General features: G+C 38.9%; 7 protein-coding genes and 1 non-coding gene across 25 annotated transcripts; 5 read left to right on the top strand and 3 right to left on the bottom strand.

The window, feature by feature from the left end:
• The first annotated feature begins 22,883 nt into the window (after positions 1-22,883).
• LOC148869320 (potassium channel AKT1-like) lies at positions 22,884-32,935 on the top strand. 3 transcript variants are annotated; one of them, XM_088967258.1, is made up of 11 exons: positions 22,884-23,461; positions 24,817-25,182; positions 25,299-25,356; positions 25,447-25,764; positions 26,038-26,283; positions 26,374-26,472; positions 26,701-26,733; positions 26,855-27,040; positions 27,557-27,751; positions 27,859-27,934; positions 31,637-32,935. In XM_088967258.1, the coding sequence occupies exons 1-11, from the start codon at positions 23,286-23,288 to the stop codon at positions 32,506-32,508; spliced, it is 2,625 nt and encodes an 874-aa protein (XP_088823384.1). In that variant the 5' UTR covers positions 22,884-23,285; the 3' UTR covers positions 32,509-32,935. The 3 variants fall into 3 exon arrangements, with proteins under 3 accessions (XP_088823384.1, XP_088823385.1, XP_088823386.1); XM_088967259.1 differs by lacking the exon at positions 26,701-26,733; XM_088967260.1 differs by lacking the exon at positions 22,884-23,461 and having other exon boundaries at positions 25,051-25,162.
• Positions 32,936-37,204: 4,269 nt separating this feature from the next.
• On the top strand, positions 37,205-49,056 carry LOC148869318 (uncharacterized). Of its 2 annotated transcripts, XM_088969602.1 has the most exons (8): positions 37,205-37,522; positions 39,004-39,081; positions 39,181-39,263; positions 39,544-39,662; positions 39,775-39,913; positions 40,015-40,114; positions 40,227-40,394; positions 48,199-49,056. In XM_088969602.1, coding segments are annotated over exons 4-8 (894 nt in total). In that variant the 5' UTR covers positions 37,205-37,522; positions 39,004-39,081; positions 39,181-39,263; positions 39,544-39,660; the 3' UTR covers positions 48,684-49,056. The 2 variants fall into 2 exon arrangements, with proteins under 2 accessions (XP_088825728.1, XP_088825729.1); XM_088969603.1 differs by lacking the exon at positions 39,544-39,662.
• On the bottom strand, positions 40,609-43,378 carry LOC148869319 (putative pentatricopeptide repeat-containing protein At1g26500). 2 transcript variants are annotated; one of them, XM_088969601.1, is made up of 2 exons: positions 43,061-43,378; positions 40,609-42,587 (listed from the first exon to the last, which is right to left on the bottom strand). In XM_088969601.1, exon 2 carries the CDS (start codon positions 42,471-42,473, stop codon positions 41,310-41,312), a length of 1,164 nt encoding a protein of 387 aa, XP_088825727.1. In that variant the 5' UTR covers positions 42,474-42,587; positions 43,061-43,378; the 3' UTR covers positions 40,609-41,309. The 2 variants fall into 2 exon arrangements, with proteins under 2 accessions (XP_088825727.1, XP_088825726.1); XM_088969600.1 differs by having other exon boundaries at positions 40,609-43,377.
• A 2,763-nt stretch (positions 49,057-51,819) lies between the features above and the next one.
• LOC148869317 (boron transporter 4-like) lies at positions 51,820-57,764 on the bottom strand. Its single transcript, XM_088969599.1, has 14 exons — positions 57,411-57,764; positions 56,452-56,557; positions 56,271-56,353; positions 55,841-56,033; positions 55,609-55,747; positions 55,342-55,507; positions 55,063-55,229; positions 54,495-54,668; positions 54,303-54,398; positions 54,094-54,210; positions 53,419-53,738; positions 52,976-53,255; positions 52,675-52,809; positions 51,820-52,492 (listed from the first exon to the last, which is right to left on the bottom strand). The coding sequence occupies exons 2-14, from the start codon at positions 56,553-56,555 to the stop codon at positions 52,445-52,447; spliced, it is 2,022 nt and encodes a 673-aa protein (XP_088825725.1). The 5' UTR covers positions 56,556-56,557; positions 57,411-57,764; the 3' UTR covers positions 51,820-52,444.
• Positions 57,765-74,654: 16,890 nt separating this feature from the next.
• LOC148869316 (uncharacterized) lies at positions 74,655-81,360 on the top strand. 3 transcript variants are annotated; one of them, XM_088969248.1, is made up of 7 exons: positions 74,834-75,072; positions 77,332-77,490; positions 77,618-77,724; positions 78,478-78,645; positions 78,750-78,904; positions 79,447-79,616; positions 81,112-81,360. In XM_088969248.1, exons 2-7 carry the CDS (start codon positions 77,450-77,452, stop codon positions 81,164-81,166), a joined length of 696 nt encoding a protein of 231 aa, XP_088825374.1. In that variant the 5' UTR covers positions 74,834-75,072; positions 77,332-77,449; the 3' UTR covers positions 81,167-81,360. The 3 variants fall into 3 exon arrangements, with proteins under 3 accessions (XP_088825373.1, XP_088825374.1, XP_088825372.1); XM_088969247.1 differs by lacking the exon at positions 77,618-77,724 and having other exon boundaries at positions 74,655-75,072; positions 78,753-78,904; XM_088969246.1 differs by lacking the exon at positions 77,618-77,724 and having other exon boundaries at positions 74,839-75,072.
• Positions 81,361-82,425: 1,065 nt separating this feature from the next.
• Positions 82,426-107,154, bottom strand: DXPS3 (1-deoxy-D-xylulose 5-phosphate synthase 3). 11 transcript variants are annotated; one of them, XM_088971580.1, is made up of 16 exons: positions 106,644-107,133; positions 106,072-106,270; positions 105,819-105,967; positions 104,200-104,501; positions 103,425-103,637; positions 103,072-103,346; positions 101,866-102,509; positions 101,217-101,336; positions 100,963-101,127; positions 89,500-89,650; positions 88,806-89,074; positions 88,078-88,357; positions 87,123-87,433; positions 86,441-86,719; positions 84,862-85,146; positions 82,426-82,837 (listed from the first exon to the last, which is right to left on the bottom strand). In XM_088971580.1, the coding sequence occupies exons 8-16, from the start codon at positions 101,256-101,258 to the stop codon at positions 82,688-82,690; spliced, it is 1,932 nt and encodes a 643-aa protein (XP_088827706.1). In that variant the 5' UTR covers positions 101,259-101,336; positions 101,866-102,509; positions 103,072-103,346; positions 103,425-103,637; positions 104,200-104,501; positions 105,819-105,967; positions 106,072-106,270; positions 106,644-107,133; the 3' UTR covers positions 82,426-82,687. The 11 variants fall into 11 exon arrangements, with proteins under 11 accessions (XP_088827706.1, XP_088827708.1, XP_088827710.1 ...); XM_088971582.1 differs by lacking the exons at positions 105,819-105,967; positions 106,072-106,270; positions 106,644-107,133 and adding exons at positions 102,915-102,992; positions 104,043-104,120; XM_088971584.1 differs by lacking the exons at positions 104,200-104,501; positions 105,819-105,967; positions 106,072-106,270; positions 106,644-107,133 and adding an exon at positions 102,915-103,022 and having other exon boundaries at positions 101,866-102,180; positions 102,297-102,509; positions 103,118-103,346; positions 103,425-103,565.
• Positions 107,155-107,244: 90 nt separating this feature from the next.
• Positions 107,245-107,318, top strand: TRNAV-AAC (transfer RNA valine (anticodon AAC)). The gene has a single exon. It is a non-coding gene; the product is annotated as a tRNA-Val (tRNA).
• A 5,514-nt stretch (positions 107,319-112,832) lies between these two features.
• LOC148869313 (EG45-like domain containing protein) lies at positions 112,833-125,641 on the top strand. Of its 2 annotated transcripts, XM_088967713.1 has the most exons (5): positions 112,833-113,039; positions 115,766-115,824; positions 124,588-124,697; positions 124,857-125,160; positions 125,325-125,641. In XM_088967713.1, the coding sequence occupies exons 2-5, from the start codon at positions 115,793-115,795 to the stop codon at positions 125,329-125,331; spliced, it is 453 nt and encodes a 150-aa protein (XP_088823839.1). In that variant the 5' UTR covers positions 112,833-113,039; positions 115,766-115,792; the 3' UTR covers positions 125,332-125,641. The 2 variants fall into 2 exon arrangements, with proteins under 2 accessions (XP_088823839.1, XP_088823838.1); XM_088967712.1 differs by lacking the exons at positions 112,833-113,039; positions 115,766-115,824 and adding an exon at positions 124,137-124,465.
• The last annotated feature ends 18,538 nt before the right edge of the window (positions 125,642-144,179 follow it).

Genomic DNA, 144,179 nt, shown 5'->3' with positions numbered 1-144,179 from the left:
GTCTACCAATTTGACAGCCAAAATGCTTAATTCATAGGATTAGGTGGGTCCCATGATTCCATTCCAATGAGGCTGTTGGGTGGGGTTTGAGTTTAAGTTGCTCCAAACCAACAGTGAGGGGCCGCTTGATAACAGCTGAAAATGTTGAACTGAAAAAGCTTATTAATTTATCTTTTAGTGATAAAATTTTAAGGGTATTGTGGTTTGTTTACTGGCTGAAATCGAAATTGCGTAGACCATCATATCCTTGAAAATGATTTAAGCACTAATAACTTAATAGTGGAGATGACTTTAAATAGAAAAGATTGACCAAACAGGACTCATGTTGCATATCCCATATAGTTGGGATAAGACATATGAATGATGATGATGACAAATCGTCTTAACAACTGAAGACAAAGAAACAAGTCTTTCAGTTCAGCAATTTGACATCCCTAATCTTGATTCTTGTTCTTTGATTTTTACATACAAATCTTTTATTTTATTTTTTCTCTGTCTCTTTTTTCTCCTTTTCAATCTTTTTGGCAGACTAATGGTCTACTGTACATGCTAAATGTTTAGCAGATCTTCTAATTAAAGAATATTTGACACTATACTTTTAATTTGGTGTACCAGCAATAATTAGTTTATATTTTATTAAGTGTACTTTCGCAACATTTAACAATGTATACTTACCGTCACATTCAATCAATTACATCTTTTATTGCACGGTGCAGTGGATGATGCATCATAGAATTTGCTCTAAAAGTTTTTTTAAGTGGTGGAAGTATATTTAGATTTGAATTCGAATTCTGTCACAATTCCTCTCCTCCATGTATAATTCAAAATTCCAATTATTCATGATAACTAAGCCCAAACTAAGGAATGCAGAGATTGATGTAATTGCAATTCAAGTTCGTTTTCCAAAGTCATATTTCACACAATAGAACACCAGAAACCAAGCATTTTTCTTCATTTTATAGGGGTGCACCTTTGGGTGGCCTTTGGATTTGACCCTCCAGGCCCAAAACAGTCCAAATTCTTCAACAAGCCATCAAATGGAGACTAGAGTCAAATGATAGGTTCAGGAAAGTTGCAAAAATGGGGGGGGGGGGTTATTATTACATTTTCAGATCATATTTCTATTGTTTCAAACACAGCGTAAATATCTTACTAGGACCCATTGAGGTTGTCGGTCCAATCCGAATTCTATTATTTATCCTACCTTATCATCAATCAATATTGCTAGTAGGATCATCTGAACAAAGTCATGGATTCACATGTTTGGTTTCTCTTCACCGTCTCTTCCACTAGTTTTTGTTCAAGCTTTCTAGGGGATAATAGTAGTGCATTTCATACTGAAAAAAAAAAAACAGAATTAAAAGCATATATTAAGTAATTTGTTCTTATTGCAATGAGGACACATGTATGATATATCTATTCAATTTAACCATCTAAAACCAAACAGATTCTGCATCATCCAACATAGAATCACATGGTTATTACCATGTGTTGGCCTTCCTAATCTCCCTGGTGGGGTTCTCTCAATTGTTAATATCAGATTCTCAAATTCTCTTGACTCACAAAACCAGTTTTATTGATTTCCACCTTTTTCCTTTTTCTTTTTCAGTTATTTTACAAAAAGGTGGTGCCATAGACTTTTATACAAGAATACCCACTTGAGAAGGATAAAAGAGGTAGAGTAGGGCAATAATAGCCACCAAATTAAGAACTTGCCAATGCTGGTAGTGTTACCTTCTTATACATTCTTATACATTATTGCCTGATGTCTGAGCCACCCCTTGAGGTTAGGGATGGCAATTTCTACCCTATCCTTTCAAAGGGAATTTTGGGTGGGGATGGGTTTTGGGATTTCACAACCTATATGAGTATGGGTGGGTACTGGTATTAGGTTAAATTCGACCCTTCCTGACCCACATATTGTTGAAAGGCATTTGAACTTATGTACTAAGTGTCAAATATAAAAATTGAATTTTATGTGAAAGATGATTGATAGTTTATGTATTTTTTACATGTTTAATCAAATAATTGAAAACTTTGATGTTTGTTTATATTATTTTACTTGTTTATTACTTTTTGCATGGTATAGACCCAAATCACCAATCCCACCCACTTTATCCTTAAATGCAGGAAGGATAGGGTTGGAGAGGGTTTTGTATTTTGATGTGGGAAAAAGGTTCTGATTCTGAAAATCCAACCCACTACAGGTTTTTTTGAAAGATATGGGTTGAGGGTTTAAGGAGACAATAGGATTTAGAATTTATAAAACCCTCTCTGACAGTTGCTATCCCTACTTGAGGACAAGATACCAAAAGGCTACTAAAGAAAAAGACAGAGTTGACACAAAAAAGCAGTCGGCCAAATAGGATTCTCTCAAAAAGCCTTGCCGTCATGGAGGTATTGAATTATTTGAAGCCAGAAAGGATTCATAGAACATGCCATGCCATGCTTTGTTTTCTTTTACCTTTCGAAGGCTTTGGGTTGTCTAAAAGGTGATGCCACCATCTCTTCAAAAAGATGACAAAGAGGACATTTTTGTGATTCCAAACTGTCAACCCAAAAATTTGTGGTCGAATGGTTCTGGTTTGGGTTCTTAGGGATGGCAATTTTTCCATCCCAGATGGGTATTCGGACTCCCTGACCCAGTGGAATCAGGTATAGGGAGTGCTTTGTCAGGTCAGGGATGAGGCTAACACTGAATCCTCGATCTGGGACTGGGATGGGGATGGGGAATGCAATCCTCACCCCACCCCACCCCACCCCACCCCAGCCCCGATTAATATATATATATATATATATATAATATTTATGTTATAATATTATTATATTATATATATTATTTGATTAACAAATAACAATTTCAATAAACAATTAATTAAACATTACACAAATTACAAAAACTCAAAAAGAGTAAAAAAGTAAAAGACTAAAAAGGCAAGTTTAAAACTCTCGAGAGACTCTTGAGATCTGTTCTTCCTTCTTCGTCTATCATCGCCGACTGCCGTCGCTAGTAAGTACTTTCTCTCTCTCAACGCTTTCGCTTTTTTATTTTTGAAATCTCAAACAGATTACAGATCTGAATCTACTTCAGTACAGATCTGAATCTACTCATAAGTCGCAAGTCTGGAGTCTCTCTCTCAAGTCGGGGATTCGGGTCTCCAACAGGGAACTCATCCCCATTGGGGTCAGGGATAGAGGAGAATTTCTTTCACAACGGAGATGGAGGATGATTTGGGGGTAAGGATTGGGGATGGGGAATGTAATCCCCGCACCGAACCCACCCAATTACCATTCCTATCATTCTCTCCTCTAATCCCACTTAATCCAAAGTTTCAATACTCAGGTTCAAATGCTTTGGTCTGGGATCTCGTTGAAACCAACAAAAAAATTCAATGAACAAGGTCTGGTGACTGGTGACGTTTACTGTTTTGAAAGGAGACCATTTCAAAAATGAACTTCCGAATTCAAATGCTGAGAAATAAAGCCAGAAGAAATGGAATGAATTGGTTTCACATGGCCAGGCACCAAACCCCTTCTTCTTTATTGGAGGTGGAAAATATTTACATCATCTAGCATCTTCCTTGATACATAGCTCGAGACGGACCAGGCCAAACCACTGAAAAATTCTAAATCGTACACAGATTCTGAATTACTACATATCTGAACAAACAAGTCCTACAATCTCTCAAGTTGGCAGATTAGCAAACCCAATTAAAAACACCATTAATAATTGTGGTGGAATACAGAGAGAGAATGTAAATTTGTCATATATTGTTCAAAGAAGCATCCACCCACTAATCAATCTGTATTTTAGTGGAATGATAATGAAGGAAAATGGAATATGAAGTATGGGTCAACCAATTGTACCCAAGTCTTATTTGTATTGTTTTTTCCTTTCTAAGCCCAGTTGGGGCTTATGCCCTTATCATCTGATGGATCTAAAGTGCCTTTGGTTGGAAACCATATTTAGTTTGGAGGGTTGATGGTTCTCAATTAATCTGCACTGCACATGGTTTGTTTCTTGGTCTATCACTCTATTGAAGGCTTAGTGACCAGCTCAAATCCAGTCTATTTGATGAGATAGATGCCCTTTGGATTGGTCATGTGGACGATTGGTCGGCCAGGCCGCATGCCCCCATTTCTTCAGTTGCCATGTCTTGTCATGCAGACACAATATATGAAACACCAGCTGTTCAGTAGGGTATCCTCATCTAATACATACACCAACTGAGTGGTGGCTCGGTTGGCATGTTAGCCGGGTAGTTCCAGCAGAGATGCGGATTCGAATACCACTATTTTCACCTACCTTGAAAAGTTCATGTGTTGTGTTAAATAGAAAAAAAAAAAAAATCTAACACATACAAAGCCTTTATACAAGAGGATTTCTCTTTCAAATGTTGGTTAGGCCTCCTCAACAATAAGGGACTAAACAATGTGGGTCCCATATAGACCTAAAGACATGTTTCTTAATTCAAATTAGGAAGTTTCTTAGGACCTTCTAATCCCAAATCAAATTCAATCTAGTCTTCTAAGTCAAATAAGAAACCTAGCTCAGAGGCTTTTAAAATTTACCATGTGGACCAACCATGTCATTGAACACCCCTTAAAACTGTCCTAAGGCTTCTATAATGGATGTTTTTGTTTTCATTTGTTTTTTAAATTACCACATCACCAAAAAAATACATGTTCTTCGATTGTGTTTTTGTTTTGAATTGTGTTTTTTAAACCATCAAAATGATGGTTTTCAACACACAAATTTTGTACACTATGCAACCTAGAACATGTTATATATGTCTTTTTTTTGTTATTGTTTTAGGAACTAATTTGTTTTCAAACCAGACGGTTTGATTTGCTTTTGAAAGTTGCAGCAAGAAAAACAATTCATACTAGATAGCACCATCTAAGGTTATTTCTGAAAATTGATTTTGCCATTATATTCTAACTTTTTACTTAAACATATTTTTTTAGGATCATTTGCCATTGGCTCGCTCCGCTCGCTTAACTACGTGTGCTACACTCACCGCGCTCGGGAGCACCCAAGTCAATTTGGTTTTGAGCATGTGAGTTGGTTGATCACAGTTTTAACTTCATGTGTAAAGCATATTGCCCATTCAGTAATTTGGGTTGCTTCGAGTGCCCTATCGGTCGGCTAGCCAAACAACTGAGTCACCTTTCTCCTTTGAGTTGGTAGGCGGTGGGGGAAGGAAGCGAATCAAACTACAGGGCAACAAGCAACGGATTGAGCGCTAGTGCGGCGCTAACGTGCAGCCAGCGCTCAATCCGTTGCTTGTTGCTAGCGCGCTGTAGTTTTTCAGCTCCATCATTATTTGATAGAGAATGCTCCCCGCTTTCTTCCTGTGGTTACTATTAGAATAGAACACAAGCCAAGGAACTCAAAACCACAACACAAGCACCTACTGAGATGAGCCCTTTGCTTCTGGCTTACTTAAACATAATTCATGTGGCTGACCCATATAGTTAGGATAAGGCATGGATGATGATGAGAATGATGACGAAAACCCAAGCAAGTACCAAAATTACTATTATTATTATTATGGGCCCTTCAAAAATAGTATTTGGGCCCCATTTCTAGGTTTGGACTCAGATCTGTAATTCTAAATAGGCAATGTAATGCATTATTGTACCATATAACCAAGGTTTAAAATATCAATACGTCAAGTAGTTTTTTTATTTTTTTTAGTTTTTTTTAATCCGGTTCAGAGGAACCAGTTTAAGGTCCATCCACCCCCTGAACCAATCAAAATCCCGATACATCTGTAGGGGCATATCAGGAAGCTCCCTATAGAATATGTATCGATATTTTGAACCTTGCATAAAACCAGAAAATATTCTGGATAAGAAAAGAATAAAAAAAAAGATAAAGCATTATGTGGATCATTAATTTTATTGACTTCTAGTTTAGATTTCAAGGGATATAAGAGAAATCGTGGCACAACCAAGATGCTATGAGAGCACATCTGTTGTAGCAATGATTGAAAGGAACCGGATGGGTTGGAGATAAACGTGGTAGGTTGCCTAATCCGTTGTGCATCATTTTGTCTTCAGCCAATCTGAACTTTGGTAGAAGCACTCGCTCGCAACCCTCAAACAAAACACGAACTTATATGTAATGAAAAAAAAAAAACTCAATATGATCAAGGATTAAAATATCGACACGATACGGATCGTATCGTATCGATATCAGACCAAATCGATATAGAATATGCTATGACTAGATGCATATCCTTTTTTTCATATTAGTCCGATATGCCACCGTATCGGCATTTATCGTATAATTTCGGCCGGTATGGTCCAATACCACTGGTACAAAAGTGCTTCAACGAGAGAATATTCTGGATAAGAAAAGAATAAAAAAGATAAAGTATTATGTGGATCATGAATTTTATTGTCTTCTAGTTTAGATTTCAAGGGATATAAAAGAAATCAGGCACAACCAAGACACTATGAGAGCACATTTGCTGTAGTTGTGGTTGAAAGGAACTGGATGGGTTAGAAATAAACGTGGTAGGTTGCCCAATCTGTTGTACATGATTTGGACCAAATCGATATGAAATATGTTATAACTAAAGACTTATCCTTCTAGTTATATCAGTCTGATACGCCATCATATTGGTGTGTATCATATAATATCAGCTGGTATGGTTTGAAACCACCTATATGAAAGTGCATCAAACTGGACTTTGACAACAAATGTAATAGTGATTCATCATTATAAAAAATGAGCACTTCACGTAATTTGAACACTGTCCGTCCAACACGACATCACCTACAAGAACATGCACCTTTACCATTAAACCATCATTTACTTCTTGTCAATGAATGAAATAAATAAATATTTATTAACATTAATGTCTACACGCAAATATGCAATCTAAACATGCAACATACACTTATATTCAATAATTTCAACTATAAATTAAAAGAAATAATAATTAAAATTAGTATCTTATAAATCGATGGAATAAATAATTTATCAAATCCATATATATAAAAAAATAATTTTTAACATAAAACATTTATACAAATAAAAAAATACTATAACAAAATAATTATTTTAATACTTAAAATTTATAAATTGACACATGATATGTGATGTAGGGTGATTTGGCCCGACCCTGTAGCACGAGGACAGGTGGACATGACCTGGCATAAGTGACAATTCAGCATGACAGCCTGGCCACTACTCGACCCAGTGAGCTCACCGAGGCCCAGCTAAACGACTCGACAGGTGTGACGGCTCGTCGAGAAGCAAGGCCCAGCTCACCCCGAACCTGAGGGTGGAGCACCACGAGCCCCCCCATGCAAAGGGACCCGAGCTCCCTTCCTAAGAAGGAAGCACCCCAACTTTTGGCTAAGTGTCCCGAGGGAGAAACACCTCGGGACAGCACTGTCGAGACTCATGTTCACACTTTCTTAAGGTTCGCCTCCAATGCGGGCACCTCGGTGTACCTCGGCACCTCGGTGCAAGGCAAACCTGCCCCAGGTGGTTCGGTGCAAAGTAGCTCAGCAGACTGTAGGGAGATCTGCCTGGCATCCGTGCCTGCCTGAAACCAGTACCTGTCGGATCCAGTGGCAGTGCTCGGATCCCTTGCCAGGCGGCGTCTTGCCTGTCGTCTCTGAAAGGCATGGCACGCCTGACGAGTCCATACCCTACAGTAGCAGCCTGTAGCAGCAGCCTACACCTGCCACCCCTGCCCTGGCAGTAATGGCTAGGGCAGTGGCGGTTACGCCTGATGTGACTGAGCTCCGGTATAAAAGGACCCCGACCCTCATGAAGCAAAGGTATTGAGCTAGCACTTTCAACACTCTTAACTCTCTGTGTCTTCTTTGAGTTTCCTCAGAGTTCTAACTTAGCCATTGGAGTGTTCCAGCCTAGAGAGCTCCCTGGGAACCCTTCACCTTCCTCTTCCTTTCAAGTGTCGTCCATCACAGCTAGGAGCCAACTCTCAGCCAGCTAGGAGTGCCCAGATTGTGATGCATCATTTGGTGTTGTCTGTGGGAATCGCTTCAAAAGGCCTTACTCTAACTTCTATGAAACCTTCTCCCAAGAACTCATCAGCAACACCTATGGCTTCCTCCAGCAACGTCGGATGCCGGAACACCCCTGAGGAACAACCCTAGTTACCCACTGTCTGCATCGAATAGTTCACCATCCCCCTCTCAGGGGGTAGGGTTCCAAGTCTAAATGTGTCGTAGATGGTAGCACCTGTGACTGTTCCACTGCCTTTTGCAGTTGAAACAACCTTCGTTGAACCCACCATCCTCCCTTCGGTGGCCAGCCAAGGTCAGCTTGAGGATCTGATGCAGTGCATGCGAGCCATGCAGGCACAGATGCAACAGTTCCAACAACTCCAGTTCTACCAGCAGCAAGTGCTGCACTAAGTTTCCCAACATTAGTATCAGCAACAGTTTCCCTCACTCCCTCCTCGGCATCCAACTGCGCAGCCAACCAAGCCTCACCACTGGAGTGAACTTCCTTCCCACCGAGGAGAGACCTCGGTATCATCCCATGGAAGGAAGGAAAGACCCCCTACCCCCGCCTCGCGGCCTACAGTTAGGTCGAGGGCCTCCCAGCCGGTTAGGCCGTTGTCACCTCAGCACTCACAGTTCAAACCTCCGGTTGCCAAAAACCGGTTCGAAGTGTTGGCCGATGACCTGGAACAAGGTCCCTCTGTTCGCAGCTACCGACAGCCGTCCAAGCCTTTCCCTAGGCCCATCGAGCTCAGTAATACCGAGGCTAGCAGCACCAACGTCAAGCCGGCTAAGAAGCAGCGAAGGCATCGCCGAGCTCGCCGAACTGCCACCCACGACCTACCCGAGCTCAAAGGCAAGGTAGAGGTAAGTTCGGGCGAGTAAAAGCTACACCGCTTCTTTCAGTTCCCTCCCCCTGTCAACAGAGCTCCTTGTTGTCCCCATGCCAAGGGACTTCAAGCTCCCCTAGCTGGACAAGTACGATGGGTCATTCGATCCCAATGACCACGTAGACACCTTTCAGTCCTAGATGCATCTAGCCAGAGCGAGCGAGTCTTGCATGTGCGTGGCCTTCTCCACCACTTTCAAAGGAGTAGCCCGCACTTGGTACCAAAAACCTCGCGCCATGTTCAATAAGGAGTTGGGCGCAGTTCGTGCAGGTCTTCACCTCCCACTTCGTCACCTAAAAGATGCCCAAAGACCTAAGAAAGCCTCCTCAGCATAGTCCCGAGGGAAGGAGAGTCCATCCGGAACTACATCAAGCGGTTTAATGACGCTTGCCTGCAGATACCCAACCTGGACCCTACAGTTCGGCTCACTACGGCCAAGCGGGGCATTACCCACAAGGAGTTCAGATGGAACGTGGTGGTCAACCAACCCTAGACCGTGACTGAGTTCCTTGAACTGGCAGACCAGTTCATAGGGATAGAGGAGAAGATCAACCAGAAGGACGAGCAAGCCCTTGAAAAAAGAAAAAGGGGAGCCGGAGCCCCCAGCTCCAAGTGACAACAAGAAGAATAAGGACCAAGCTCCAGGGGCAAAGCCAATTTAGCCTTTCCGAGCCCCAACAGCAGAAAGGGATTATACACCCCTCAACACAAAGTGGGCCGAGATCCTCATGGTGATCAAGGACGCCCCATATGTGAAGTGGCCACCTCAGCTTAAGGCAGATCCCAATGTTAGGAATAAAAACTTGTATTGTAGCTTTCATAAATATCACGGTCATAGCACCGAAAACTATAAGAACCTCCGCGATGAGATAGAAAAACTTATCCGTCGCAGATATTTGAGAAATTTTGTACAGCATAATAATAATAATAAAGCAGATCGACACGGGGAGCAGAGTAAAGAAGCTCTCGAGTCCAATAGGTAAGCAGAACAGCCGCAGAGGCAGCCACCAGATGAGAGACCAGTCTGGGGGACCATCCATGTAATTGTCAGAGGATCAATTGTTGCGGGCTGCACTTTGGCAGCGGCTCGGTCATCAGCCCGAGAGGCTGCCAGGGAAGAGCTTAACCCCGCAAAGCGGCCAAGGATGGAAGAACCGACCTTCTTCACTGAAGACTATGTGCGAGGGGTCCATTACCCCCATGATGACGCGGTCATCATAAAGATTAAGATTAACCACTTCGAGGTCAGGCGCGTCCTAGTCGATTCAGGCAGCTCGACAAATATTCTCTTTAAGGCAGCCTTCGATCAGCTTCAGCTCCAGGAAGGCAACCTGAATCCCATGAACACTCCACTCGTGGGATTCAACAGGGAGGAGGTCAGACCTTTAGGGAGAGTCACTGTTCCCATGGAGGTCGACAACTGGCCTAGTGTGGTGAGACTCAGCCATGAGTTCTTGGTAGTCGCGACCCCCTCCCAGTACAACGCAATAGTAGGTCGGCCCATCACCCACGCCTTACGAGCAATAGTCTCCACCTACCATCTGGCGATGAAGTTCTCCACAGACTTTGGAGTCAGAGTGATGCGAGGCGATCAGCTCGAGTCCCGCAAGTGCTACGTAGTCGCCCTTAAAGGAAAGGCCAATGTAGCAGATGACCTCGAGCTAGAGCGATCCACGGAGTAGTTCGCAAAACGAGTTGTGCCTACCGAAGAGACCATCCCCATCCCGGCTTCAGCAGAGGACCCAACTCGGGTACTTCAAATCGGCTCTTTTATTAAGGAACCCCTGTGGTCTCAACTGGTAAGTTTCTTACTTGAAAATTTAGATGTTTTTGCATGGGCAGTGGCAGAAATGCCCAGCATAGACCCTGGCATTTTAACTCATAGGCTCAACATTGATTCTGTAGTTAGGCCAGTTAGACAGAAGAAAAGCAACCTAGCCCCAGAGCGATGGAGAGCAGTTGACGAGGAGGTCGGGAAGCTCCTTGCAGCCGATTTTATTAGGGAGGTTCATTACCCGAGCTGGGTGGCCAACCCTGTTCTGGTGAAAAAGGCCAATGGTAAATGGCGCATGTGCATCGACTACACCGACCTGAACTGAGCTTGCCCAAAGGACTGCTTCCCATTTCCCAGGATCGACCGTCTAGTGGATGCGACCTCGGGGCACGAGTTGATGAGCTTCCTGGATGCCTATTCAGGCTACAACCAGATCAGGATGGATCCAGCTGATGAAGAGAAAACTGCTTTCATAACCAAGTTCGGCCTGTACTGTTACAAGGTCATGCCCTTCAAGTTGAAAAACGCTGGGGCCACTTTTCAAAGACTTGTAAACAAACTGTTTGAGCCACTAATTGGGAAAAAAGTAGAGTGCTATGTAGACGATATGGTCATCAAAACCCAATTTTCACATGAATTAATACAAGAGTTACATTCAGTTTTTGAAAATTTGCATAGATTTAATATGAAGCTAAACCCCAACAAGTGTGTCTTGGTGTCACCTCGGGTAAATTCCTAGGGTACATCATTAACCGGCGAGGCATTGAGGCCAACCCGGACAAAATCAAAGCCATCATAGAAATGAGACCACCCCAGAAATTAAAGGAGGTTCAGAAGCTGAACGGCCGGTTAGTCGCCTTGAATCGCTTTTTGTCCAAGTTAGTAGATTGCTGTCTGCCTTTCCTTAAGGCCATTAAAAGTAGAGGCCTTGAATGGACCAAAGAGTGCCAGCTCGCGTTCAACGAGCTCAAAAGGCACCTCGCCAGCATCCCAGTCTTAACCTGACCCGAAGTGGGTGATGTTTTAGAGCTATACCTCTCGGCAAGTGATGAGATAGTCAACTCGGTACTAATAAGAGAAGTAGATTGGGTCCAATGACCCGTCTATTATGTTAGTAAAGTGTTGCAGGGAGTAAAGACAAGGTACCCAGAGATAGAAAAGTTAGCCCATGTACTGGTTATAGCAGCCCGAAAGCTCCACCCGTACTTCCAAGCTCACACCATCATTGTCCTTATCAACAAACCTCTGAGGCAAGTTTCGCTCAAGCACGAGGTCTTGGGAAGGTTGACAAAGTGGGTCATTGAGCTCAGCGAGTAAGAACTCCAGTATAAACCGTGAACTGCTATCAAGGCCCAAGCCTTGGAAAATTTTGTCGCAGAATGCATCTTTAGCTCCGAAGTCCCCAGGACAATGGAACACGAGACCCCCAGTATGGGAGAGCTCAGGATTCTCGTGCTAGTTGAACTCGAGTGCCGTGAAGTAGCAACCAACACGACATCTCTCCTAGTTAGGCCAAGCGCGAGCTGGGATGAGGAACCCTAGATCCTTCATGTCGATGGCTCGTCAAACTGGTAGGGCAACGGAGCTAGGATTGTTTTGTACGGGCCAAGTGGTGTGAAACTGGAGTACGCACTACGCTTTGAGTTCGCAACATCCAACAATGAAGCAGAGTATGAGGCGCTAACCATGGTAGCATACTTAGCCAAATACATTGTTGTTTGCAACGATTCCCAGCTCGTGGTCAATCAGGTTATGGGTGAGTACGAAGCTCGCGAGCCAACCATGGTAGCATACTTAGCCAAAGTGAGAGGAGCTCTGCTCAACTTCTGGTCACACTTCATCCAGCAAATCCCGAGGTTAGAGAACGCTGAGGCCGATGCCCTATCCCAGTTAGCCAGCACTGGTGATAACACAATGAGGACTGTGTATATAGAGAACTTGCCTCGGCCTAACATTCTCAAGGGGGTAGAGGAGGTCGCTCCCATTGTTCAAGCAGAGCCGAGCTGGATGGATCCGCTCACGAGCTTCCTGCTACACGGGATCCTCCCCACAGATCGTAATGCTGTTAGGAGGCGTCAAGCAGCCAAATACGTCATGATAGATGGATGAATGTACTGAAGATCCTACACGCTCCCCTACTTGCGCTGCCTGCAACCCTCTGAAGCCGAGCTCATCCTCCGCGATACTCATGAGGGCCTATGCGGTGGACACTTGGGGGGCAGAGCCCTCGCTCAGAAAGCACTACGACATGGGTATTACTGGCCAATGATGAAGGCAGATGCGACCGAGCTTGTCAAAAAATGCGACAAGTGTTAGAAGCACGCCGACATCCACCACCGACCTACTGCCGACCTAAAGTACCTTACTAGCCCGTGGCCATTCACACAATGGGGGATTGACTTACTTGGGCCATTCCTACCAGCTATAGGACAAAGTAGGTTCCTGGTGGTGGCAGTCGACTATTTCACGAAGTGGGTCGAAGCTGAACCTCTCACAACAATCACAGCCCGAAATGTGTAGAACTTCTTTTGGAATAACATAGTGTATCATTTCGGGTTACCTCGGGTACTGATCTCCAACAATGGTAAGCAGTTCGAAGACATCAAATTCCAAAACTGGTGCCGAGACATGGGAATTCAGCAGAACTTACTTCACCTCGGTGACGCACACTCAGGAAAATGGCCAGACGGAAGTCACGAACAGAGCTATTCTTCGCGGACTAAAGGTGTGACTAGACCGAGCTAAGGGACTATGGGCAGATGAGTTGCCCAGTGTATTATGGGCCTATCATACCACAGAAAAGACCGCCACAAGAGAAACCCCCTTTAACCTCACCTACGTCACGGAAGCAGTCATTCCAGCTGAGATCGAAGTCCCCTCGCTAAGAGTAGAAGCGCATGATGACAGGGCGAATGAAGACGAGCTACACACCAATCTCGACTTGCTTGAAGAAGTACGGGACCTTGCATACATCAGGACTGCGGCCTACCAGCAAAGGGTAGCTTGGTACTATAACACTAGGGTAAAAAAGCAGACTCTCTGCGTTAGCGACCTGGTTCTCCATAAGGTTATGGTGCCTGAGCCCGGTGTTGGCAAGCTTGGCCCAAACTGGGAAAGACCCTATCGAGTAAAGCGAGTACTCGGGGAAGGACATATGATCTTGAAACCCTGGAAGGGGAACAAGTATCTTGGGTATGGAATACTGTCAACCTAAGGCAATATTACCTATAAATAGCTGAGTGAACCACGAGTCACTCTTAGGGCTTAAGGGCCAAAACATTGAGCTAACAGAGACCTCGACACAATAAAACCCAGTCGCTCCTATGCCATGGGCGAACACCGAGAGCAGGCCACGAGCCTCTCAGGGCTCAAGGGCCAAAATGCCGAACTAACAGACTCCGGCATAATAACCTAGCCGCCCCTATGACGTGAACAAATTCTAAGGGGCTAACACATCGAGCTGGCCAAGGAGCTCGGCACCACAGTACATGATGCATTGAGGGCGCAAGCAGACCAACAGACTCCACAATGCTTAGCTCACCTCGGTGTACGCCAGAGGACAATTCGGGCACATGCCTCACTATGCCTTACTGTAAATTAACTCGGTGTGTGCCACAAGACAGTTCGGGCATGTGCCTTACTATGCCCTACTGTGTCAATCACCTTGCATACTCAACCATGATAGCTCGGATAAAACAACACTTGGGAAAGAAAGATCAATTTCATTAACAAGTAAGTTTTGTACAGTGAGCTTGTCAAAAAAAAAAAAAAAACTACTACAAAGACTGAGCTCGCAGGCTTGGAGTACAAGGACAATCACTTCGGGGGATCATCATCTCCGCGTGAGACCTCCTCAGGAGCTTCGGGCTGGTCAGGGGTGTCCGCTTCTTCGTCACCATCCTCCTCCTCTGAATCCCGATCCTTTGTGTCTTGACGAGCTATTTCGTCCGTGATTCGCGAGGTGGTGATGGCACTTGTGTCAAGCTTGGGGTATGTATGCCTTATCAACCACCTGCCGAGCTTGAACCCCTTGCGGTAAGCCTCCCCCAGAACGACATCGAACTTATCAGACTGGATGTACTCCGCACCAGCCTTGACCTTCATCTCCTCTATCACTTGAGTGAAGATCTCGGTCTTCTCTTCAAGGTCCGCCTTGAGAAACTCCACCTCGTGCAGGAGGGCCTTCTTATTTTCCTTAAGGCCTTCCGCCTCTACCCTGAGGGAATCCAGCTCGCCCCTCAGCACACCCTTCTCGTGAGCTAGCTTTGCTTTGAGGGCCTCCACCTCGCCCCTTAGCATGTCCTTCTCGCGTGCTAGCTCATCTCTCTCTGCCGGCAGCATCGTAATAATATCCCTCTGGCCCTTGGCGCCGCTCTCCAACCGGTGGATTTGCTCGCGAGCTGCCCACAGATCGGTATGGGCAGCGCGGGAAGACTCCTCGGTGGTTAGAGCCTGCTTCAGGTTCCTCTCGGACTAAAGAGCAAGGGCGTGCAAGGTGGAGTTCGCCTGACAAAGGAAGTTAGTTAGTACCGAAGAAAAGTACATATATATAAAAGAAAATGAAAGGAAAAAGAAGAGAACTTACCACCATAGTGTGGGTGGCAGCCCGGGCCCCGAGTAGAGTAGGGTTAAGCATATCAACCCAGACCAAGATTTCCTCATTGTAAACGGCCCCTTTGCTTTTTCGAAGGCCGCACTGAGGGACCAAGATACTTCACCCCCATTCGGGCTCCTCAAGCTGGAGACCGCCATCTCGGTTGTACGAATGGGCTCAACAGAGACTTCAGTTGCTACGTCAGCAGCCCCGGTGGCGACCTCTAGCTTGGCTGCCGCCCTCATAGCGGGCTTGGCCGAAGTCTCGAGCTCCCTAGGTGGTATTTCCTCATCCAAGTCAATAATCGGAGGAGCCCCAAGGAGCTCAGGCTCGGAGGTTGGATCCGGCGGAAGCTTGGGCTCGGGAGTGGGGAATGGAGGTGACTCGATACGGGCTCTCTTAGCAACCCACTTCTTCCTTCCCTTCATGTGCTTGAAGAGCCGATCTCCCTTAAGTTTGTCTGCCTCCATGGGACCTGCAACAAAGCTTGGCATTAGTACTCGAGTAAAAGAAAGGAGTAGGGCAGACAACTAAGGTACTAACTACCTACCCGAACTCAAGTCGGCCTGGATTAGCATACTCTCAGTGATGAAGTCCTTGAAACTACAACCGACCTTAGCCCATGATTGGAATGTCTCCCTGGTCTTCGTGTTGAGGATGATGTCGGGGTCTTGGATAGCCACCCTCCAGTGTGTTGGGAAGGGCCACCCCGCAGGGTTCTGGACTATGAAGTAGTCCTTCTTCCAGGCCGGGATCTTGCTAGGAAGCTTATGCATCAACTTGAACCCCGAGCAAGGGGACAAGTAGTAAGCCCTCCTGTGCTCGAGGAGAACGCATGAAGCGCTCTTCTTGATGGTGAGGATAGAACAGAATATGTCCAAGTTAAGGGGGAGGACATACTCGTAGCAGAGGGAGATGGTCCCGACCACGTTACGGACCGAGTTCGGGTGAAGCTGGTCTATTGTAACATTGAAGTGATTCAAGACCTCCACTATGAGTGGATGGAAGGGAAGGCGTAACTAGGCTATGAGTTGCTCCCGGAAGATTACAACCTCGTCAGGGCCGTGCTCCCATGGGAAGTTACCCGCAGGAATACTGTAGGTGTACTTTTTGGGCAGGTTGTACTGTTGAATGAGTTGATGGAGCCTCTCCAGGGTCATAGGCCCGAACCTGTTCGGCATCTGACCTCGGTGAGAGGTGGATGCCAAGTTACCCGAGGCCACCCGCGCCTTGGGGGACTGGACTCCGGTAGGGTTACCCTGAGCTGAGGTGCCCACCTCGGGATCATCTAATTGGCTATCAAAGGAAGACATAACGGAACCGAAGAAGAGCTAGGAAAATGGCCAGGACCCCCGTTATTTATAGCCACTATACGCGGGCATCAATGGTTGAGATCGAAATGATCTGACAGTCCTCATGAAAACCGGCTGCACGACCTTCGAAGTGAAATCAGTTTAGCACATTTTTTGACGTTCGCGGAGTCTGTAACTCACGTGGCATCTGTGTGTAGACCGTACGCGACCCTAGCTGTGCCTGGCAGAACCGAGCAGAAAATTGATCCAACCTATGAGCTAGCAAACAAGAAAGTTTGGACTCTGAGCCAAATCCACCTGGCAGACTGCTGACTCCTTGCGCTAGGTCAACACCCCTAGCACGGGGAGTGGGGGGGCAATTAACTCACGTGGCATCCGCGCGTAGACTGTACGCGACCCAAGCTGTGCCTGGTAGAACCGAGCAGAAAATTGATCCAACCTATGAGCTGGAAAACAAGAAAGTTTGGACTTTGAGCCAAATCCACCCGGCAGACTGCTGACTCCCTGTGCTAGGTCAACACCCCTAGCACGGGGAGTGGGGGGGGGCAATTGTTGTAGGGTGATTTGGCTCGACCTCGTAGCACGGGGACACGTGGACATGACCTGGCATAAGTGACAATTCAGTGTGACAGCCTAGCCACTACTCGGCGCAGTGAGCTTGCCGAGGCCCGACCAAATGACTCGGCAGGTGTGACGACTCGTCGAGAAGCAAGGCCCAGCTCGCCCCGAACCTAAGGGTGGAGCATCCCGAGATCCCCCATGCAAAGGGACTCGAGCTCCTCCTAAGGGACTCCGAGCTCTTCCTTCCTAAGAAGGAAGCACCCCAACTTTTGGCTAAGTGTCCCGAGGGAGAAACACCTTGGGACAGCACCGTCGAGACTCCTGTTCATACTTAGTTAAGGCTCGCCTCCAGTGCGGGCACATCGGTGTACCTCGGCACCTTGGTGCAAGGCAAACCTGCCCCAGGTGCTTCGGTGCATAGTAGCTCGGTAGATTGCAGGGAGATCTGCATGACATCCATGCCTGCCTGACATTCATACCTGTCGGATCTGGTGGTAGTGCTCGGATCCCTTGCCAGGCGACGCCCTGCTTGCCATCTCTGAAATGCATGGCATGCCTGATGAGTCCGTACCCTGCAATAGCAGCCTGTAGCAGCAGCCTACACCTGCCACCCTTGCCCTGGCAGTAATGGCTAGGGCAGAGGCGGTTACGCCTGATGTGACTGAGCTCCGGTATAAAAGGACCCCGACCCTCATGAAGCAAAGGTATTGAACTATCACTTTCAACACTCTTAACTCTCTGTGTCTTCTTTGACTTTCCTCAGAGTTCTAACTTAGCCATCGGAGTGTTCTAGCCGGGAGAGCTCCCCGGGAACCCTTCACCTTCCTCTTCCTTTCAGGTGTCGTCCGTCACAGCTAGGAGCCAACTCTCAACCATCTAGGAGTGCCCAGATTGTGCTGCATCAATATGTATCTTAAATTTTTATAAATTATTAATTAATATTTTAATTTACATTAAATAACATAGTATTTATTATTTACAAAAAATAAAAACATTATTTACAAAATATTTGAGAATATAATATAAATTGAATCTATTAAATCCACTAGTATACATTTATATAGAAAAATAAATTTTATTTTATAAAATCTATAAAAATAAAAATATTAATAATGGAATAATTATTTTAGTAATTAAAATTTATGAATTTTCATATGATATGCACTTCAAAATTTTAATAGGTTTAATATATTTTAAGTTAATATTATTTTTTTTATAAATTATTAATTGATATTTTAATTTACATTTTATAATAATATATTTATTGTTTACGAAAATGAAAATATTGTTTACCAAACATTTGAGAATTAGTTTTTGAGTTGATTTTTTTTGTTAATGTTAAAATTAAATATAGTAAAATAGAAAAAAATGATATAATAATTCAAATGTAATAGTTGAATATGTTTTGTGCCTTGGACTTTAATAGAAAATAAAGTAATAATGGTTTTTTACATGTATTAATTTGTAAAACTCTATATAATTTGTGTCATAGACTCTTGAGTGATGCATTATCAATAAAATTGTATAACATCTATGCATCACACTATATTAATTGTAATATATTTTTTTCATATATACCATTAAAATATACAATTCTTATGTATTTATACATTAAACTTTTGTTAATAATATATTTATGTAATTTGTATACATTTTCCCACTATATCCAAGTGTTTCATGTTTCTCATGCGTATCCATGTGTTTCCTAAGTGTATCTGTATCAGTGTCCAAATTGTCCAATACAATGCCCAATACCAATACTTTAATCATTGAATTTGATATTTTAAATTTATTTCTATTATTAGCTTATTGTGTTTCATTGGGTTTGTGACTTGCAAGGGCATCTATGTGAACTTAAGGAAATCTGAATTCGATCCTTTTATAATTGAATCAAATATGGATCCAATTGTTCCTAATCCAATATAATCCGATTTTTTAGGTATTAACATTTGATTATTGTGTTCTTACTAAAGAGTCACTAGTTAAAGTTTATTTTCAATCTATTTTGGTTAATATCAAACTATCAAAGTCATTTTTAGTTTAATTTATTAATACTATTCTATATCCATTTTCCTTCCAAATTTAATTCAAGTCCAAAATAAATCCAATATGTTTGCAGCCCTATCCTAGGATAGGGCCATGAGGCATGAGCCATGATCCTTTCCTATTTGGGTTTGTTCGGTCCATACTCACTGGCTTAACTCTAATCATTGGGTTTGATCCAGGTTATTGCCCAAGGATAAAACATGGGCTAGGGATGGTCATTTATGACTAACCTGGACCTGCATCAAGCTCACACATAATGCGAGCTAGGCTTGGGCTAAGCAGCCCCTAGGCCTAGCCTAAAAGTTATATACATATATGGTATCATATCTTTTATCTGTATCGAATAATATTATATATATGGTATAATATCTCTTTTTGGTAAGGTATAATACCTTATATATAGTATAATATTTAATAAAATACAAATTTACTAAATATAGTAAAATACTTTACTACATATATAACCACATATAGTTGGGATAAGGCATAGATGATGATGATATATGGCATAATATATTAATATATATATATATATATATATATATATATATATAATATTTTTTGTATTTTTATGTAAACTTGACTATAAAATAAAAAATAAAAATTTAATTTGAAATAACCATAATCTTATAACTAACATGACTACACGAGTGAGCCTGATTGCCCGATCCATCTTGTGTTCGAACATATATTATCAGGAGTCTGGATTTCCTACCCATACCTATCCACATAACATCGAAGCCACACATGGGGAACATCTCATCCTCTTACATGTTATTAGGCATGGGAAGATGTTCCCAATGGTCAAAGATAGTGTTTTGTGGGCAGGTGTGGGTAGAATTCTTGTAGGCAAGAGATCTAGAGTCATTATCAGGCCAAGACAACTTTAAAAATTGTTAATACGCTATCAAATCTATACTACTTCAAAAAGTATCAATAGCCCCTAAAAATTTATAGAATTTTAGTTGGGCAAGTTTTGCCCCTTTGCATTAGTGTTTTCAGATTTGAATATGGGGACAAATTTGATATTTTATTGATTGTTTTAAATGAGTTATTTAAATGAATTGTAACTGAAATTTCATGGAGTGTTTAGCTAGATGTATTTCTCTCTTTTAATTAATATTGAACAAAATTGTTGTTATTTGATCATCTTCAAGAGTAGGTCCAATTGTCACTATTTAATGATTTTAAAATGTGGATTTTGAGTGTGGCTCTACATTTTGATTATGGTTTTTGGGTTAACTTTTCCGTTGGTTTATAAGTAATTTCTACCCAATCTCAAGATGTTTGAAAGGATTACATCCAAAATATCCATTTCACAAAGTCAATAATTGATTGTAACTAAAATTTCATGAAATGTTTAGCTAGATTTCTAAAATTATAAGCATCCTAATATCAAAAAATAAAGAAAAATACTTAGGTGCTCTAATTATTCAAGGCATAATTAATAAGAAGGCTCTGAATAACAACACAACTAAAATTAAGAAGAAATTTTAGGGTTGAAAATTGAAAACTCTTTTTTAAAGATGAAATAGATATCCTTATCAAATAAGTTTTGAATGCGGTTCTTCTATTTACAAAGTACCAAGTCAGTAAAGTCTCTTGGTGGTTGTAGGTGAGAGACTTGGAATCAAATCCCACCTACACCTAGGTTAGGGGGTTATGGGTTTGGGGGATGGACCACCCCCCATTGTGTAGCCCTATGAAGAAAAAAAAAAACGTAATTCCACTATTTCAAATGTTGTTCAAATGAATATACCCTCAAAAAGATTGACAAAATTCAAAGTTGGTTCTTTTGAGGCCCGAGAATAGGTAAGGGAGCAATTGTAGAACAAGTCAAAAAAGGCTTTACAAATTAGTGAGTTTTATTTTTGGGAAAGTCATTAAGAACACTGGATTTTCTGGAAAATCTATAAGAAGTATTTTCTCCCTTTTTGTTAATGCTTTTGTATTTGAATTTGAGGGCAAATCAAATATTTTGTTTATTGTTTAAAATAAGATCAAAAGAGGAAAAATTGTGCCCTCCATTGTTAACTTCTTGCTGAATTGTATAAGAGGACAGAATACACATGTCTGATTTTTTTTTTTTTTTTGATAACTCACAACCTGTCTAAATAGACACTATAAATCATAGAACTTATTGAGTTGTAATTGAAATTGCATGGATTATTTAGTTGGACAAGTTTAACTATTTGAATTTGGTCTCTCTCTCTCTCATGAAGATATAAATTGTAAATTGAATATCATTTTTCATTTCATTCTATTCTCTCTAATTAAGTTTCACATTTTACATTATTTAAGGTTAACTTCTATTCTCTCTTATGGAATCATATGTTTAATGTATTTTTGTTTCTTATTATTAAATTTCACTAATTAAATTCACAAATAACAATTTTAATAGTATAAAAACTTGTATATTTAAAATCAACTTGGAAACAAAAACAGTTTTAAATATGATAAATAAGAACTATTTTTATTAATGATAGAAAGGGAATACAAAATTAAAAACTGACTTAGCAATGCAACCACTTTAATATTTGTTAAATGATGAAAATGGAATACAAAAATTATGAAAAGAGAAAATTAATGTCTATTCCATCACCCTAGCTACTAAATAAATCAAATGATTCAATAGTTTGATTAGATAGGTCACCGTGTTGTTGTAGCCAAGTCAATGGTTTTTTTAAAGACAAGCAATTTAATGGAAAATTAACCTAAATTTGGTCAAATAACAATTCAATTAATTTGATTGATCTCTAAGCAAGCAATGGCTCAATTAATACAATAGATTGAAAATATTAATATAAACTATGGAGTAATAAATTTTGATACAAGTCTTTAGGTTGAAAAGTAATAAATCACCAATATATATATGTTAGTTATCATTTGAAATTGTCACATGCCAAGCATATAGACATTTACGAATAACCCAAAAAACCGCCCATAATCATCTCCTAGTTGTGAGGAAATATCGTTGACATGAGAAATTATTGAAAATTCATTGACCAGCAAATACGCCCACGAGGAATTCAAATTCCACGCAAATTCAGTTTTGGTAACGCGGCAAGTTGACTGCTTTATTTTATTTTGTTTTGTGTTGTCCAACGTTGCCTCAAAAATACATATTTGGATATTTCGATTACATTATATTATTTTCATGGAATATTAAATTCCAAAAATCGCCCTTAGGTCTACAACTAACTGAACTTGGAAAGAGAGTAGTATATGGTGCAGCTAATCTGATTATCTGATACAGCCTTGCTAGTGTTGAGTCTCAGGGTTTTTCTATGGTACCGGAAAGGTATGGTACCTACAAAACTTCAACCAATCAGAAACCCTGAATTTAAAATTTTAAATGACTACAGGCTTTTAGGTATCGTACCTTTTCGGTACCATAGTAAACAACCCAAGTACCCCAACTGAGAGATGAATTCAATTGGTCTGATGGTCTTGATCAATAGATGATTGTGGTTGGTGGGACCATTTTATGATTCTAATTGACTAATAACACCATGAATTCCTTTTGCTTGGAGCTATTTTCCATGGAATTCCAATTCCTTCCTGGCTATAGTTGGACAAACGAAAATTATGAATGGATCTATTTTAGGAATGGCTAATTACTGGGACCCTCGTATGGTGCAGAGGTTTTCATGTGACAACACTGGAAATATTGACTACTTCCTTTCCTCCTAGAATTTTTTTTGTTCTGCTGTAATATTTGAATAATATTTTCATCTCTTTTACAGTTCTTTCATACTTCTTTGTCATTTGCATCAAAACGAGTTTGTTTTGATAAAGCTGAAGTGTCATTGCAAAAGGAAGCTGAAAAAATTTGTGTAAATGTTTCGGCTTGAAAATTTTTTCATTCTTTTTACAAGGAAGTTAACCCAGAACTGAGGGTACTGGGTACGTGAGAGAGTTACGATAATGTAGGTTCGTAGGAACAGAAGCAACGTGAATTCATATAAATAAGGGACAAAGGCTACGAAGCAGGTGGTGATACAAGGAGAGAGGAAGATGCAATAGCAAGAGAGAAGAAAGACAAAGCAGCAACAGGAGAGAGAGAGAGAGAGAGAGAGAGAGAGAGAGAGAGAGAGGCTTGGGGAGTTGCCACAATGACGTTTGCAGACAGTTTTAGCACCTATTCGTGTGAGCAGGATATAGAACAGATATCTCTAGATGGAAGCCAATACAGCCTTACAACCGGGGTTCTACCCGCGCTTGGAGCGAAGAATAATCGCAGAGCTAAGCTTCGTTGGTTCATTATTTCGCCTTATGATCGTCGTTACAGGTTATTGGTCTCTTCTTGTTTTTTATAATCTCTCCTTTCCGTTCTTGGGTTTTACTCTCTCTCTCTCTCTAATTTAAGTTGTGTATTTATCTTATTTTTCTCTTTGTTTATTTAATGGGTCGGTGATAAAAAATGTTTGAGTAGTGGGTTTTGGTGTAATAGTTTTTTTTTTCTGAGAGAGATATTGGTTTGTTAGCTTGTTTTGAATGGTATTCAGAGGATACGTCGTAGTTTCTTTTTGTTCTTTTTAGTTTCGTTCCAATTTCTTGAATATTCCTGGTTTCTGTGCTTTTTTTCTCCTCTTTGTTTTTTCTACATTTCCTGCTGTTATTATTTTTTCTCTTTGTTTATTTAGTGATGGGAAATAAGAAAAAAAATAATTTGCTTGGTGGGTTTTGGTGCTGTACTTAGAGAAAACATAGTAGTTCCCTTCTTTACATGGGTTTCATTCGAATTTCTTGAACACTAGAGGTTTTCATTTTACTATTGAATGATGGGGAATAAAAAATGATGTGGTTGTCTGGTTCTAGTTTATAGTTTTCTTTTTCTTTTCTTATTTATTTATTTATTAAGAGAGAGAAAGTGGTTTGTTTTTAATGATATTGTAGTTAGAGAATAAATATTGCAGTTTATTTTTAATTTCATCTTGTTTTGTTTTGTTGTCTTTTCCATATCTTTGCTATTGATTTGGATCGTGTTTCAGAAAGCGGTTCAACTTGGAAGCTTTTAATCCTCCTATTTGTGTGAAACTTGAAGCATAGAGGTTTGATTGGTTTGTGTTTTCTGATTTTATGGTTTATTCTGATTATGTGTACGAGTCATTCTGTCTTTTTTAGGTGATTGAACAATAAAGTATCAGAGACCAACTATTATCCCCTGTTTTGTTTTTTAAGATGTTTCACCTTGGTTATTACCAGTGGAAGAAGTTTGTCTTAACTGGATTGTTTGACTTCCTCTTGGTTAATTTTGGAAGAGAAACAATTTGCAGGTTCCTCTTGCATTATTTGGCATGCATAGATTTCTAGTGTCATAGGCTTCAAAAAAAAATCTAGTATTATGTTTGAACCTTGAACTGGTGCAAGAGAATTTGTAAAAAAGAAGATTATTTTCAGGACTGCATGTTAAGAAAACTACTGACAAGAAAAGGAGCATCTTGGACTGTTTCTCTGTCTTTATTTCCCTTCCTTTCTTGATAGGAGTTTGTAAAAAGTTTTGTTGATCTATGTTCTTGGGTTCTGTTTTTATTGGCCTGGTGTGTCAAAATTGTCATTTTTTGAGGAGGAGTTCAAGATTTTCTATGCTAATAATTAATCAGATCCACATTGTTTAACCGGTTAAGAAATTGATTATTGCAGAATTTGGGAAACTTTTCTAGTTATTCTGGTTATCTACACTGCTTGGGCATCTCCATTTGAATTTGGGTTCATTGAGAAACCAACAGGAGTTCTTGCCATCATTGATAACAGCGTTAATGCAATCTTTGCCGTAGATATCATCTTGACCTTTTTTGTTGCCTACCTTGACAAAAATACTTATCTCCTCATTGACAACCCAAAGCTGATTGCTTGGAAGTACACTCGTACATGGCTAGCCTTTGATGTCATATCCACAATCCCATCTGAACTTGAATGGAAGGTATTGCCCACTTCTCTCCAGTTTAATGGCTTCTTCAACATGCTTCGTCTATGGCGTCTTCGAAGAGTGAGTTTACTCTTTTCCAGGTATAGAAGTTTTCAAGATCTCTAGTTTAGAGCTGTTACGTTTGATATCACTAGGTTCCTGGAAGAATTATATGGATATTTGGATCCTAAATGTTTAAAATGTTCTTATTTATCAGATTGGAAAAGGATAGGAAATTCAATTACTTTTGGGTTAGATGCATGAAGCTTATCTGTGTGAGTATCTTAGATAAACATTTCATTATTATTATAAGAAAGGGGACTATTTGGTCCACATGCCTTACTAGTTTCTGGATGTTTGTATAGGTGACTCTCTTTGCAGTTCATTGTGCTGGATGTTTCTTTTACCTTATTGCTGCAAGGTACCGTGACCCGAGCAAGACATGGATTGGATCAGTTATGGGTAACTTTCATGACACAAGTGTGACAGTTCGGTATGTGACCTCAGTGTACTGGTCTATCACTACACTATCAACTGTTGGTTATGGGGACCTGCATGCTGTGAATACAAGGGAAATGATTTTTGATGCCTGCTACATGCTTTTCAACATTGGATTGACATCATACATTATTGGAAATATGACCAATTTGGTTGTCCATGGGACTAGTCGAACTAGACAATTTGTGAGTGCTTTTCACTCTCTTCTTTTGTCTGCTGTACAGATCTTTTTATCTTGTTTGCAATTTACTGATTATTAGTATGCAATGGAATGAGGTAGCATGCTATTTCTTGTAATATGTACCTACTGCATTCATTATCTACTAACTTCTTGTTGTTTGATGTTCAGGAATATTTACTTTCTTGACTCTGTTAAATATTCAGTTTTGTTTTTGGTTTTGTTGTTTGTTTATGAATTTTCGTCTTATAATTTTGTTGTGTCTTTTCTGGAAATACAGAGGGATGCAATTCAAGCGGCAACATGTTTTGCACAGCGGCACCAACTCCCAGTTCGCCTGCAAGATCAAATGCTTGCACACTTATGTTTGAAGTACAGAACTGATTCAGAGGGTCTGCAACAGCAAGAGACACTTGAATCTATGCCTAAAGCCATTCGATCAAGTATATCACATTTTCTCTTCTACTCCCTTATTGATAAGGTTTATTTGTTCCGTGGGGTATCAAATGACTTGCTTTTCCAGCTGGTAATCTTCTAACAACACCCAAAAATTTAAAGATTTGCTATTTAGATCATTCTCCTTACTCAGGCTTCTTGTATTCTGTGAATATTGAAGGTCTCAGAAATGAAAGCTGAATATTTCCCCCCAAAAGAAGACGTGATCTTGCAGAATGAAGCACCCACAGACTTCTATGTGCTGGTTACTGGTGCTGTGGTGAACACCTCACTTCTTCCTTTCGGTTTTCAAAATTTTTATTGTATTCTTTCCCTAATGTTGAATTAATAAGTCCAGTAACCAGAGATGCCCTTGTCTCAAATTCATATACTTATCACTCAAATACTCAATAGTCAGGAACATCCCCCCAGCCCCCCAATGCCCTATACACAGACATGTCATTGTTTGCAAAAGCAGTGGCTCCTGATAGCAAAGTTAACCTTGCAGGATCTTGTGGTACTGAAGAATGGAGTAGAACAGGTAAGTATATTCGCTAAAACATTGCTAAAATTTTTATTAGAGATGAACCTTTGGGGTGAAGTAAATCTTGATTTTCCAAAAAAGAGAGCATTCTCTAAGACAAACCAATCAATGATTGCAGGTTGTTGGAGAAGCAAAGTCTGGAGATATCTGTGGTGAGATTGGGGTACTTTGTTACAGGCCTCAACTGTTCACTGTCCGAACCAAACGATTGAGTCAGCTGTTGAGGATGAACCGTACTACATTTTTGAATATTGTTCAGGCCAATGTTGGAGATGGGACTATAATAATAAATAATCTCCTACAGGTTTGTAGAACTGTTAGTCCAGATGACATTCATTGGAATAAACTAGGCATCATTTATTTCCTTTTGGGTGTTTCTCTTGTGTTGTCTGCTCTGAGGGAACGAAAACCAACTATTTTCTTTTCCTGGGAACAGAAAAACGGTGGAGGGTGGAGATATTCTTTGGAATGTTATTGGACGCTATCTCAGTTACTAACCCATCTAGGAATAGGAATTTATTTTAGTTATTTCAAAGTTATTTTTTTTTATAAGTTTTAGTTATTTCAAACTTACTAAGAATTTTATAAGTTTTAGTCATTTATTTCAAACTTACTAACCCTTTTATAATATCATCAGCCTCTCCTTAGCTAATTGGTATTCCTTAATTGAATGATTTGCTAATTATCAAGTTTGGTAGGAATAAGGAGTCTATAGTGTTTCTACAGTACAAAATTAAAGCAGGATTATGGTATCCACTCTTATAAATGTAATCAGTTTTGTCATGTTACACAATGTTGACTTTTCTTTATTGTGGGGCAGCATTTGAAAGAGCTGAAGGACCCATTGATGCAAGGGGTTTTAACAGAAACAGAGAATATGCTAGCTCGGGGTAGAATGGACCTTCCACTTACCCTCTGCTTTGCAGCATTTAGGGGAGATGATCTATTGTTGAATCAATTACTAAGAAGGGGTTTGGATCCAAATGAATTGGACAACAGTGGGCGCAGTGCTCTGGTGTGCAAATTTCCTTTGCTTCTACATTTTTTCAGAAACTTTAATTTCTTCTAAATAATATCTCTTATTTGGTATTCTGTTATAATATGTCTTTAACTTTTAACCAGCACATAGCAGCATCAAAAGGAAATAAGAATTGTGTGCTTCTTCTACTAGACCATGGGGCAGACCCTAACAGTAGAGGTATCTTCTAATCCTTAGCCAAATCCATTTAAATGTCATTGTTATTATCCCTGCCCGTCCATTACTTGCTTTGTCTTTCTGTTCTAGTGTCTGTTTTTCTTGCAAACCGTAGGTTAACTTGATCAAACTTTAGGGTTATAAGAAAAATTCAAATCAAATCAAAATTTGGGATTTATTACTGTACTTTAAATGACCAATTCATGTAGCAGGAGCAAGTGCCTAGGAGAGTTAAATTTGATAGATAGATGTAACTTTTTGGAGTTAAATCTGTGTCATATGTATGCATAAGCATATCTATTCACATGTACACATCTATGAAATATCTGTGTATAAGTTATATGTGTGTGAGAAGTGGAAGGATGACAGACTTGGCATAGATAGAGAAGTGAGGGAGGGGAAGCTGGGAAAGAGAAATTAAAAAAGAGGTGTATTATGGGTGATTTTTTGAAGATAAAGTGGCCCCATCTAGTCAAAGAGGAAATGAATATTCATTTTATGTAAACTCATGAGTGGATGAGTATTGTGGAATTGGGTGTTGGAAAAATGTATTTACAAATTACTGCAAATAGAGGTAGTGGACAAGTTCCAAATTAACTGGGAGTGAGAACTCTTACTCTTTTGTCCTATATATTAGACATTTGGCTCATGCCTTCGACCCATCAAAACATTGGCAAGTTGTAAACTCTATAACTGCTTTCCATGTATTTTAGGAGCTCAGTTCTAAGCCAATTTTGCTCCATAATGGTAGAAGCAATGGTTTGAACAACGTGCCCCTGTGGCACAGTTTTGGTCACTACGGCTGTACCTTATTCCATATCCTTCTCCTCCATGTATGTACAGCCTTGCAAATATGTCACTTTTTGTGTCATTATGTGAGTAGTGGTGGTGTTGAGGTGTTAGAAAGTAGATCCAGTAATGTCCCCCTTTACCTCTTTCTTCTAATAAAAATGGTATTCATTACTATGAATTGCAGCAAACGTACATGAAATCTGTTATAGAAAAATGTAATTCTAGAGTAGCTACACAAAAGAAATCATTTTCAGCTATAGAAAAAAGTTAAAAGTGTCATTAATGATACCAGTCCCATGGCTCCTGAAGATAGCTTGGTTGAGTTTGCTGGATTTTTATGAATTAAGAATAAAATAAATAAATAAATAAATGAAAAAAAAAGTGATGTATTAACATGCTTCCTTAAGCAGGTGGCATCTTCTATAAAATTATATCTGAGTTCCTTGTAGATAGTGTAATGGAATGCTTCTTGTATCAAATTCCTAATACTTTAACATTTCCACTTATAACTATGTTTCTCTATTTCTTCAAATTGCTTTTTGGCCTCCTTGTTTTATGCTTTTTCACTTCCAGAAACAGATATGCTTAAATATAGTTACGGTTTTTCTATTCTTTCCCATTTTAAGGGATCCAGTACATGCCTTTGGATTTATTTTTCCAACTTCAAACATTAGACTATGAACTGCAGTGTTTATTGGGAGCTTCAATGGAGGACCTCGTAATCTCTATCCACAACACAACTCCACAGCCTCATTTTTTATCCACACCCAAGTCCTTTTTGTTATTTTCATATGGACTTTTCGCTAGTAAGGGCATGTTCGTTTCCTCTTAACTCTTATTTCTTAAGAGGAATCTTTTAACTTTAAGAGAAAAATGATTGTTTGTTTCCTCTTATCTCTTATCTCTTAAAGTGCAATCATACAACTTTTTGTTTTCCAATGATACCCCCAAAAAAGACAAATAAAGATTCTCATATATGGGGTCAAAATGGATATTTGATAATTTTCAGAATTCAGAATTCAGAACAACATTCCCTGCATTCAGAGTTCAGAGGAAAGAAAAGTTCACCAATACCAATATACCTCTTAATGTAATTATTGCACTTTCAGATGTCAGACTTCAGAGCAAACGAATAGGCCCTAAGTCAAGCCAAATCATTTTGCCTTTTCGCTAGTAATGGCCTGAAAAAATACTATGTCAGGCATATGTCAAATGGCCTTTAAAACAGAGACTCCTTTGTGTTTGTCTACCTTAAACTTGGCAAACAATTTTTTGATAATGTACATTTAGTATCATTTTATAACAATTGATTGATGATATATCTTCTTTTCTTGCCCTCTGCATCACAGTCCCTTTCTTGTGCTCTTGAAACTGTTTCTGTTGGTCAACTATGAAGCCAACTATATGGAACTTAATATTACCCATTTTCTTTCTCATAAGTCATAACTTGCTCCCTATGCATGTGTTTAGTATCAATGTCATTTCTCCCAAGGCATTTCCTCCAAGTCAATGCCATGTAGGTGTTTTCTCCTCTCTTTTACTCACTCTTATTTGGTTGAGTGTTTTTCAAGCGTTTCCTAACAGTTTCAAGTAACACTCATACCTTGGGTTCTGTGCAAGCAATTTCCTGAGGAAATGTCAAAATGATGTTTATTGTAATGAAGAAAACGTTTTCTCCTTTTTTGCCTATGTAATTGGCACCAAATAACCAAGGTGTAAAGTACCAATATGATACTCCTGATATAGGGCGTATCGTATCCATATCATGGCCATGGGTATGGGATATGCCATAATTGGGTACATATCCATGAGTTGTGCATATCAGCACGATATGCCTCTGTATCGGGTTGTATCACACCGTATCAGTGGATATGATCTGATACGCATCGACACAAAAGTGTATTGGTGCTTATTTTGATGAAATTGTGTATTGATTGCTTTTGGGTTGTTTTTGAACTTTAATAAAAATTGAAAACTATAATTATAAAAACTGAAATAAATAATTTAAGATTTAATTTTCTCCAACAATTTAATAAAAACTGAAAATTATAAAAAAAAAATTATCTACTATGTTTGTTTGCAATTATATATAAAAATAAAAAAAAAATGTATGTTAAAAATGAAAACATATTTATTTTTTGAAAAAATAAATTTATTATTTATATAAAAATACTAAATAAATAAATTTTCCTAAAGTTTTAGTAAAAAATGAAATAGAGTGAAAATTATTGTATGATGTGTACATGCTATAGAGTCAAGTCCCTGTATTGTTGATTGTAATGTTTCTATTCATATAACCTATTAAAGTGTGCATTTCTCATGCATTTATACCTTATTCACAGATAATTCAGCTTTAGATTTAGTGTTCTTATTGTATTTATGTGATTTGTATGCATTTTCCTAGCATATCCAAGCGTTTCATATCGTTCGTTTGTATCCATGTGTTTCCAAAGTGTATCTGTATCTGAGCTTTCCCCAATACCTGATACTTTAATCCTTGCAAATAACATTAAAAATGCTCACAAAATCCAGAGTATTTTATCAAATTTGAAGGTGTTGTTGCCCAAGAAAACTGCATTAATACCAAACAAGGCCTATGTCCCTGTATATTATTCTACATCACAGTAAACCATAGGCAATGATTACCCTTGAATCTGTAATTATATGGTGTCAACGACTGCTCTTGGTACTTGCTAATGCATCTGTGCTCAGTACAGTTTTAAGAGGCCAAATTTATGTCCTCCAAGTGACAGTAATACCCTTTGTAATTTCAGCATTTTTGTCTTGTGGTTTTGTATTCTTTTGGTAGTCTTGGATTTGAGAGATTATAATTTGCATATTCACAGCTTGACTTATGTATTAATGATAGTTGGTTTGTTAGAGGGCTTCAATAATTTATTTCTATTTATATAGATTCTGAAGGAAATGTGCCCTTATGGGAGGCAATATTGGGGAGGCATGAATCTGTTATCAAACTTCTCGTAGACAATGGTGCCAACCTCATGTCAGGTGATGTGGGTCAATTTGCATGCACTGCTGTTGAGCAAAATAACTTGGACTTGCTCACAGATATTGTGTACCATGGAGGGGATGTCACAATTCCCAGGAGCAATGGAACCACTGCACTTCATGTTGCAGTTTGCGAGGGGAACATTGAAGTAGTTAAGTTCCTCTTGGACCATGGAGCCGAGATCGACAAGCCTGATGTTCAAGGTTGGAGCCCAAGGGATCTAGCAGATCAGCAGGGACATGAAGAAATAAAAGATCTTTTTGAATCCAGGAAAGAAAATAAGCACCAGACCACCATTGCTGTTTCTGAGCAGCAGGGTGTGCACTACCTTGGGAGGTTTACAAGTGAGCCAGTACTCAACACTACACATCCAGGAGGAATGGCCATTCCTACAGAGGGGCTCTGGAGGGATAGCAGTCAAAGACGTAGGACTGACAACTTCAACAACTCACTATTTGGAATCATTTCAGCTGCCCAGACAGGTCAGAATGATCTAGTTCCATCTGTTAGCCGTGCTAGTGCCACCAAGAGTTACACTAGTTACCCTGCCAGAGTGACAATTAGTTGCCCAGAGAGGGGCTTAGTTACTGGGAAGCTTGTTCTCCTCCCACAGTCTCTTGAAGAATTACTTGCAATATGTGCTAAAAAATTTGGGTTCTCTCCAACCAAAGTCTTAAGTAAAGATGGGGCTGAAATTGATGATATACGGCTGATGAGAGATGGTGACCATCTTGTAATTGCTAGTGATCATGGAATGGAACAGATTGGGGATTGAGATCAGGAATTTTCTACTGATGGCTTGAGCTGATTTTTCTTTTTCCTCATCTTTTTCTCTTGGATTAATGTGGTTTTTGAATTAATCCAACCGGAGCCCATGCTCATCAAACATGCAGATTTAAGAGCTTGGGCGGGACCAAAAGATGATGGTGTGTCTAAGGGGGTTTGGTGGGAATGAAAGAGGGAGGATATAACAATACCAATGATAATATGTTGCAATTACGGGAAAAAACAAAAAAAAAAATGTTGAATCAACTGCTGCCTGAGGAGTGAGGTAAAAAGAAGGGAGGTATTATGGGTTTTTTCCAAGGTGAAAGTGTAAATGCAGATTTTTTTTCCCATCTTCCCATCTTGAGAATGTAGAGCAGCTTGTAAGTTGTAACCTTCATAAAAAACAAGGCAACCATTGAAAGAAATTTCCTTCCCATGGATACTCTATTCTTCTCATGGCAAATATTTTCTATGTTGACTATTAGTCATAACAATTATAATAAGAAGTGCTGCTACTGCTGCTATATAACCTACAAATTTTTTTTTTTGAAATGAATAAAATGGTTGCAATTATAATGGTCATTACTTAATGATGCTCCTGGCTATTCTTCTTGCACAATCTCGGACTTCAATCTGCATTTTCACTCTTGTCAGCCCAGGATTTTACCATTTCAGACTTAAACACACAATGGCCCTTAAATAGCACTATTGTAGCATGTATTTATTTGGTATGAGGTCAACAGTTTCAAGGCAAATATGCAATCCAAGTGGACATATGGCTTCAGAGGTTGCAACATCTGCTCGACCATCTCAGTTCTTCACAGGAAGAGTTACCATTAAGTTGCCAGCTTCAGAGTTGACATTGCAAGAAAGCACCATTTGTACACTACATTAGATCCTTATTTCCTTATCAGTTGCTAGAATTTGATTGATGGGTAGTCATGGAAATCGGGCTAGGTTTTCTCATAAAGTTCAAGGCCCTCTCTGTTTTATAAGAAACTAGCAGAGCCCTATGCTATGCCTATGTAGGAGCTTTGTAAAATAAAATTAAGGGTAATTTACTAAAACACCTCCTATAGTTTCATAGATTTACTAAAAACAATCCTATAGTTTGAGTTTTACTAAAATAGCCCTATAGTTTGCAATCAATTTACTTAATTGACCTTCTATTTGAAAGTGGAAAATGACAGTTTTGACCCCCAACATCCATTCAAATAAATGTAATCAAAAGAAAATAAAAATACCATTTTTGCCCCTAATAAGACATGTGCAACTATTCTATTTTGCTTTATTTGGTCAATATTGTTTTCTATATATGAAAAAGTGTTAGGGGTACTTTTGAAATAAACAAACATGGGCTCATGCCCTTTGAACTTTTTCCACTCAGTTTTGGTGATCATTTTAATATGTTCAGATGGCAAAACAAAAAGTTCTTAATGAAAGATTGATTAAGAAAATAGGTTGCAAATTATAGGGGGTGATTTAATAAAATGAAAATTATAAGATAGGCTTAAGTAAATGCATAAAACTATAAGGATGTTCTAGTAAATGACCCTAAAATTAAAGTACAAAGACTTATTTGACATTCCCAAATGAGTGAAATCCATCCTAACTGTAACTCAAAGCAATGGTTTTTGGGTTATGGTTCAAACAGAATCCATGTTGCGCCTCTAGTAGTAGTCAAATTCCTATTATTTTTTTCATCATTTTTAACTTACACTAATTTTACATAATTATTATTTTATTAATTTCCATTCATCTTAATGGAGCTTTAAATTAACAAAAATTCATTTTTAAGACTACTGTATTATTATGATTAATTTTTACTAATTTTCCTATTTTCTATGATACTGGTTGCTGGTTATAAGTTTTTTTGGTCTCATGTCTCCCATATCATAGTCAACTTGTAAAAGAGGAAAATAAGGTAGGCGAACGTATTATGGCCAGTGGCAAACCATTAGACTTGGCAAAAAGTTGACACAGCCCGTGAACCTGACCCAACCCAACCCGAAAAAAGAGGGTTAGGTTCCTATATTTAGCTACATGAATGTGTGAATGACCCAATCCTGAAGAAAAAAAAAAACTGGTTTGGGTCATGGGGTCATGGGTCAATCCATGACCCAATTGTCAGGTCTAATTGGGACTATTTATGTATTGTTACAGTTTCCACTGTATCTTTACTATTTAGTCTTTACCAAACCCTAAAACGGTTCCCTATCTAGTCAGGTTTTAAAAACCTTGATTTAAATCAATTAAAAATCTCTAAATATTATTATTTCATGTATCAAAAACAATGAAAATCAATATATATGATAGCACCGATAAGTTGCCAGATTTTGAACCTTTCGCATATAGGTAGGTTTGATGAAATCAACATTAACAAACAGCCTAAAAAACTGTATCAACTTTGATAGTTCAATTGTTGAATTGGGGCGGAATCTAGACTTTCCAAACCATCTTTTTTTGAATAGATTTTATTTTTTATAATAATGATATTAGGAACCTATGCCAGTAAGAGGAGATAATGGAGTCAAGGCTGAAAGCCAAAAGATAACAAAAGAAAATAAAAGAAAATTTTGGAGAAATTTATTAAGGTTGCTTGGGGTTCAATTATGATGCCAGAAAGATATGATATCCTAAAAAATTGTGACCAATCAATCAGTATCATAAAACATGGTAACGGATCAGGGGGGCTTTATCAAAAAGACTCAGACCTCCAGACTCGGGGGGTTCCCTTGAAGTGAATACTGATGGAGGTTTTTATCGTTTAAGGGAGATGGGTTGGTTGTTACTTAATAGGAGCATCTTCCTCTATACTGTTTGGCTGCCAGGATAGAACAATGTGAGGCATCATCAGTCATCACCATTAGAGGCATTCGGTTCGGAAGCTTGGAGGATGCAAAATTAGCAAAAACCAGAAAGACCCATTCTATTGTCATGGACTCTTGGAAAGTGACTCCAAGGAATTGACTTTGACGTTAAAAATGAAGGAATCGAGTTTCTAAAGGAAATTATCAATTGTGGCGAGTCGTATCATATCCCTGTAAGCATTTTCATTTACCTGGACAACCTTGAACCGGAAACGTTTGGGATTGATACACTGCAAGATGCAATGAATAAAAGAGTAACCTGCAATATTTGTCTGGGTAAGATAGGTTCCAGCCTTACAGCCATACAGGTTACTCGGGTAAAGGGAAAGGCGATAGAGAGGGAGCGTTATTTTAAGCAGGTAAGTTGGTTATCCACCCTCAACGAGGGTATCAGTTACCTGGCTAACTATACTCTTTGGAATCATGGCTTACCGTGAGATTCAATGTAACCCATTAATACCCGATGGGGTATCAATACCCGATTGACCAATTTAGTGATTTACCCCATTAATTACCGACAAACGAACGAGACTATTGTAGTAGCTTCCTTTATCTCACCATTGAAACTCAATCTATAGTTTTTTTTTTTTTTTTTCTAATTTTTCATTCTTTCCTAATCTTAATACTTGAAATGACAACTCTAGCTTTTTGAGGATGACCTCAAATTTGAAGCTGAAGTTGAACATCTGATTCCAGATTTTTGATGCTTCAACCAAATTGCCAACCTTGCAAAACCCATTAATGAGGTGCTTATAAGTTTCTCTAGACGGCTTGATCCTGGGCTTCAACTTCAAAACAATAAACTTAGCTTCCACGACAAGCTTTGAACCACAGAGAGTCTCGATCACCTTGTTGAGAGTCTCCAAACTGTAATGGAACTCATGGGCGTTCATTAAATGAAATAATTCCACGCATTTCTTCAGTTCCCTGGCTGATGCTAACGCTTTCAAAGCAACTATGAAAGTTTTATTGGTCACAAGTCGTCGGTCGGCGATTTCTTGTATGACTTCCCAAAGAAGATCTATGTTTCTGGACTTTCTCATCACATCGAGCATTTTATTGAATGTAGCCGAAGTGTGCGAGAAATGCGGTTGGGCCTGTGTGAACTGGAAGAACTTGTGGACGGGTTTCCACGAGTAAGGGAACTTATTGCAAACCGGAAGGAAAAAATCGTGAGAGAGATCAAAGTCGCAGTTTCTTAGGTGAGGATGAAGCTTTGGTTCGTCTGAATTTTGTTGTTGATAAAGAACCGTGCAGACTCGGAGGAGTTGATAAGAGTTGACAGGTGAGCTGGGTTTAGAGAGTTGAGAAAGGTCTGAATCGGTTACGAAGGTTCGACGATGGAGGTGATATTGAAAAATGCAGATAGTTCTGTTGATCGATAGTCTTCTAGCCATTTTGAATAAGGTTTCAGGAACGAGTGTAAATGTAGCAACTGATAATCTGCTGGTGTTGCACAGAAAATTGAGAAAGGTTGGCGAAATAATTCAAAAAAATCGAATAAAAAAGTACCTCTCGCATGCAAAGCGAGCGCTCTACCATTTTAGCTACATCCCCATCGTGTCAAGTATTTCCCTATATAATTAAAATGAAAGCACGACCATACGAAAATACTGTCACAGGTATGCTGGTCTATTTGGAAATGTTTTGCCTCTTTCGGCGTAGCATTGTCAAGTAGTAGGAAAGATAGGCGGAACTTGCTAGATAGCTTGAGCCAATAAAGTATAGCCACGTGGAGAGTACTAGGATTCCCTGGAAGGCCAATAGAAAAGGGAAGTGGGGACCACCGAGTCGCGCGGCTTTTCAAAGGAGCGAAGGCGAGACTCTCACTTCGACCGTTCGACGCTCGACAGACCGCGAAGGACGTACCTAAGAGGAGAAAAGCACTCTCTCCTCTGGTCTTATTTTTTCTCTGGTGAAAATTTCCGGCCTTGCCACTGCTACCGCCGGCGAGTTTGAGAGTTTCGTAAGGCTTTCTGGCGGGAGAAACTGTACGCACGAATCTCTTCTTTGGCTTCTTCGTCTCGGGGTACTGTTTTTGGTTTTTCTCTTGTCCTCTGTTTTTGTTATGAGCCTCCAGTGAGAAACACAGAGGTTTTGCTTCTCCTTTCTTAGCGATAGACACGGAGAGGCTTGGCATCCGAGGCTCCGGTAGGGTTTCGATTCTTCTTCTATCATATATATTTATTTCTGTTATGTGTTTGTGTTTTGTGGTTTTGTTGGTTTTGTTTTCTCGACTATTAGATCCGGAATCGAGCTACTAAGTGCATGGGTGTTTCTAATGGCGTTTCTTTCGTCGAAATATATTGCATTATGGTTTTGTCGATGTAGAACGTAGGTTCTCCGTTAGTTTCTTTTTGTTTCTCGAGATTTATAGAACTGTCCATCTGTCTTCTTATTTATTTGTTCCGTTCTCGGATTTGTTAGTCTTATAAGACCATTCTCGGATTTGTTCCGGGCACTTTACTGCAGACTGATTGATTAGTTTAAGAAAACAAATCCTTGATGTTCTGTTCCTGTTTATGGAGCTTTCGTCCTGTTTTTCATGGACGAACAGCCTTTTCAAATTCCTTCTTATGTGCATGAAGTACTTGAGTGAGCGATTTATCATCGTTTCTTTGATCTCTCTCTCTCTCTCTCTCTCTCTCTCCATATTTACTAACTTCATCGGTTTTTTATGTTCTTCTTTAAAGTTCGTTGTATACATGCCGTGAGTCTTTCTGAAGGTTCTTTTGATTCTTCATGGAGCTTGAAAGGCTACTAAATTCTTCTTTGAGGTGCTTTTTTTATCCTTTTTTAGACGTCAAGAGAGTTTTCTCTCCCTAATTTCTCCTTTTTGTTCTAGTTTGTTTTTTATTGATACAGATTCTATACTCATGATTCTCAAGGACTATGGGTCTATGACTTCTTCTAGTTTTCAACGATTCAGGAGACACCTCTGTGGATTTTTTATTCTATCTGTTCTCTAAGGCGCCTTATCTGATATTCTTATTTATTTGTTCCGTTCTCGGATTTGTTAGTCTTATAAGACCATTCTCGGATTTGTTCCGGGCACTTTACTGCAGACTGATTGATTAGTTTAAGAAAACAAATCCTTGATGTTCTGTTCCTGTTTATGGAGCTTTCGTCCTGTTTTTCATGGACGAACAGCCTTTTCAAATTCCTTCTTATGTGCATGAAGTACTTGAGTGAGCGATTTATCATCGTTTCTTTGATCTCTCTCTCTCTCTCTCTCTCTCTCTCTCTCTCTCTCCATATTTACTAACTTCATCGGTTTTTTATGTTCTTCTTTAAAGTTCGTTGTATACATGCCGTGAGTCTTTCTGAAGGTTCTTTTGATTCTTCATGGAGCTTGAAAGGCTACTAAATTCTTCTTTGAGGTGCTTTTTTTATCCTTTTTTAGACGTCAAGAGAGTTTTCTCTCCCTAATTTCTCCTTTTTGTTCTAGTTTGTTTTTTATTGATACAGATTCTATACTCATGATTCTCAAGGACTATGGGTCTATGACTTCTAGTTTTCAACGATTCAGGAGACACCTCTGTGGATTTTTTATTCTATCTGTTCTCTAAGGCGCCTTATCTGATATTCTTATTTTTTTCTTCATCGATGGATAACATCAAATTTCCATTCAGAGGGATTATTGAAGATGTAAAAGGAAGGACACCATGCTATAAGCAAGATTGGATTAGTGGACTTCGTTCAGGCGTCAGGTAGTTTTTTGTTTGATTGAAACCGAGTAGTAATGTAATTCTTATCACAGGCAGAGGGGCTTTACAACTTAAATTAAAAATGTTGTTCTTTTGTGTCAGGATATTGGCTCCAATTACCTATATTTTCTTCGCTACGGCTCTTCCAGTTATTGCCTTTGGGGAGCAATTGAGTAGAGAAACAGGTTGGCTTCTGCTTATATTTCCTTTTCTTCATAGGATGTCATCATTATTATCATCCAAGACTTGTCCCATCTATCTGGGATCGGCTACATGAATCCTGTTTAACCGTTCCGTTCTATTCAGTGCCATATCCTTTATTTTTCTTCTTCTTCATGGAATGTGTGATCTGAATAAACTATTTCAAGTTTAGCTCTGAACTAACAAGTCATTGCTGTTCTTTTTTTTTTTTTTTTTTTTTTGAGTTTTTAAATTGCATTTGATTGTATGTTTTTTTGTCTTTAGATGGAAGCTTGACCACGGTAGAAACTTTAGCTTCTACTGCTATTTGTGGTATCTTACACTCAATATTTGGTGGACAGTTCTTATTGATAACTTGGAGTTGCAGAGCCCACTGTTATAATGTAGACTTATTTATACAATTTTACCAAAAGCAACTTCTTCATAATTCCACGTTTGAGATTCCTTGATTTTTATCTAACATATTAAATTTACTAACATAATCTCTCTTTGCAGGGTTTGCATCCGGACAGCACTTATGTTGTTTCTTCTAGCCATATTCAATGCTTGCACTGTTATCACTAGATTTACGAGGATTGCAGGGGAGCTTTTTGGCATGTTAATTGCTGTTCTTTTCATCCAAGAGGCTATCAAGGTATCTATTCAATCTATAATAAAAGAAACTAAGAGTTTAGCACATCTGCAGAATAAAAATTGATGCTGACAGCCTGACACTCTATAATGCTTGATTCACAGGGAGCGGTGAGTGAATTCAAGATACCCAAAGCTGAAGACCCAAAGGAAGAAAAGTACCAGTTCCAGTGGCTTTATGCAAGGTCATGGCGATATGGCACAGGTTTGTGAAGTGATTTGTGAGAGACTTTTAATAGCACAAGGAAAGATGATATTCTCTTTTTTCTACTCAATGTGACATGCATGCCAACCTGAATTTCTCCCACTGAATTTAGGGTGGCTTAGAAGTTTCATTGCGGACTATGGTGTTCCTTTGATGGTATTGGTTTGGACGACATTATCATTCAGTGTACCAAGCAAAGTTCCTTCTGGTGTTCCTAGGAGGCTTTTTAGTCCTCTTCCTTGGGATTTCAGACTCATTATACCATTGGACAGTAATCAAGGTAAAAACATTCTGGCAAAATAATATTTCTTTCTGTTTATTTCTCAGTGGCCCTTTGCTTGTTTCAATTCCATATAAATTAGAACCTAATCACAATACTGCATCTGTATTAAGCAGTCTTTTTCTGAAGGCCATGTGTTCCTTTTCTTTGAACCTATATTTTAGAGAATTGTAACTTTGCAATATGTTATAATGACATAATTGAGAGGGATATATTCTCAAATTATGAATGACAAGATAGAGTTCCACTATGTATGGCTTAAATGAAACTTAACATTTTGTTTAGGTGGCTTTGCAGGAAAAAAGCTGGAAAACCACAGTGCATATCTAGTTATTATCATTGCTCATAAAAATGGTCAGACTAAATGACCAGCTTATTTACCTAAATTTCAGGATATGTGGAGGGTTCCTGTGGTATACATATTTGCTGCGTTTATTCCAGCTGTGATGATAGCAGGCCTTTATTTTTTTGACCATCCCTAAATTTCAGGGATATAATACGACTCGCCACAATTGATAATTTCTTTGAGAAATTCGATTCTTCATTTTTAACATCAAAGTCAATTCCTTCGAGTCACTTTCCAAGAGTCCATGACAATAGAATGGGTCTTTCTGGTTTTTGCTAATTTTATATCCTCCAAGCTTCCGAACCGAATGCCTTTAATGGTGATGACTGATGATGCCTCACATTGTTCTATCCTGGCAGCCAAAAAGTATAGAGGAAGATGCTCCTATTAAGTAACAACCAACCCATCTCCCTTAAAAGATATAAACCTCCATCAGTATTCACTTCAACGGAACCCCCGAGTCTGGAGGTCTGAGTCTTTTTTCCAAGTGCTCCTCAGTCCTTGATTCCTCTAGTGCTTTTATAGTTTGCTGGTGGGGCTTCTTCCCTTCGTCGTGGTGATAAATATCATCAGCCAACCTCTTTTATAATGGTTCTCGTTGCATTTCTCCTCCTCTCTCTAGTAGCCATCTTCTCACCATATCTCACAAATATGTCAGCGAGATCAACCAATCCTACCTCCCTCAATCTCTTCCCCACCTCTTCAAAGAAAACTATACCTTCCTCGTTTGAGAAACAATACAAAAACTTATTATAGTCAAACCTGGGCACATCAACTGCACCACCCATCATCCTCTCCACATATTTGGCCGCTTCCAAGGTCTTTCCCGCTTTGACCAGCCCTCCCACAAAAATGGTCTCAAAATTCACAACGGGGTCTGGTCCCTTTCTCCCTCTCTTCCCCAAGTGTCCTTGCAATAGCATTATGTAAGTGTGCATGATAGGCTCACACCCTCTCTTTATCATCTCTCTGAACACTTGAGTTGCTTCTCTCGCCATTTTTAACCTCAACAATCCTTTAATCAGCCCATGATAGACGCTTATATCTGGATTCTCAATCTCTTCCACAATCTTATAAGCTTCCCTAATCCTTCTTTTTGTTAACAGTCCGTAGACCAGAGCTGCAAGCGTCGGATTATCGGCACGAATTCCTCTCTGCTGCATTTCTTCAAACACCAGGTAAGCCTGGGTGAGCTTGCTTCTTTTGCACATCCAAGTAATCACAAGCCTGTAAGTGGATAGACCCAAATCATCAATCCGCCCACTTCTCATTGACAGAAAAAGCTTCATTGCTTCGTCAAATTGGTTGTTTTTGAGAAGAGTCTCCATCATCTTCTCAATTGCATCAATATCTGCTTCGAGCCCCTCCTCCAACATCTGATTCCAGATTTTTGATGCCTCAACCAAATTGCCAACCTTGCAAAACCCATTAATGAGGTGCTTATAAGTTTCTCTAGACGGCTTGATCCAGGGCTTCAACTTCAAAACAATAAACTTAGCTTCCACGACAAGCTTTGAACCACAGAGAGTCTCGATCACCTTGTTGAGAGTCTCCAAACTGTAATGGAACTCATGGGCGTTCATTAAATGAAATAATTCCACGCATTTCTTCAGTTCCCTGGCTGATGCTAACGCTTTCAAAGCAACTATGAAAGTTTTATTGGTCACAAGTCGTCGGTCGGCGATTTCTTGTAAGACTTCCCAAAGAAGATCTATGTTTCTGGACTTTCCCATCACATCGAGTATTTTATTGAATGTAACCGAAGTGTGCGAGAAATGCGGTTGGGCCTGTGTGAACTGGAAGAACTTGTGGACGGGTTTCCACGAGTAAGGGAACTTGTTGCAAACCTGAAGGAAAAATTCGTGAGAGAGATCAAAGTCGCAGTTTCTTAGGTGAGAATGAAGCTTTGGTTCGTCTGAATTTTGCTGTTGATAAAGAACCGTGCAGACTCGGAGGAGTTGATAAGGGTTGACAGGTGAGCTGGGTTTAGAGAGTTGAGAAAGGTCTGAATCGGTTACGAAGGTTCGACAGTGGAGGTGATATTGGAAAATGCAGATAGTTCTGTTGATCGATAGTCTTCTAGCCATTTTGAATCAGGTTTCAGGAACGAGTGTAAATGTAGCAACTGATAAACTGTTGGTGTTGCACAGAAAATTGAGAAAGGTTGGGGAAATAATTCAAAAAAATCGAATAAAAAACTGGAGATGCAGGGGATCGAACCCTGTACCTCTCGCATGCAAAACCAACAAAACCACAAAACACAAACACATTACAGAAATAAATATATATATATATGATAGAAGAAGAATCGAAACCCTACTGGAGCCTCGGATGCCAAGCCTCTCCGTGTCTATCGCTAAGAAAGGAGAAGCAAAATCTCTGTGTTTCTCACCGGAGGCTCATGGCAAGAACAGAGGACAAGAGAAAAACCAAAAATAGTACCCCGAGACGAAGAAGCCAAAGAAGAGATTCGTGCGTACAGTTTCTCCCGCCAGAAAGCCTTACGAAACTCTCAAACTCGCCGGCGGTAGCAGTGGCAAGGCCGGAAAATTTCACCAGAGAAAAAATAAGACCAGAAGAGAGAGTGTTTTTCTCCTCTTAGGTACGTCCTTCGCAGTCTGTCGAGCGTCGAACGGTCGAAGTGAGAGTCTCGCCTTCGCTCCTTTGAAAAGCCGCGCGACTCGGTGGCCCCCACTTCCCTTTTCTATTGGCCTTCCAAGGAATCCTTGTATTCTCCACGTGGCTATACTTTATTGGCTCCAGGTGCGGGCCAGGCCGGCCCGTCGGGCTACCCAATAACTCTTTAATAGGTCTAGTCATATTATAATATTTATATAAAATATATAATATAACATAAATAACATATATGTACTTTGTTTACAAAATACATATATTTAAATATATACAAGCCGGTCGGGCTCGGGCCAGGCTTAAAGTATTAGGCCCATGCCCGGCCCTGAAAATTTCAGGCCTAATGAGGTCCCAAACCAACCTAGGTCCACGTCTAGAATTTTTGGGTTGGGGTCATTTCCCTAATGATTTTTTCTCGTGAGAACGGAGATTGGAAATTTTTCATCTCCGTTAGCAGGGATGAGGAGAGCACTCTCCGACCCATGGGGACCCCGATCCCTATCCGTGGGATCCCCACTAATATATGTATATGTATGCATACATTATATATGTATATATGTACACATACATCTATATATTAATATTTTTAAAAATATTGTTGAATATATTTGAATCATTTCTAGTGGGATTGTAAATTTTAATTATTTTATTTTTATTTTTTTAAATAAAATAAAAAACAAAAACAAAATGGTTAACATTTTAAAAAATCATAGAGAATGGGGATAATCATGGGGATGGGGAGAGGCCCGCCCTGCCCCGTTGCCATTCCTACCCCTAATCTCATGGATAGAGTGTAGGTAGCATCAACCCACCAATCATTGCTTCTATCAAAGGTTTAAATTTTCGACATGATATCAGAGCATATTGTATCGGACCGGTGGCCATTGATGTCATTTTAAGGGTTTTTTGAAAAACAAATGTTTTAAAATAAAAAATTAAAATTATTTTATATGCCTTTGCTTCAAAGTATTGATACACCTGATACTCAATTTTTAAATATTGAATATTTGTGATTGAACTGGATGGTCAGGCCAGAAAAATCAGGAACTGCTCACCATTTTACCCCAAAGCCACTTTTTGGCCAAAAGCTGTTGATTTGGTTAACAAACCGTTAACCCGTGTGGTTGAACCGGCAAATCGTCGATCCAAACAATAGTTTTTGGCTGTTTTGTATTTTTAATTTTTTAAGGTCTTTTTAATTTTTTTATCAAAACGGGCTGTCGGACCATTCAACCCAAGAACCAAACTCTAAAACAGTTCCTTATCTAGTCAGGTTTTAAAAACCTTGATTTAAATCAATTAAAAATCTTTAAATATTATTATTTCATGTATAAAAGACAATGAAAATCGATATATATGATGGCACCAATAAGTTGCCATATTTTGAACCTTTCGCATATAGGTAGGTTTGATGAAATCAACATTAACAAACAGCCTAAAAAACTGTATCAACTTTGATAGTTCAATTGTTGAATTGGGGCGGAATCTAGACTTTCCAAATCATCTTTTTTTGTCTTTATCCCATGGGATATTTTCACAACAAAATCTGCCCCAATGCGATTCTAACATGATTAGTCCATATATCTCACCATAAAACTAGGACTCACCATATGGACACAAATATATACTACCTATAAAAGAGCAAATGCCTATTTACTTTTGTGATTTTCATTGGACGTTTTCTATCATTTTTATCAAAAAAATACAATAAACATAGAGAGAACATATATGTCATTTACTCTCACTTCAAATTTTAAAAACTGTCCACTTATAAACGTTCAGAAACAGCCCATAAATTATACATATGTTAAAACATTTTCTGACCTATCCACCCTCACCCATTCGATTACTTTGTGCATAAAACTTTAACCACTTCTATATTTTGGTAAAGAGTTTTGCATTTATGTCCAACCCACACAGCTTGCTTTACAGAGAATCTGCTTGATTGTTCAACAGTCCAAACAAAATTTATTAAAGACTATGACTTGCTGATCAATCTGCCCGACCTTTATTCCTAGATGGATGCATGGAACTATGGCTGCTAGCCCCAAAGGTTAGGTCATCCATCACAATCTCTAAGTACAAATACAGATTTATCCATCCTCAATGTGACAAGTACATGAGAAAAAGATGCACAAAGAAAATTTTGGTAAAGAGTAATCACCATCTACCCATTCATTGAAAGCAGACCCAATATATATATATTTCATTTTATTAACTTGTGTATACGCAAGTAGTTATCTATAAAATATAAATTATTCAAAATTGATGAATTCATACAATCTAAGGAAAAAGGTCCATTATTATTTATTGCTACATGTGTAATACGCAAGTGTAAGCCATGCTTATTGACTGGTCATATGTCATCAATCTTTTTGGATAAGAGAAAAAAGATGGTTTGGAACGAACCAGTGGTCTTTATCAAAATTCACCAGTGGATTTGAATTTTGGTGGATTAAAAATATATCTGAGTTCCTTGTAGAGAGTGTAATGGAGTGCTTCTTGTATCAAATTGCTTTTTGGCCTCCTTGTTTTATGCTTTTTCACTTCCAGAAACAGATATGTTTAAATATGGTTACGGTTTTTCTATTCTTTCCCATTTTAAGGGATTCAGTACATGCCCTTGGATTTATTTTTCCAACTTCAAACATTAGACTATGAACTGCAGTGCTTATTGGGAGCTTCAATAGATGACCTCGTAATTTTTATCTATAACAAAATTCCATAACCTCATATTTTTTATCCACACCCAAGTCCTTTTTATTATTTTTATCTGGACTTTTGCTAGTAAGGGCATGTTTATTTCCTCTTAACTTTTATTTCTTAAGATGAATCTTTTAACTTTAAGAGAAAAATGATTGTTCATTTCCTCTTATCTTTTATCTCTTAAAGTGCAATCATACAATTTTTTGTTTTCCAATGATATATCCAAAAAAGAAAAACAAAGATTCTCATATATGGGATCAAAATGGATATTTTATAATTTTCAAAATTTAGAATTCAGAACAACATTCTCTGCATTCAGAGTTCAGAGGAAAGAAAAGTTCACCAATACCAATATACCTCTTAATGTAATTATTGCACTTTCAAATGTCAGATTTCAGAGCAAACAAACAGGCCCTAAGTCAAGCCAAATCATTTTTCCTTTTTACTAGTAATGACCTGAAAAAATACTATGTCAGGCGTATGTCAAATGGCCTTTAAAACATAGACTCCTTTGTGTTTGTCTACCTTAAACTTGGCAAACAATTTTTTGATAATGTACATTTAGTATCATTGTATAACAATTGATTGATGATATATCTTCTTTTCTTGCCCTCTGCATCACAGTCCCTTTCTTGTGCTCTTGCAACTGTTTCTCTTGGTCAACTATGAAGCCAACCATATGGAACTTAATATTACCCATTTTCTTTCTCATAAGTCATAACTTGCTCCCTATGCATGTGTTTAGTATCAATGCCATTTCTCCCAAGGCATTTCCTCCAAGTCAATGCCATGTATGTGTTTTCTCCTATCTTTTACTCTTTCTTATTTCGTTGAGTGTTTTCCAAGCATTTCCTAACAGTTTCAAGTAACATTCATACATTGGGTTCTGTGCAAGCAACTTCCTGAGGAAATGTCAAAACGATGTTTACTGTAATGAAGAAAACGTTTTGTCCTTTTTTGCCTATATAATTGGCACCAAATAACCAAGGTATGGGATATGTCATAATTGGGTACATATCCATGAGTTGTGCATATCATCACGATATGCCTCTGTATCCGATTGTATCACACTGTATTAGTGGATATGATTTGATGTGCATCGACACAAAAGTGTATCGGTGCCTATTTTGATGAAATTGTGTATTGATTGGTTTTGGGTTGTTTTTGAACTTTAATAAAAATTGAAAACTATAATTATAAAAACTGAAATAAATAATTTAAGATTTAATTTTCTCCAACAATTTAATAGAAACTGAAAATTATAAAAAAAAAAATTATCTACTATGTGTTTTTGCAATTATATATAAAATAAAAAAATTGTATGTTAAAAATGAAAGCATATTTATTTTTTGAAAAAATAAAGTTATTATTTATATAAAAGTACTAAATAAATAAATTTTACTAAAGTTTTAGTAAAAAATGAAATAGAGTGAAAATTATTGTATGATGCGTACATGCTATAGAGTCAAGTCCCTATATTGTTGATTGTAATGTTTCTATTCATATAACCTATTAAAGTGTGTATTTCTCATGCATTTAGACCTTATTCATAGATAATTCAGCTTTAGATTTAGTTTCTTATTGTATTTATGTGATTTGTATGCATTTTTCTAACATATCCAAGCGTTTCATATCGTTCGTTTGTATCCATGTGTTTCAAAAGTACATCCTTATCTGAGCTTTTCCCAATACCTGATACTTTAATCCTTGCAAATAACATTAAAAATGTGCACAAAATCCCGAATATTTTATCAAATTCGAAGGTGCTGTTGCCTAAGAAAACTGCATTAATACCAAACAAGGCCTATGTCCCTGTATATTATTTTACATCACAATAAACCATAGGCAATGATTACCCTTGAATCTGTTATTATATGGTGTCAACGACTGCTCTTTGTAATTTCAGCATCTGTGCTCAGTACAGTTTTAAGAGGTCAAAGTTATGTCCTCCAAGTGACAGTAATACCCTTTGTAATTTCAGCATTTTTTTTCTTGTGGTTTTTTATTCTTTTCGTAGTCTTGGATTTGAGAGATTATAATTTGCATATTCACAGCTTGACTTGTGTATTAATGATAGTTGGTTTGTTAGAGGGCTTCAATAATTTATTTCTATTTATATAGATTCTGAAGGAAATGTGCCCTTATGGGAGGCAATACTGGGGAGGCATGAATCCGTTATCAAACTTCTCGTAGACAATGGTGCCAACCTCATGTCAGGTGATGTGGGCCAATTTGCATGCACTGCTGTTGAGCAAAATAACTTCGACTTGCTCACAGATATTGTGTACCATGGAGGGGACGCCACAATTCCCAGGAGTAATGGAACCACTGCACTTCATGTTGCAGTTTGCGAGGGGAACATTGAAGTAGTCAAGCTCCTCTTGGACCATGGAGCTGAGATCGACAAGCCTGATGCTCAAGGTCGGAGCCCAAGGGATCTAGCAGATCAGCAGAGACATGAAGAAATAAAAGCTCTTTTTGAATCCAGGAAAGAAAATAAGGTTTCTGAGCAGCAGGGTGTGCACTACCTTGGGAGGTTTACAAGTGAGCCAGTACTCAACACTACACATCCAGGAGGAATGGCCATTCCTACAGAGGGGGCGTAGGACTGACAACTTCAACAACTCACTATTTGGAATCATTTCAGCTGCCCAGACAGGTCAGAATGATCTAGTTCCATCTGTTAGCCGTGCTAGTGCCACCAAGAGTTACACTAGTTACCCTGCCAGAGTGACAATTAGTTGCCCAGTGAGGGGCTTAGTTACTGGGAAGCTTGTTCTCCTCCCAGTCTCTTGAAGAATTACTAGCAATATGTGCTAAAAAATTTGGGCTCTCTCCAACCAAAGTCCTAAGCAAAATGGGGCTGAAATTGATGATATACGGATGATCAGAGATGGTGACCATCTTGTCATTGCTAGTGATCATGGAATGGAACAGATTGATCTAATTTATTAAGATCAATAAGATCATTTTTAAAACTCTCTCTCTCTCACATACATACACGCACACACACCTTTTGATCTTAATAAATTAGATAGATTTGATTAAGTTAAAGGCCAATCCATGAACAACTCTAAATAAGAACCTTATCCTAAACTAAAATTGATGCCAAAAACCTAAATTAGCCAATTGAAACCTAACTTCTGCCCAACTTTAAATATAAATCTTAGTTTAACTCAAATTAAGGTAAAAAACCAAAATTTACCAGCCAAAACCTAACATGTATTAAGCCAATGCATGGGCTTAGTTGCTAGTACAAATATAAGTTTAGATTTTTGGCTTTGATGATCCTTGAACTTTGCAAAAAGGTCACTTTTGATCCTAAAGTTTAAAAAAAGAAAACCTTTTTTGCCCTTAAATCATGGTGAAAAAACCATTTTAAGGCAAAATAGATAATGTTAGAGATGTAATTAACGATTCCATTAGATAAATAATAAAATAATAAGGTTAATTGATGTGGCATTACTTAAAATTCCCACCTGTTCACATGTGAGCAAGAATAAAAACAAAATTAATTATTTTTTATTTAATAATTAATTATTAATAAAAAACAATTTCTCTTTCTCTCTCTCTTCTTTCTTCTTCTTATTTCCCCCACCCTCTCTTTAGTCCTAACCACCCCTCTTGTTCTCGCTGTAACCCTCTAATCCCTTATTCCACTGCCCGCCATCCCTGAGTGTCCTCCCACAGCCACATGGTACCCACGTAAGTATAACCTCCTGAGTCCCTGACCCAATCCATACCAACCACGGCGGTGACAGAGGAGGAGGAGGAGGATAATCTTGAGGTAGAGATGGGGCCGCTGGGACTTGACTGGATAATGAATTCCAGGTGCGGGTGGTGGTAAGACTGGACCTGATATCTGACGAACCTAACCTAACGGCTCCATCAGTTATGGGCTACTGTGTGGCTAGAGGTGCAATAATTACTGCTACGGTGCTACCTATAACCTATCTATCAGAATACCATTCATTACCTGGCTGAGGATTTGAGGAACAAGATCAAATTAGGTGTCATGGTGCCTTTTGACGATAACCTAAATAAATTTCCACTGGTAGCTAAGCAAGTTCCTCTACGTCAAAATTATGGAATTCTTTTTCTAAATTCTAACAATGCTTCTGTTTAAGGTAACCTAGCTATGCCTTTACTCTGCTTAATACTATCCTTTACATGTAGGGGCTCACTTTGAGTTCCAGGAGCAGATCTCTCTGATCATTGTTTTGATTCTAATAGGCACTTAGCCAGCAAACTATTTTTACTTGTAAATGTCATTTAACGATTATCAACTAATTAGTGGAAGCAGCTAGGCCATTGAAAAATTGAAATGCTTCTCTCAACGGCAATCCAACTCCTATCGAACCAAATGGAGGATGGTAGTTTTGTCAACTTATGCAGCGACTTCAGTTCTTGTGAAACCTACTTGGATCCTAGACAAAGATGTCCATGGCAGAATAACTGAATTAGTCAAGGGGATAAAGGGGTTAGATACTTATATATTTATTTTATCAAGATTCAATCTGGGTTCTTCTGCAAATAAGTAATCTATCATACAGAATCATGGAAGAGTTGGGGCGACCATTGGTTCGGTCAGTGGCTACGACTAAAGAGAGAATAGGTGAAGAAGAAGAAGAGGGAGGGGGGGGAGGGGGGGCAGGTATTATATTTTATTTTTCCCTTGAAATTAAATTAAGAGCCAAATTATTATTTTTTGTTTTATTGATAATTTATTGTTAATCAATTATTAAATAAAATAATTAATTTTGTTTTCATTCCTACTCACATGTGAATAGGTGGAAATTTTAAGACGCACATGTAATTTTTCAGACTTTTTGACTTAAGCAGTATAGAATAGACTATAGACCAATAGTCTTTATTATTTTATTATTTGCCTAACGGAACAATGTATCTCTAACATCTATTTTTGCCTTAAAATGGCCTTCTAACCATAATTTGAGGGCAAAAATGACATTTTCTTTAAATTTTAGGGTAAAAAATAGACGTTTCACAAAGTTCATTAGTAGTCCAATTCATAATGGATTTTATCTATGGGATTCAGATCTTGAGAATTTAGACTTGAAGTCTGCACGAAAAATACAACATTCCAACCAACAGAAGCATATAATCTTACGTAGATATAAAATATATACTTACTTAATCCTAACCGGATTAGGGTGGATCCATATTCAGATCACGTTAATCAGATCAAATTTGAACAGAAAAGACACTACTTGATAAGCAGTTGAAATTTGAAAATATTTAAGCAGCATTACATTTCAATTAAATGGGAAGAGTTTCTCCATAAAATGAGGCAAAATTTTAGCTATTCAGGGTGAACATTTCTGTTAAATTTTTTAGCACCATCCAAATGAATAAAGTCAAGACCAAGACCGCATTCGGAACGATGCAAACATATAAAGTGTAAAATGGTTCATATAAATTGTAAAGTTTGATTAGTTTTGTATTGACAAATTTACCTTGTTACCAAATAGGCTTATAACTGTAATGGATGAAAACACAATTCCAATAAATTATATAGCATATGCCTTTTTTATCAAAAGCCCACTTGAATACAAATTACTTCTTTTTTATTGATGTACTTTAAGATCTTATTATCAATATAAATATACATTGGAAAATATGTTTTCTATCACTTGCCAATACATAAATGTAAAGTTGCCAAACACAGGCAACTGAGATTTACACTCCATTTGCATCGTTTCCAAACGCAACTAAGAGGAGGTATGCAAGAGAGAACTCTCACATTCTTATATTAAATAATGACTAATAATTAATATAACAAAAGATAATAAAAGACCCATTAATCCATACTTGTATTCAATAAGTACATATGCATCCAAGCCCCTTGACCCGCCCATGTACATTTTTGTCTGTCCTTTTGTTCTTTCTTGCTTTCCCCCCTGGTTTGTTTCCAAATCAATTTTATTTGCACTGGTGCAAAAGTATGGGAATGCAAATACCCACCGTACATTCTGATATCATTTGCTTTCTTTTGTTTGTTTGCATTGCAGATCTAAAGCAAAGTACAACCCAACGCAAAAGTAAACCAGTATTTACATTTTCTAATCTGCATTCCCATACATTTGTACCATTGCAAATGAAATTTCACTATAAAGTATAAACAAAGAGAGCCCAACTTTATTTCTCCTCTATTTAACCAAAAGATCTATAATTAAAGAACCCTTGGGCTACCCCAAAACAATTCTGATGCTCTTTTGCTCCCGCCCTCAGTTTTCATCATTTATAGGTTTTATAGCGAATTGCCCAACAGAAGGTTGTACTTTTCCGATAATTCAACCTTACTGAGAAACATCATCGTTTCATCAGCATCCCCAATTTTCTTGTGCCATCAGCTCATTTCTCGCCTGTTTTGAGTGGCTTGATCCTCAGGGTGAACCTGCCATAACACAAAAAATACCCATCTATTAATTTACGAATCTGTGCCTGAATCCACAAAGTGTCATGCATAATATCGTCGTAACATACACCATTCCCACAAGCACGAAGAGATAACATGTGAACAAATGGTAAGACCTCCATCTAGTACATTAAGATCAGAAGCTAAGAGAATTCTCTTGCCTGGAAGCTTCTCTCCTCGCTGAAGCTCACAGTTCTAAGCTTCAGCTCCCCTCTGCTGGTGGTGAGCTCATCCAGAATCTCTGCGTCGCACATTTCTACTCCACTCTCCTCACACGTAGGATCAGTTTTCATTTCCTATTCACATGTTTCACAGGTCAATTTAGATATTTAAACGCAATAGTCCTGTCACTCTACAAAGAAAACACTTCATTTTTTTGGGTGGTGTGGCAAGGGTATGGGGATAACATTATCAGTTTATGTCCTTTATAGGCTCATCCATAGACGTGATGATTGAACTCACCTTAAATGAGAGGCTGCGACTGCGGCAAGGAGCACCAGCAATTTCCTCATACTCAGCAGCATCCAATTCCCACAAGTGTCTTGGCTGAAACAACTTGGGGAGGACATGCTGTCTTATGCTTATGAGAAGAAAGAAAGGTAAGGGAAACAGTATTCCAGCTATAGGTATCCATGTCACTCCAAAACAGATCAGAAGATATACAAACTGGAAGAGTGTAAACGTAGCAATGTATTTGAAGGGAACTAACTCCACAAATAAAGCGTGATCACCCTCCAGAACCCTGCACAAAAAAAGAAGAAATCATTAAAAGAGTTGTGGAAAGTTATGAATTATATATACTAGATTATCCTAATTACGAAGCTAGTATTTTCTGTTAAAAATAACCCATGTACCAGCACTTGCTAGATAACTGAATTTATCTGCTTGTAAGAAAGATAACTTACTTAAACCGCCGGCCAGGTGTAACAAAAAGAAGAAGAATCCTTTCCCAGAATTGGTTCCCAGGGAGGCTGTCAATGGCCATGTAAGCAAAGTATCCCCAGAGAACTGAGGTAGGTATTGTCCTGATTATGGACATTGCAAATATAGATGCACCCACGAGAGCAGACTGTAAAAGGTTGCTCACTCTCTGCTCATTAACACGGACAGGCAAATATTCATCAATGTGCTTCTCAGGATCAAATTTTCTTTTCATGTCTCCACCCTCATTTTCACCACTCATCACTGCCTCCTTCAATCCCTTGAGCTCTTTTGTAACCACGGTCTACATGGCAAAGCACATTCTTACAATTAAAGAAGAATTAAAAGGGGAAAGGAAACAATTGTGCATACCTTTATGTCGGAATAATAGGGTGAACAAAATCTTAATAAACATAGTTTAAGGTCTTTTTCTTGGTGGCATTGCTTGGTGCAGTGGTAAAACCTGGTTGGCAAGCATAGAATGTAGTTGGGTAATGGCCCTTTTTGATGTCTCCCCCTCCCCTTGCATTTATCTTGCAAGGTCCGGGAACAGGAGAGCATACTATATCTTGCAAGGTCTAGTGCAAGCCAAGGACTAGGAGAGATGACAGTGCCAGAGTAAGCAATTTGTGTATGAATAGAAAACCTAGAATACTTACTTTTGGAGCTGCATCCATTTCTATAAACACTGCCTGCATCTTGCCATAGATTTCTGAGTTGCTAGCTTGTTGCTTGATGCATTCTTTAGCACTCTCTACCATCTTCTTTCGAAGCAACTGCAGCTTGCAGTTCAGATTGTAAGTATTTAAAGCAACTGTACTTGTATGAATATACAGCAGAAATTTTGTTTTCAGATCCTTCAACAGACCTGCCTCTTAAGAACAGCAAGGCTCTTAGTGTGCATAGGGGATTGTGGGAGGACCCCATTTGAAGGAGGTAATCCAATCAATCCACACAATAAAACCTGAAACCGTAATTTTAAAGCAGCACATAAGCTATGAAGAAAAATAGGACCTAGAGGAAATACATATAAACAAGCATAATTAGAAAGAAATAATACCATGACCCCCAGCAAAAAGATGTCATAATGGTAAGCAGATGGGTTCTTGAGATTGAAATCCTTTTGCTGTGCCATCTGGGAAGCAACGCTATGGTCAAAAAAATAAAGGCCTGCTACCATCACAGCTGGAATAAACGCAGCAAATATGTATACCACAGGGACCCTCCACATATCCTGAAATTTAGGTAAATAAGCTGGTCATTTAGTCTGACCATTTTTATGAGCAATGATAATAACTAGATATGCACTGTGCTTTTCCAGCTTTTTTCCTACAAAGCCACCTAAACAAAATGTTAAGTTTCATTTAAGCCATACATAGTGCAACTCTATCTTGTCGTTCATAAATTGAGAATATATCCCTCTCAATTATGTCATTATAACATATTGCAAAGTTACAATTCTCTAAAATATAGATTCAAAGAAAAGGAGCACATGGCCTTCAGAAAAGACTGCTTAATATAGATGCAGTATTGTGATTAGGTTCTAATTTCTTATATGGAATTGAAACAAGCAAAGGACCACTGAGAAATAAACAGAAACAAATATTATTTTGCCAGAATGTTTTTACCTTGATTACTGTCCAATGGTATAATGAGTCTGAATCCCAAGGAAGAGGACTAAAAAGCCTCCTAGGAACTCCAGAAGGAACTTTGCTTGGTACACTGAATGATAATGCCGTCCAAACCAATACCATCAAAGGAACACCATAGTCCGCAATGAAACTTCTAAGCCACCCTAAATTCAGTGGGAGAAATTCAGTTTGGCATGCATGTCACTTTGAGTAGAAAAAAGAGCATATCATCTTTCCTTTTGCTATTAAAAGTCTCTCACAAATCACTTCACAAACCTGTGCCATATCGCCATGACCTTGCCCTCCTGCTTTTTAAAGCTGTATAGAGTAAACCAAAGGAGAATATGAGCCCCAGTAATCCATTTGCATAAAGCCACTGGAACTGGTACTTTTCTTCCTTTGGGTCTTCAGCTTTGGGTATCTTGAATTCACTCACCACTCCCTGTGAATCAAGCATTATAGAGTGTCAGGCTGTCAGCATCAATTTTTATTCTGCAGATGTGCTAAACTCTTAGTTTCCTTTGTTATAGATTGAACAGACACCTTGATAGCCTCTTGGATGAAAAGAACAGCAATTAACATGCCAAAAAGCTCCCCTGCAATCCTCGTAAATCTAGTGATAACAGTGCAAGCATTGAATATGGCTAGAAGAAACAACATAAGTGCTGTCCAGATGCAAACCCTGCAAAGAGAGATTATGTTAGTAAATTTAATATGTTAGATAAAAATCAAGGAATCTCAAATGTAGAATTATGAAGAAGTTGCTTCATGTTACCATCCTGCCCAAGCCAAGTACAGTTCTTTTCCCAAATCTTCCCTTCCTTTGGTAAAATTGTACAAATAAGTGTACATTATAACAGTGGGCTCTGCAACTCCAAGTATCAATAAGGGCTGTCCACCAAATATTGAGTGTATGATACCACAAATAGCAGTAGAAGCTAAAGTTTCTACCGTGGTCAAGCTTCCATCTAAAGACAAGAAACATACAATCAAATGCAATTTAAAAATTCAAAAAAATAAAAACAGCAATGACTTGTTAGTTCAGAGCTAAACTTGAAATAGTTTATTCAGATCACACATTCCATGAAGAAGAACGGAACGGTTAAACAGGATTCATGTAAACGATCCCAGATAGATGGGACAAGTCTTAGATGATAATAATGATGACATTCTATGAAGAAAAGGAAATATAAGCAGAAGCCAACCTGTTTCTCTACTCAATTGCTCCCCAAAAGCAATAACTGGAAGAGCCGAAGCGAAGAAAATATAGGCAATTGGAGCCAATATCCTGACACAAAAGAACAACATTTTGAATTTAAGTTGTAAAGCCTCTCTGCCTGTGATAGAATTACATTACTACTCGGTTTCAATCAAACAAAAAACTACCTGACGCCTGAACGAAGTCCACTAATCCAATCTTGCTTATAGCACGGTGTCCTTCCTTTTACATCTTTAATAATCCCTCTGAAGGGAAATTTGATGTTATCCATCGCTGAAGAAAAAAAAATAAGAATATCAGATAAGGTGCCTTAGAGAACAGATAGAATAAAAAATCCACAGAGGTGTCTCCTGAATCGTTGAAAACTAGAAGAAGTCATAGACTCATAGTCCTTAAGAATCATGAGTATAAAATCTGTATCAATAAAAAACGAACTAGAAAAATAAAAAAGGAGAAATTAGGGAGAGAAAACTCTCTTGACGTCTAAAAAAGGATTAAAAAAAGCACCCTCAAAGAAGAATTCAGTAGCCTTTCAAGCTCCATGAACAATCAAAAGAACCTTCAGAAAGACTCACAGCATGTATACAACGAACTTTAAAGAAGAACATAAAAAACTGATGAAGTTAGTAAATATGGAGAGAGAGAGAGAGAGAGAACAAAGAAACGATGATAAATCGCTCACTCAAGTGCTTCATGCACATAAGAAGGAACTTGAAAAGGTTGTTCGTCTATGAAAAACAGGACGAAAGCTCCATAAACAGGAACAGAACATCATGGATTTGTTTTCTTAAACTAATCAATCAGTCTGCAGTAAAGTGCCCGGAACAAATCCGAGAATGGTCTTATAAGACCCACAAATCCGAGAACGGAACAAATAAATAAGAAGACAGATGGACAGTTCTATAAATCTCGAGAAACAAGAAGAAACTAACGGAGAACCTACGTTCTACATCGACAAAACCATAATGCAATATATTTCGACGAAAGAAACGCCATTAGAAACACCCACGCACTTAGTAGCTCGATTCCAGATCCATTAGTCGAGAAAACAAAACCAACAAAACCACAAAACACAAACACATTACAGAAATAAATATATATGATAGAAGAAGAATCGAAACCCTACCGGAGCCTCGGATGCCAAGACTCTCCGTGTCTATCGCTAAGAAAGGAGAAGCAAAATCTCTGTATTTCTCACTGGAGGCTCATGACGAGAACAGAGGACAAGAGAAAAACCAAAAATAGTACCCTGAGACGAAGAAGCCAAAGAAGAGATTCGTGCGTACAGCTTCTCCCGCCAGAAAGCCTTACGAAACTCTCAAACTCGCCGGCGGTAGCAGTGGCAAGGCCGGAAAATTTCACCAGAGAAAAAGTAAGACTAGAGAAGAGAGTGTTTTTCTCCTCTTAGGTACGTCCTTCGCAGTCTGTCGAGCGTCGAACGGACGAAGTGAGAGTCTCGCCTTTGCTCCTTTGAAAAGCCGCGCGACTCGGTGGTCCCCACTTCCCTTTTCTATTGATCTTCCGGGGAATCCTCCTAGTCTCCACGTGGCTATACTTTATTGGCTCCGCTATCTAGCAGGTTCCGCCTGTCTTTCCTACTACTTGACAATGCTACACGGAAAGAGGCAAAACATTTTCAAATAGACCAGCATACCCCCGACACCAACAAGGTTTTTTGTTTGGTCGTTCTGTCATTTTAAGTATATATAGGGATATCTTTGTCTTAATGGAGCTTCAGGCGAATAAAAGGTATCTCTCTTCACGTAACCTTGATGATCACGTGTAGGTGTATGCACCGAAATTCGCGTGCATGGACTATCACTACAGAGTACAAACCTCCAAAATCTGCCCATCAAAATGGTACCCGCCAAAATCAGGTTAAGTAGTCATATCGGACGGTTCAGAACAGGCTGTCATTGCTCCGAACCGCGTCTTGTTCTAACGATAGCTATTTGGAAGCCTTTATTTGACTGAACTTGAGTGTGTTTTTTGACTCGTAGAGAACGAGTATCCAGTGTATCACATGACTTGTCCCAACATCGCCACCTCTCGGTTGTAAAGATCTTTGTTTCAAGAAGATGGAAAATTGAAGCTGAACCGTTGGATCTGTTGCCTCGGTTCTCGTCGTAAGATGAAGGGCTAGGGGCTTTAATAGCTACTCTAGTTCTATGGTCCATGCCACAACCTGACAACCTTCAGAGGAGAGAGAGTGTGTGTGGTTAAGCAGTTAGAGGGCCCACACGTTTGCCGAACGCAACAAATAGGAGAGCTCGTGCGCCAGGGAGGATCTATCTGGCCTCGTGGCACGGGCACAGACGTGCACCTGAAACGACGCGAAAATTCTCTGTAACAACGAATTAATTAATCAAGTTTGGTAATTACTAATTAGTATTGCTAAGCGCGCTTGCACAAATAAAATTACTTGTGCAAGAGCACTCAACCGTCTGATCTACTTCTAGATGATAATTAAGTAATACATGGCCACTTGATATGATCAAATGATGATGCACTGCAAGTGCACTTCATACATGCAATAAAACCCCTTAGGAGTCATTAGCATTTGCATTCCAATTTTAGTCTAGTGATTGTCGCCTTGTCGGCACCCACCTCGATGATGCAATGGATTAGGGGGTTGAGACAGGAAAGACAGAGGCTTTTGCTGCTGAGAATGAATCTAGGGTTGATCATTTATAGTTTGGCCACTAATTTGGAGCCCCCTTATGATGAATGGTCTGGATTTGGCCACAAGATTCCTCCATAGGGTGAAAATATAGTAGGTTTTGTGGGGGAAGTGGGCACCGTTTGGCTTTATTTCTGCTATTTGGAAGGATGATGTGGCTTACTATTGCAAGTTAAAATCTTCTGAATTGATCACCATTTGTTCATCAATTCCACGGTTGCAAACAACCCTATATCGAGATTTTGTTCAAATATGAGATGGCCCGATCAGGTACCCGATTTTCATCCCATAATCTATAATGCAAAATTTTTAAATATCCACTTAAAAATGGGATGCAATTAAAGCGAACTTTAATCGAATAATTTTGGCTCGAGTTCGAATTTTAGAGCATTTTAGATTTGTTATTTGAATTTGAAATTGATTAAATAAAATATTTGGCTTAAAAGCTTGCAAATTTAGCTCACTTAATATTATATTTATATTTATAAAATATAGAAATATATTGCTTTTGAGATTTTGAACCTGATTGAATTGAAAATTAGAGTTTGAATTGAACTGGAACTCAAATTGAAATATAGGCTGCATTTGAATGAGGTGTTATGTGAATCAATGCCATCAGTTCGCATTTACACCTATTTATTTCTTTCTTGTATAAAACTCTACACTTGTCCCTTTTGTAGCAGTTAGTTTCCCATGTAAAAGCTACACCGAAAATCGATGTAACCCTGCTTTTTGGCTGATTTTTACATCGTTAATGAATGTACCTTTACATCCATTCTCACTTAAAAAAATCCCAATGGTCCAGACAGTTTTAACTTATGAATTTTTCTACCGACTGACTAATTTAGTTGAATCGAGTTACGATATATCAAATTCAACTTGATTTGACTAGATTGCACAACTACTTAAAAGAGCTTATTTTACAAAAATGACTAACAATTTTGAATTAAAACTTCTCCATGAAAATAATGAACAAGGAGAACTGTTGGGTTGCCTACACTTTCAGACTAGATGAACCATCATTTCCAAACAAGAAGCTTGGTTGTTTGGAAAAAACAACCAGGGCCGTTAGAGAGCTTCTTGACATGATACCATGGGTGAGTGCTAAAAGAATATTTGCAATCAAATCTTTTAGCTAAAAGGACAAATGCGGAACTAAGGTGACATGTCATGTGTTTTCTTCTCCTCTTTTAATGACATATCTGGAGTACTTGAGAGCAGCTGAACCAACATATTAACTCGATATTCAGCTCAGCCTCCCAAACAGGCCCTAAATAAAAAATGCGCTCTGCCACTGCCACCAAAGATTTTAAATGAGCTAGTTACGAAACATTGCAATTTACAAACACCAAAATCATTAAAGTTGTCCCAATACATAGGAAAAGGAAAAGAAAAAGAGTCAAATAACCGTTTAAATTGCATCATTTTCTTGTCTTTTGGGCAAAGAAAAGATTAGATTAATTTATGTGGTTGGGTTTGCCCACCCATGTGTATGTGTATGGAATATTGTTTTGTTTGGTCATTCGTGATTAATTTATGTTGTTGACCATGCAGAACAGTTGCTCTTTTAATACAGAAATCGGATTCAGTCATCATAATATTTGTTCTTACACTGTTTTCACAACGTTTACAGTCTTACATTTGGAATATCTCTTTACTTATATTTTTTCATTTATGAGGGATATTCTCAATACATAACAAGAGTCTGTTCCACATGTGTGGTTATAGCATCTCATGTAAGGGTGATCATAGGCCAGGTTGGGCCCGGGTCAGGCTTTACACTTATAGTTCAGGCTCGGGCCGGATTTAATGCAGGGTTTATGTATTTTATTTATAAATTATTGCAATTATATAATGTTTTACATTGAATGGCATATAAATGTATATAGAAATTTACATACATAAGTATCATATTTAGATATGTTCATGGGCTGGGTTCAAGCGAGTTTTGCCTCTACATTAATAGAATATGTCCAGGCCCAAACCCGATCCTCATATAAGGCCCGAAGCCCAGGTCGGAGCCCAAGCCCGTTAGAAATATGAAAAAAAAAAGATTGTTTTCTTTTTTAATTCAATTAAAAGTTGTTTTATTTATATTAAAAGACCTCAAATCTAAAAAAATATGAAAAGTCTCATTATTACTTGAAAAAGTGAAGAAAAATAAATAAATAAATAATATATATATATATATGTGTGTTTGTATAATATATAATATATTTTTATTAATATAATACATTATCAAGTCAGGCTTGGGCTCGGGCTAGGTTTTTCTGAGAAAACCCAAGCATGTGGGCCTAAAATCTTGTCCAAGCCCGACTTAGATCGGGTAGGTGCAGGCCAGGCCGACCCGTCGGGCTACCCAACCCATTAATAGGTCTAGTCATATTATAATATTTATATAAAATATATAATATAACATAAATAACATATATATGTACTTTGTTTACAAAATACATATATTTAAATATATACAAGCCGGTTGGGCTCAAGCTAGGCTTAAAGTATTAGGCCCATGCCCGGCTCTAAAAATTACTGGCCTAGTGAGGTCCCAAGCCCTGACCCATGCCTGAACATAAAACCTAGGTCCATGTCTAGAATTTTTGGGCTGGGCTGAAATGAAGGATGGCAATTTTCCCCATTTCCCTAATGATTTCCCCCCGTAGGGACAGGGGTTGGGAAATTTTCATCTCCGCTAGCAGGGATGGGGAGAGCTCTCCCCGACCCACGGGGACCCCAATCCCCGCCCCATGGGATCCCCATTAATATATATATATATATATTGTAGAATATATTTGAATAATTTCTAATGGAATTGTAAATTTTAATTTTTTTAATTTGTATTTTTTAGATAAAATAAAAAAACAAAAACAAAATGGTTAACATTATAAAAAATCATAGGGAATGGGGGATCCCCATGGGGATAGGGATGAGGATAACTTTATCCCCATTAGTAGACCCTTGCCTCGTTGCCATTCCTACCCCTAATCTCATGGATAGAGTGTAGGTAGCATCAATCCACCAATCACTGCTTCTATTAAAGGTTTAAAATTTCAACAAGATATCAAAGCATATTGTATCAGACCGGTGGCCATTGATATGTTATTTTTAAGGGTCTTTTTGAAAAAGCCAATGTTTTAAAATAAAAAATTAAAATTATTTTATATGCCTCTGCTTCAAAGTATTGATACACCCGATACTCAATTTTTAAATATTGAATATTTGCAACCGAACTAGATGGTCAAGCCGAAAAAATCAGGAACCGCTCACTATTTTACCCCAAAGCCACTTTTTGGCCAAAAACCGTTGATTTGGTTAGCAAACTGTTCACCCGTGTGGTTGAACCGTCAAATCATCGATCCAGACAATAGTTTTTGGCCGTTTTGTGTTTTTTATTTTTTAAGGTCTTTTTAATTTTTTTATTTTTTGGTTAGAACGGACTATCTGCTCAGACTAGATGGTCGGACCATTCAACCCAAGAATCAAACTCCAAAATGGTTCCCTATCTAATCCGGTTTTAAAAACCTAGATTTAAATCAATTAAAAATCTCTAAATATTATTATTTCATGTATCAAAGACAATGAAAATCGATATATATGATAGCACCAATTGATAGTTCAATTGTTGAATTGGGGGGGGGGGGGGGGGGGGGAATCTAGACATAATTGGTAAAGTACTCATTGCCTAACTCTCAGGACTAAGATTGGTTATGGGATATTCTCACAACAAAAACTGTCCCAACACCCTAGGACCCACTATATGGACACAAATATATACTACCTATAAAAGAGTAAATGTCCATTTACTTTTGTAATATTCATTGAACGTTTTCTTTTTGTCAAAAAATACAACGGATATAAAGAGAACATATATGTCACTTATTCTCACTTTAAATTTCAGAAACTGTCGATTTATAAACGTTCAAAAACAGCTATGAGTTATAAATAATTTTGTTTTAGAGATGACAAATGCACGTAAACAATTACTAGTTATATTGAAACATGTTCCGGCCCGTCCACCCTCACCCATTCGGTTACTTTGGCATAAAACTTTAACCACTTCTAAATTTTGATAGAGTTTTACGGTTATGTCCACCCTACACAGCTTACTTTACATATAATCCGTTTGCTTGTCCAACAGTCCAAACAAAATTTATTAAAGACTATGACTAGCTGATCAATCTGTCCGACCTTTATTCCTAGCTGGATGCATGGAACTATGGCTGGTAACCCCAAATGTTAGGTCATCCATCACAATCTCTAAGTACAAATACAGATTCATCCATATAAAAGCTATTACGTTTCAAGCCATCTTCCTCAATGTGACAAATACATGAGCCAAAAATGCACAAAGAAAATTTTGGTAAAGACGCCTAATAAAAATTGTTGTATTGTGGTAATCACCGTCTGCCCATTCATTGAAAGCAGACCCAATATATATATATATAGACTATTATAGATTGATGACATATTAACATACTGTGATATTACGGCCAAAAATTTGGTGAATTTAAAAACTTAAGTTGTTTTGAATAGATTTTATTTTTTATAATAGTGATATTAGGAACCTATGCCAGTAAGAGGAGATAATGGAGTCAAGGCTGAAAGCCTAAATATAACAAAAGAAAATAAAAGAAAATTTTGGAGAAATTTATTAAGGTTGCTTGTTATATGGGTTCAATTATGATGCCAAAAAGACATGATATCCTAAAAAATTATGACCAACCAATCAGTATCATAAAACATGGTAACCAACCAGGTGGTCTTTATCAAAATTCACTGGTGGATTTTGATTGATTAAAGTTCTTGAACCATGTTTTTCTTTCGGTCATCATAGATTTTCCCTCTTTGGATGAATTTGGATTTGGTAGTAGAATTGGAATTTGAAATGATGAGAGGTGGGGTATGAAAAATTGCTGGAAGTAGTTCTTTGGGTTCAAAACTCATCTTAAAAATTGATTCTTTGGAGCTAAAATATATCCCCTTAAAGGAAGAATAATTTTTTCATCAAAACCCATCCATCAAATAGTGATTCTTTCAAGCAGAATTTTAATCAAGCTTCTTTAAAGTTTATCTCTTATGCGATGGATGCATCTCCTCGAGTAGAATTTCTTCGTGTTCTTATGGTTAGGAAGATAAGGTCTATGATAAGATATAGAAAATTACTTGGGCCACAGGCTAAAGCAGGCCAATACCAAAAAAGAAAACGCCATAAAATCTTCTAAATTCCCCAATTACAGAGAACGGATACAATTATTTTTTTTAACAAGCTTATTATTATTATTATTATTATTATTAGTTTTTGGTGTATTTTGCTGATTTTTAAATGATTTCTAAACCACTAAAAACCCAGAGCAGACCACTTTGTGGCTTGATGCTCCATCCTTTACTGAATTTTTCCCACTTGAATACTCGACCAGTTAAAGGAATCTTTTAATTAATGTACTGAGCAGAAAGAGTAAAAGACTGACCCACTTGAGGTTAAGAAAAGTGTTTCGATCTTTTGTCACCTCATCACCCAAGTGCACCGAATCTGATAGGCTATCTGCTGGGGGCCCATTGGACCAGTTTAGAAAAACCCATTTAATGGGGGGAGGGGGAGGGGGGGGGTGGTAACTGGTGTTGAAATTTTGTTAATGGATGACTTTTCTACGATGCAGAATGGCTTAGAACATGAGTGGCCTTCAAGTTTCAGGCTTGTTGAACCAAGGGTCCAAGTTTGTATTCAATGACGCAGTCCTTGTCAGCGACTCAGTAGTCAGTTCCTCTCATTTCATGTGCATCACTATGAAAATCATGTTGGACTGTAGTATAAGCAAAGGTTGAATACATATATGCTACGAACAAGTTATTACAGTCATGTATTGAAAATATCTCCCATGAATTACAGGGTAGATATTCCTAATATATAGCTGCAATGGCTTGTTGGAATTTTCATCTATACCCCACAGAATGTTCTGGATGCCCCACAAAATATCTTAATTTGCATTGGGAATATCTCTTATTCTCAATGCACGCTGAAATGTGCATATGGGGCGCCAATGTGGAGTTTACATCTCCGCCCTACAATGTCCTACCGCACATTCCCACCATGTATTTAAAACATTTTTGGATGATAGTACAAAATCAAAAGATGCTTCCAATACACAACGGAAATGTATTGTAGGACATTGTGGAAAAGCCCCCCTCGCCAATATGAACTCAGCTTGTTGGAATAGTGTTGAGAGCGTTCTTGATAGCAAACCCTTAACCTAGTATGGTGCCATTGTCTCTTCTGCAGACTGCAGGAGTGTATATGGCCGAGGACGCTGCAAGTGGAACCATATGCCCCTCGTGATCTAGTGGCTGCAGACACCAAGACTGAAAGAAGAGGAACACCACTTGTGTGTTATAAAGAGACTTTGTTATTACATTCCACAAGCAAGCGAAAATTTGTCATCTTTTTCTCCCTGACAAGGAACCAATGCTTTTAAAATCCGTCTCGAAAGTTGAATTGATTGTGTTTTTCTTTGGGTCAAATTAGCCAGTGGTTCAATTGTCCGGGTCATTGAAATATCATTATTAAAAATTTTAGAAAAATTAAAATAATACAGAAAACAAGAAATTCATTAAAAAGGTCAATGGACTCATGGTTCAATCATCTGGTTGTTGGACCCAATTAATGAGGTTTTGTGATATAATTGCATATGTATGTATATATGTATGTATGTATAGATATATTGTGATATATATATATAATTGACTTCACAGATAGCATGCAACCATATGAATAATTTAGTTGAATTAAATTAAAATATGTCAAAATTCAGCTTGATTTAACTCAGTTTGACTAGATTGCACAACTACTTAGCTTATTTTGCAAAAATGAGTAACGATTTTGAATTAAAACTTCTCCAATAAATGGTGAACAAGTAGAACTGTTGGCATGGTACCATGGGTGAGTGGTAAAAGAATATTTGCAAACAAATTCTTTAGCTAAAAGGACAAATGAGGAAGTAAGGTAACATGTTATGTGTTTTCTTCCCCCTCTTTTAATAACATATCTGGACTGGAGTACTTGAGAGCAGCTGAACCAACATATTAATTCAAAATTCAGCTCAGCCTCCCAAACAGGCCCTAAATAAAAATGCGCTCTGCCAATGCCATCAATGATTTTAAATGAGATATCTTAATTAGTCTAGTTACGAAATATTGCAATTTACAAACACCAAAATCATTAAAATTGTCGCAATACATAGGAAAAGGAAAAGGAAAAGAGCTCAAATATAGAATATTCCTAGCCGAGCTAATACTAGACTATATCCATTTTATTTGTGCCCTTCTTTTTATATTTGTGTTAGATAGATATTCAATGTTAGGTCCAAATTATCTCTTTGCAATGAGAGAGAGAGAGAGAGTCAAAGAACCGTTTAAATTGCATCATTTTCTTGTTTTTGGGTAAAGAAAAGACATGATTAATTTATGTGGTTGACCATGCAGCACAGTAGATGTTTTTATTACAGAAATCGGATTCAGTCCTCACAATATTTGTTCTTACACTGTTTTCACAACACTTGCAATCTTACATTGGAACATCTCTTTATTTATATATGTATTTTTTCATTTATGGGGATATTCTCAATACTTAACAAAAGGCTGTGATTACGGTGTGAGCACATGTGAGGACTGAAATCCAAATTACTCTAACCACAAGACACTGAAGTCACACATCGAGAATATGCTTCCTATTTGTATGCTGTTATTGATAGGGCGTGTTCCACATGTGTGGTTATAGCATCTCATGTAAGAGTGATCATGGGCCAGGCCCGGCCAGGTTTTGCATTTATGATAAAAGGCTATAACCCAGGCTTAGGCCAGGCCCACACCAAGCTTTGCACCTATGATAAAAGGTTGTAGCTCAGGCTCAGGCTGGACTTAATGCAGGGTTTATGTATTTTATTTATAAACTACTGCAATTAAACAACATTTTACATTGAGTGGTTTATAAATTTATATAAAAATTTACATAAGTGTTATATTATAATATTTATATAAAATATATAATACAATAATACATACACACAGATATATATATATATATATATATATATATATATATATATATATATATATATATATATATATATTTTTTTTTTTTTTTTGTTTGCAAAATACATATATTTAAATATATGAAAACCGGCTAGGATCAGACTAGGCTTAAAGTATTAGGCCCATGCCCGGCCCTGTAAATTGCAGGCCTAATGCCGTCCCAAGCCGTGACCCAGGCCTGAACATAAAATCCAGGTCCATGTCTGGAATTTTTGAGCCGGGCTGAGATGATTACGCTTTTAACCTCATGGATAAAGTGTAGGTAGCACTTGTGATTAACAGATCCAGAATGCTTCTGCATTTCATTCCAAAAACAAAAATATCTATTGTTTTTCTTGATATGGCAGTTTTTTTTAATATTTAAAAAAAAACAACCACATGTCAAAAACCAGACGTCACTTCACCTAATTGAAAGTAAAGCCGTTACAATGCATTAAAGACTTTGATTTCATTGTTTCAGCGCAGTGTTACACTATCATAGCAAATGTGATTTGGTCGTGAAACACCCCCTTATTCAGTGTTGTCAAATTTGGATTGAACCGATAATGGTTGAGCCAGTGAGTTCTCCCATCCCAGCCTGGTTAAACCGGCCAGCAACCCATGACCTATTGAACTTTTCTGGTATTAGATAACTGCTTTGAAAAGGTTGCCGTCGCTGACATAAAATCCCATTGAAAATGATATATAACGGATGGAATACCATAACTAAGGCATGGACCACGATGCAAGGTAGACACAATTTTCTTGGTCTTAATTTGAATTGATGACTTTTGTATGGTAGGGAATAGCTTAGAAAATATGTGTCCTTTGGAACTAGGAAATAAAGTAGATAACCAATGATAGAAAATCTTTGTCAATGTCAACATTTAGAAAGAAACAAAGAAGAATTAAAGGGGAACAAGAAAACTATTCATCAACCCACCAATCACTGCTTATATCAAAGTTTAAAATTTCGATATTGTATCGGACCAGTGGCCATTGATATGTCATTTTTAAGGGTCTTTTGAAAAACCAATGTTTTAAACTAAAAAATTAAAATTGTTTTATATGCCTCTGCTTCAAAGTATTGATACACCCGATACTTGATTTTTAAATATTGAACATTTGCGACCGAACTGGATGGTCGGGCTAGAAAAATAAGAAATCAGTCTCCGTTTTACCCTAAAACCATTTTAGTTAAAAACTGTTGATTTGGTCAACGAACCGTTAATTTGGGTGATTGAACTATCAAACCGTCGATCTAGACAATAATTTTTTACTGTTTTTATATTTATTTTTATTTTTTGTCAAAATAGGCTATCCATTCGAACCAATAAGTTGCCATATTTTGAACCTTTTGCATATAGGTTGGTTTGATGAAATCAACATTAACCAACAGCCTAGAAAACTGTATCAACTTTGATAGTTCAATTGTTGAATTGAGACGGAATCTTGGCATAATTGGTAAAGCACCCCTTGCCTAACTCTCAGGACTAAGAATGGTTATGGGATATTCTCACAACAAAAACTGTCCCAACATAATTCTAACATGATTAGTCCGTATATCCCACCATAAAACTAGGATCCACCAAATGGACACAAATATATACTACCTATAAAAGAGAAAATGTCCATTCATTTTTGTAATTTTTATTGGACGTTTTTTATCTTTTTTTTGTCAAAAAATACAACGGACATAAAGAGGACATATATGTCCCTTACCATGGTTTTCAAAATCGGATCAGACTGGGCGGTAGAACTGGAAAAACTAAGAACTAGTCACTTGACAAGTTCCGTTTTCCCCCAAAACCGTTGATTTCAGTCAGCACACCGCTGAACCGGCTGGTTAACCGTTCAAATCATTTTGACCATTTTTCAAATTTTTTTATTTTTTTGTTAGAACGGTCCGGTCATTAGGATCGAACGGTCGAACCATTCGAACTAGTAAATAGACCCCTGACAAGTTCGATCACTGGTTCGGTTTTAAAAACCATGTCTTTGCTCTCACTTCAAATTTCAGAAACTGTTTACTTATAAATATTCAAAAACAACACATAAATTATAAATAATTTTGTCTTAGAAATACTATCATGTGCAAATGCATGTACACAATTACTAATTATATTGAAACATGTTCCGGCCCGTCCACCCTCACCCATTCGGTTACTTTGTGCATAAAACTTTAACCACTTCTAAATTTTGGTAAAGAGTTTTACAGTCATGTCCACCCTATACAGCTTGCTTTACATAGAATCCGTTTGCTTGTCCAACAGTCCAAACAAAATTTATTAGACTATGACTAGCTGATCAATCTGTCCGAGCTTTATTCCTGGATGGATGCATGGAACTATAAAAGCTATGACATTTATAGCTTTTATAGCTGATCAATCTGCCCCAAAGGTTTGGTCATCCATCACAATCTCTAAGTACAAATACAGATTCATCCATATAAAAGCTATGACATTTCAAGCCATCTTCCTTAATGTGACAAGTACATGAGCAAAAGATGCACAAAGAAAATTTTGGTAAAGACGCCTAATAAAAATTGTTGTATTGTGGTAATCACCACCTACCCATTCATTGAAAGCATACCCTACATATATACATATATATATTTATTTCATTTTATTAACTTATGTATACGCAAGTAGTTATCTATAATATATAAATTATTCAAAATTGATGAATCCATATACAATCTAAGGAGAAAGGCCCATGTAATTTTCTTCTATGAAGTCTAAGCCATGCTTATTGGCTGGTCATATGTCATCAACCTTTTTGGATAAGACAAAAAAGATGGTTTGGAAAGAACTATTATAGATTGATGACATATTAACATACTGTGATATTACGCCAAAAAATTGGTGAATTTAAAAATTTAAGCTGTTAGGTGAGATATTTGAATAGATTTTATTTTTTATAATAATGATATTAGGAACCTATGCCAGTAAGAGGAGATAATGGAGTCAAGGCTGAAAGCCTAAATATAACAAAAAAAAAATAATAATAAAAGAAAATTTTAGAGAAATTTATTATGGTTGCTTGTCATATGCGATTCAATTATGATGCTAGAAAGACATGATATCCTAAAAAATTGTGACCAATCAACCAGTATCATAAAACATGGTAACGAATCACGTGTTTTTATCAAAATTCACTGATGGATTTTGATTGATTAAAGTTCTTGTACCATGTCTTTCTTTCGGTCATCATAGATTTTTCTCTTTGGGTGAATTTGGATTTGGTAGTAGAATTGGAATTCTGTAGTTTATTGGAATTTGAAATGATGAGAGGTGGGGTAAGAAAAATTGCTGGAAGTAGTTCATTGGGTTCCAAACTCATCTTAAAAATTGATTCTTTGGAACTAAAATATATCCCCTTAATGGAATAATAATTTTTTCATCAAAACCCATCCTTCAAATAGTGATCCTTTCTAGCAGAATTTTAATCAAACTTCTTTAAAGTTGATCTCTCATGTGATGGACGTATCTCCATGAGTAGAATTTCTTCCTGTTGTTATGGCTATGAAGATAAGGTCTATGATAAGATATAGAAGAAAATTACTTGGGCCACAGGCTAAAGAAGGCCAATACCAGAAAAGAAAACGCCACAATATCTTCTAAATTCCCCAATTACAGAGAACGGAGACAATTATTTTTTTTAATAAGTTTTTTATTATTATTATTACTATTATTATTATTATTATTATTATTATTATTATTATTAGTTTTGGAGGTATTTTGCTGGTTTCTAAATGATTTCTAAACCACTAAAAACCCAGAGCAGACCACTTTGTGGCTTGATGCTCCATCTGTTTTCCATCTGATGGTCTGCATTAGTCACAGGATTTGACATCTCACAGAAATGGGTGCACTATCCTTCACTGAGTTTTCCAACTTGAGTACTCGTCGAACTTTTGTCTCTCTCATCACCCAAGTGCACTTAATGGGGGGAGAGCCTGAGAGAGGGGGTAACTGGCGTTGAAAATTTGTCAATGGATGATTTTTCTACGATGCAGAATGGCTTAGAACATGAGTGGCTTTCAAGTTTCGGGTTTGTTGAACCAAGGGTCCAAGTTTGTATTCAATGACACAGTCCTGGTCAGTGACTCAGTAGTCAGTTCCTCTCATTTCATATTTGTCGCTATGAAAATCGAGATCGGCTTCAGTCAGAGCAAGGCTGTTCGAACAGTCTTTACAACCTTTCATCAGGAATATTTCCGTATTTTTGCTTTATTTCATCGGGAGTTATTCTGAAGACACTGATGGCTGTTCGAATGGACTTCCACCATAATTCTTAGATGCGAGATCGAGAACAATCTTTGACCAAAGAGTTATCTTATAGCAGCCCTCAAACCCATGGTTGGTATGGAAGGGTTAGAAGAAATAAAGATAGACTAAAAAGACTATAAATCGAAATTGTAATAAATGATTTAAGTATTCAGAAATCGGATTCATGTAACCGACCCGATATGGTTGGGATGTCCGAAACCACATTTACCTGGCTAAGACTTGAGTTGTGCTTAGACTTAAGATAAGCTCCTCGTGTAATTGGTCTCAGATGGGTTCTAAAACTGACCCAACTTCATAGGCCCAGGGCTACAAATTACAATTTCAATATGGCGATCGTGTCTATGGATGGGAGTATCTTTCCTTGAGAGGCATCCAACTTAGGGGGTGAGCATTCGGTTTATTCGATTAAAATCAAAATTTAAAAAATCGAACTAAAAAAATAAAAATTAAAACTGAAACCAAAATTTAGAAAAACTGAAATAACTGAAACTGAAATTTTTTGTTAGGTTTTTAGTTATTTCGGTTAAAACCAAATTTTAATAATATATACTTTATTATATATTATATATTATATATTATGAAATCAAATTTCAGTATATTATATATTATATATAACAATAAAAAGTTTGGTTAATTTGATTAACCGAAATTCTAATTCCAAAAACCAAAACTGAAAATCGAAATAACCAAAAACTGATATAGCCAAACCGATTTAACCAAAAACTGAAAAAGCCGAACCAAAATTTTTGGTTCAGTTATTTGGTTTTAACCGAATTATGCCCACCCCTAATCCAAATTGGCCAACGTCATATAGTTGGGATATAAACTGTTTTAGTTAAATCTGCTCAGCCTCTGCAAAACTTAGTGCGGGTTAATCCAACCTTGGGCCCAAGGCCCACTTCCCCAATAATCCAATTCATAGCCCAAAAGGCTAGAACCAACCACAAAAAAGTCAGGTTGGTTTGGGTCATTGAAGTTCAGGTTAGCTTATGGTTGAGGTCTTGGGAAATCTGACCCAACCTGAACCTAACATGTCTTCATATTTATATATGTAAATATTATAATTAGTATTGTATGTATGTATATGTGCAATGATGAATGAATGACTTTATACATGTATAAATGATATTAAGTTTAAGGCACAAATTTTCTAATATGACATAATACAGTAGTGAAAATTAAATAAAAAAAGATACAAGTCAAATACATCTAAAGCACTATAACCATGTCGTAGTACATATGATAATGCTAATGTGAGTTAAGTTGACAAAAAAATAAATAATCCGCTAATCTTTTAAGTGATTCAATCTAAGAAATAAGAAGATTTTAGCAATAAGTTGAAAAAAAATAAGCCATCCTGATCACAACCTAAAGTCATGGAGTTGGATTATAGTTGATCTCAATCCAACCTTACTTGGTCCAACTTGAACCTCTAGGTTCAGCGAATATGATTTTTCAAAGTGATCTGCCAAATCAAATGATATGGCAAGACGAAAAAAATAAAAAATAAAATCAAGGGTAAATTACAAACTACCACCATATACTTCAGAGGTAGTGACACAACCCCCAAACTTTATCTTAACGTTTTAAAAAATACCCGGAAATGGAATCATTGTGGCCACTGGTTTTTAGGTCGATGGTTTGATCATCCGGTTCAAATGGATGGCTCATTCTGATAAATAAATTAAAAAATAAATAAATAATAATAAACCATTAAATGGGTCAATGGATCGATGGATTGATCACCGGGGTCAATGGGTTGTTGACTTTTTCAACAGTTTTTTGCTAGAAATCAAATTTAGGATAAAACAGAACCGATTGCCTAGATGGTTCTTGAGCCGAATTCTGTAAACCCTCTCATATTTTATTTAAAAGATTATATTTAAAAGAGAATTTCAATATTATATTTAAAAGATTAATAAGCATCACTTCCATCGGTGATTCACACGAAAAACAGATAAAATTATGAAAGTGCCCTTGATTAATTGTTAGGGAGTCAATAAAATATTTTAAAATATCAAAATTGCCCCTACGTCCCCTTCCTTCCTCTCGCAATAGAAGGGAGCGACGTGAAATCATTCCGATGATATCCCCTCATGGATTTTTCTTGCTGATTTCTTCTTCTTTTTTCTCTCCTCTCTCTCTCTCTCTCTCTCTCTCTACTGACAATCGAAAAGCCTTGAAAAAAATATAAAACGGAAACAAATACAACGAAAAAAAAGAGGGGGGAAAACATTTTTTCCTCCCTCAACTCATCTCTCTAAAGACCTCTCTGCCTCTGTATCTCTCTTTCTTTCCCATGACTGATGGCTCCAATCGTAAAATCCGCCATATGGGTTTTATTTGTCATATGTATCTCTATGATACCCACATCTCTGTTTCCACCCTATCCACTTCTTTTTTTTTTTTTTTTCTAGGACTACCTTCCACTGTCAATAGAGGTTCTCATGCTTTTCCATAGCTAGTCATGGTTGCATCAATTTTTGAAGATGAAACATGGGTTCATCACTTCATTCCCCCTTATTTTCATTTGCTGAGCACATATTTTCGTGTTCCTATTTTTGTCTCTCCCTTTGTCAAATTCAAGTATTTTCTTGTTCCCGCACTCTCCCCAATGCTCTCATTGATAAGTGATTATTCTTTAAATACAAACAATGTCTTTGCTTTCAATTTTGTAATGTTTAAAACCTCCGACCTCATTTTCACTATATTGCTCTAGAACAGCCACTCTTGCTGTTTCTCAACTTATTGCTTTTTAGATGCTTTGGAGGAAGGATTTCAGGCTGTTCCCTTCTATTATGGGAGGAAGGGGAAGTAGGGGCAATTTCAACATTTTGAAATATTTTATTAATTCTTTGACAATTAATTAGAGGCAGTTTAATAATTTTATTGATTTTTTGTCTGAATCATTGACAGAAAGGAGGTTTTTGTTGAGATTTTTAAAAATTCAGGAAAAGATTTTATGATTGTTAAAAGCTTCAGGGGAAGTTTTTGTATTTTACCCTTTTCTTAAAGTGTCTTCGCAACTCGTTTGTAGTCAGCAATAGCTATTGCTTAATGTGTGCTGCGCAACCTCGGAGTTCAGATCTGATCCACAAAATGCTCACAACTGTTCATCAGGCCACTGCAGCCACACATCGTCACATCGAAAACATACATGGAGATGATTCCGATGTGCGACTCTAATGTGTTGTTGGCAGCATTTTGTTCGTATCGCATGAAAAGTGTCACATCCCTATGCCAATCCTATACTACGAGTACGAGTCGAGACCGGATCTGTATGTATTGGGAATATTTTTCGTATTTATAAATTATATACACGGGAGATGTTTCCGATGCATTAGGAACATCCTACGATATGAGTGCAACTAAAGCTACTTAGGTTAGGAGCTGAAATGACACGTCGCAAATAACGAAGACATGTTACAGGAAATCCAATGATGTCGAAGTTGCCAGCTGTCAAGTCAACGACCGAAACGATTTTAAATCGAAGGTCGCAGGTAACAGTAGAATAGAATTGTAGTTGACAGCTACCGAGAGTTGTGTAGGTTAAGCATTACGTCCCGGTGCACACGGTGCATTTTAGAGGATATCGTTCCGGGGGGAGGGGTTCCATCTAAGCTAAGCTTTCATGCTGTTCGCGGTATTCCGGAAACGTCAAAGGCAGATGGAGAAATGGCGATCGAAGTTGTTTATTCTCCTTCTCTTTTCCCATCTCTCTTCGGCGATCTCATTCAATCACCCTTCTCATGGTAAGTCCCCAAACGGCCAAACCATTAATTTTCAATTCGGATAACTTGGGGTTTAGCCGAACCCATGTAGCTGGGACGAAGCTTAGATGATGATTACCTAGGGTTTTTTGTCTTAAATTCTTGTTTATATAAATTGGACCAGTTCTAATAATCATCACGAATTGCTCAATTTTTGGTTTGGAATTATTGAGTTGATGGAATCCTGTTGGTTTTCTATTGGGATTTGTTGTTCAGGAATCTCCTTCAGATCAACTTTAGTGTGTAATATGTGAAGTGGTTGTTATTGCATTAATTTTTGAAAGAGTTCTGAGCTGTTACTTTGAGGTTTATCTAGGAAGGTCAAGCTTGAGTTCTGTTGAAGAACTGAGCTGAAATTTATAACAGACGGCGCCTTGTACTGTTGTCGGCAGTGCGTTTGTTATCGGATTTAGGACTGTCGTTGCATTTCGGTATTAAGGAAATAGAAGTTGCGGAAAACAGAGTGGATTGATATATGCTTCACCGCATTTTATTCCCTTTCTATATGTAATTGTCACTGATATGGGAGAAATTGAGATGTAGTTTTCCATGTCTCTGAAAATTGGAAAAAATGGTTGTGTAAATTAGAAGTTCATCAAATTTGATAGGCTTGATCTCTTGTAATTAAACTAGCAATTCCTATTTTATGAGTATGGAATTTATCCTATTCAAAACCATAGATTCTAAAGCCTTTCTCAAAAAACTTGTTGATGCAATTGCAGCTTAAAAGAATGTATCATATGCATCAGTTGATTTCAATAAATTAGTGGAATAATCTAAACTCTACTAATTCATACTGAACTCCACTAAGAAATTTACAAGTTTGTGGTTGCATGCCATCCATGCTTACAGACTCTGCAAATTAAAGCCCTCCAAATTAAGTTTCTGTCCACTATCCATATAATGGTCCTTTCTCGCCTTTCGATATATGACTGATAGAATTCACCAAGAACAAAAATCTGAAGCATCAAGTTTCTTAGTTGTCTTCTCTTTTTTGTGATGATCTTCATGGTAGATAAAATGAGAGGGCCACTGAATTCCTTCTTCACCTATTCATCATAAAGTGAGTTTTTTTTTTTTTTTGTAGGAAACGGTAACTTTCATTAGAGAATTGAAAAGATTACAAGCTTACCACCCACAAAATGGATGGAAAAAGAAAATCAAAAACTTACAAACAGGCCCAAAACAAAGCCTCCTTAGTAACTCCTTGCTTAGCTAAAGTGTCAGCCATTCTATTTTCTGACCTTCTTACCCATTTAAAATGTACCCCAATCTCCCTTTCTAAGCTAATAATCTCTCTTAGAGGCTGTCTAAGAGACCACACTCCCAGGTTTCCAGCTTGCATCCACCCTATTACCAGCTTGGAGTCTCCTTCCACTTCTAATTGCTGCATTCCCCATTGTTTCCCCAGTTTCAAACCTTGAAGTAAGGCCATTACTTCTGCCCTTAATGAATCTCTCACCCCAATTGGGCCCGAGTAAAGGGCCAAGACTTTTCCTTCCTCGTTTCTGTACACACCCCCAACTCCCAACTGACCTGGATTACCCAAGGAGCTTCCATCAAAGTTTAGTTTCACCCCGAACTGAGGCGGTGGTACCCAACATTCTTGTACCACAGGGGAGGAAGGCGAGGATACAGCTATAGCACTCCAATTTCTAATTAAGTCATCTGAGGAGAAGTCCTTGAAGAGATGATGTACTTTCAGCCAGTGCATAACCTTGATGGTGACAACCTCCATAAGTGCTTCCTTGGATTTTTCTTGCCCTAGGAAAATCCTATTGTTTCTCTCTTCCCAAATTGACCATAGGATGGATGCTCTTGTTATTCTCCACATTACCCTGCCCCTTTTCCTTGGTTGTTGGAAGAAGCTAGGGCCAAAAAGGTTCATCATAAAGTGAGTTTGAGAATGTTTTAACCAAATAACATCTTACCTCTGTGATGATCTTCATGGTAGATAATATGAGAGGACCAATGATTTCCTTCTTCACCTTCATCATAAAGTTAGTTTGAGAATGTTTTAACCAAATAACTGATCCAACATTTTGAACCTAAGTTGTCAGGACAAAAGTATTTGGTGGAGTCAAAATGCTAGTTCATGAATTTCTCATAAATCTATGTCCTGTCTGTCTTTGATTATACTCCTCCCGTAATACTTCAATTTGCACTCTAGTACATTCCAGGTCGCATTTATTTGTTTTATTCATTGGTTAATTATCTTTCTTTTACTGCATAAATTTGTAGGGTGCTATTGGACTGAATCTTGTCAAAACAAATGGGTTGGAGGATGTGGTGCGGGTCATGTCATTATCAATCAATCAGATGACTGCAATGGGCTTTGTCCAGAGCCAAGATATCCTCCATGTCTTCCTTTTCATACACACTTTCATTGTTGCAAAACAGGTCAGGAGTCTCTCTTATTCTCTTCCACAATAAGTATATCTAATAATTCAGTACATGGTATCTTCTCTTTCATAAAAAGGATTTATCCTTTCAGCATTCTCAATTTTCAGAATTTCTAAATGTGTAGTCTTAGAATTATGGACTTCAACAACCTTCTATGGACAAACTTCCACCGTGTAGCACATGCAAGTGGCAAGATAGTTGAGGTGGCTGTCCTAACACTACTTGTCAGTGGTAATCTTCAGCAGTTTACCAATTAAATTGGTCAACCATTTTGGCAATCTTAGTATTCTAAATGATCACATATTTTGGATGTTTATATCTATTTAAAAACATAATATTATGATGCATGGCACAACATGTGGAAGCAATAGATGGTTGATAAGCCAACATTTATTGCAGGATGCACTGGGTCCCTCCACCATTCCCCCCATCCGCCCCCCCAAAAAAAACAACAAAAAAGGAAAAGAAAAGGAAAGAAAAGAACATTTGAAATTGGTAAACCCAATATCTTTTGTTGGTTAGCCCCAAAATCAAATCTGGACTCTGAATCAGATGTATATTTGCATATTTTTTCTGCAACCTATCTATCTCTGACATAAAGTATCAGATTGACCTAAACAATTTGCAATGCCAATTGTTACTTTATATATAATCTATCAAAAATGATGTTACTTTATATATTAGAGTCTGGCCCTGTTGTTTAGCCTCTGGATGGTAAGACTAAGATAGTTCCGTTATGATCTTGTGGAACTGAGGTGCTGAAATTGTAATATCAACACTGACCTTAGTTCCATTCTCATGCAAATTCAAAAATGTAATGCTGCATATTCTTCTTTACAGTTGTAGTCTGATAGAAGAAGGTGATGTATAGGTAAGGAACATTGAAAAATTTTCAGATTAGTAAGTTATTTTGAGCCAACCCTCTAATCAATCAGTTTCTTATTATTATAGATTTTTACTTCCATTTTGCTTTCCTTTGAGCAGAAAGTCCAAAGGTGACAGATAAGTGTTCAAAATGCAAGAACAAAATAGATTATGGCGACGAATATATATGTTGCACAGACTGCTCAGATCCTTACGTTACTGACAAGAATACCAAACTGGGTTACTGTAAGACTGGTGCAGAATTAGCTATGCAGCTAAAACCAAAAGGTGCTTGTACGAATACTTCTTGACATGATCAGCTCTGGCAGGGTTTATGTTCTTTTCTACATTACATCAACTATTTCTTGGTAAGTGATTTCTTTGTCTTACAGAAGTTTTCAAGTGGGTTGCTGGGCCATGGATGCAATGTTCATCTCCTTGTGATGGTGGGGTTCGATATCGAGATGTAGAATGCTTTGGGGTAACAGAAGATCTTTCCATACCACATTATCCAGTGGATGACAGTAGATGCTCTAGGGAAGAAATGGTGAGTAGAATGAACAAGGTTGTTACATTTATTGTACAACATTAGAATTTATAAAAAGCATTACCATATCCCCTCTCTTTTCTGTTGTGTTGGTTTCTACAATATTGTCTCTTTACATCTACTTCATCTTTCTCAAAGTATATCCATTAAAAAATTAAGCCAAATCAAACAAAGACCAGTGACCTAGCAAACAGTTGATTACCTTCTTAAGTTCCATCTTAATATTTTCTTCATCCTTGAGTCTCCTTCATGAAGTTTCATCCAATATTCTTGAACAGACTCTTACCTTTATGTGATTTTACAAGATGTTTTCCACTCATTTTCTTGGGCAGTGATTGCTTTATAACTTATAATCAGTTTAATACTCTTCAAGAACAAACTCTTTTCCCTTCTGAATTGTGTCTGGGCTTGGAGGTTTTGCATAAAAGTATCACCAGAAATACTGAATTAGAAATCACTGGATTCGTGAATTTCTGATTCCTATTGAGAATTTTTTTATATATTTCTACCATTTTGTTCTAAATTATTCAATTGAATGGCAGCCTGCCAGACAGGAGCCATGTAATTTGAGAAGCTGTGCAGAGCTCAACACTAGCAATTCACATATCAGAAGGCAGAATGGGATGTCAGCCTGGGTGGTTACTTTCTTCGTTCTTGTTGGGGTTGCAGCTGTTGGCGGTCTGGGTTTTGCAGGATATACACTGTACAAGAGGTACATATACATAGTACAATTATAGATAGATGCATACACGCATTCATTTACATAAACCTGGCTTGCTTAAAACATATAAACTTGTTAATAGGAACTGACAATTTTTAATACTAACACATGAAAAATGCTTAGGAGCTGAATAGTTCATTCTTGTGTCACATAAAAATCTCAGTACACAAAAATATGACCCAATGGGATGATATCAACTGCACAAAAAATTGCATTGTCCAGATGGCTAGAATATGGTGAATGCTCTAAAAGAAATCCCATCTATATATAGATGGTCATTAGTCATGACTGTCATTTGTCTTCACATAGGAAATGTTACAGGTGGACCCTGTTGTGTTACTCTGACTATTGACCTGTTCCTTACAATTCTATGATACATATGTACATCAATGCCTCTTAAACTAGTCATTAACCATGATCTAACATCATATTAATTCTTTGGGAAAAGAGAACTGGAAACTGCAGGGAAATTACTTGAACTAGGTCTGTCAATGGTCCAGGTCCCGGTCAGTCAGCCCAACAGATTCCAACTGATTCAACCCTATTACATAGGGCATGGGTTTGTATTTCTCCTGATTATTAATAGGACCAGTTTCTGCATTTAGAGTTCTGATTATAGAAGGATCAGAACTGGGTTTTGCTTGTTTCAACCCAATTAAGACCCAAACTGGTAATGTAAACACATATGCATATACATATGAAAAAAGACCATTTCCAATGTTGGTCCCAGCTATCTGAGGTCTTGGGAGGGGTGGACCGGATATGGACTAACCTTTGGCATTTTTTGCATAGAGTGGCTGCTCTCAGGCTCGAACCTGCATTCTCAGACATACAAAATGAGGACACCTCCTGACATTTTACTTATGGTTCACGTACAATAATTTCATATAAAATGTCTAAAATTGTCATTCTATAGAAGGTATATAAGATATTGGTAACTAAAGGCCTATTAGCAATGCTCTAAGACTTGGACCATACTGAAAACTGGAATAATCAATGGGTCATGGTTTACTGGTTTACTGGGCAGTTAGCCCATTCAACTTGTGAAAACCATCATTTAACTGGGACCTGAAGAGGCCACTTGTTCCCATTTTTTTCACAGTTCGAAGGGTCCTAATTTTACAACACTGCCTATTATTTAAAATCAGGTCCTATCAAGTCAGACCTGTTAAGTCCAAATGGTAATAGGGTCAGTTCAGGGTCTCTTACTTGTAGACCTATGGATTCTGGATTGGATGTGGTTCAGGGTGTTACTTGTTAGGATAGGACTGGGTCTACCCTGACACAGCTCAGACCTGACATATTTGACAGCCTAGCTTGAATAGAGAAAAGGGTTTTTGCCTTTAATTTATTTGTTTTTTATTCACTTTGTATTGAAAAAAAAAAAGAAAACGAAAAACTTGAAGATGCAATTCACCACTCTGGCCTTGATTTTTAGCTGACAATATTCATAATAAACTGTTTTTTTTTTATTATAATCTTGCAGGCGAACTTCATCTCAACATGGCTATGTATATATCATGTTGGAAGGATATTCTTGAGAGTCCTATTCATTCAAAAGCCTATGTTATTTTTTACATTTAAGGAAATTCTTTAGAGTTTGATTCGTTTGTTGATATCAATGAACAATATGTATTTTTCAATTGAATTGTATTATTTGAAATCAGGTTCTTGTACATTTGGAATACTTGAAAGCATTGGTAATGTGAACCCAGGAAACTTCTGCTTTTATTAAGTTAGACTGAACGTGGCTTCATGACTTGAGTTGTTATGCTTTGTAAATTTGCTAGTAACTTTATGGATTGGCCCCTGCTTTCTAAGTAGCATTCTAATTTCTAAATTGCCGATTGTCTTGCTCTTATGCTTCTATGTGATCATTTCATTTAAAAAAAAAACATGTTTCATTTGTTTGAATGGTCTCTGGCTTGTAGATTCGAGTGGTACCAATCACTAATCGCTCCACGAACCAAGGTAGAATCTAGAATGTGTACTCATGTGATATAACAAAATATGATGAACTTACATAGGGTAAAAAAGCATATCCGATCACCCAGACACCCAGCGCACACTGGCCCAATTACACGTTCCAGAATTTATAGACTCGAGACCCATATGAAATCAGCTAAAACTTAACTGGTGCATGATGAACATGATTATTATACGAATCTAAAACATATACAGGAAGAACGCTTCTTTCTCTTTAAGTTTTTCAGTAATGAATCGGACGTATAAGACCCACTGGAATCCAAATATTAATGGATCAAATCTAGATCAAGGCATATCCAATTCAAATAAAACCATTCATAGCCCTATTCTGAGGTGTGTTTTGGATGGTTTAGATGCTAGATTTAGGAAGCTGCATGAAAAAAATAAGATGGTTTTTCCTGCGTACTTCGCAGTCTATAAGGCATGTATTCTTGTATAGTGGAGCCGAACTCCCTGAATACCGCAGAATACAAGTAGGAAGAATGGATCCAACCGACTTTTCAATTGCTTCACTGCATATATGGCCTTTTAATCAGGAACCTAACATGGTGGCACAAGGTAAGCAGCGCAAATCATATACGAATCTCTGTTTGTTATGACCATTGGTGGCACTTTCTCGCCCGACAGAGAAATCATAACCAGCCCTCTAATATGTCGACTTCACCAGGATCTAACATGGTGGCACAAGGTAAGCAGCGCAAATCAATTTCTTTTTTCGTATAACAATTCAAGCACATAGTTGACTTCACCAGGATCTAACATATTTACAGTTTTCGTATCTTCCCTCTTACAGAGATGCCTGCCTGCTATGATCTGTAAGAAGCAAGTATCATAACTCTATCCAGATAGTCGGGCAATATCTATACAAAATTACAAATCAACAAAATACATACAGGACGAAGGAACCTAGATAGGAAGATCAGCATACAGTAGCAGCTTTCAGGAGCCACCATCGATTGGAAATAAGGTGTTGGTACGAGAATTAGGTAGCCAAAAAATGATTAATGGTGAAATTAATCAAGCAAGAATATTACATCTTTTGAAATTCAAACAATAGTTGGTAGGAAGCCAATTCTCTAGCGCATCAATAGGAGAGCATCCCGGGTGCGGCCAAGCAGGTTCAGTGCTGTGGCAGCAATGTGATGTCCACTCAGGCCTGCAAGTGCAAGTTGTTCTTTGGGGGATGCATGTTCTACGTAGTTGTCAGGTAAAACAATCGGTCGCCACTGGAAAGTTATTCAATGGAGATTAATAATGGAACATAAAAGCTGAACACAGTACCATGTTCAAAGGTATAACATGCATTACCAGTCAACTTATAGATACATGAAGCAATGCGTTTAACATGAAAATGTGTCCATTAGAAACTCCTTATAAGTAACCTAAAAAGTCCAGGCTTCTGGAAACAGGAGTGCAAGTCTTCTAGCTGGTATGTGTATTTTGTTTTGAATTTTGTCCAATGCAAGATTTTTATCTTACTTTCCCCATTCCTCTTCATTACAAAAGGGAGAACAATGCAGACATGGAAAAAGGAAAAGAACCATGGGAGAAGAAATCATGTTTCTTCAAATTCCTATACCAATGGCAATTTCATAATTTTTTGGTGTTTTCTAATCATTCCGGGTGCTGGAGTGCAACATCACTTTTTCAACCTATTTTGCAGGGGGTTCAAAACTTCGCTAGTTTTGAATGATTTTGGTACCATTAGATAGGTTTTTAGTTACCAATCCAATAAAAACCAAAATCTTGTAAATTCAATGCATATTGAAAGAGTTGTGGCCATTTTGGTGATATGTGCAAGTCAGTGATGGGACTAGAAAGTTTCTGATTTTTAGGTTTAGAGTTGTCATTTGTTAGGATTCATAATGAGTTATTAAGAGTTGTTTTAGGAATAAAGTCCATGTTTGAGTGTCCTAATAGGTTATAAGTCAGTTTGCTTTAGTTCTAAAACGAATAAAAGGAGATCAAAGTCCTTGAAAGCTAATTCGATATATAAAACTTTGGTTGAGTGATTCTGGTTGTCTCCAGGTCTCTTACTCATTTCCTCCTCTAAGCAGTCTCTCTGTAATATGTTCTAAACTTCTAATAGTAAGTTTTTTCTTTTTTAATATCATTCTTCCTATTTCCAAATTGATTCATTGCTGAAAGCTAATTTCCTGCTCATTCTTCAGTGGACACCAAGCTGTTTACTTGCTTCTCCATCTCAATTCTTCATCATTAATCACCCAAATTGTCTTCACCATACAAAGCCCTACCATCAGATCTGAAAGTGGTAGAATCCCCTACCTATCCATCATAATTGGGTCCCAGTTAAAGCAATCTATCATGCATGGAGTAAAAACATATCCAAGAGCTTGCTGGCTCCACCCCTACTTGGGGTGGCCACGAGCCGAGCTCTTCACGAGCTACTCGAGCTCGGATGGCTCAGTTTCAACCGAGCTTCAAGTCGAGCTTGAGTCCAATTTATAGGCCCATTTAATAATTGAGCCAAGCTCGAGCCTAATATAACTCGGCTCGTAAGGCTCGCAAGCCAAGCTCGAGCCTATAATAATATTTTTGTTTTTATATATAATAATAACTAATTATTATAATTCTTAATTTTTTAAATATCAAATAAAAAATATTTTTATATATAATTTTTTTTATTTTATAAAACATATTTTTCTCAAGTCGAGCTCGAGCTCGAGCCTTGTACTACCTTGGCAAGTTGAGCTCGAGCCTCATACTATTTGGCTCGGCTCAACTCGAATCCACCCCCTATTGTTCCTGAGCATGAATTTCACTTCCCCCTTGTGAATAATAGCTTCTAATTTTTCTTATGTTTTAATGAACTATGACTAGAAAATGATTCCTTTAGCCACATGATGGGGTTATCAGTTGAAATTGGCTACATGAAAGGTACTTCTGGGGGGAACAACTTAACCATTTTGGGCTTCCCACTCATCTGTCATGTGCCAAAATCATGTAGAAGCAAGATTCATGCTTTTCATTCTTTCCCCTCCTTGACAGACTTCCATGCTACAATTGTTCTTAGATGAGTATATTAGAAAAATAGTATGAATGCCTTCATGCCTAATAAGGTCAGCTTTTGACTTCACCGTGGGTAGATAAAAAAGAGAAACTGCAAGGCTAACTTAAAGAAAAGTTCCTATAATACTTGTTCTCAACTGAAAACTATATTAAGAGAAAAACCATCCATAACCATCTTTAACTACCGTAAAAAAAACAACACTAAGGATAAGAACAATACCTTAATCCTCCCATCAAGTTGCCCATCAAGTGAGATGAACTGTGCAACATGGGAGCCAAATCCTCCAATAGAGCCTTCCTCAACAGTGATCAAAAAGGAATGGTCATGACAAAGTTGTCTGACAAGCTTGATGTCAAGGGGCTTGCAGAACCTTGCATCAGCAACAGTAACCTCAATGCCAAGGTTGGAAAGAAGAGATCGAGCCTTAAGGCAATTTTGGACCATCACACCATATCCAAGCAAAGCAACATCTTTACCCTCTGCAAGAACTCTCCCTTTTCCAATCTGCCACAGTCAAATCTAGTGTCAAGTTAGTGGTGTATGAGATACCACATGCAGAAAACCAAAACTAACACATTCATGATGTCATAATAATATTGAAGGAATGGGGTTCCTCTCTTATACCTATCAAAACCTCAGTTGTGTCACCTCCCCAAATTCAAGGAAACTTTGAATTGTTCAGTTCTCTGTGGATTCCTAACAACTGTTTGCTAATGCAACTAGATTTGGTAAACCCTCTTATAACCATAATACTAAAGCTTTTGAATCCTCTGTTGGTGAGCAGGAAGGAATTGAATTGGAGAGTATGAGAGAATTTAGAGAAGAGGATTGTCTTTGAGAACTATTTCAAAGCAAGTGGTGACCATTGGATTCTTTGATGAAGAACGTAGAGGAGCTAGAGCCTTTTGGTTTTAAGGGGAGAGAGATACTTCCCATATCCAAGAAACCTGAAATCAATCAGATCACGCATGCCTATAGACAGTAATAAACCAATAAATGCTGCTGAGTTACAGATAAAGGTTAAGTATTTGTTAAGCATAGCTTTGGAAATCGGTGGCCTTTTAAAGGTCCTATGGTGGAGTTAGCAGGTAGACAGGGCATAGAATTATCTAGACCAAAAGAACCTAAACAAGTTGCCGAGAAACCAAGTAAATCTTAAACCAAATCTAGAAGGAAAAAAGGGAGTGAGTTGAAGAAACTGTACTTAGGAATTGTTTATGAGAAGGCACAAGCAAACAGGATAGGCAAAAAAAATTGTAAAAGACCAATAGATATGGTTTTTCAAGAAAACAAGAACAAAATGATTCAGTGCTTCTACACCTAATGTTGTTAATTAGTTTTAGCTGTGATCCATCTAACATGAATCTAATGGTCCTTAATCAATTATCACATGCCGATACTTTTGAAATTTCCATAAGCATGACAGACCATTCAAAGTCTGAAGTCCGATAATAAGCATTCGCAGACCATTGAAGCATATGCAGGAAGTGAATTCCTAAATAAACGTTTATGCATATAGTATGAGAACATAAACTTTGGACTGAAAGATCTCACAGATTCTTCTTCGAGTAACATGGCACAATGAAGGGATCCAAAAAGATTTTGTTTGTCACAGTTCTGCACTTTTATTTTGTGATATTGATGGGAGTGCTAGGGCAGTACTTCTATATTGTACTTCAGTGTTCTTTTTATTAATGAAGTTTCTTGATCAGTTATCAATCAAAGAAAATAGTAATAAATATCAAAGGATAATTAATACTATATTAATGAAAGGTAATAACAACAAGACATTAATTACCTCAAGGGGTATCCCAGTGCGCACAGGGCTGTTTATCCCAGCTATGGCACCTCTTGGATACCTGAAGCAAATAGGCCTTTCATCGATGTGAGCAGCAGTAGCCACCATGTGAACAAGTTCATCCTCATCTGATGGTGCCATAACGATCATGTTTGGCAAGCATGACATGAATGTAATATCGAATGCCCCACACTTAATTGGACCATCAGAACCCACAAGTCCTGCACTAGTTATTACAAACCTCACTGGGATACTCTGGCGATCCACATCATGGACAACCTAAGGAGAGCAAAAACAGAGAACAGTAGATCAGGGGGTGAAGATTTTTTAGTGTCAACGAATCACAGAGACTCAGCTCAAAGTGTCTGCATCAGTGAAAATCTTATGCATACATATCTGATGTCTGAGACAGTGCATATAGTCAATAGTAATATTAACTATTCCCCTTTTCTCTTTCTTCTTTCTTTTTTTTTTCACTGCCTTAGCAATGGTGACTAATTGAAGATCAGAAAATTGAGGATTGGAGGTAGAAGTCCCTTAGGTAGCCTCCAAGATTCAAGGAGAATAAGCATCCTTCCAGATTGTACCCTTGAGAGATAGCATATACTGATTCTTTTTCAGGTCATTAACCAACATAAATGCTCTTCTAAATTTTAATAGCACATGGACGAGAGAGAGAGACCTGATCATAAGCTCTCTGTAGGAAAGTAGAAGGTATTACACAGAACGGCTTCAATCCACCACATGACAATCCAGCAGAAAAGGTGACTGCATGTTGTTCAGCCATACCCACATCAAAGAACTTCTCTGGAAATCTTTCATGAAATAGCTCAAAAGATGGCTCAATTTCCATTCCTGCATGAACGACCACAATTTCCTTGTCCCTTTCCATCTCCATGACCAAAGACTCCACAAAGAAGTCACTATATGTCCAGGACAGACTACTACCCACTGGTTTTGGGTAGAACTGTAATGGATCCGAATTACAATAACCTGTTTGGCGTAAGGATAGGAGGGGAGAAGAAAGAAAAACACAAATAATATCAGGTTAGTTTGCATGCATTTTTCTTTTCTTCCATTAAAAAGAAACAAGGCATGCAAGAGGACTGAGGCCATTTGTCCCTTGCATAGGGCAAAAGTGGAATTAGATTAGTATCCATCTATTTAAATGCAGGACTTAGCTCTTGGTTGGTGATAATAAAGGAGTTCAGGGAGATGGCTTTTGATGGTGTTGTTTTGAGTCATTCTAAAGCAATAGAAGGTTGCTTTTACTTTCCCTTGATTTTATTTTTGTGGGGAGGCTTTATTTTGGGGGAATTTATGCCCCTGTAAATGAAAATATACTTTACCCTTTCAAAAACAAAATGCAGCACAAATTAGATATTCTGGGTTAGACATCAACAATGTCTATTATAAGTTGATAATAATCTGAATGCCTAGACTGTAGGTTGGACTGCATTGAATGGTAGATCCTGACACCCTGCCATTGTGCCCCATTTGATCCCCACCCACCACCACCACCAATGACAATGACAACAAGATAACAGTATAGGTACATCATGATAAATAGGTAACCTTCATAGGTTCTTAGAGAAAATTGACTATGGAAAAATATTAATGGCAAAATATACACAGACCTTGTTGTTTGACCTCCATCTCACTCTTATGGTTATCGTCCATCCTCTGATTTTCCTCTGTGACAACATGAACCAGTACAGGTCCTGAAGAATCCAAAGAGGCCACCTCATTGAGAACACAGATTAGATCTTCAATGTTGTGACCATCAACTGGGCCTATGTAATACAATCCAAGCTCTTCAAAGAGAGTTGATCCCAGGGGACCCATCATACCACGTGCATACTCATCAACTTTAGCTGCCAACTCATGCATGCCCCTACCAATTTTCTTGGTAACCCCCTGAAAACAATGTGCCCATGAATGTTATGACAATTGGAAGAAACAAATAAATAATAAATGGGATTTACACCATGACAGAAAACTTAGGATAAGGGAACAAGACAGCATATGTTGGTTAAGCACCGGAAAATACTGATTATAAGAGATAAATGGTATGATTGTCCAGGAAATATTATAGCACTGATTACACACAGTATACAGGCATATACAAACTGCTTCAGAGGCCCACTCAAAAGGACCTAAGCATACACCCTTGCTAATTTTTCATATGGACATCCAAAAATGAACAGTTGAATTGATCTAAGCATAATGCATCCTTTAGCTAGTAAGAAATTTTGGCAACTATTTAGAAAATATGAATAAACAAGAATGTGAATAAAACACATCAAATTGGCATGTTTCCCTCATAATAACTTAATCCAAGTTTTTTTTCTAATGGAAAGCATACCTTGGCAGCTTCTCTAAATTTCCTAAAGGATTTGCTGGACTGTAGCTTGCTTAGTGTACTAGAAAGAGCGTTTATTGCTGTTTTTGGGCCTTCCTCTAGTTTTGGGTGTAAAGAGTTCCGGCTATCATTTAGTATCACTACCATATTGGAGTCCAAATACCCTGCATTGCTCATAGCCTCATAGATCTGACCAGCCATAATTGTCTCATTGCTTATAATTGTCACCACTCTGTCTCGCTTTCCTTTAATATCTCGTGCAACAGCCATTCCTAGGAGAGGGAGAAGAGAAAATAGATCAACTGAATAAGCTTTTCTTTTCTAGTTTTATACTCTTTATCAGTAATATTCTTTTTTCTAGTTTACTAAACATTTCTAGAATCACAATGTACTTGAAAAAAAAATTGTAGTCCAGGGTAAACAAGCCATCAGCTTAGACATTTGAGTTAGATATTATATGTTAAGAGTCAAACAATCAGAGTCAGGTCAAACAACCCAAAACAGCCAATTTGTTATATTAATAGATATTATTCACATATTGAGTATCAGATGCATAAGAGAAATCCAGCTATATATGAAGTCTAGAAACTAAACTTTATAAAGATCATATAAGGAATAAAGCAGAAAGAACTTCCACTGCTGTTTTTACACCACAGATGAAAAAGAATGTGCAGGGGGAAGGGGGAATAAAATTTACCTAGCCCAGCAGAAACACTGTTGCATCCATGTCCAGCACCAAACGGGTCGTATTCACTCTCAGAGCGAGAAGTAAACCCTGAAAGGCCATTCTTCTGTCTCAGTGTATGCATAAGGGACCGCCTTCCAGTGAGAATTTTGTGTGCATATGCCTATTCCATTGTAACAAAGAGTTAATTTTACAATAGATCAACTCTTTCTTGTATATATATAACTAGGTCAAAGGATGATCACTACACCCACTGGGACCCAAACAGATATAAGACAAAAAAGAAAGTTCAGGAGATATAAAAATATGATAGCCTTGGAGTCACTATTTTGTAATATGCCTGCATAGCATTCCAGCGCTCTGCATGATATAAAGATTATTATAATCTAATCTGCACTTGAATTCTGATAGAATAAGGATTGGAGAAGTATTAGAAAGACTAGAAGAAGAAGTAGAACGAGAAGAGAGGAGAATAAAGAAGAAGAATTCTGGTTCGAACAAGAGAGATTAATCACTTCTCTGGTTGGCTAGGCTTAATTTATATGCTTCTATTCAAAAATAAAGACTCATTTGCCCCCGCGTAAGTATGAGACACAACCACTAATAAAACATTACACATCAGCAGCTTTAAACATAAATATAAAGACCAAAATACCCCTACACAGTCGACATTAACACTCCCCCTCAAGCTAGTGAGTATATATCATATAGTCCCAGCTTGTTACATATGTAGTTCACTCTCCCCCAACTCAACCCTTTGGTGAGCAGGTCTGCCCATTGGTTTCTTGTATTGACATGTGAAGTATCTATCACTCCACTCAGCACCTTCTCTCTCACAAAGTGACAATCAACTTCTATATGCTTGGTTCTCTCATGAAACACCGGATTAGAAGAGATGTGGATTGCAGCCTAATTGTCATAATAGAGCTTCACTGGAGTCTCAATAGAATATTCCATCTCCTGTAGAAGATTTCTCAGCCACATTAATTCACAAGTAGTATGTGCCATAGCTCTATATTCTACCTTTGCACTGCTTCTTACCACAACTGTTTGTTTCTTACTTTTCTATGTCACCAGATTACCCCCAAGGAAAGTACAATAGCCTATAGTGGATCTCTTATCAAATATAGAGCCAGCCCAATCAGCATTAATATATCCCTCTATTTCAAGTTTTCCTCCACTTCTATATATCAAGCCACAACCAAGAGCCCCCTTTAAATACCTTACAATCCTTATAACTGCATCCTAATGTGGAACCCGAGGTTTTTGCATGAATTGACACACAACACTAACTACAAATGAAATATTTGGTCGAGTAATAGTTAGGTAGTTTAGTTTACCCACCAACCACCTGTACCTTCCAGGATCTTCAAACTCTTCACCCATATCACTGCTCAACTTAGTATTTGATTCCATAGGTCCATAGGTGTTTCAACTGGTTTGGCACCTAATAATCATGTTTCTTCCAACAAATCAAGAGCATATTTCCTCTAGCACAAATTAATACCATGCTTAGACCTTGCTACTTCTATCCCCAAGAAGTACTTTAGTTTACCAAGGTCCTTTGTCTGAAAGTGTTCCTGCAGGAAGATCTTCAACCTTAAATTCCCAATCTATCACTCCCGGTAATGGCAATATCATCTCCATATACCACCAATAAGATCTTTCCAGCCTGAGAGTCATGATTGAAGACTGAGTGATCAACCTAACACTATTTCATACCAAACTTCTTTACCACCTCATTGAACCTACCAAACCACGCACGGGGAGAATGTTTAAGTCCATAAATGGCCTTCTTTAGTCTACACACCTTACCATCCTCCCCCTGAGCAACAAACCTCGGTGGTTGCTCCATATAGACTTCCTCAAATAGATCACCATGTAAGAAAGCATTCTTGATGTCAAGCTGAAAGAGAGGCCAATCATACATAGCAGCTAGAGATATCACAACACGAATTGAACCATCTTAGCAACAGGAAAGGTCTCAATGCAGTCAATACCATATGTTTGGGAATACCCTTTGGCAACCAGTCTAACTTTTAACCGCTCTACACTACCATCAGGTAAATACTTAACAGTGTATATCCACTTACAACCAACAGCCTGCTTACCAGGAGGAAGTGTGGTGAGGTCCCATGTATGATTATGAGTTAAGGCAAAGAGCTCTTCTTCCATTGCATGGTGCCACCCTAGAGAGGCAAGGGATTCCTAAACATCCGTGGGAACAACAATAGAGGATAACAAGGAGACAAACTGGCGATGGGAAGCAGAAAGGTGAGTGAGAAACATAATTAGAAATAGGATGAAGAGTGCAACTGCGTTTACCTTTCCGCAAGGCAATGGGAAGATCAAGTTCAAAAATCGGGGTTGGAGTTGGTGTGGGAACAACTGCCGGATCTGTCGATGGTGATGGAGCTGGAGAAGGTACCGGTACATGTTGGCGATGTGTATACACTTGACGAATAGGTGGTCGTTCAACAGGAGGTGGCACCAGAGGCAAAGACTTGTCACAGTTGGAACAAGTGGAATGGGATCCGCAACTGGAACCAAAAGAAGAGGAGGTGGTGAGGAAGAAGAAACATCACCTGACCCCGAGAAAAACGGAGTGGATTCAAAGAAAGTAACATTAGCACACACAAAGGACCATCGAGAGTTAGGATTATAACACTTATACCCTTTCTGGGTTCGGGAATAGCCAAGGAAGATACACTTAATGGATCGTGCATCTAACTTGTCCCTTCCCGGTTCTAGATTATGAACAAAACAGACACACCAAAAAACCCGAGGTGAAAGGGGAAACAAGATGGCCATGGGCATCCGGTTAATCAAAAAACAAGATGTAAGTACAACAACACTCCAACAGGGTTTGGGTACATTCATATGATGCATAAGGGACCGAGTAGATTCCAAAAGATGACGGTTATTTCTCTTAGCTACTCCATTTTGTTGTAGGGTGTAGGTACATGAAGTTTGATGGATAATGCCATGTTCCAAATACTCCTGAAATGGTGTATAAAAGCATTCACGGCCATTATCAGAACGAAGAATTTTAATGTGTACACCAAATTGGTTGTGAATTTCAGCATAAAATTTTTGGAAAATGGTAAACAATTCACTCCTTTCTTTCATCAGGTAAAGCCACGTTGGACCCCAAACATCTGAATGAACTAAAGAAAAATGACTCGACATACGATTATCAACCCTAGGACTAAAGGGAACACGATGATGTTTCCCCAACTAACATGGCTCACAATCCAAAATAGAAAGATGACACAACGATGGAACAAGAGACTTCAAAACTCTAAGTGATGGATGACCAAATCAATAGTGCCACTAGAGAGGAGAAAGAGATGTATAAAGAACTGTTAATGCACTTCCACCACCATCAAGATAATACAGTCCACCGGCTTCATGCCCTCAATAGAAAGCCTTATGTGCTGATTTCGGCCAAGCTTCTTATGAAAGGAAGAGGAGAAAGTTGGGGGTTTCAACAATAGACAGAGGAAAGGGAAGAAAATGAGAAGAAGGTTGACTAGGATAGTGATTCATAACCCTAGCCACCAGCCCCTCATTCTATTTATAATCAACTTAAATATGGGATATTACAAAGATGCCCCTAGTAGGGCGACAACTCAACTAAGTACTTACAATTCTTTTAAAAATAAGACTAATGGGCCCAAGGCCCAACAACTTCTTAATTTAAAAGAAAACAAACTAAACATAAATCGGCCCAACATAAATCAGCCCACTCAACACTCCCCCTCAAGTTGGGAATAGATGTCACACATTCCCAACTTGCATAGATCATGTTCTAGCTTATTCTTCGCAACACCTTTTGTGAAAACATCAGCAAGCTACAGATCAGAAGAAATGTATGGAAGACAAACTTCTCCAGAAGTTACCCTTTCTCTGATAAAATGTCTATCTACTTCAATGTGCTTAGTTCGGTCATGCTGGACTGGATTATGGGCAATATTGATTGCTGCCTGGTTATCGCAGTATAGCATCATAGGTTCTTCTGCTTGTACACCGATTTCTTCTAACAGAGAACGAATCCAAAGAAGTTCTGAAACTCCATGTGCCATGGCCTTATATTCCGCTTCTGCATTTGATCTTGCCACAACTGTTTGTTTCTTACTCTTCCACGAGACTAGGTTACCCTCAACTAGGGTGCACACTCCTGAAGTTGATCTTCTGTCATCAAGGCATCCTGCCCAATCCGCATCTGTATAGGTCTCTAGCTTTAGTTGTCCATGATCAGTAAACAATATGCCTCTGCCTGGATGTCCCTTCAAATATGCAAGGATCCCGTCAACTGCCTTCCAGTGCTGATCTCGTGGAGCATGCATGTATTAACTCACTACACTTACTGCATAGGAGATGTCCGGTCTTGTCATACACAAGTATAGTAGCCGACCCACAAGTCTTTGGTATCTCCCAAGGTCCTTCACTGGTTCACCTTCTGATGCACTGATTCTATGGTTCTGATCAATGGGGGTGCTAGCTACCTTTGTTCCAAGCTTCCCTGTCTCTTGGAGAAGGTCTAAGACATACTTCCTTTGAGAGATAAAAATTCCATGTTTCGATCTTGCAACTTCAATGCCTAAAAAGTATCTTAGTTCTCCAAGGTCCTTAATCTCAAATTCCTTATGCAGGTTCCTCTTCAGACTATCAATCTCACTCAGATCATTCCCAGTGACAACAATGTCATCCACATAAACAATTAGGATTGACACCAAAGATCCCCTGCGCTTCACAAACAAGGTGTGATCAGATTGAGTTTGAGTGTAGCCAAAAACAATCAGGGCCTTTCTGAATCTGTCAAACCATGCTCTGGGAGATTGTTTCAAGCCATATAGTGACTTCTTCAGCTTGCATACCTTTCCCTTTTCAGCATTATCATAAAAACCAGCTGGAAGATCCATACACCTCTTCTTGCAGATCCCCATGTAGGAAAGAATTCTTTACATCCAGTTGAAACAAGGGCCAAGAGTATGAGGCAACAAGAGAATGGAGTATCCGAACAGAGGTCATCTTTGCAACTGGCGCAAATGTCTCTAGATAATCAATGCCATAGGTCTGTGTGTACCCTTTTGCAACAAGTCTTGCCTTGTACCTCTCTATACTTCCATCTGTCTTATACTTTACTGTGTAAACCCATCTGCATCCAACTGTCTCCTTGCCTTCTGGTAGGTCCACAATCTCCCATGTCTGATTCTTAATCAAAGCCTCCATCTCTTCCTGCATAGTTGTCTTCCACTCGGGTTTGGAGAGAGCCTCACTAACACCCTTGGGTATAGACACTGAATCAAGAGAAGAGAGAAAAGCACGGTACGAAGGAGAAAGTCCACTGTAGGATAAGTACTGTGAGATACAATGAGTAGTGCACTTTCTCTTCCCTTTTCTAAGAGCAATAGGGAGATCAAGGTTATATGTAACAGTGTCAATAGGATCAATGGGAACTAAAATAGTGGGATCAAGAGGAATACCTGAATCTGTATCAGCTGAATCTGGAGTCTCCAAGGGATCGACAGAAAGTGGTGTGAGTTCTGTTGTAGTGGAATCAACCGCCTTATGGAGTCTCTGCCGTGAGTAATGCTGTGAAATGGAACGCAAAGGAGGTGGCAAGGTGAGTGACATCGGGTGGTGGTCAAGCATAGGAGTAGACACAGGAACTGGAACTGGGAGAGGGATAGACTACTGACTTACTTCCCCAAAACACATTTCTTTGCCTTGGAATCACGCTTTGAACGGTAAGGGCCAAGAATATGTGCAAAGCAGACACATCCAAACACCCTTAAAGGAATATGAAACATCTCCCCCTAAGGAAAAAGAAGGTTGAATGAGGTCCTGAATCCGAGTACACAAGAGGGCACTCTGTTAATCAGATATACTGCTATGAGAACTGCATCACCCCAAAAACGAACCGGAACTGTGGCTGTGATCATCATGTTTCTTGCCGTCTCAACGATGTGTCTGTTCTTCCTCTCTGCAACACCATTATGCTGTGGACTATAGGAGCAACTGCTCTGATGGACAACACCATACTCCAACAGATATGAGGCAAGATGTCTCTCAAAATATTCCCTAGCATTGTCAGATCTTAACATCTTTATTCTTGTCCCAAACTGTGTTAGTACCATCTGGTGGAATTGCCTCACCAAGGATGGTACTTCATCGCGTGATTTCATCAGGTAAATCCAGGAATGTCGAGAGAAATCATCCACAAACAGGAGAAAATAGCGATAGCCGCCCATAGAGGGAACATGATAAGGGCCCCACACATCCGAATGAATAACATCAAACGGAGAAGAACATCTTTTATTACTAGGTTTAAAAGAGTGTCTACAATGCTTTCCAAGTTCACAACCCTCACACTTCAAACTTGACAAACTCACAGACTTAAACAGTTTTGGAAACAAACAACTCAAAGAAGAAAATGATAAATGACCCAGACGGTTGTGCCAAAGCATAATCTGACCCACAGATTTTGACTCACTATCTCTACAAACATGATGGCTTTGGTGAAGAGGGACAGCATCTAGGAGGTAGATTCCATTCACTTCACGACCACTCCCAATCGTCCTCTTTGAATCCAGATCCTACAAAATACAGCGTCCAAGAGAAAAAATCACTGAGCAGTTCAGATTCTTAGTCAAACTACTAACAGATAACAAATTAGTGCTCAATCTAGGAACATGGAGGACAGAGGGTAAGCAAATAGAATCATTAATCTTGACAAATCCCTTCCCAGCAATAGGAACATGGGATTCATCAGCTGTGGAGACCCTATCTCTGCCATAACAGAGCTGATAAGAGGAGAAAATAGTGGAGCAATGGGTCATATGCTTTGAGGCTCCAGAGTCTATAATCCAAGGAGATCTCTCCTTACCTGAAGCAGAAACATAGTTTGCAGTGACATGTGAACTACCTGTGTGGGCAAAGGAGGTAGAGTGAGCTCCACCTGTGCTACCTGTACCTTGTTGTCCGCTTACGGCTGAACTGGAACTAGTTGTATCCCTTTGATTCAAAAGTAACCCAAACTTCTCAAGCTCGGCCCTTACTAAAGCAACTGCAACGGACTCCAAAGCAGCTGTAATAGGGGGGGGGGGGCAGAGTATCACTGGTAACTTCCATGTGCGCATTTCCTTTCTTATTCTTCAATATGGTCGGCACAAGATGTGGGTGAAGCTTCCAACAAGTGTCTCTTGTATGCTTAGGCTTCTTATAGTAGTCATAGGCCAAGTCCCTTTTGTCTTCCTTTTTGTTTTCATTGCCATTCTGTTTAGATTTCACAACACTTACCATAGCAGACTGGTCAGAACTGAGATTTTTCATCATTACATCCCTCCTGCACTCCTCTCTTGACACAAAGGCATATGCTTGGGAGAGAGTGACATTGTCCCTAGAAAGAAGATGTTGTCGTGCAATGTCATACTCAAGGTTAAGGCCAGCAAGGAATTCGAACACCCTATACTTCTCTAAATGTCTTTGATAGGTAGCTGCATCCTTGGTGGTTTCCCAAGCAAATGTCTCTAGATGGTCGATCTCCTGCCACGGGGTCTTAAGGACTGAAAAATAGGCTGCAACAGATCTATCTCCCTGCCTTGTGGCAATAATTTGATTTCTCAGTTGATAAGCCCTAGCAGCATTCTCCCTTTGTGAATAGGTTTCTACAACCCCATCCCATATCTCCTTAGCAGTGTTTGCCCATAAAAAATTTTTACTTATATGTGGCAACATAGAATTACACAACCATGTCATTACCATATAATTTTCTTGCACCCACTGAGAGTTGCCAGTTTCGGGTTTCACCTCTTCACCAGTAATATACCCCAATTTTCCACGAGCCCCAATGGCCATCTTTGCAGATTGGGACCATTCCAAGTAGTTTGTACCATCCAACCTAACTGTAGTAATGGTCCCAGCTCCGAAGGGGTCTCCAACACCTCCTCCCACTGGTCCCATTTCATTCCCGGGCTGATATTCAACTCTGTGTCCCTCCATGTGTCTCAAAAAAGGTATAGAAAACAACCAAAAAATGCAGCAAGAACAAATAGAATACCTTCTGGAACCAACGACACTCCTTTGGTGTCCTGGACTTTCTTCCCACGAAAGATTCCTTTTCGGTTGGATGGGAGAAGAGAGAGAAAAAGCAACCGCCCTCTCTAGAAGCCTCCAAACCACATGGAACTTGAATCGCCCCTTACAAAAAACCCAGAGGAACCCTAAAAAATTAGGGCTCCACTACCTAGGTCAAAATTGAAGAGTCCAACAAAATCAGGACTCTTCCCCTTTCTCCAGTTTTTCCTGATTCTGATGAGAAATCCTAGACCAGCGACAGGGCATACAAATCCATCAAGAAAATCCAAAAACTAGGCTTACCTGAGAGCTTCGATCAGCCTCTTAAATCTCCATGCAGTCGGCCGATCTAGGGCTTCAAGAGTGAATCTCTTCAAGAACCTTCAACTTGCTCTGGTACCAAGTAGAAAGCCTTATGTGCTGATTTTGGCCAAGCTTCTCGTGAAAGGAAGAGGAGAAAGTTGGGGGTTTCAGCAATAGACAGAGGAAAGGGAAGAAAAGGAGAAGAAGGTCGACTAGGATAGTGATTCATAACCATAGTCGCCAGCCCCTCATTCTATTTATAATTAACTTAAATATGGGATATTACAAAGATGCCCCTAGTAGGACAGCAACTCAACTAAGTACTTACAATTTTAAAAATAAAAGACTAATGGGCCCAAGGCCCAACAACTTCTTAATTTAAAAGAAAACAAACTAAACATAAATTGGCCCAACATAAATCAGCCCACTCAACACCCTCCACCAATCTTCATCCCCGTCTTGAGATCCTGAAAAACACACGAATAAGGATAAAAAGTGATAAAGCAATTAAGAGATTTTGTCAACTTACTAACAAACATAAGGTTAAAAAGAAACTTGGGGACATACAAAACTATGGATAAAGATAAAGGGTCTAATGTTAACATTACCAACACCACAAATGGAGGATGTGGAACCATTAGCAAGGGTGACAGAGTGTGATGTTGGGCATTAAGCGAGGGAGGAAAACACACCTGGGGTTCCAGTCATGTGATCGGAGGCTCTAGAGTCAATAATCCAGGGATTGGGTTTGGATGCCAGACAAGCCATACCTGAGTGTGCAAGAGTGGTTGTATTCTGTTGAGATGTGGCCTGAACAAACCTCTCATACTCATCACGTGGAACACTCATCATCTCCTTCCCGAGAACATCTGTGGATATAGAGGGCATTTGATCCGCTGGATGGCTTTCCTGTCTGGAACTACTATCACTGGTCACCGCATGATTTGCCCAAGTTGAAGGTGTACCATGCAAACCATAACAATAATTGATGGCATGTCCATATATACCATAGTGTGTACATCTTCTTGGACTAGAATTGCGTCCTCTACCATGAACTCCCCCTAAATCTCGACCTCTAGTACGTCCACCACCACGACTATACATAGGTCCACCACCACCACTACGGCCAGATTGAGCTCCTCGAGCTCCGCCTCTAACACCACGGCCTCTTGATACTGCAAAGGCTGACCTATCAGAGTTTCTAGAATTCTCGGTAGATCCAATAGAAATCCTCCGAAACCAAGCAAACACCTCTTCTAAGGAAGGAAGAGCTGATCCTCCTAGTATCTATGCCTATACTGGTTCATATTCAGATTTCAACCCTATCAAAAATCTGGTCACATCTAGTTGTCCCCTCTGTTGTTGCTGAATTTTAACATCAGAGGTGAGGGGGTGATACACATTCAGCTCATTGCGAAGGTTTCTCATGCTAGCATAGTACTCCTCAAGACTTTGATTGCCCTATTGCAGATTAAAGTATTCCTGATAAAGCTGATATACTCTAGTTGTGTTGTCTTGTCCCGAATACAGTTTCTTAGCATGGTCCCAAACTTACTTGGTTGTATCAAAAAACAAGAAATTCATACTAATCTTGGGTTCATATTATTCCATAACCAAGTTATAATTTGTGCATCTTCTTGTTCCCAATCACCATACTCATGAGACTCAATAGAGGGTTTTTCTTCCCTTATATGCTTCAATTTCTTCTTTGCTTTAAGAAAGACTTCTACAGATTCCGCCCAAGGCACATGTTTTCTCCATTCAACTTGATAGAAGTCATCCAAACATTCAGGTAGTCGGTGGGAACCATCACACTAGTTTTACTTTCACTGTTGTCTCCCATGGATATAAAAAAAAAGGAAAAAAAAAATCTTATTTCACCTCTCACCACACTGCACACTATACTGCACTACACTCAGCACCACTTGTTGCTGAATTCTTCACTTTCCACACCACAACCCTACTACACAACTACCTGAAAACTCACCACACTACTCGAAACTCACTCACCCTTCGAACCACACTAAAATCAACACAAACCCTAAAACACAACAACCTGAGTTTTCACCACACGACTTGGAACACATCAACCATTTGATTCACACAGAAAAACTGCACAAAATCACTTACCTAATCACCAGAAAATCAAGCTGCACTCGACACTCCATTGCATCACTTGAAACAGCACTCTTCTCTCCATCGATTAGGGGAGGCTTCCTACAAACCACTGCAAACACCCACGAACTTGCTGACCAAAAGCATAGAAACCTCCAAGGGAAGAGGGCGATCACTCCTTTTCAGCCCCTTTCCTTATCTCCAACTAATGACAAAGAAAAAATTAAAAAGTCCAAGGCTGGATGCGTGAAAATCAGAATTCTAGGCAGATTTGATTTTGTCACAGTTGCTCTCATACCATATTATAATCTAATCTGCACTTGAATTCTGTTAAGAGTAAGGATTGGAGAAGTAATAGAAAGACTAGAAGAAGAAGTAGAAGGAGAAGAGAGGAGAATAGAGAAGAAGAAGAATTCTGGTTCGAACAAGAGAGATTCATCACCTCTCTAGTCGGCCAAGTTTAATTTATATGTTTCTATTAAAAAATAAAAAGACTCCTTTGCCCCTATTTAAGTATGGGACAACCACTAATAAAGCATTACACATCAGCAGCTTTAAACATAAATATAAAGACCAAAATACCCCTACACAGTCAACATTAACAAAGATGAACAATCCTAATAGCTCAATTAGCTGGAAACCTCTTGATTCTAGGATATTAACTTGGCCTAAAAAAATAGTATTTTTGTCCATCCAATTAACCAAGAGATATTCCATACGCAATAAGGTAATGGGAACAGGTCTATAAAAAGAAGAGAACATTTTTCAACACATAGGAACTATCTAATTGACATAATTTCTAGCCTTCCTACAATCAAAAGCTGGCTGATAGATCAGACCATTTAGATCAAAGAGCATATTTAGCAGAGAAAACATGTGGTCATTGTAAATAACAATCTGTAGGCTATTACTTTGCTTTATCAAGAACAACTTATCTATCTCAGAAGGGTGGATGCATATAAAATATGCACTAACCTGTTCGCCTACATCCCACAGTATCTTATCCATAGGGGCATGAAAAACATGGTGTACAGCAACTGTCAGATCCACTGCAGCTAAACTGGCTTTGAAGGATCTCCGTGTTTTTGACGTTATAAAAGATAACTCTGAACGAATCTCATCAGCTAATTGTTTCAGCTCCTGCATCAGAACCCATTTGGAATGAGGATAAAAGTTGAGCTTTTAGATGGCTTGCAATATATTCTATACAAAAATGTAATAATTTATACCTTGTGAGACAAATGCTTCAAGTGAATTGGCGTTTCAACCATATCTAGTATAGGTGTTGGAGCCTTCTCCCAAAAAAAATCACCAACGTCAGGTAGAGCATTTACACAACATACAAATGCCTGCATCAAGATAGATCAGATACTACTTCCATTATAAAAACATTGGATCCATAAGAACATTCAACCATGTTGCATTCAACTATCAAGATTAGACAACTTGCATGTATAGCAGACACATAGAGTGGAATTGCATGAATCGTCACATCAGACTGCAGTTTGGTGATGCAGACTTCACTTGACAATTAACACAATAGCATGCTTTGGTGAATAAAATTGGTTAATGCCAAGAATCATGAAATTAGGACCTATGGTAATTGGATCTACTTGAGAACTCTACGTGATATCTTATTTTCTAGGGTAAATTACAAGGACCCCCCTGTATTATGGGGTCACTGACAAAGACCCCCTGCACATTTTTTTTGTGACAATGCCCCCCTGAGCTTTGACTGTTAGACAAAGACCCCCCACCATTAATGTTCCATCAGTTAATATCGAAAAAAGTTCTCATTTAACTGTTTAAAATTTTTTAAATCCCTAAATTACCCTTGTCTTAATTATTTGAACGGTGAGAAAAAATCACCTGACATACCTGTGAAAATCTGGTAACACTACCGACAAGGTTTGCTTGTGATAACCTTGGCCATTCACCCTCCAACCATCCACCGGTAGGGGTTGGACAGAGACCAATCCGCCAAACATCGGATTCTACTACAATCCCAGCCAGATGGGTCTCAATCGACAGTCCATGGATGAATTCTTCAGGCAAAATCTTTTTTCAAAGCTCAAGCAGTCCAAGCAGCTTCAATGGGGAACCCAGAATCAAACACAGAGGAATGGAGAGATCCTACACTGCAAACATCAGGGTTCCTCCTGTTCTTAATGTTCCAGTCTGTTCGCTTTGAGGCTGATAAAAGTCAGGCTCCATATTCAGATTCAGTCAGTTATGTTGCTTGTTTTTCTACTGCTGTCAGTGATAGTTTAAGAATTCCCTTTTTGAAGCAAGGCAGCATACGACTTTACCAGGAGCGTGCAGGTTGCAGGGATCAACTGAGACTGGTCTAAACCGTCATGGACACCCAGACACAGCAGCAAACAGAGAGAGTTCCCCGGCCTTCTCCCGGTGGTGAAGAAAGAAGCACATTATTCTATGGGGTCAAGTCCATTGCACAAGGCCAATTTGCACAAAAGCATCATAAATTGAAAAATCCATTGCACATTGTTGTAGCTCAGTCGCTGTTGTTAAAAGGGTCAAGTCACATCAAATAATTAGATTTCAGCGTCAAGGAATCCTGTCCTTTTTAACTAGCTTCATAATATTGACATTTTTATCGGTAGTTATCATTAATTAAGGTCACATTTGGTCACACGGTGGAATGTTTCTGGTGTTCCAATGAACAGAATGATTCTTTCTTTAACGTGTTTTTAATAATGAAGTGGCTAATTGAACTTTCAGGAGAGGAAATGGAGCAACTAGCACACTGGTGCCCAACAGAAGAGTTCAATATAAAAGAACAAAAGAAACAGAATCGAATTGATTACTTAGTCCTCTCTTCCAATATTTATCTGTTCAATAAGAAAACCAAAAGACCTTTTCTCCATTCCCTGGACGTACAATTCAATTATGTTAATGAACTCTACCTCCTTCCTGGAGTGAAGGAAAGGCTCTGAAGTGGGTGACCAGCCATCCATGCCTCACATCTTTGAGAAGATCTTTAACTTCCAGTCATGTGATATTATGTCATATGTCTGCATTGAAAGAAGAATACTACAAATGGAATTGAAACAAGAGGCTTACTGGAGTCAGTAATGCTTGAGAGAGAGAGAGAGAGAGAGAGAGAGACCATGGTTTCTCTTTCTAAGGTTCTGCACTTCTTCCGTCTCTCATTTTGCTTACCTCCGCCTCAGCTTCCACTCAAGACTCTGGCACTTCACCAGTGCACTCAACTTGTGACAACCTCATTGAACTCTATGATCAACAAAAACCCAAGTGCATCTGCCTCTTGCTCAACGACAGTTCTACAATGAGCTCTTTTCCTCTGAAGAAGAAGCTTGACTGCATATGTCAAATCTCTGCATTTTTGTTTTTCTACTGCTGTCAGTGATAGTTTAAGAATTCCCTTTTTGAAGCAAGGCAGCATACGACTTTACCAGGAGCGTGCAGGTTGCAGGGATCAACTGAGACTGGTCTAAACCGTCATGGACACCCAGACACAGCAGCAAGCAGAGAGAGTTCCCCGGCCTTCTCCCGGTGGTGAAGAAAGAAGCACATTATTCTATGGGGTCAAGTCCATTGCACAAGGCCAATTTGCACAAAAGCATCATAAATTGAAAAATCCATTGCACATTGTTGTAGCTCAGTCGCTGTTGTTAAAAGGGTCAAGTCACATCAAATAATTAGATTTCAGCGTCAAGGAATCCTGTCCTTTTTAACTAGCTTCATAATATTGACATTTTTATAGGTAGTTATCATTAATTAAGGTCACATTTGGTCACACAGTGGAATGTTTCTGGTGTTCCAATGAACAGAATGATTCTTTCTTTAACGTGTTTTTAATAATGAAGTGGCTAATTGAACTTTCAGGAGAGGAAATGGAGCAACTAGCACACTGGTGCCCAACAGAGGAGTTCAATATAAAAGAACAAAAGAAACAGAATCGAATTGATTACTTAGTCCTCTCTTCCAATATTTATCTGTTCAATAAGAAAACCAAAAGACCTTTTCTCCATTCCCTGGACGTACAATTCAATTATGTTAATGAACTCTACCTCCTTCCTGGAGTGAAGGAAAGGCTCTGAAGTGGGTGACCAGCCATCCATGCCTCACATCTTTGAGAAGATCTTTAACTTCCAGTCATGTGATATTATGTCATATGTCTGCATTGAAAGAAGAATACTACAAATGGAATTGAAACAAGAGGCTTACTGGAGTCAGTAATGCTTGAGAGAGAGAGAGAGAGAGAGAGAGAGACCATGGTTTCTCTTTCTAAGGTTCTGCACTTCTTCCGTCTCTCATTTTGCTTACCTCCGCCTCAGCTTCCACTCAAGACTCTGGCACTTCACCAGTGCACTCAACTTGTGACAACCTCATTGAACTCTATGATCAACAAAAACCCAAGTGCATCTGCCTCTTGCTCAACGACAGTTCTACAATGAGCTCTTTTCCTCTGAAGAAGAAGCTTGACTGCATATGTCAAATCTCTGCATCTTTGAAGTTAATCTTTGTACCTGCCCAGCTACCATTATTAGAAAAGTAACATCACTCTTCATCCCAAAGCCCACCACGGCCCTAAAGCTTATTAAAAAAGACCAGGGGCCCACCACTTCAATGTATTTGTCGGTTGAGAATTCGCTTGTGCTTTAGCAACTGTTGTTTAATGAAGTTTCTTAACGGTTACAAAACCAAAGGTCAGAAAAAAAAGTATGACAAAGAGGAGAGGAAATAGACGATTGAATGCAATCAGACCAACACTGGTGAGTAGTTTAAGAATTATTGGATTGGATCGATAATTCAAGAGAAAAAGGTTTTTTTAAGAGAAAAGGGCAATGAAAAGAAAATGCAGAAACACATTCCATTATCTGACTTAACGGCTAGGGGGGGTCTTTGTCTAACGGCCAAAGTTCAGGGGAGCCTTTGTCACAAAAGAAAGTGCAGGGGGTCTTTGTAACTGACCCCATAGTACAGGGGGGTCTTTGTAATTTACCCTATTTTCTAATTCAAAATCTGTTAAGATGCCAATTTCTGTGTTTTACTGTATAGCATGAAAAATATTCAATCAAATTATGGCTATTTCAACATTTGGTCAAGTCCATGATAGATTAATATTTCGCTTAGCAAGCCTTTGTAGTCTTTGTGGAGTTTCCTACTTGACTCTTTATGTGTTTGTTTATTTCCAGCCTCTAAGTTTAAATAATAGCTAGTATTTGACTGCTTGCTATTGGGTCTTTCTACTAGTTGCTAAATCCTTCAGGAAGCCTCATTTGGATTCCAAATAATACCCAGTTCACAAAAATGGAAAATTTAGGACAGCAGGATTTCTATTTTCTAGTTTGAAGAATCAGACAAGTACCTCTATCCATATCAATACCTCTATGCCTCTACTTTTTGAAAATAGACATGTAATAGAAGAATAGTTTCACAACATCCCATCCTGCTAATAGCTGTCAGCCTGTCACTCACTGAGGTGTAACTACTATCTGTTCTAGGTGGCCTTACTACATAAAATGAGGCTTCAAGATAGTGGGGCTCTACACCTCTACACTCAAGATCCTTTTAAAATAATGATATTAGCTTGCAGATCCCCCACCCCCCAGTTCTTATCTTTTTATTCAATTTGATTTTGTTCGTGTTGGCAACAGTAAATTTCAAAACCCATATGTACAGCCCAAATAATTCTTTTCCCCCCTCAATGTGATACTCTGCCACCATATCTACTTCTCCGTCAAACTTCATGTCAATCCGTGTTCCATCCCAAACAACAATAAAATTAAAACTTCCTAAACCTTACTCAAACCTGTGCATGCAAAACCATATTTAGAATTTACCTGTAACACCCAGAATCTTTCATCCTCACTTAAAGCTTACTGTCTGACAACAGTTTGGTGTCTAGACTTCTGTTCATCATAAAGTGAGCTGCTAAATATCAAAATCTCTTTGTAGTTCATAATATGGAATTCAAACGTGCTTGTCAAGCCTAGTTTCAGCAGTAAACCACAAAAAATAGTTACCAACAAAATAATAGTTTACTTCAAACAGGTCGAAATAGAGGTGAAAGAATGAAAAGAAAAATATCTGAACCTTGCTGTGTTTCGGTAAGGTGTCAGGATTTGGAACCACCAATGTTGAGAATCCATCCAAAATGCTCACTTAGACTAATCCAAATAATACCAGACTCAGTATGTCAGGACCCAAGGATACCAAGTCATAGGGATTTTAAACCCAATTGTAGACAGAAGAGTTCTGCTGAGGACTCATATAAAATGACAATTTTGGCAGGCTGCAGAAATAAGTAATTAAATCCCATTTAGCATTCAGGATACACTCATTTTATTAGAGTATGAGCTCGGTTTCGAAGCTCTCTTGAAACATACAAACATGCACGTACACATCTATTAGATGTATAGAGGGCGTGTCTCTCAATAACAAACCTCAACAACACAATCCCTGCTCCATAATCAGAATTACATGACTTCAACTTAATTAACAAATTGGGAAACGAAAGAAAGGACTATAAATTGTAAGAATACATCCATAATCCCATGAATGTTAGATAAGAATAATCAGAACTACAGAATTGTTTCAGTTTCAATGGTAAGTACATAATTACAAGTATCAAATAAATTAAACAAAAACGTCGATTGAGGATATACCTTAGAAGAATTCGTGGAAGAAGAACCCAAATTCAGGCTCATCCTGAGAAATTCCCTTCTCCAAGGACTCCAAAACCTCGAGAACTTAATTTTTGTAGGTGAAACTCGAATTTGTCCATGGACAAGAGCACCAATTCGAGATGGGCACTGAGCAGAAGCAGTACCCATCATTAAGACCAGAAACCCAACTCCACAAAATCACTCAATTGCAACAAAGCCCACCAAAAATTAAGGCGAAACCAACGGACGGAGATTCAGCGGTATGGCAACAAAAACACTCGCATCTATCAACGAAACAGACACCGAATAGCCATAACAAATCTCCCAATATAACAGAGACAAAACGGCCAAAAAAAAAGTTAGAGAAATAGAACCCACTAGAGAAAAAAAGTATAAATCCGACAACTAATCCTGCGTTTTGAGTTTTGGCGCAAAATCAAAATTTCACGACTAAGCAGTGAAATCGACTACCAGCAGAGCAGACAGAAACAAGCGCAGAAACATGTACGTTGGTAATCACATGCCCACCGGTGATTGGATCCTTCGAGATTACGGATTTACAGATTATTAGGATTATATACAGATAGAGAAAACTAAAAGTGGTGTCGTGGTGTAGTTGGTTATCACGTCAGTCTAACACACTGAAGGTCTCCGGTTCGAGTCCGGGCGACGCCAAAACCAATTTTTTCATTTCTGCCCTTTTTATGGAATCAGCATGTGATGAGTAAAAGAAAATCCAATGGATGGGTAATGGGTTCAATCAATGTTTTCAAACCGACTTGGACGGTCGGACCGTTAGACCAGGAGTCATCTAGCAACCAGTTCCATTTTATTCTAAACTTGTTCTTTGGTCAAAAGTTGACTTGGTCAACAATTGATTGACTCAAACAGTTGATTCAGATAACAGCTTTTTATCTTTTTTTTATTTTAATTGTTATTTTTTTAATTTAAAATGAATCATCTATTCGAATTGGACAGTTGAACCACTGGCCCAAAAAGGAATGATGAAAGTGGTTTTGGTTTCATATCGGTTTTTAAAACATTGGGTTCAATCTTCAATGGACTCCTCCTAACCCAAATGAAATAAATATTATTAATTTTGATGCATAAAAAGAGCTAATGACAATTGCACTTATTGTTATATATGATATAGCCAAAATTTTCAAGGGTGAAACTTTAAAATTTAGATCTGGTTCAATTAGAAAAACCACTATTACGCTAGCTGAGATAAAAGCAAGTCTCCAAGCCCACATGATAGCGAAGGAATTGGAAGCAAAGCAAGCATTAATTGAAGGTGATTCGAAGACCTCTATAGAATTACTTCAAGGAATGGGAAACTCTTCATGGAGATGCCAATTGATCAATGAGAAGTACAAGAAAGCCATTAGGGAAACCAATCTCAACAACACCTACAATCACATTCCCAAAGAGGGGAACCAGGCAGTACACTGGATTAGCAGCAAAGGTTTTCCTATGTTGCATTCTATTAGCTGATATGGCTGGTAATGCTTTTCCTATGTTGTATTTCTATTGTATTATTCATGATTAGAGTTTGGGCAAAGGAAGATTATCTTAAGATTTATATTCGTGAACCTTTTGATGAAATAAAGATTTTTTTTTTATTTAGATTGTTTTAGTTGACAATGAATTTTGTTTAAGGATGGGAACCATCTATAGTATCAATATGAATTAACTTTTTGTTCTTGTCGTTTTTATAGTGAAGGTTTGTTTACAAGTCAACGTTCAAAATATCGATACGTCAGTAGAGGTGAATCGGGCAGTATTGATAGTTTTTTTTTTTTAAATCTGGTTCAAAGGGGCCGATTTAAGATCTGTTCACCCTTGAATCAGTCAAAATCCCGAAACACGCCCTGGAGGGGTGTATCGGAAAACCCCTGATACGATACATATCGGCTGATACGGCCTGATATGTATCAAAATTTTAAACCTTAGTACAAGCAATTGGCCCTGTTCTTAAGTTTTGATCCAATAATTATATCACCATCTAAAACTATTTCCGCTCATGTTTAATCCGTAACGGTTGAAATGGTTTTGGCAGCTTTAGTTGTATATGAGAGAATACCAGAATATTGCAGTCAACGTTACAGATAGGAGCCTAGAAGCATACCAAAGCCAAACAATGGTAAGTTGAAAGCAATTGTTATGTTGGTGCCTTAATTCTAATTGTGGATCTGCTTCATGATCTAATTTAAATAAAGTTGAAACAAACCCAAAGGCAAAATTTCGTAATAATGTATTGTAGAAGTAAAGATATGAACTACAATGTTGAGGTCGTTGCACTTGGGACTCACAAGTTATCCAGAATCGAAAGTAGGCAGGAATTGCTACTCATATTGATTTGCAGGTTGGATTCGCATGTGGAACTTACAAATCCCAGAATTGTAGTACTCTGGGCTCTCAATAGGGATTAACGAATTTTGCGAGACTCATGAAATCCATTACTTAGCAATTTTGTACTGGGGCTGACCTATAAAATGGCCTTGTTATTGGGTTTGTTAGCATCACATAAACCCTGGAGATAAAAACTAAGGATATATTGGCAAAATGAAGCAACAAACAGGAGAAGATTTATCAACAAAGAAGGAATATAATAAAAGGTTTTGATCCAATTTCCACTATTGGAAATTCTCAATTACTCCGGTGATTATAGAAGAGGAAACTATGGACGAAGACCAAGTTCCCAGCAACAAGTTTCAAAGAAGGATATAGGGGAGAAGGTTGCTTCATCGATTCATGGTTTGGATGATAAACCCTAGTGGAACCAGTCTTATATCATGTTGAAACGATGCAAGTTGACAATGCAATTATCAGGGATGAAGTTATTATGATGGATGCTTGAAAAAGTGAATTAGGCAAAGAAAATAAGAAAGATGTAGTTAAGAAGCATATTAAAAGAAAAAAAAAAAAAAGAAAAAGCAATGGAGATGAAACAAGGGTGTTGTCAATGTTGATAGTGCAATGTAGAATGAGGATTTTGCTGTTCAATTGGGACAATTGGTTGTTAGATCGGGGTTCAGGTTTTGAGAAACCAAGTGAAACTCATATCATCGGGAGATGTTCCCCAATACATGTCGGTAAGGGTGTCAATGGACCAGTTTTGGATTGGACCCCATCTAGTTCAAAATCAATTTCGATGGATTGGACGGACCAATAAGACATATTGGATTTGACCAATCCAGTCTAAAATATTTATTAGATTGGATTGGACCTGGTCCGCCCGTAACAAATTTATATTGGATTAGGTTGGATTAAGCCAATATCTGGTCCATTGATATAAGATAAGAATATATGTGTCAATGGACCGGGTTTGGGTTGAAACCAATCTAAATCAAAATGAATTTGAACAGATTGGACGATCCAAACATTGAATTGGGCCGGTCCAAATTGATTCAAAAAATTCATTGGATTGAATTGGACATGGTCCATTTATAATGGACTCACATTGGACTGGATTGGATTGAACCAAATCCAGTCCAATTGACAACCCTACATGGCGGGATGTGTTGTGGGACATTGTGGGAAACTATCTTGTGGGGGCTGATCTCAACTCATGATCGGGATGGGTTAAATTCAATTAGGCAGATGGTGTGGTATGTCCAATGGTATGAGTGGAAATTGAGATGATATGGCTAGGCGGATCCGTGCATATGCCAGTATTGGAAATTTCCCCATAGAGATTTGAAAATTTGTAAATTTTTTTTTCATATTTTCATCCACTCAAATAAAACAATAAGGAGTCAATTTATTTACGGAGAAGTACAGACAGGTCCAATGCAGATTTCTGATTTCCACTACAGAATTATAAACATTCAAAATGGCAACAACCCACACTCTATGCACCAACGCCCGCCCGTGAATTAGCATCAATTCCGAGCTGGCACCTACCCCAACTGTGCCTATAAATTCTGACCCCGGGCTGAACCGTCTTTCTCCCATTTATTTATTTATTTATTTTTGTAATGAGTAAAAGAGTCAATAATGACACCCATGTCCTAAACCTACTTAAAATCTAAAATTGAAATGATGAAACATGAGAACTATTATACTCCCATATTTTTTTTCCTATATGACTACTTACAGGCATTATTCCTGAAAACTAATGGGGTAATTCAAACCATTTATTCTCTTTTCAAATTTAGGGTTGGAGTTAGGTTGTTAATGGACCAAAGATTGGCCCAGCCCAACCTAATCAAATATGAGTCCATTACATATGGATCAGGTCCAATCCTGTCCAATAAATACTTTGGACCATTAAGTTGGACTTGTCCAATTCAATATGTCTTATTGGACCATCCAACTTGTTCATAGTGGTTTTAATTCAAATTGGATCCAACCCAAACCTGGCCCATTGACACCTATCCTTTCTTCTTTTAATGGACCGGATATTGGTTCGACTTAATCCAGTCCAATATAAATTCATTACGGATGAACTAGGTTCAATCCAATCCAATAAATACTTTGAACCATCAAGCCTGGACTAGTCCAATTCAATATGTCTTATTGAACTGTCCAACCCATTCAAATTGATTTTGATTTGGACAGGTCCAATCCAAACTTGGTCCAATGACAACCCTAGCTTGGAGCAGGTTGTTGGACAGTGAAGGAGGGAATCGAGGAGATGAATTGGGTATTCCCTTCTATCTTTGTTCACTCTAAGATTCTTGAAGGAAGAAACACACCACTTGAGGAGATATCTCTTTTGGCACTTTACAAATTACCATCCCTAGATTTGTTGTGCAAAACCATCCTAACCATTGTTGCATTGGGAAGAGTGAATCCATCATCCTAACCATTTTTTTATGAAAATTACAACCCCTAATTTTTAGAGGCCTATGTATCCATCTTTCTTAAAATGTTTAGAGTGAAAGTATTTTAAATCTCAACAGTTTTGCTTGAATTACTCAAATTTTATTACTAAGATGTTATGACAATGCTTACCCCCACTGATCAAAAGTCTTAGATCTTCAACTAGCCACCATAGGGGAACTGAATGATGAACAACATATGAAAGTGAAAAGATTGATTGTAAAGGAATAGAGGAGGGTTAATGAGACCAAAATTTGGCTGTGTTGGTGAAGGATCACCAAGCAATGAAGTATAAGCAACCTCCATGGTAATAGATGCAACCTTAGAACCTATAAGTTGAAACCTATTCCGTAGAGATCAAAACTCAAGGTGGGGAAAGACCAAAAGGGAAGCCAACTCTGTGGAGAAGAAGTTCAAACGCAAGGTTAGAGGAAAAATGCCAGGGATTGTTCTACAAGCCCATAGTCATGAAGCCTTGTCCTGTTGTGACATAATGCCAGGGATTGTTCTACAAGCCCATAGTCATGAAGCCTTGTCCTGTTGTGACATAAGGCCAGGGATTGTTCATGAAAATCTGAAAAATCGAACATCCAAAACGAAAAATCTGGATAACTGAACCGAATGGTTTGATTTCAAGAAAAAAATGGCAGTTAACTGATTCATATATATTTAGAAGACATATTATAAATGGGTTCGACTATGATATGGAAAAGATATGATATCAGAAAAATAACTAACCAATAAACTGGAATCATAAATGTGATAACGAATCAGGTGTTATTTATCAAAATTCATGGATGGATTTTGATTGGTCAAAACTCTTTTCATATCATATCTTTTCCGTATCATAGATTTTCCCATTATAAATACCTACTTTTCAATTATGTGTGCTTGGTTTATTATAAGTTCTGAATATTGAAGCTTTATGTGTTTTTATATTAATTATTAGTTGTTTGATTTATTTAATTGTTTTTAGATAAATATTGTTGAAATTTTATTATTGATTTTTGTTTTATTGGTGATAAAATATTAGTTAATTGTATTCTTTAATTTGGGACGAACAGAGATTCCTTTTACATGAAAAATATAATGAAAAACCAATCAACCGAACTAGCTAACCATTAATTCAATTTACTGAGAGAAAAAAAAAAAGGTAAGAAATGGAAGACTTTGGGGCCAATATGACATGGCCAAATTTGACGTCCATCTGAAAGTTTGAATCAGGGATTACTCTAATTAGTTTAGTTTATAAAGATAATTAAATAGTCACTTAATGTTGGAGTAATTGAGGATTCAATCCGCCATTAATTAAGCTTAACTGCTACGTCTGTAAATATAAATGGATATGGTTCACCCCAAAGTATCAAACTATCAACCAACTGAAGTAGGCCTTTGGCTTGTGTTTCATTTTTTCGCTGAAGCTCGAGTACTGCTGCAGGCCTGCAGCTGCTTTACACTTTTTTTTTCTTTTTACATTGTTGTTTCTTTCTCTGACGTTCTGCATTCTGGGGTTTGCCCTCCAAAAAAAAACTTCTGCAACCACATCTTCTCAGGGTTCTTCATAAGAAGGTACGTTTTCTGCTCTTGTGCTGTAGTGACCACTTGTGTCCTTGAATACATCACCATCTGATTCATCGTTTGAAGGTGATCTATGGAGCATATGCAACTCTTGCAAAGTTTGATGTCTTTTTATGGATAGTTTTGATGAATTTTATGATTTTAAGAAATTACTTTTAAATTTGGATTTATGAAAATTGCTCTTTTAGGATTAAAACTCATCCCAATTTTTTATTCTTTAAAGCTAAAATATTAGCTGAAGAATGATTTTAGGCTTGAAACTCATTATTCAAATAGTGGTTTTTGGATCAAAATTTTAACTGAAACATATGTTGCTTTTTGCTGTGTAATGGAAGCATTAGAACTTAGGTCCGTTTGGTCTGTTTGGTTTATAGTCAGAACCAGAATCAGAATCGAGATAGTCTATTCCCATAATTGTTTGGTTCAGATAAGAATTAGAGTTTGCTAGAATGGGATTTCATTCACGAGGAAAAAGGAATGGCCATTCGCTCAAATAGAAGAATGTCGTTCCACTAGCGATGAAAATAAGATTCTGGTTCTACCCTATCAAACAGTTGGAATGAAATGTCCATTGTAGACCCCTATTTTCACAAACCAAACGTTAGAACATTAAAAAAATGTTTTATTTATTGCAGAAATAGCGGAACTGATCCACCGTATTAAGCGAATCTCGCCCTAATTTTCGCTTCTGTTCCACGTATGGTATGGTTGTGGTCTGGGCCTGGCTGTTTGGGCCTCCAGGGTCGCAGGTCAATCATACCTTCGGGGCACTGGATGAGTATGCAAGGCCAGGTCCGAATCCTAATCAAGTATCATGGTCCAGACTGTCCAGTACTAGTAGAACTGTAGAGGATTCCAAACTGATTCATCATTTGTGCCACACAGCCCATTGTGGCTCAGACTCCCCAATCATTTCTATCTTCTAACATGGCCCAGGGGCCAGGCCTCATAATATCCTCTTTGAGGGGCACCATCACCCTATCACGTGACTGCAGCATTTGTTGACCGTATGCCAAAGCTTTAGTCAAGCAGTTCACATTTGTAGTTATTATATTAGAATAATCGAATTAGTCTATTCATTTGATTATGATGGTACAAACCTGGATTTTAAGATTGATTTTTTATTTTTTTATATCGATCAATTTTAAATGTAAATGCTTACTTCCATTTTGAATAAAAATGTTAGCATGACACCTTTATTAACTTTTATACAATGTTAAAGATAGGATTTACCTGAACGCAATAATTATTTAGCAGGCTCTAAAACCAATGATAACACTTTACACCGGTCATAAGATATATGGGTTCACAGTCATTCAACATCTCATTGTGGCCCCCTAGTATTTTATCAGTGACATGGGGCTAAGTTTGTCAATAGATAGGTTTTGGATTGGATTGGACGGATTAATAAGATGTATTAGATTGGATCAATTTAATTCAAAATATTTATTAGATTTGATTGGACCTCGTCCATCCGTATAATTTATATTGAATTGGGTTGGATTAAGTCAATATTTGATCCATTGGTATAAGGTAAAAAAATAGGTGTCAATGAACTGGGTTTAGGTTTAAACCAATCTAAATTAAAATGAATTTGAATAAATTGGACGGTCCAGACATTAAATTGGATCAATCAGAAATGGTACAAAATATTCATTAGATTGAATTAGACCTGATCCATTTGTAATGGATTCACATTGGACTGGATCGGATTGGACCAAATCCAATCCTATTGACACTCCTCATGGAGCCTTCTAAACATTCGAATTACATATATAGCTTTTATGGTTAATTATAGGACTAGCCCATTCAACTCATAAAAACCATGATTTAACCAAGATCCAAGAGGCCACTGATTCTCACTTTCTCAGTTTTCATGACCCAACCATCCGATCCAATCGAGTCTTAAAACAATTGGATATATTTTGATGTACAAGTCTGACACGCTGGATTGTGTAAATTCAACCTTAAGAATTGGGCCACCCATAACTGAACCTGAAATCAAACACGAATAATATCCAATCTAAGCCCAATAAGGTGGTTTATCAAAATTCATAGAGAGTTTTGATTGTTCAAAGCCCTTCTATATTATCTTTCGGACAGCATAGATTTTCCCCACTCGAAAATGCAAAAGTAATGTTAAAAATGTATACTGTTATAGATGATAATAGAGGTTAAATAAAACAACGATCCCCTTGTAAAAAATTACTACTCTCCACCGTCTAATCCAATACGCGAGTTTACATCTCCGCCCCACAACACCCCACAGCACTTGTTTTAACAAGTGTTTACTTTAAGTGTTAGGATCACGTGGTAAAGAAGTACTTGTGTGTATTTAGTAAAAAAATCATCAAAAATTACTCTTTTTAAAAAGTACTCATAAAAAAGTGACCTTAGAGTTGCTTTTTCTTCAGCACTTCTCCAATAAGTGCTTTTTCAATTTGAATGGGATGATTCAGTCCCAAAATACTTTTTTAATATCAGTTTTACCCCTGCATGAGGGTTTTCTTCCCTCCCCTCCTATTCGAACACAACAAACACATAGGGTGGCGAACTCAGTTGTAGGTCCACCAGCGACGATCGACAATGCGAAAAAATGGTTGACAAACATGTCGTTTTGCCATTTTAACTCTTTTTGTGTTTTTTTTTTTTTTTATTTGAAGCACTTTGAAGGGGTTTTTTAACGCCTGAAACCTCTCTCTTCTCCATATATGCAGATATGTGATTGGGCGAGTTTAACGGCGATGCTCCATCATCTAGCCGCTAGCAAACAAAGGTTAGTTTGCCCAAACTCCTCCCCTCCATGTTTGATGTTTTTTTTTGGGGGGGTGAATATTTGTTTGATTCATTTTATTTTTTTAGATTTTTCAAATTAGAAATCCAAAATATTTATGCCTTTTTCTTGCATTGTCTATGTGATGGTTCCTATGCATAAGTAGAAATTGTTTCTGTGTTTTTTTGTTGAAAAACATGCAAAAAAAATATGCTGAAATATGTGGGTTACATGTTTTCTTGATTTTTGTATGAATAATTAGTTAAATGTTTTTATTTTTCTTGATTTGTGATTGCATTTTTTATTTTTTTAGTGTAATGGTGAAGCTTTTTTAGCAAATATTATTTGGTGATGTTAAATTCACATTGCATTTTTTCATGAATTTTTTATTGGTGATGTTTTTAATATTTTTTTGAATAACCAAAATTTTCCTCTTTTACTTTTTTAAATTCCCATTGGCATTGGTGATCTTTTTTGGAAACTGGTCATTGAAAGTGACTTCTGGAAATGTTTATTATTTGTTATATAATAATAATAATAATAATTAATTATTATTATTATTATTATTATTATTATTAATCCACATGGCACTCCATGTGTGGACCCACATGGGCTCTCATGTGTCATGATACGGTGATGTGGCGAGTTTTCATTGAAATGTATAATATAATTATGTTAAAAGCATTGTTTATATGTATGATTGAAGTGAGGGCTAAAAGTGTCATTTATGCCAATATAAGCACTTGTAGGGAAAGCAGCTCATCAACCCCCCCCACAATAAGTGTTTAAAAAAACACAATAAGTGATTTGGCAAGTGGATCACTAAACAACCTTAAGTGGTTGTTAAAATAAGTACTTGTGGCTTATTTTAACAACCACTTAATCACCAAACATAGCTTAAAAAGAGTTGAAATTTTGGACTTAAAAATAAGTTCTTATTTTTAAAATAAACATTTATTTCAAGCTTATTTCCCAAACACCAAAAAGTGTTTAATGGTATAGTCCCGACCAAAATAAGCACTTATTTCAAATAAGCAAACACTCCCAAACATGGCCTAAATCCATTTCAAGTCTTACAACATTATTAGCACTATTTAAAAAAGGCATAGTGTGCTAGTCAGTTGGACCAATTGAATTATTGAACCGTGACCAGCCCCTATTAGGTTCAGTCATGCCCTTAAAACTGAAACTCATAAAAACCAGCCAAAACCATCGAACCATCCAATCCAACTAAAATCATTAAACCAGTTCCAGTTTCAAATATGCAAACTTCGGAACATTGATTGCTATTTGCTAGGCACAATGGATTAGTGGTAAAAGGGTGTACTAGAGTTGTAAAACAGTTCGTGTTGGGCCAGCACGGCACGGTTCGCAGGCTGTTTCAGGTCATGCCTCCCTCCTCTGGGATATTTTGGGGGGTCATCCCAGCATGATCCATGGCCTGAGCCCATGTCGTGCCATGGGCCGGGCTAGTCTATGGGCCAAGCCTAATTGGACCAGGCTAGGCTGTGGACTATGAAAGGATTAATTTAAAAAAAATCTTAAAATCTTTATTTTATATGAATTTTTATATATACAATAATTAAATAAAATAGTATAATAAAATTGAAAACAATTGTTTATTTTATTAATATATTATATACTATATATTATTATATAATTATATATAAATAGTTTATAGAGTCATGTTGCGAGCTGTGTCGTGCTGGCCTGGCCTATGGACCTGAAACCCCAAGCCCAGCATGGCCTGCGAACTATCGTGCCGGGTAGGGCCAGACCGATTCAAAATTGTGTTGGGCCGTGGATGACACAACCCGATTGACACCCCTAGGGTGTACGTGTGAGGCCCGTGGAGTATTTAGGCCCTATTTGATTCACAGGAGTAGGGGTCTGGAATTGGAATCGGAATGGACTATTCCGATTCCAACTGTTTGATTGAGTAGAATTGGAATCCCATTCCTAGTCCTCTTGGAATAGCATTCCCCCATTTGAGAGAATGGTTATTCCTTACACCTCTCTTGGGAAATCTCATTCTTACTGATTTCAATTCCCATTCCCATACCTATCTGAACTAAACAGACTATGAAAATAGACGATTTCGATTCCAATTCCAAAGATTTTTTATTCCAATTCCAGATGCAAACCAAACGGACCCTTACCATATATTAATCGAACACTTTGGAATCCTGGGTTGATTGGACTGATCGACTCTTGGCTTATCAAGCAAGCAATACTTTATGGAGTAGAGGGTAAATATAGATCAGCATGTGCTCTCACCATCAAATTGGTCAATACAACGCGAGCTTTGTCAACGATTTTTTTTTTTTTTTTTTTTTATAATGAGTCTATAACACCTACCTAGCTGAAGATGGAGTCGATGGACCAATCTTTCAAACAAAAACCTGAAGATGTACTGTTATGGGCCCGGGCGTAGGATCTCGTCATGGGTCGGTCCACCGGGAGAGATTACTGTCTTCCCTTGCCCTTCCCCTTGTGTATAGACCCTATAGTGGCAATCGCGTGGGTGATTTGTCCAAGAGATCACCCGAACTCTCCTAACACCTTTCTTGGTTGAAAACTGAATGCATTTATTTCCACTCATAGCTCCTTAAATAGGAGATTACAAAGGGAATTCCTTATTGGATTCGGCTAGACTGGGGAATCCTTAACAAACTCAAACTCCTACTTCTAAGCAAATTGCCTACTTCTAATGATAACACAACTCCTATTAAGAACATATAAGATAAGGATAAGGCATGAGGGAAAGTGTAGCTGGCGGATGGTGAGCAGAGTTGTTGTGGTAGGATAAGGTGGGGCCCACCCTGATGAGCTATCGTGTGGGCCCCGCTCTACTATTGTTGTCAATGGTGCGTGCGCCTCACGGTGCTGCTGCCGTGGGGTGAGTGCTGCTACCCAGTGCTGCTGCCTATGACTGTGCAGCAGTGCGCTGTCGGGCGGTGCATGCTGCTGTGCGTGTTGCTGTCGGGCGGTGCACCCATAACATCACACCCCTCCTGGACAACGAGCTTGTCCTCAAGCTTGAGTTCTGGGTAGGTGCTGTGAAGATCGGTCCAGAGAATCCAAGTGGCCTCAGCTGATGGTAGTTCGTCCCATTCCACTAGAACCTCGAAGGTACCCTGATTGATGCGTGATCGTACAAGAGCTCAAGGTTGGAGGATGGGTCTGCCGTCCTTTAGAGGTGGTAGGGGAGGCACTTGATCCGGGGGAGTCCCTGTAAAAGGCTTCAGGAGGGACACATGGAAGATGTCATGGATTCTGTTGTGCTCCGGTAGATCGAGTTGATAGGCAACCTTCCCGATCTGCCTGAGAACCTTGGGGGGGCCTCGACGCCTGAGGGAGAGTTGCCGGTAGGGTTAAAGCTTTAGCCAAACGAACTATCCTGGCTCGAAGGTGACTTCGTGGTGGTGCTGATCGTAGGCGTGCTTCATGCGCGCCTGTGCCTGCTGTAGGCGCAAGGAGACTTTGGCCAGGAGGGTGTCGCGATCTTGGAGGTTGCGATCCACTTCTTCTAGCCGTGTTCAGCCTGGTTTGTAAGATAAGAGACGGGGAGGGTCTCGGCCATATACCACCTGGAAGGGAGTCATACCAAGGGAGGAGTGGTAGGACGTGTTATAACAGTATTCGGCCCACGGAAGGCACTCCACCCAGCGCCTAGGCTGGTCTCCCACAAGGCAGCGGAGGTACATCTCTATTGTCTGATTCACTACCTCTGTTTGACCGTCAGTCTGTGGATGGTAGGCGGAGGAGAAGGCTAGGTCTGTTCCCTGCAGTCGGAAGAGCTCCTTCCAGAAAGCGCTGGTAAAGGTTGGGTCCCTGTCACTTACAATGGATTCGGGTAGCCCATGTAATCGAAAGATGTGGCCGAAGAAGGCGCGGGCCACTGAAACCGTGCTGTAGGGGTGAGATAAGGGGAGGAAGTGGGCATACTTTGAGAAGTGGTCCACCACCACAAATATCACCGATTTCCTTCCCACCTTGGGTAAGCCTTCGATGAAGTCCATGGAAATATCTACTCAGATCTGAGTGGGGAGGGTGAAGGGTTGGAAAAGGCCTACTGGGTGCAAGTTTCCCTACTTCTGCTGTTGGCACGTTGAACAGTTCTAGATGAAGTCCCGTACCGAAACCTTCATGCCCTGCGAGTGGAAATCTGCATGGATGCGGTGCAATGTTTTCTGGATACCCTCATGCGTGGCGTTGTGTATGCTGGAAATAACGGAGGGAATTAAGGGGCAGTCGGTTGGAAGATAAATTCGGCCCTTGTACAATGCCAACCCGTCCTGCATGCTCCAATTAGAATTGGCCGTTCCCGCCTGTATTTTCTTGAGCAGATCATTCCATTCGGGTGACTGTGGTAGTTCATTCCAAATGTCTTCCAACAGGGAGGCTCAGGGCTGTGAGATTGCATGGAGTAGCATGTCGTCTTCTCGACGAGACAAGGCATCTGCGGCACGGTTCAAGGCCCCAACCTTGTAGTCTACTCGGAAGTCGAATACGAGGAGTTTGCTGACCCAATGCTACTGTGGCAAGGTGGTGAGCCGTTGTTCCAGCAGATATTTGAGGCTGTAATGGTCCATATTGACTATGAAAGATCTTCTCCACAAGTACGGCCTCCAGTGCTGCACTGCCTTAGCTAGGCCAATAAGTTCTCGTTCGTAGGCGGGCAACTTAAGGTGGCGGTCGGCCAGCTTGCGGCTGAAAAAGGCAATTGGGTGCCCTTGTTGCTGTAGTATCGCGCCTATGCCGGTGCCGGATGCATCACACTCCACTGTGAACTCAAGATCAAAGTTTGGCAACTATAGAACTGGTGTGGAGGAGAGGCTTCTCTTAATTTTACAAAGGCTGCTTCAGCTGTACTGTCCCAGAGGAAGGCGTTTTTCTTGAGCAGACATGTTAGCGGGGCTGCCAGCAATCCGTAATTGTGAATGAACTTGCGGTAGTAGCCTGTCAGCCCTAGGAAACCATGGAGGGCCTTGGCGGATTGCGGTCTGGGCCATTCTTTGATGGTTTGAATCTTGGAGTCATCCACAGTGACCCCTTGATCGCCAATCACATGTCCTAAGTAAAGGACCCTGCATTCCCCAAAGGAGCATTTTGTTCATTTGAGGAAGAGCTGATGTTGTCACAGGAATTCAAGAACAATGCGCAGATGCTGCACGTGCTCTACCCACGATTTGCTATAGACTAGGATGTCGTCGAAAAATACCAAGACAAATCTGCGGAGATGGGAGTGAAACACCTTGTTCATCAGGGTCTGGAATGTGGAGGGCGCGTTGCTAAGACTGAAGGGCATGACTAGGAACTTGAAGTGGCCATGGTGTGTTCTAAAGGCCATTTTCTCTACATCTTCTGGGGTCATTCGGACCTGGAAGTATCTTGATCGGAGGTCTAGCTTAGAGAAGTATTGTGCTCCATGGAGTCCATCTAACAGCTCATCTACGACTAGGATGGGAAACTTATCCTTGATCGTCCGACTGTTAAGCTCTCTATAATCCACACAGAATCTCCAAGTCCCGTCTTGCTTGGGTACCAAAAGAACTGGGGAGGAGAAGGGGGAGCAACTGGGGCGGATGATCCTTTGCTGTAACATGTATGCGCATTGCCTTTCTATTTCATCTTTCTGCCGATGTGGGTAGCGGTAGGGCCTGACAACAACGGGATCTGATCCGGTTATCAGAGGGATTCAGTGGTCGCAAGCTCTGGGAGGGGGAAGCCCTTTGGGCTCCTTGAATATTGCAGAGAAGTCTGTAAGGAGCCTTTCCATATTTGTTGCGCGTGAGTCCCCACCTTGGAGCGTATGTAGTTGCGCCCTTGTTCTTATTATGGTTCCCTGCAATGTGACTGGTTTGCCATCCAAGTGGAAGGTCATGGTCAGGGCGGCGAAGTCCCATAAGATTGGTCCAAGCATGATCAACCATTTAACACCTAGGACGATGTCAAATTCATCCAAGGATATGCGAATAAATCTGCTTGGAAGGACTCTGTTCCGACCTGAATTCTGGTGTTCTTGCAAATTCTGGGGCTGTGAACTCTTTCACCGTTTGCCACGGCCACCTGTTATTGTGGTCTTCTTTCCATGGGCAGTTCTAACTTGCGGGCTGCCTATTTGCTAATGAAATTGTGGGTGCTACGTGAGTCCACCAGAATAAGGACTGGCCACTCTACTATCAATGCTCTTAGTTGCATGGTTTGGGAAGTCTTGACCCCAGTGATGGCATGGAGGGAGATTTTTGGTTCTGATGTTGCAGGTTCGTCCTCTTCCTCTTCGGGTTCTTCTACTAGGAGACAGAACAACTTGTTACAGTTGTGGCCAGCGGAGTACAGGTCATCGCAGTTGAAGCACTGCCCCCTTGCGTGCTATTCCGCCATCTCGGCTCGGGTCAGACGCCTAATGGGAGGTGCAGACCTGCTGCTTCCTATGCTTGACGCTAATCTGGAGGGGTTGCCCGTAGGCAGCCTTGGTTCTCCGTTGGGGATCGAAGAGGGAGTCACTCCTACTGTCTTCGAAGGCATCCATGTTGATGTCAACCATTCTATACTGAAGCCCCCGTGGGAGATCTGCATCTTCCTTTCGAAGGCACGTGCGAGGTTCATAGCTGTGACTAGATTAGGGGGGTGCTGCATCTCAACGTCCACTCTTAGCGGTTCCACTAGCCCTGCTGTGAACATGTTGATTTGCTGGTCTGGGCGTATCGAGGCTGCTCTGGAGAGAAGGGTTTGGAATTGGCGTTGATAATCCGCCACAATCCCTGATTTTCTTGAGGTTGATTAGTTCGCCCAATAGGTTACTTGTCAGCGGGGGTCCAAACTGGAGGAGGCAATATGATTTAAATTGTTCCCAACTAAGCCCGGGTTCTTCCTGCTCTAGATAGTAGAACCAGAGTTGTGCCTCTTCTGTGAGGTGGAAAGCGGCCAGACTGACCTTGTCTCTGATATCGATGCGCTGGTTGCGGAAGAACTGTTTGCAGCGGTACAACCATCCCAGTGGGTCTCCAATGCCGTTGTAGGACGAAAATTCTAGCCGACTGTATTTGGGGATAACAACAACAGTCGGGGCGGCCATCTGATGTTCGCCGGACGTTTCTGCCCAGTCCAGCCTACGGCTGTTGTTGGTGGCAGTTCCTTCTGAGTTCCTTTCCCTATTGGCTAAGAATGTCTCCAGCAAGCGTCGAAGCTCCCGGACATCATCCTTGACCTCACGAACCTCCATGCTGGTCTCTGCAAGTTTGTGTTCCAGTTCGTGGACCTTGGAAGACAGCGACTCTTGTTCCCCCATGACGGTAGGCTCTGATACCATAATGTTATGGGCCCGGGCATAGTATCTCATCATGGGTCGGTCCACCAGGAGAGACTCCTGTCTTCCCTTGCCCTTCCCCTTGCGTATAGACCCTATAGTGGCAATCGCGTGGGTGATTTGTCCAAGAGATCACCCAAACTCTCATAACACCTTTTTTGGTTGAAAACTGAATGCATTTATTTCCACTCATAGCTCCTTAAATAGGAGATTACAAAGGGAATTCCTTGTTGGATTCGGCTAGACTGGGAAATCCTTAACAAACTCAAACTCCTACTTCTAAACAGATTGCCTACTTCTAATGATAGCACAGCTCCTATTGAGAACAGATAAGATAAGGATAAGGCATGAGGGAAAGTGTAGCTGGCGGATGATGAGCAGAGCTGTTGTGGTAGGATAAGGTGGGGCCCACCCTGATGAGCTGTCATGTTGGCCCCGCTCTACTACTGCTACCGATGGTGCATGCACCTCACGGTGCTGCTACCATGGGGTGCATGCTGCTGCCATGTGATGCGTGCTATTGCCCAGTACTGCTGTCGTGCAGTGCATGCTACTGTCTAGTGCTACTGCCGTGCAGTGCGTGCTACTGTCTATGACTATGCCGCCGTGTGCCACTAAGCGGCACGTGCTGCGATGCGTGCTGATACCTATGGCTGCGGCGCAGCGCGCTGTCGGACGGTGCATCCATGTACCAAGAAAATTCTAAACCCTATTTACTCGGTGATAATGATTGTTTGAACATTGAAGATGATTTACGGTAAATAGAAGGACTAAGAAAGTCTTTACAGTGAGGATGATTTGCAGCAAGGGAAAGACTAAAGAAAGCATGGGCTCAGAGTAAGTAATGATTAACTTGAGTAGAAGGCATAAATGAAATTAGTGCTGAAAAGGTTGGCTTTTAATGAAGGCTATCATAGCAACCCACTGTACCACGCTGTCACGCGGTTTATCGGCAAGGCCCCGTGCGGCACTCGTTAAAAATTCATACAACATAATTATAATAATGTCATCGGAACCCATACAAAATGCCCCACCCAAGACACACCAGACGACACTCAGTGGGCGTGGCGTGGGCGCAATGAAGGATGGCGCGGCAAAATTGTCACTTTGTCAACACCGCAGTCAACTGTTCGACAGAATACCCCTAAGCAGAAGAAACTTGAGGAAGGAGGAAAGGGTTCGCGTTTAGGAGCTTTTGCTTGAGTTATGTCATTTGGTCTTTACGCTCGATTTACAACCAGATATCGTTTTTTGGCCCGTCTCTGCTTCCATGAGCAGTTTTTTTCGGGAAAACTTCATCTATTCCGGTGTGGATGGCAGAATAGTTTTAAGGTCTTTCTGGGCTCTCATTTGGTCTACGTTGTTTCGATCTACTACCATCTGAAAATGATCAAATTATCAATGAAACCTTTTGAGTTCTGACTTCTGAGCAACTCCCTTCCATATCTTTGCAGGATATCGAAGACCCATCATCTCTGCCTATCCCTCCTCTTTTTATTCGCAATCTTCGGCTCCTCTCATGGCGACGTAGGCACATCTTCCTTCTACAATCCCCCGTATTTGCGTAAGTGGCCACCGACGACCAGCCATTAATCTACAGAGTACAAACTACGTACTGCAAGCTTCAGAAACTTCTCTGAAGATTTACCGTCAGCTTGGTTTAGAATCTCATCATCTTTTTTCTTCATTTGTTTTTTCTTTTGGGTGAACTTGGGATGCACAGCGACGGCATGTTATGGCAATGATGTGAGCCAGTTTCCGGCGAACAATTTGTTTGCGTTGGCGGGTGAAGGGATATGGGACAATGGGGCCTCCTGCGGGAGAGAGTACCTGGTGAGATGCCTAAGCGCGACGGTCCCCGGAACTTGCGTTGAAGGGCAGATAATTCAGGTAAAGATTGTCGATCGAGCGGCCACTTCCGTCACTCAGGCCTTGAGGGATGGCACCACCATGGTTCTCTCCGCCACCGCTTTTCAGATGATTGCCGATGCTTCCTCCGCTGATGTGATCAATATAGAATTCCAACAGTAAATCTCGTTCTCTGCTTATGTCTTTGTCTCATCAAACAATCTAGTTTGAGCGATATTCCGTTTCTCTTCCACCCCCTACCCCCCTTTTGGCTTGAAGATTCGGTTTTTAGTTTTGAACTTTTGAGAAGAGATGGATTTTCATTTTCCTTCTCCATGTGCAGGGTTTGATTTGGCAATGCTAGAACAAGGGATGGAGCTGGAGACTGGAGATGCTAGGCTGCAAATATGGATCCTGGTAAAGGGTGACCCGAATTCAATTTGGACCCAATATGGATCCGTCCTTATTCTTTGTCTATAATTTGATTAAATTTGGATTTCACCTTTATCATATGCTCCCGCTTAATTAAAATTTATATTCAATAAAATTGTCTTTTTTTAAAGATAAGCAAGCAAATTTTAATGATTTCAATATTGAAATGATGTTTATTTCTAAATTTTATAAATTTTACTTTTCATATATTTTGTTTATGATATTCAATATTGAAGTTATTTGTAATTCATTTTGTTAATGACATAATAAATTATCACTTTTAAATCAAACTTGAATTCTATGTTATACCCGGTTTGATCCGAGAAGAACAATCCAAAGACTTAGGCTCCAATCCAACCTAAGTCAATCAGATTGAATTCTCATTTGGTTGGTTGCGTTATTGATTATTTTAAGATTCCTTCAAGTAATCAATCCCTAACACAATTGGACGTAGTTTTCACTTTCTGCTTCAGTTCCAAATAAAAGTCAGCCAGCTGCCAACGACCTAAGCCAATCTAAGATGGTCTTGGAATCATTTCGAGTTTCCTGGAAACTGCGTTCAAAGTATTTGTCATATCATTTTTTTTAACATGAACGGCCACCTTTTTTTTTTTTTTTTTGCAAAAGAAGCAGCAAAATGATCTTACATGAGGGGTACGTGCGTGATATATCATAGTGCAGTGATAGACGGCCGTTACATGAGATGTATGCAAAAAGACGGGCCGCTTGATTGTAGTTCCTATTTATATGTACAAACCGAATAAAAGTAAAAGAAGAGATTAATCTTTGTAAATGACTTCTGTGGAGCTTATCTATCCATTGGATTGAGTTGTCTGTGTTTGCAAACTCCATTATGACTGCGCTGTCCGAAAATACCAAAAGACAATCGATACCATGAGATAGTGATGCATGCAAACCTCAGTGATGGGAAGGTGTTTGGGATTGGGGCCTGTTAGAGGCAAAATAAGCTGGATTTTTTGCCAATACAAAGTGTATAAACTTGGCTATATGTAACTGATGAGGGCAGATTTGGCCCTCCAGTAAAATTGTGACACGTGGCACATCGTGACAACTAGGAAAACACCCAGCCAACAAACTTACGAAGTTGGTGACTCACCCGGGCACCTGTCTGGCCGGCCTGGCGCGACCTGTGCGCGGCCTAGTGCGCGGCCTGCGCGAACTGCGCGACCTGCGCGGTGCCCACAAACTGCACGGTGCGCGCGTGGCTTGCGCGAACTGCGCACGGGCTAGCGCGCGGCCTGCGCGAACTATGCACAGCCTGCGCGACCTGGCCGACCTGGACCAGCCTAGCGCATGATCCGACCAAGGCGCCAGCTTGACGACCTGATCTAGACACTGACCCGCCGACTGACACAGGCGCCAGCTTGACGACCTGATCTAGGCACTGTCCCGCCAACTGACACAGGCGCCGACCTGACGACCTGGCCTAAACACTGACCCGCCGACTGACGCAGGCACCCCTCTGACAACCCGGCCCAGGCGTCGACCTGGCCGCCTGACACAAGCGCCAGCCTGACGACCTTGAGGAGTTCACCACCGTACCCCGGTTCTGGCCGGATGCGACAAGTCTTACCGTTTGGAGGCTTTTCACCCACCTAACCCGCGAAGACTCCGGTATATAAAGACCTCACCCCCCAAAGGGGAAGGGGATGGAAAAGAAAGGGAAGTAACCCCGCTCTCTAGCTCTCTCATATTATCTTCAAAGCTCTCTACAATAAGAGTGCTAACTTAAGCATCGGAGAGCCCCCACCGGGAAAGTACCCCCGGGACCTCTGATTCAGTTCTCGCAGGTCCTTCAGCTCCCGCCGCCTACGAAGAGGAGGAAAAGATGCAGTTCTCGGAAGTCCCTCAGCTACCCCCACCTACAAGGAGGAGGAAGAGATGGAGTTCTCGGAGGTCCCTCAACTCCTGCCACCTACAAGGAGGAGGAAAAGATGGAGTTCTCGGAGGTCCTTCAGCTCCCGCCACCTACAAAGAGGAGGAAAAGATGGAGTTCTCGCAGGTCTCTCAGCTCCCACCACCTACAAAGAGGAGGAAAAGATGAAGTTCTCGCAGGTCCCTCATCTCCCACAGCCTACAAAGGAAAGATGACCGCCTCATGCTGAGGGCAGTCGGATTGCGCCGCACCAGGGAGCTCTAACATTCTCTAAGGCATCGACCGCCTAGTAGGGAGTTCGCCCCAAGGCAGTTCGCCCCCAGGCAGTTCGCCACCAGGGAGTTAGCCTCCAAGGCAGTTCGCCCCCAGGCAGTTCGCCACCAGGGAGTTAGCCTCCAAGGCAGTACGCCCCCCAGGTAGTTCGCCCCCAAGGAGTTCGCCACCAGGCAATTCGCTAAGGGAGTTCGCCCCCAGGCAGTTCGCCACCAAGGCAGTTCACCCCCAGGCAGTTCGCCACCAGGGAGTTCGCCCCCAGGCAGTTCACCACCAGGGAGTTCGCCCCCAGGCAGTTCGCCACCAGGGAGTTTGCCCCCAAGCAATTCGCCATCAAGGAGTTCGCCCCCAAGGCAGTTCGCCCCCAGACAGTTCGCCACCAGGGAGTTCGCCACCAGGCAGTTCGCCCAGGCAGTTCGCCACCAAGGCAGTTCGCCCCCAGGTAGTTCGCCACCAAGCAGTTCGCCACCAAGTAGCTCGTCACTAAGGTATGCCACCACCGGGTCGAATAACGAGGTACTTTGCCAAAAAAATTTACATCACAAAACATTGGTACGTGGCCGAAAATGGTTACATCAGTAACCACTCATGAGTGAGTGAATATGCTGAGTCGGGATCTGCTCCTCACACTGGCCTCACATCATATTTCATCCGCACATCGAGATCATCTTTTATTCTTGTCATTGAAAATGTTTTCAATACATAGTGGGATGTTGCTGTAAGGTCGGTGTAAGAAGTGTTCTGTAAGATCAGAGCATATCCCAATTGGAATATGCTAGTGTTTCATGTATATAGGCCCACGGGCCTACATTACACTCACTGTTGGTTATATAGCATGGTTCACACACTAGTGTTCACAGTGTTAAGAGTTGAAATGGTGTGATTTTCTGTATATATAGGGGTATTTTGGTATTTGAGCAAGCCTTTTTTTATCACGAAACATCATGTCAGTGTGAACATCATGTAAATGTTTAAGGGAGAATCACAGTTCAGCCCAAGGTCAGAATTTTTAAGCCCTAAATACAGTTGGTGTGGATGTCAAGTCGGAACTGATGCCAATTTACGAGTAGACATTGGTGTATAAAGTGGGGGTTTTTGATATTTTGAATATTTATAACTCTACATTGAAAATAAAAAATCTACGTTGGACCTATTTGTATTTCTCCGAATGTTTTAATCAATTTCCTATTTGGTTGATTGATTGATTCAAGTAAAAAGTTTTACCTTGGATTTTATGAAATTCCCTTTTTGACCAAAACAGTTTTTTCATGGTTGTTATTCCCAAAGGTGTTTTATCCTACATTACACCTATATATATGTCATGAGACAGAATAAGCTGGCATAAAGAATTATGCTCGAGAGTTTATGCAAGAATCACCTGCCCTCCGGAATTCCAAATTGAAACGGTTACTATACCAAGCAAGGCCTAAGAAAGACTATTTGGCTAACCCACATGGTTCTAAAGTCTTAGTTTGGAAGGAGTATAAATACAAATATGTAGTGCAAAATGTGGTATTTTGAGTTATTTTATATGTATTGCATTATATACATTTGTATTTATATTCTTTCCAAATTGCACAATATTTTCAAAGTTTTTATAAATTGAGGGCCTGTTTGATTCATAATTGGAATCAGAATTGAAATAGTTTATTTCTATAATCCGTTTGATTCAAACAGGAATAAAAATGACAATTAATATTGGAATCAGCAAAACTGAGATTTCATTGGGTCATTCCAAGGGAGGGGGGAGGGAATGGTCATTCCACTAGGAACGAAAATGGAATTTCGATTCCATCCAACCAAACTGTTGGAATCGAATCCGGTTCCATACCCCTATTCCTGTCAATCAAATGGGGCCTGAATTTAACTGAATGACTGAATGATTTATGCTTTGGTTAATTTTGATCGGCATGGGCATGGTAATCAACCCAACTTCTATTACAGGCTCGTAGCCTCTAGATATTTTATCATTCAGCTCAACCACTTCAACAATAATTAATATCAAATGGCCCTTGGCCTCTAGACAAATTCGTTAAATTAGGGGTGGCCCTAAGTTGGTCCTATGTCTCATATTGTTTGTCAAAAAGTTCAAACGTGTTATGTTCTATATCAGCAGACGCTCTATGACTCTGACTAATTCTATCAATCTGTAGGTGGGGTTCCCGTCCCTGTAAGTAGTTCTTCACACGGTTTCACAATGAGTCTGAGATCTTAGAACCTCGATTCCAGAAAACCCATGTGCAGAACAAGAAATACAACTGCTCAGATGCGACTCTTTTTCTGAATAATGAGTTTTGAGATTAGAGAGGTTATTTGGTTTTTATTTAACATAGTAATAGAGATTAGAGAATATGTTACAAGCCCAATAAGTATTCTCATTTGTGTGGAGTGGTAATACCCCAAGGTTCTGCTGCTTTGCTGCTTACAACGAAACGAAACGGTAAAAGAAATATATCAATGCCAAATTCCCTCTAGTTCAATTGTACGATACAATTGATAAATAGATATGCATTTAGCTATAAAAGGTTCTAATATGGGGACAGCCCGTTGTATTTGAAGGGAGAATTAATTCTGTTACTCTTATGCTCTCTTTTCTTAAACTAAGGCTTTAAATCTTAAACCCTTGGTACTTTGAGTTCTAGATTAAAGGAATTCGGAATCTTTTCTTAGCAAGAAAAAAATTATTAAACTATACATGGGTATATTGCTAAAACCTCCCCTGAAGTTTCTGGTTGTTGCTTATACTTCCCCAAAGTCTGGCAATTGCAATCACTTCCCCTGAACTTTCTGACATAGTTATAAATAGATCCTCTCTAGTAGAATTTTTTCAAAAGAACCATGAAAATGTCTAAAATACCCATACAATTACTTTTAACAAACATGTTTATTTTCCAAATTTTCTCTTCAAATCACTATCCCATACTCTTCCATTCTCTTCTCTGAAATTGATTTATTTTCTAAATCTTACCTTCATATCAATCACTCAAAGATAAAGCTGCAACTTCAAATTTTCTTTATTTTTGTTGTTCATAAAGCTTGTATTATTTTTTCGTAGAAATCAACATCAAAAGTAACTGTATAGATATTTTTAAACATTTTTATGCATTGTCTTAGAAGATTCTACCGAAGGGGATTACTTGCAATTGTATCATAAAATTCAGAAAAAGTGATTGCAATTGTTTCAACTTCGGGGGAAGTTTTCAGCAATTTATCCAATTATACATTGGAATTTGGACTTTAGCTCCGAGGAGAGTAATAGCCATTGCCCATTGGTTTTGTGTTTTTTTTTTTTTTTTTCTCAGTATTGGTTGTGTTAGTGGTTAGTCAATTTCCCATCCTGGAGGTTTAGCCTTACTTGACTTTGTAAAGTGAAATTAATCAACCATGATTTACGCTTTATAGATTGAAGTAGGAAAAGTTTGGGTCATCACAGAAAGCAGCAGTTCAAATTCCTCTTCAATTAAGGAGGAAATTCCGGTCATTTTAGCCCAACCTTATTATGATATGGGATTGTTGCGTTACGTGAGAGACTCCATATCAATCATGCAATTAAGGATAATTATGGAATCTTGTTGGGTGGTGTGTAGTTCATGGTTGTAAGAAATTAAGGTGTTATGGTTTCATTTTGAAAATGACTTTTTTTTTTTTTTTGAAAAGGTGTTATGGGTGGTGAGAGACGCACCACTTATATACATCAATGAACCGTGTTTCTTAATTGAGAAAACCATAAAAAGTTGTATTCAAAACAAATGCCATTTTACTGGATTGTTGATAGAACAACGAATTAGGGAGTAACTAAATCTTTTAACCTTAATCTTCGTTAAAGGTATCAATTTTCAAAATAGGCAATACAACTAAGACTACGTATTAAAGAGTATCGATACTTAGAAAGGTCGGACGTTCATCAAGTATCGATTGGGGACGATGTGGAACCTTTCACATTGCTGACAGTTGAAACAGCAAATAGAAAACTAAAATAGCAAGAGAGATAATGAAATAATAATTCGGCTAACTTTGCTAGTTGGGGCCGAGTGCCACTCTATTTATAATCATAGTGATTGAGTTACATTAGAAGTTATAAGGGATAAGATCCGGGAGGATATACATTATCTAGTTTAGATGAGGGTTATCTAAGATATCTTCTATCTTGAATGTAAATCAGAATTATCCTAGTTGATTCAGATAGGGTAGTTATCTAAAAGAGTCCCCAAGATTTGGTTTCTTGGGAGTAATGGGCCTAGAGTCTTTAGTGTCCATAGAGCTTGTGCATGGGCCATGCATAGGTCCATGGCACTCTATGTTAACATCCCCCCGCAAGCTGAATGGGGTTATGTGAAGCTTGGCCTGAAGGTGAGCAAATCTTGATGAAGAGAGTGGCTTTGTGAAGATGTTAGCTATCTGATCTGTAGTGGGAATGCGTCGAATTTAAAGCTTCTTCTGAGTGATGAGGTCTTGAAGAAAATGAAAATCTACTTCCACATGTTTTGTACGAGCATGAAAAATAGAGTTGGCAACCAAGTGGGTAGCTCCCATATTGTCACACCAAAGGATTGGAGGATCCCAATATCCAATATCTTTAAGGAGAGACTGAACCCACAACAATTTTGTCACAGTATTTGCAAGAGCTCGAAACTCAGATTCAGTGCTGGAGCGAGCTATTTTTCGTTGTTTCTTGGAGCTCAAAGCAATGAGATTGGAGCGCCGATCATCCGAATAGCTGGCCCAATCAGCATCAATGTAAGCAACTAATTGGCAAGAAGTGGAAAACTGGAATGTGAGGCCATGAGAGATAGTAGCTTTGAGGTAACGAATAATCCTTTTAACTGCTGTCCAATGCTCATTAGTGGGAGAGTGAAGAAACTGACACACTTTATTAACAACAAAGAAATGTCTTCATCAAGTAAAGTGCCTTCTTTAATTTGCAGGCATGAGTTGGATGTCCGGGATCAACGAACCCTTTGTGTTGATGCACATAAATGTCTTCATCAAGTAAACCATGGAGAAAAGCATTATCTATATCCAACCGATGCACTAGCTAGTTGTGAGCAAGAGCAATAGAGAGAACCGTCCATACGGTGACTGGTTAGACAACTGGGCTAAAGGTGTTAAAGTAATCAAGTCCTGAGACCTGATGAAATCCTTGGGCAACTAGTCTGGCTTTGTAGCAATCAATGGTACCATCGGCCTTTTTCTTTATCTTATAGATCCACTTAGTTCCGACGATGTTTATGGAAGGATCATACGGAACTAAGCGCCAAGTATCATTTTTAATGAGGGCTTGATAATCTTTTTGCATAGCTAACTGCCAATTTTCTGATTTTGCAGCTTGACTAAAATTTTTGGGTTCCAATTCTTCTTTAGAGAGAAGAGTAAGAAGAGCCGAGGGAATGGGATACCTTGTAGCAAGATGAGATCATGGAAGGGTACCATCCATAAACCTAGTACGCATGAAGTGAGAGCGTACAGGTTGTGGAACTAGAGCTGTATTTTCTAACAATTCTTGAATGCTGCGGTACCTTTTTGGTCAATCAGAAGAAGTCTAATTCGGAGAAGCTGAGACTAGAGAGTGTAGCCGAACTGGAGCTGGACTCAAGAGGAGTCGTAGAGTGGTGCTGATGTAATGATGACGACGTACATGGTGATTCTGAACTTTGGGGGACCAGTGCTGAGATGAAAATACCCGAGGGAGCAGTGGAGGCGCAAGAAGAAGTTGGTTCATTAATTCCCGAAAATGTGCTTTCATCAAACACAACATGGCGAGATATAAATAGACGCCTTGAAGGAACATGCAGACAACGATACCCTTAGTGGGAGGTACTGTAACCAATGAAGATACATTTGAGAGATTAAAACTGGAGTTTGTTCTTGTTGTACGGCTGCAAAAAGGGATAGCAAGCACACTCAAAACAACGAAGCAAAGAATAATCAGGAGAGGTTTGAAAAAGCTTCTCATAAGGTGAAATACTATTGAGAACCGTAGTCAACAGATGATTAATAAAGAAAATAACAGTTTCAACTGCATCGGCCCAGAAGGGGAAGGGGAGATTGGAGGTGGCTAGTAGAGATAGAGCAAATTCAACCACATGCCGATGCTTCTGTTCAACAGAGCCATTCTGCTCATGCATGTGAGGTCATGCTAGTCAATGTGTGATTCCTTAAGAGTCGAGATATCAGGATAGGTGATGATATTTGCCACCCCAATCAGATTGAAATACATTTATCTTTGCACCAAGAAGGACTTCTACATGTCTCTTGAACTTAAGAAATAAATCAAGTACATCTGATTTTCGAGTCATAGGATATATCCAAGAAAATTTTGAAAAAGCATCCATAAAAATGACATAATAAGAAAATCCACTATTTGATTTAACGGGAGTAGGTCCCCATACATTAGAAAAAATTAAATCTAAAGGACGCTTGGACTGAGAACTAAAAGACTTAAAGGACAACCTATGACTTTTACCCATTTGACACAACTCACAAACTACTAACTTTTAGTAGACCTATTAAACGGAAGACCAAATTTGGAAATAACTTGTCGTACGATGCACGTAGCTACATGACCAAATCGGAGATGCCAACCATGAATGGATGTGTGTTCTCCAATAAGAGCTTCTAGAGCGATTGTGGCTGGAGCAGGGAAATTGTATAATCCGTCTCTATTAACCCCTTGAAGCAGGATTCTTCCCAAATAATCCTTCACATAGCAGTAGTGACGGTGAAACTCAAAAAATAAATCATTTTCTTTTGTAAATCGACTGACAGATAGCAAAATTTTTCAGATAGAGGGAACATGGCAGATACCTTTCAAAGAAAATGCATGCTGATTAAATATCATATAAGAAGATCCAGTATGATGAATATTCAAACCTTGACTATTTCCAACCTTGACTTGATCCAACCTAGTATATTCAGTGTGATTCTGCTGGTTCTCTAAGTCTGGAGTCTTGTGATGAGTAGCTCCTGAATCTGGGTATCAGCTGGGATGGAAATTATTGTCACTGTATGAATACTGATAGTGAGGGGTATTGATGCCTCCATGGAAAGTAGATGGCTCATTGCATGTGTTATCAGTAGAAAAACCAAACGCATATTTCGCTTTGCGACATTGCAGAGCACTATGTCCAACTTTGTTACAGATTTAGCAAATAATATAACATTTACCTCCACGGCCTCCAAAAAACTATTGGGGCTGATTCTGGAATGATTGGTGATTGTACTATGGAGATCCACTTCCACGTCCCCTACCTCTATTATTACTGAAGTTCAAAGAAAATTGTTGAGGGGGCTTCTAAGGGTTACCTTTCTTAGGAGGAATACTGACCAAGTTTGCTAAATCTCCAAGCCAACTTTCATGATTCAGAAGAGCTCCCATAATGTCTGTAATGCCAAGGTCTGTTGCGTCTGGTCGGTTAGTCAATGGTGTGACTATAGATTCATACTCACTTCCTAAATCGGAAAGAATATAAAGTACTAGTTCTGATTTGAGAGCCGGTTCAGACACTATGGATAGGCTATCAGCAATGAACTTAGCACGTTGAATATATGCAAAAATAGAGAGAAATCACTTTTTGAGATTTTGTAGTTGTCGCCACAACTGTAGTACCCTAGAACGGGAGTGGATAGAATAAGTATGAGTGAGGGAAGTCCATACCTCTGAAGCTATTAATAAACCTACCACTTGCGCCATAACTCTTATGAGAGAGGAGATCATCCAATTCAAGATGAGTTGATCTACATCCGTCCACTTTTCAAATTTTGGGTTGACAATCATTCCCGTACCGTCTGGATTTGGAATAACTTCAGGCAAGAGCTTCTTCTTCCCTTCCACAAACTACCGAGTTTCACAGGTAGATAATGAGTCACATTTTGGATTGAAAGGAGCAAACTGCTTGTTGTTGAGCTACTGTTGGAGGCTACAGGACTGCTACCATGAGTTCCTGTTTCTGTCGACATGGCTCTGATACCAAGTTGAAACAGTAAATAGAATAATAAAACTAAAATGGCAAGAGAGACAATGAAATAATAATTCAGCTAACCTTGCTAGTTAGGGCCGAGTGCCACTCTATTTATAACTATAGTGATTGAGTTACATTAGAAGTTACAATGGATAAGATCCAGGAGGATATACATTATCTAGGTTAGATGAGGGTTATTTAGGATAGCTTCTATCTTGAATATAGATCAGACTTATCCTAGTTGATCCAGATAAGGTAGTTATCTAGAAGAGTCCCCAAGATTTGGTTTCTTGGGAGTAATGGGCCTAGAGTCATTAGTGTCCATAGTGCTCGTGCATGGGCCATGTATGCATGACCACCAGAGAAGATAGACATGTTGTCCAGAGTGAAGATCATCATGTTCTGAAGGTTTATGAGCTCAATGTATTTCACTCTCATAGAAAGAGAGAGGACGCTGAAGCCATTGTTGCGCAGGCGGTGCATAGCGTCCCTTAACATTAGGCGCATCACAGGAGAATGTGTAAAAGATTGAGTTCATTTAGGCGTAGAAGGCTGGGGTGGAAACGATAGTGAGGTCATCCTTTTGATGTTGTAGGAGAAAGGCGAGAGGGGAGCAACAAAGCCATTAAGGCCGTGAACAACGATTATACCATTGTTGAAGAGATCTGGTTGTTTAATCTCTACATGAAAGAAAACAGAAATATAGAAAAAAAATATATATGAAAGGAAATCTGGATGATGTATCATCCGTTTCATTGAGATGTATTTATAGAGTTACATAAGTTTGAGTCCTATTAGGACTTGTTACAAGATTAGAGTTAACTAGGATAGAAGGATAGAACTTATCCTTATATTACAAGGTTAGGATAAGGTTAGGATTAAGTAGTAGGATAATCTCTATTGATAGATGGAGTTCTATTCAAATCAGAACTCTCATCGCTAATACGCCCCCTCAAACTCAACGGGTGATGAACAATGTTGAGTTTGGACCGAGTAGATGAAATCGAGATTTGTGTAAGCCCTTGGTGAGTATATCGGTGATCTGATCTGTAAAAGATAGATGACTAATTAGAAGAGAACCAGTAGTGACACGATTTCGTATGAAGTGATAATCAATTTTGATATGCTTAGTACGTGCATGATAGATTGGATTTGCTGCAAGGTATGTCGCACTTATGTTATCACACCAGATCATAGGAGATTGAGATAGAAACACCTAATTCTTTGAGCAAGGAGTAGAGTCATACAATTTCCGTTGTTAAGTCAGCAAGGGAGTGGAATTCAGCATTAGTACTTGATCGAGCGACTGTAGGTTGCTTGTAAGCACACCATCATATTAAATTGGAGCCTAGGAAGATTGCATACCCACTAGTAGAGCATTAATCATCAACATCATAGTATCCATTGATGGTGTAACAAGTATCGGGGTGAAACACGAGAGCAAAATCAATAGTTCCCTTTAGATAGCGAAGAATGCACTTGACAAGATTCCAATGCTCAGTGGTTGGTGCCTGAAGAAACCGACATGCTTTGTTTACGACAAAGGAAATATCGGGCCTTGTAATGGTGGCATATTGTAGTGAACCAACAAGACTTCTATATTCAATTGGGTCTTCAAGAGAAGTACCATCCAACTTGGAGAGTTGACTATTAGCTACGATGGGGGTGGTGATTGGTTTGCAGCCATCAAGATCAACACGAAGGAGAAGATCCATGATATATTTGCGTTGACAAAGTTGAAGTTCAGAAGAGGAGCATGTGACCTTAATGCCTAGAAAGTAGCTTAAATCCCCCAAATCTTTGGTGGCAAAGTGAGTAGCTAGCTGAGAAATAAACTTGGAGAGAGTAGAAGCATCAGTGCTACTAATCAATAAATCATCAACATAAATCAACAAATAAATAATAATACCATTTTTGTTGAAGAGAAAAAGAGAAGAATTAGAATTAGAAGTAGTAAAGCCCATATTCATAAGTTGACCACTTAATTTAGAGAACTAAGTACGTGGGGCTTGCTTGAGTCCATAAAGAGCTTTATGGAGTCGACAAACATAATTTGGGAGTTGTGTGGGTCAATAAATCCTTATGGCTGGCGCATATAGACTTCTTCAGTGATTTCACCATGAAAGGAGGCATTAGAGATATCAAGTTGCCAAAGAGGCCATTGTTGCATGAGCACAAGGCTTAGGATAGTCCTTATGGTAGATGGTTTGACCATTGGGCTAAAGGTTTCACCAACATCAATACCTTGTTGTTGTGAGAAGCCTTGTGCTACAAGGCGTGACTTGTAACGTTGAATAGAACTATATGCATTTTTTTTACATGATATACCCACTTGAATCCAATAATATTCATGGAAGAATGAGGAGGAATTAGGGCCCAAGTTCCATTTTTCATCAAAGCACCAAACTCATCACAAATTGCTTTCCGCCACTCTATATGTTTATTAGCTTGTGAGAAACAAGTGGGTTCACTATGTATGTTTGCATGATGAGCAAGAAGTGCCTCATAGAGAAGGCATCTCGTAGCAAGAAAAGTAGAGGTACGAGTTTGGGACCTTGTAACCATAGGATGAGATCGAGTATGGGGTGGGATAGGTTCAATATTCCTCATAATAGATTCCAACGTTTGCATCTTCGAGACTGGAGAGGAGGATAAAGGGGATTCATGTGACATTACAGGAGAGGGAGGTTGAACAAGTGATGGGGTAGATGGAGGTGAGGAATACGATGGTTGGGGAGGAGAAGAAAAATGAGCAAATATGTATGTACCAATAGATTGAGAAGATGAAGCAAAGGAGGTCACTGAAAGAGATGCAAAAGAAAAAAAAAATATTCCACAAAAACAACATCTCTACTAATTATAATGCGACCAGTAGAGGGATTCAAGCAACGATATCCCTTATGAGAAGCACTATAACTGAGAAAAACATGGAGAGAGTATTTGAAATCAAACTTATGCTTATTATATGGACACACTTATGGGTAACAAGCACATTCAAAAATATAAATAATGGAGTAGTCAGGTTCCTGTTTAAACAGGAGTTGGAATGGTGAAGTCCCTTGTAATATGGGAGTGGAAAGTCGGTTAATGAGAAAGACAACAGTTTGGACTACGTCATCCTAGCATGTGAGTGGCATAGAGGCTTGAGAGAGTAAGTCTAGCATGGTTTCAGTGATGTGTCTACGTTTTCTCTCCGGTGCACCATTGGGGACACGATATACGATGGTGTATGCCAAAGTGAGTAAGTTGAGTGGAAAGAGAGCAATATTCGCCTCTCCAGTCAGACTAAAACTGTTTAATTTTGCAAGAAAACAAATTCTCAATATACATCTTGAAACGTAGAAAGATAGGTAGAGCATTACATTTATGAGCAATAGGAAAAACTCAAATAAAACGGCTATAATTATCCAAGAATAGAACATAATAATTAAAACCATTAACAGAAGTGCAAGGTGCAGGACCCCAAATGTCTGAATATATAAGCTCTAAAGGAGCTGAAGACCTAGTATGAATATTAGAATAAGGCAATTTTTAACTTTTAGAAACTTAACAATGATGACAAATTGCAGAAAAACTATTATCAAAAGGAGTGCCGATACTAGAAAGAACTTTTTTTACTACTTGAAAAGCAAGATGCCCAAGGCGAGAATGCCATGAATCCAAACTTGAAACATCACAAACATGAGCAGAAGGAGGGGGAGAAAAAGTAGTTAGAGGAGAAGGCTGATAGAGACCATCATGACTGAGACCGTGCATGAGGAGGTTCCTTGAGGATCGATCCTTAACCAAGAAAAAAGAAAGGGTGAAATTCAAAGAAACAATCATTATCACGAGCAAATTGATGAACAAAAAGTAAATTTTTGGTAATTTGAGGAACATGAAAAATATTATTTAGATGAAAAGTACAATTATGAAGTGAGAACGAGGAATGTCCAATATGAGAAATATTCAAACCTGCACCGTTACCAACACAAATCTGATCCGCCCTAGAGTATTCAGATTTAGTTTGAAAATTATTGAGATCAGAAGTCATGTGATGTGTTGCGCTGGTGTCTGGGTACCAAGCAAGATCAAATTAAGATTGAGAGCTATTGGCGTGAAAGGCAGTTGACTGATTTGGTGATGTGTTATTAGCATTAAAGAAAGACCAAAACGCCTATAGCACTGAAGAGCATTATGATTGAACTTATTGCAAAGCTGGCATCGTATGGTGTTAGGAGAAATTTGTTGTTGTTGATTTTGATAGTATCCTTGTTGTTGAGGAAAATAGCCATGGCCGCGGCCTCTACCACGCCCATGCCCCCTTGATGAATAGTTTTGTTGAGAGGGAGGTTGGTTAGGACTGTATTTGGTTAGGGGGTAGAGGTCCGGGTTGATGAAGACTGCTTATTGGCAAGATTAGCGTCTGGAGTGATTTGTTCTAGAGAGGAAGTATGTCTCTGCTTTAGCTAAATCTTATGATTAAGAAGCTGCCCATGAAGATCTGCAACAATAAGGGATGAAAAATCTGATTTAGTAGTAACAGATGTAATAAAAGAATCATAATCAGGTCCAAGACCATGTAGGATACTAAGAAGGAGATCACGATGATGAATAGGTTCCAAGGGATAAGCAACTGAAGAAGTCTGGCTGGTGAAGGAGAAGCAAAAGCATCTTCTAATGCTTTATAGACTTGGCGAGATGTGCGTAGGCCAACAACTTGTCCAATTATATTCTCATTGAGAGATGAATCTACCTTAGAATAAGCTGATCCAGTTTGATCCACATTATGTATTCTGGGTTGGGAAGCATGTGATTCTCTTTAGTCGTATCTGCAACTTGTGTTGGAGGACAAGGAATATTGCCATTTATTATACCTTCAATTTCATGAGTACAAAATATGGGAATAAATTGAGCCTTCCATGCTGCATAGTTGTCACTAGTTAGCTTCTCGGATCATGCTCTCCGTTTAAGAAATTATTTGGTCGCCCTTTGGAATACCTCGAACTCCATGCATTTGGGTGTGAATGTTATCCACATGTTCGGCCATATAATAAGCACAAGTTACAACCTCGCTCTCTTTCATGTGTATTTATTGGGCATTCTAACTCTCACAAGGGGTATGTTTGCTCACATCGCTCTACAAGACAGATTTTTATCTCTCGCAATGTTATTAATGAGGATTGCTTTAAGTTTCTTACTGCCACTGGTAATGCACTAACCACAACATCAACTCTACTTCTTCCAGTTGGGGCCCCTCCCCTTTTTGCTGCTTTTGAATCGACTTCTCCAAGTGACGTTTCTTCCACCCCACCTTCGCCCCATTGTGATGCACTGCTACCTTTCAGTGCTAAATCCACTGACTCTACCTTGCCACCTTCATCTTCTTTGCATCACATGACCACTTGGGCTCAACATGGTATCTTCAAGCCAAATCCGAGGTATGCTCTACTTGCTAGTCCCCTCCTAGAATCAGAACCAACATGTTATTCTCATGCTCATAAGGATTCTCGCTGGGTCATTGCTATGACTGATGAGTATAGGGCTTTTCTTCAAAATAACACATGGACTCTCGTTTCGGCTCCACCTAATAAAAATATTATTGACAACAAATGGGTTTTTAAAATCAAGCATAAACTTGATGGTTCGGTTGAACGTTTTAAAGTTCATCTTGTTGCCAAAGGCTACTCTCAAAAAGCTGGCCTTGAACTATGATGAGACATTTAGCCCTATGGTTAAACCGACTACAATTCACATAATCTTATCTCTTGCAGTTCCTTTTAATTGGGATGTTCGCCAGTTGGATGTTAGCAATGCCTTCTTACATGGTAATATTTTAGAAGAAATATATATGAAGTAACTGGTTGGTCTTGTTCACCCCAGATTCCCAACACATGTTTGTTGTGTCCATCGATCAGTATATGGTATTAGAGCCATAAGTAGTCAATTCAAGACTTTCATCATGTCTTCTACTATGTCTACCAATTTGATCAACCAATTAAACTTCGAATCATCGGGGAATCATATTCCTTAATTGATTTCGGTCTAGTTGGATGGATCCAACTACATCGCATGGAATTTTCAAGTTGAGAATGCCCTTCTGAGCCATGAGCTCCTCGGTCATGTCGATGGGACTACTCGTTGTCCACCTTGTTCTATGGTAACCACAACCACTTCAAGATCTTCCATTTCGATGACATAACCCTATACACAATGGGTCAAGCAGGATCGTTACATCTTTAGCTGGCTCTTATCCTCTCTAACAGAAACAACACTGGCACAGGTCGTAGGAAGCAAAACAAGCAGAGAACTATGTGTAACCCTTGAGAACCTTTATTCCCCTTGATGAACAACTAGTGTCGTTGGTCTCATGAATGAACTAGAAGCATTGCGAAAAATTTATCTCTCCATGACTGATTATCTTCAAAAACTTAAGGTATTTAGTGACAAGCTAGCTATAGTCGGCGAGCCTCTAACAAATTCTCAATTAATTCATCATACCCTTAATGGTCTTGGTCCAGATTATGATGCTTTCTCTACGGAAATCATTACCCAAATAGATGAGTTATCCTTTGCCAGCTTACAAGGTATGCTTCTAACTCATGAGAATCGTTTGCTTCATTCAGTAACTGCATCTACACAGGATAGCTCTCCCTCTATGAATCTTGCCTCTAAAGGAAAGGATTCCAAAAAATATTATAAACTTGATCTACCACAAACAGGTAATGGATCCTCTAAGCCCTCCAAATACAACAATAATCATTTCCAAATTTGTGGAGGACAAAATCATTCTGCAAGGTACTGTCAGAAACTCTTTGCACATATTGACAGTCTAAAGAACTCTAAACGACCACAACCTCTAGCATTTACGACTGCATTAGGATGTGGCAAGCAAAACACAGATATTTGGTTTTCTGATTCTGGTGCGACACATCACCTTCTTCAGATCTGAACAAACTGCTAATGCATTTTGACTATGATGGTTCAGATCGTATCTCCATTGGCGATGGTTCAGGTTTGTTGATTGCTCATTTCGGCTCTTCTATTGTTTCTGCCTTTTTGCTTTATCTTCCAGATCACTGGTTATGAATAATATTTTTCATGTTCCCCGAACTTCTTTCAATCTCCTATTTGTGGCTTCGTTTTCTGCTGATAATAATGTCTATTTTGAATTTCATCCTCATGAATTCTTTGTGAACGATCGACGCATCAGGATGATACTTCTTCAAGGGCTGAATAAGGATGGTTTATATCATCTTCATCTTCCAATCAAGATATCAGCTATGGTTTCGTCTCCTTTTGCATTTGTAGGTACTCGTGCCATGTACTTCCCTTTTCCCAGATCATGCCATTAGTAATTCTCCCTTAGAATTAATTCGACCATTGTTCAAATCCCTACTTTATAGAGCAAGCAATTCTTCGACAACTCTTACTCTCAATTAACATGTAAGTAAACAAAATAATGTGATTTTGATAATGTTGTAGTCAAGGCTTTAAAAATGGATGTCAGATATGGAACTGTTTTGGGGATTGATTCCTAACGGGTTGAACAGCCTAATTGTTCGGTTCGAACAGATGACCCATTTTGATTTAAAAATTAAATAAATAAATAAAATAAAAATGGAAAAATTTCATTATTTGAGTCGGTAGGTCAATGGTTCAACCACCCGAACCAATGACTTTTGGCCAGAAACGGTTTTAAGGTGAAACAAAACCGATTGCTTGACCAATTCTCTAGTCAACTGGTCTTATTGTCTGGTCCGGTCCAGTTTTCAAAACCATGGTTGTAGTTATTTTATTTTAGAAAACAAAATAATTTATATTGATGAGTAACTTCTTTTTTATACTAAATAAATAAAATGTAAAACTCTAAAGAAAGCCATGCTTAGTATTTTTTTTCTCAATTTTAACTATATGACTTGTGAGTATTATTCTCACCGAATCACACTTGACTTAATTGTCCTAATGGGATCCAACGCATTAATATATTGGTTTGAAAATTTTTATTTGTGCATTCCAAACAGTTATGCAATACTTCAATTAATATATTACAAAATCTATAATTGACATAGAAGTTGCAATTTGAAAATTCGGTTGTTTAAAGTGGTGGAAACTCTTCACATTGGTTGGATTTATATTTATTCGTTCAAGATGAAATATTAAAACCTAGGGTTTGAATATGATGTTGGTGTAGACATATAAATTTCCTTTAAACCAAATAAATGGGCATAATTTATATGGAAATTTCTAAATTAACATAGGCTTTTATGGATTCAAGGCTCAAGTCTACATAAGTATGATTCATGGCCCAAGCATCCAAGTTTACTAAGTCTAATTTAGCCCATGTTTTATTGTAATAGGGTTGTCTCATTGGCAAAATCATTAATTCCTACATAATAGAGCATGTTTAGGAGTTAACCATAATCCAATATCCCACTTACATGAGATTGGTTAGCAAAGTGGGTTAAGGTGGCAATCCTAATCCTAGGTTATAAATAGTTTTTCCTAGAGAAAAAGAGTTTTTTTTTTTTTTTCTGTCTATTTTACAATCACATTGCAGGAAGACCTTATACACCAACAGTTGAGGATTGCAAGCAACCACAAGCTCTTGCAAACTCTAACAACTTCAAGATTAAGAGAGAACAAAGAAGGGAAAAGC

This window comes from Nelumbo lutea, chromosome 2 (assembly GCF_056320005.1).
Source record: "Nelumbo lutea isolate HS-2025 chromosome 2, American lotus-T2T, whole genome shotgun sequence".
Taxonomy (NCBI): domain Eukaryota; kingdom Viridiplantae; phylum Streptophyta; class Magnoliopsida; order Proteales; family Nelumbonaceae; genus Nelumbo; species Nelumbo lutea.
This window is presented reverse-complemented; position numbering and strand designations above follow the sequence as displayed.

Excerpts from the sequence above, each read along its gene's own strand:
- LOC148869320 (XM_088967258.1), top strand. The coding sequence starts at position 23,286 with ATGACGTTTGCAGACAGTTTTAGCACCTATTCGTGTGAGCAGGATATA. Across the intron at positions 26,284-26,373 it reads ATGACTTGCTTTTCCAGCTG|GTCTCAGAAATGAAAGCTGA; the intron begins GTAATCTTCTAA and ends TGAATATTGAAG. Across the intron at positions 27,935-31,636 it reads GGCAGACCCTAACAGTAGAG|ATTCTGAAGGAAATGTGCCC; the intron begins GTATCTTCTAAT and ends CTATTTATATAG.
- LOC148869318 (XM_088969602.1), top strand. Across the intron at positions 39,914-40,014 it reads TCATCCAAGAGGCTATCAAG|GGAGCGGTGAGTGAATTCAA; the intron begins GTATCTATTCAA and ends CTTGATTCACAG. Across the intron at positions 40,115-40,226 it reads GTCATGGCGATATGGCACAG|GGTGGCTTAGAAGTTTCATT; the intron begins GTTTGTGAAGTG and ends CACTGAATTTAG.
- LOC148869319 (XM_088969600.1), bottom strand. The coding sequence starts at position 42,827 with ATGGCTAGAAGACTATCGATCAACAGAACTATCTGCATTTTCCAATAT.
- LOC148869317 (XM_088969599.1), bottom strand. The coding sequence starts at position 56,555 with ATGGATAACATCAAATTTCCCTTCAGAGGGATTATTAAAGATGTAAAA. Across the intron at positions 54,669-55,062 it reads ACCATTGGACAGTAATCAAG|GATATGTGGAGGGTCCCTGT; the intron begins GTAAAAACATTC and ends CCTAAATTTCAG. Across the intron at positions 54,211-54,302 it reads TTGCTGTTCTTAAGAGGCAG|TTGCTTCGAAAGAAGATGGT; the intron begins GTCTGTTGAAGG and ends TGCAAGCTGCAG.
- LOC148869316 (XM_088969246.1), top strand. The coding sequence starts at position 74,952 with ATGCTGTTCGCGGTATTCCGGAAACGTCAAAGGCAGATGGAGAAATGG. Across the intron at positions 75,073-77,331 it reads ATTCAATCACCCTTCTCATG|GGTGCTATTGGACTGAATCT; the intron begins GTAAGTCCCCAA and ends ATAAATTTGTAG. Across the intron at positions 77,491-78,477 it reads CTTTCATTGTTGCAAAACAG|AAAGTCCAAAGGTGACAGAT; the intron begins GTCAGGAGTCTC and ends TCCTTTGAGCAG.
- DXPS3 (XM_088971578.1), bottom strand. The coding sequence starts at position 106,814 with ATGATGGGTACTGCTTCTGCTCAGTGCCCATCTCGAATTGGTGCTCTT. Across the intron at positions 89,075-89,499 it reads CAGTGTTTCTGCTGGGCTAG|GAATGGCTGTTGCACGAGAT; the intron begins GTAAATTTTATT and ends TCCCTCTCCTAG. Across the intron at positions 88,358-88,805 it reads AATTTAGAGAAGCTGCCAAG|GGGGTTACCAAGAAAATTGG; the intron begins GTATGCTTTCCA and ends CATTGTTTTCAG.
- LOC148869313 (XM_088967712.1), top strand. The coding sequence starts at position 124,404 with ATGAGCAGTTTTTTTCGGGAAAACTTCATCTATTCCGGTGTGGATGGC. Across the intron at positions 124,466-124,587 it reads GATGGCAGAATAGTTTTAAG|GATATCGAAGACCCATCATC; the intron begins GTCTTTCTGGGC and ends ATATCTTTGCAG. Across the intron at positions 124,698-124,856 it reads CTACAATCCCCCGTATTTGC|CGACGGCATGTTATGGCAAT; the intron begins GTAAGTGGCCAC and ends TGGGATGCACAG.